General features: G+C 40.4%; 3 protein-coding genes and 1 pseudogene across 4 annotated transcripts; 3 read left to right on the plus strand and 1 right to left on the minus strand.

Annotated features, from left to right (window-relative positions):
• Window positions 1–33,551: 33,551 nt before the first annotated feature.
• Window positions 33,552–40,405, minus strand: LOC107379668 (alcohol dehydrogenase class-3-like; annotated as a pseudogene).
• A 36-nt stretch (window positions 40,406–40,441) lies between these two features.
• Window positions 40,442–46,707, plus strand: gar1 (GAR1 homolog, ribonucleoprotein). 2 transcript variants are annotated; one of them, XM_015950514.3, is made up of 7 exons: window positions 40,442–40,686; window positions 44,923–45,099; window positions 45,373–45,527; window positions 45,637–45,696; window positions 45,782–45,905; window positions 46,049–46,174; window positions 46,266–46,707. In XM_015950514.3, the coding sequence occupies exons 2-7, from the start codon at window positions 44,934–44,936 to the stop codon at window positions 46,274–46,276; spliced, it is 642 nt and encodes a 213-aa protein (XP_015806000.3). In that variant the 5' UTR covers window positions 40,442–40,686; window positions 44,923–44,933; the 3' UTR covers window positions 46,277–46,707. The 2 variants fall into 2 exon arrangements, with proteins under 2 accessions (XP_015806000.3, XP_070406486.1); XM_070550385.1 differs by lacking the exon at window positions 40,442–40,686 and having other exon boundaries at window positions 43,717–45,099.
• A 408-nt stretch (window positions 46,708–47,115) lies between these two features.
• Window positions 47,116–55,058, plus strand: adh5 (alcohol dehydrogenase 5). The gene is made up of 9 exons (XM_015950481.3): window positions 47,116–47,262; window positions 48,635–48,736; window positions 51,405–51,546; window positions 51,623–51,710; window positions 51,802–52,021; window positions 52,201–52,461; window positions 54,008–54,143; window positions 54,218–54,356; window positions 54,492–55,058. Exons 1-9 carry the CDS (start codon window positions 47,245–47,247, stop codon window positions 54,514–54,516), a joined length of 1,131 nt encoding a protein of 376 aa, XP_015805967.1. The 5' UTR covers window positions 47,116–47,244; the 3' UTR covers window positions 54,517–55,058.
• Window positions 55,059–55,413: 355 nt separating this feature from the next.
• On the plus strand, window positions 55,414–62,146 carry eif4ea (eukaryotic translation initiation factor 4ea). Its single transcript, XM_015950494.3, has 7 exons — window positions 55,414–55,526; window positions 56,498–56,601; window positions 56,939–57,034; window positions 57,309–57,372; window positions 58,813–58,926; window positions 60,769–60,908; window positions 61,136–62,146. Exons 1-7 carry the CDS (start codon window positions 55,509–55,511, stop codon window positions 61,248–61,250), a joined length of 651 nt encoding a protein of 216 aa, XP_015805980.1. The 5' UTR covers window positions 55,414–55,508; the 3' UTR covers window positions 61,251–62,146.
• The last annotated feature ends 82,033 nt before the right edge of the window (window positions 62,147–144,179 follow it).

The following is a 144,179-nucleotide window of genomic DNA, read 5'->3' on the forward strand; positions in this document are numbered from 1 at the left end:
TGAGCTTTATTCTATTCTACCCTTTCCTCCATCATTATGAATGCATGCCTGTATGTTAAACATATGAATATGCATCGGCATAGAGCATTTGCTCTCAGAGTTAGCAGTGAGTTGGCGCTGTGTCTGGAATGATAATCTAGCTGAGAAATGAACTGCATTTTCTATGGCTTGAGTTTGTGAAAAAATAAATAAGGAAGTATTTATTATTATTAAAACCATGTTATGTGCACACTGTGTTTCTGTTTTCTAGTAGTAAATGTTATGTTATATGTTTATCTCACTAGTTTTAAACATCATATTGTTGTGATCAGAGTTGCTTGCTATACATTTGCAAACAAGTGAAATAAAATCAGCTTTTTTCACCCCTTTTCCTGGTAATTGCCTTTTGTAGCTTTGAGAGCAAATACATTAGACAGAGGCACATTTCTTTCCTGTCTGTTCCTCTAAACAAAGCCAGTCCAGTGTTCCCAGCCGTGCTGTCAGACTGGGGGTGATTCTGAGGTCAGTACAGATCACTGGATAAAGGTTAACAAATTACCACAATACTTCTCACACACCTGATTGATGCTGAGGGGGGAAGGGGAGCACATGGAGGTTAGGTGTAGATAAGGTAACGCCAAAACATGGCTGGGTTTTACAAGAACAAAGAAAAAAGTAAAATTTGATTTTAAATATTGACTTTGGGATGATGTCAGACTGCTATTACATTCAACAGTGTGTCACAAAATTATTTAAATTGTTTCAGAAGAACGTTATTCATGAGTCATTTATTTTTGTTTTTATTGGTCAATATTATTAGATATGTTATGATACAGAAGGTTTAATATAACTGAATTGTCAGCATGCACAAGTGCACTGTAAAAACTGTGACTGGGGTTAATCAGTGTCTACTGGAAAATAATCTTAAAAACATTTATGTGTTGTTTTAGGTCAATCTAAATCAAAATAAACATTTTTGAGATTGTCGTTTTTTAAATTTACATTATTTCTTTTGGTGTAAAATAAGCAGTGATACATTAAGTAGATTTAAATAAAACATAGGTGCCACAAAAAATCCAAGAATCTAGCAGATGTTACTGATGAAAGCATCTCTGTAATTTAAGTAATTTAAATGAAGCCATTTTTCCTCACTTTTTTTTACAAAAAAATATGTTTATGTTGGACTTTTTTAGAGAAAATTTTTAATCTGCATTTTGAGATTTTCTTCCTAAACGTAAAACATATTGAATTTTATTCATATCTACTTTGTTTTTTGTTTAGATTTAACAAACCTTTGTCTAAACTTACATACATTTTTGGGGAATCAGAATTTACTGAATAAGGAACATGAACACCAAAGCGACATCTGGTGTGTGGAGGGTGTAGTTGCAACAGTAAAACAAGGTTTCTGGCATCTGGGATACCAGGTTTGCTGCCAGTATGTGAAAAGTTTTATTTGGGTCCATCTGTTGTAGGCTTCACCTAAACTCACTCTGGTTTTAGCTCTTATGGTCGCTCCTCTTCTGAGAAGGATAACGACATCTTCTAGGCTGAGGGCATCTTCTTGGCTTGCTAAGTCCACCATTTTCCACAGAGCCAGCTTCGCTGTGCAGAGTGGCCTGTTTGGCAACTCGTAATGGTGCCCTCTATTGGCTGGTAGATGTAAACAAAAACCCAGTGTTGTGCCCATAAAAATAAATATTTGATTTTTTTTTTAATTAAAAAATAGCTTTTAAAGGAATTACTGTACCTTCATTCTGCACACCTCTAAACGCTCCGTGGAGGAAGTATTTTTAAAAACACAGCTTTTTATTAAATTATTCCATATTCAACGTTTAGGTGTCGCTTTGATGTCATAACTGTTTGAGTTCTCTCCAATTACAGATTTCACAGTGTGGATACTACATTTTGTCATCTTTGTTAAAAAACAAAAAGAAGATAAAAGTTATTTATATGATATTTACTTCTTTATGTTCTTACTTTCAGCAGCTCTGCTTCACAGACATGTTTTTGTAAAAGTTGTCGGTAAAAATCCCTCACAAACAAACATGCATCCATCAGAAACCACATTAGAACAAGTGACATGACACAGTTAGCTGCAGGAGGAACTGAGGGTACTGATTTACTGACAGGACAATTAGAGGGGGCTAATCTGCTATCTGAGCTAAATATTCCAGATAGGGTGGGCATGCAGCAGGGTGACGGAGCATCGAGGGACCCAGTGAGGAGGGAGTGTTCTCCCTGTGGGGCGCCATGAGGGTGTTTCTGCTGATTCATTTATCTGTGAAAAGGTTATAAGGTATCCGGTTTCTTTCATTTTAATATTAAGTTGTTGTGTTAATTTTCTTCTTTCAAATTGGAAACATTGTGGAGGATTATACCACGGAGAATTTGCATTTGAGAAAGCCAAGACTTGAAAATAGTTTCTGAAACAGACAAAAACTCTTATAAAGGAGAATAAAACTCTTGCTGAGAGTCTCCTAAACAGAGAGCTCATCCTGTCTCAGCCCCCTGTTGAAAATTAATACATCTCTGCACAAAGAGGTCAGTCTGTGGTGACCTTATTTTTTTTAAACTAAACATTACAATTTTCATTGTGTCTTTGATTTTCAAACATTGTTATCTTTGCTCTTGGCTGGAGGGAGGGCAAACAGTAGCAACGGAGAGTCGTATGTCTCTTTAAATAAACGGCATTGTCTGATGATGTTTTAATGGGCAACCCTCAATCCCCTGGGCAGTGACCCTGTAGAATGTGTCTCAGCCGTGTGCAGCAGGGTGCTGAGATGTAATTACTGTGTACATATCAGGCTGTTCTCTCATAAGTCCACTGCAAAAAGTGTGGATTTGAGTTCATCTGTTGGTAATGGAGAGCACAAAGAATCTGTATTCTCTCTTTAAAAAATCTAATGTGTAAATGGTCTAACTCGTTGAAGGGAAATACACTGCAGTGTAGTGTCAAAATCGAATGCAAATGTCAAATTTATTTCCAAGCTGACGTTCAGATATGTACCGTGAGGATGTCTGCACAAATGAAATAAACCATCACAGGTCCAGTAAGTGACAGCAATGACACTTTGGGACTACCACTTTTGCCAAATGACCCCCAATTCACATCAGGCACATCTGCAGCGTGTTTCAGCAGCAGTGTAGTTTACTCATGAACTCCGCAGCTCATTAAATCACTCTAGGGTTGTGTCAGATCTGAAGTGATTGTGCCATGGTCTATGTAGCTGGACTCTCAAGTTGACAAAATCATTGGTTCTTCCCTCAAAAGATGCAGGAAGCAGGTAAAATGTTCAGTCACTGATAAAGGTGCGATGTTTACTGTTAAGGAATCGTAACTCTGCAATAGGCTTTATTTTGAAATTTACCTGAGGCTTTACACTGATACCATGTGTGATTGCTTGTCTTGCTCTGTGTTAACTGTGGAGCTTGATGCATCCCAGAAGTGCGTCATGGAAAAAATAGAACCCTATCCTATCTTTTGCTGCGCAGTGAGACGCTTCTGGGACGCGTCTGAAATGTTCCGTGCCTCAGCCGGTGTGAATCAAACAATAGACTATTATATACTATAGTATAGTTGATGCAGAGATGTGTCACAGTGATAATGCACCACAGTGTGAGTTGGGAGTTAGAGGTGTAACAGCAAGACGTTGATTTTCACCCCCCCATGTTGCTCGATTGAAAAATAATACCAAGGGAGGAGTAAGACATCTCAGTTTGAAGAGTTTTATAGTATCTGTTATTACTCACAACAAAAAGTTGCTAATTTTCAAAAAAGACTTAAAAGAGTTGAAATAGCTTGGTTTCTGACTTTCAACAAAATGTCACAATAATAGAACATTAATAAATGAGAAAAGACCACAAACATGGAAAAACAAAAATATCCAACCACAGTCAAAGAATCAGGGCACATCACCATCATGACGCCCTTGTGCTTCTCTGAAATTACAGGTAATGCAAACGCTGACAAAGTAAAAATTTGAATTGAATGCGTTAAATGATTTTTCCTAAACAGAATATTTTTTGCAGTGATGCCTTGGTTTATGTATAAAGTTCCACCCACTTTATTCCCACATGGAGCTCCATCCAGTCAAAACAAAAGGGATGTTCCCTAAAAACACAGCTCCGAAGATTTTCTTTTCTTTTTTTTTCTTTTATCCAAAGAGACCCCAACAGCAAGCCCTTCAGTGATGTTTTCTTAGGAAGAAAGGAGCAGAAACATGGTTGAATACAGAGATGAGAAAGAAAACGGGATGTGAAACGATTGAAAAAAGAAGAGAGGATGTTTAGAAATGACCAAACGAAAAAGGAGACAAAGTTCCTCAACTCAACGTAAGCACAACTCCCACGTTTTCCTTCTCTAGCTGAATCTAATGGATTTCTGCTCAAAGAGGAAATGCTTTGAAAATAGGTAGGAATTCCATCAAACACCAGATGTGTGCATTTGATTAATGATTCAGACCAAAGCTAACTTTGGTAAGACAATATTACAAAAGGGCTCAAGGAAATAGCTAATGAGCAATAAGCTAACTTTATCTTGTTCCAAAGTAAACAATCATTTGATTTTCTGGGAGTTGAACTCTAATTGGATAGAGAAGTGAAGAGGACAAAGAACATTTATTGCTCACAGTTATCAGAAATTCATATCTTGGGCAAATTTGCAGGCTCACATTGTTATTTGAATGAATTAACAATTGATGAATTGCAGGACCTGTTTTTCTCACCCTTAAGAATCAGTAGGTCTGGTCTTGGACAGGAAAGAAAACCAAGTATCTTTCCTTTATGCAATGTAAGAGTCTTATTTCCTCTCAACACCTGTCTTTCATTATCTCTCTGACCAACTTTTGACTCTGCACAGGAAGTGATGCAATGATGTGCATGACAGGCTAGAATCAGTTCAGGGTCTGAAGACGCCGTCTGTTGAAGACGTAAAGTAATATTCCAGCAGCACATGAGGTCAGTCGGACCCTTTTTACAGTCAACATAAAAAAAGTTCAGGCATCGGTCATGAGACAGGGCTGGGTCTTTGTGATTTTACACGGGTTCATCAGTTCAGAGACCAAAACATGGGAGGGGTAGCTGCTGCAGGCCATTTCTAATCTAATTAGATGTTATCATGTATGAACTGGCATGTACTGACACAAGCAATCTTTACAAGTGAGATTCATTTAAAATTATTTTAATCTTTATTATTGCATAAATGTCTTCTTTTAACCTTATTGGTGGAAATTGTGCTTGAAAAGACCATGAGTAAAGCAGGTTTTGCTGCTGTGTACCATCAGAGTTGATATTTCATTTACCCTCAAATTAGAAAATAACTGTGGGAATAAAAATTTAGTGTATTATGATGCTTTCAACAGATTGGAATGCCAGTTAAAGCTGCAATACCAAATCTGCCAAACAAGCTAGCTTGAAGCATTTTCTCTTGCATTCGTCTAAATTCCTCAGCCAGTAGCACGGCTCGGTTCAAAACCATCAATTGGACAATCTGGTTGTTGGTCTCACCAAATCGCCACACCTCTTTGGGTCCTCCACTGGCATATTTAGCAACAGAACACCACTGGTGTGAGATTCTCAATAACATCGGAGGAGGAGAAAAGGCTGGCTGCTACCACTTCAACTTCAGGACAAACTGCCAGTGTCCCAAAGAGAAAAACACCATTTGAAGTCACGGACAACAAAAGATGTTTGGATGCAGAAAACAGCAACTGGTGTTTAGCACTATCTCGTTTATGCTGGCAATGTGTGCTCCCATATCAGGAGGTGTGGCCTAGGGATGATAGCCAATGGGAGGGGTGAGAGTTGGGTTACTGTGTTTGTTTAGCAGATTTGGTAAAGCAGCTTTACCCTTAGGTGATTGGAAATTGTCCACATGAAAGGTGTAATAAGGTGATTCACAATGACAATGATGTTAGTCTAGTAATGGAAGCTGACAGTGTGGGTTTCAGAAGCAAAAGGGGTGAGCTGGGGGGTGGGTGAGGTTTGTGCTCTGACCTCTTCTCTACAGGCGTTCTGCCCAGCCTAGCGTGCGATCGGCACACTGCCCTCCTCTTGACTCCTTCGCTAGCTCTTTTACAAAAACACACTTCCCTTCACTCCGGTCCAAACTCTAAACCTCCTCAACCAAGATTCCTCCCACCCACATTCATCACTAATACTCCACCTTTCTGGAAAACACAGGAGCAAAAAGAAGAAACAACCCTGTACCTACAGATTCTAGATAAAATCTGGAGGGTATTTATTTCGCCCTCCGGTTACCCTCAGAGCTCAGCTATTGTTGTTAGCATAACTGTGATGATAGACAATCTTTGTTATCATCATTATTTTTTATCATTCTCTACTTTAATTAATTTCTCCCAGGGGCTCAGAACTGTAATGAAAAGCAGGCTTTCGTTAGACTCAAAGTTCTCAACACTGGCGTCCTGTCCAAGTTCAAGTCAGGGTTAACAGTGCCATCTACAGCAGAGAGAGATCCAGTCCATCATCGGCTTTGATGATATGAGAGGAGCGGCCATGAACATCTGAAGTCTCAAATGGTTCATGTTTAGGGAACTTGACTAGTTAGTAAGACTGGGACACTTTGGACAAAATAAATGTTTTTAGTTATTTGGACACGCTGCTGAAAAGCAGGGAATTTTCACTTAATTTAGGAATCACATGATTAAAGTAAAAAAATCAGGAAATTTCAAGATGAGTATTTTTTTTAAGAAAATATGCACCAAAAGGTCTCGTATTCATAAATCCTGTTTGATGGAATCAAAAAACATCATGAAAACCTTTGGTACACGGCTGATTTCTTTTGTTGAGAAGGTTTCATTTATTTAAATAGTTGTAAGTAAAAATGAATTTATGGTATGTAACAATCATTGTTTAACTGGTTTGTGTCCTAATATTTCTTTTATTTTTATTTTAAATTAAAAAAAATGTAATTATTGTAATGTAAAATAATTTAAGAAACAAATTGCAAATCAGTAATGTGATTTTGCCAATTTTAGTCTGAGAAGATCGCAGTCCCTACAGATTCTTCTCCAAGATCAATAAAATTAACCATTTTAGGTTTAAATTATGCATTCAAACCAAGGTAATATTGTTTATTTCTTTACTTTTACATAATTGCCAATGCATAATTCAGTTGTATGCACACTTTGCAACTTTTTTTAACATACACAGTTAATATCATTACAAAAATGTTTCTTGATTATGTATTTGAAAAGCAAAATCTTTGAAAAGTTTATTTGGAGTATTAAAACATCTTAATGATTTAATCATGTTGTAGTAATGGACATTCAGTAGCGTATAGTGCCGTTTCACAGCCGACATGCAGCACAGGAACTCCTCACAGGGACTGAAGCGTTTGTGCTGACAATAAAAGACAGAGAAAAGGCTGAAGACGGACCTTTACTGTTTATCCTCAGCCTTATCACCACTAGCAATGGGCTTGTAAATATTATCCTATTCTCCTTAATCCACTGCACAACGCCATGCTCACCCACTTACTGGTAGCTCCGACATTTACCTCGGGATTTGCCAGGGCTTGGGTTAGAGTGGCTGAGAGTGGGAAAGTGCTAATCTACACAGCAGAATCAGGATTAGTCTGGTGAGCCAGGTGACCGGAGGGCCTGATATCTTACTGGCCACAGGAGACACCGTCCTGCGGTTCTGGTGAGGGGGTGGCTGGCTAAAGAGAAACCTAGAAGGCCAGTGACGGGATGGGGAGTTCCCCCAAACTCTCCAACCTCCCCGTTTCTCCAACTCTCCTCTTATTCCTCTTGCCGTTTCTCTTTCTGTCTCCTTTCCACACTCTTTTTGTGACTGTCTCAAGGAGCCTTGATGAGAATTCCACTAATCAGCTGAGGATTAGCAGCGACTCAGACAACACTACATCTAATTCCCCCTTCACTGCCGCTGGGGTAACAAGAGGCCTCACGCAGCAGCTCACCACCACAGAACAGACGTGTGTGTGTGTGTGTGTGTGTGTGTGTGTGTGTGTGTGTGTGTGTGTGTGTGTGTGTGTGTGTGTGTGTGTGTGTGTGTGTGTGTGTGTGTGCGCGTGTGTGTGTGTAACTATTTCTGCAGAGCTCATGTACAAGATTCTCTTTTTTCGTGTTTGTGATAACTAGCTAGATAAACAGCTACCGAGTCGTAAAGCGTGTTCAGAGACATATATTGCTATGAAGGACTCCATCCCAATGTGTATTGATATTGTTTCTGCAGCATGCCAGTCTTGTTTGGTGTTGTTGTGAGTAAATACCAAGGAGGTACAGGTAGAGCATAGATTTTGTGTTGTTTCATTAGTGCACCCCTAAAACGGCTTGGCTATTTGGTAAGTCCAAACGGTTTTCTTTATTTTCCCACTTTCAGTGGACAGAGGAATGCTTGTGAAACCTTATCAAACTGAATGACCTTTGGAACAAAAATAAATACATAAGCTGCATGATTAGTTATGGTGTCAGCAAAATACTCCTGATTATTGGCAGTTTTTCATGTTTTCTTTGCTCTAATTTATCGTTCTTATAATTGATTGTTTTGGTCATTAGTAAAATCAGCGGTTTTCTGTTCCACTCTGTGTTTGTAGATCAGATACACAAGGTGAACCCCAGACATATAATATCATTTTTATAGCATAATAATTTCATAAATCTTGTAAACTTGCCAAGGATTTTCTTGAGTCTTGTTTTCACATTGGAGGGGAAATAAAAATTGTATTAGCCTCCCAGCAAAACATGCAACATTTACATCAGTACAGCACAGGATTAAATGTATACATGATTTTGTATGATATTATCTTTTGTTGGAATAACCATTTGTGTTGGAAACACACTTGTTGCCCCTGTCTTTCTCATCTTTTGGATTAACACAAGGGTCTAAGCCAGCATGGCTGCCCCAGGTGTACACCTGTAGGGTTGTACAACAACAACATTTTTTCTACTTAAAAATCATCAAGAACTAATTCATTTTAAAGACTAGCTGACTTGCTAGACCACCTTCAAAGACACATTCTTTATACATTAAACAAGCAAAAACTTTATATCAAAGTTTTTGTAAAATTATTTACAAATTAGTATTTCTAATTGTTGATAATGTCACTGACTCAGCGTGTCAGAAAAACGGTTCATGGTGACGCATTAGAGCTAAGTGGGCTGCATTTTTAGTCTGGTTGAATACGTTTTGGCAGCAGCCCTGTGCCTGAGACAGGATGGCTTCCCAGCCTCCCACAGTGTTGCTGTAATGAAGGAGTAGTCTTACCCAAACAAACAGGACCTCTAGAGATGTTCCTCCACCTCTTCAGTGATGGACGCCTCCACATGCACATGGCTCTGTGGTGAGGCAGACTGACATCCACCAGTTAAACCACAGAACCGTGAGCGGGTACAGTAGCTTTGTGTTGTAAAGGGGAAAACATACAATACATGCAGTGGTTTGTCAATATTAGATCAGTTTCATTGTTTTATTTATTGTTGAATTAAGATCAGATCAAAATATGACGACCAGGTGCCGTTAAAGCGGTGCTTTTAAGTTCAAAACACAAGGTGTAAGTTTTTGGATCAGTTGTCTATTTTTTATAAGCAGCTGAATTGATATAAGGCTCTTCATAAAGGGATTTAGGCTATGAACAAATGCAACACAGATCAATAATAATAATAATATTATTATTATTATTATTATTGATATTACTGCATATTTGTAGAAAAACACTTGTCTGATTCAGCATTTTCACTCCTTCCCAAAGTTTGTGAGTTTTTGCAAATTTCATTTATGTGGAATTAATATAATTCATGAAGTCACAAATAGATAATAGTAAATAAAATAAAAAATCACTGGTAGAAACACACTATCTCAGCTTGGCCTAGGGGTGTGTGTGTGTGTGTGTGTGTGTGTGCGTGTGTGCGTGTGTGCGTGTGTGTGTGTGTGTGTGTGTGTGTGTGTGTTTGTTTATTTATGACATTTTTGTAAAAAAAATAGTGTCAGCATTTGCTCTCACATGTTTGGTGATGTCACAAAAAAATAAACACAGGTGTCCTTTTAGAGAGGTGATTTAGAATGTGTAATAATTTTATGTAAACCATTTGCAAGTATGCCTTGCTTGCTATCTAGAAAATTAAAATATTCCCTTTCAGTACAAATTATATAATAATAATAATAATAATAATAATAATAATAATAATAATAATAATAATGTTGTTGTCATTATGGTGCATGGTGCCACAGTTGGTTGCATCAATGCCTTGGAGTGGGAAGGTTGCAGGGTCAAACCCGGCTGTGGCCTCTGTGTGGCGTTAGCGTGCATACATGGCTTTTTTCTGTGTTCTCCAGTATTCTAGAGTAAAAGCATCTGGTTGAGTAATGTGTTGCTTTGGATATAAGTATCTGCAAAATCAATTAACATTATTATTATTCTATTATCATTATTATGGTAATAGTAACATTATTATTTCAACACTTAACAAATATAAATGGAATACAGAAGTTTTTTTATTTTGGTTTAAAATCTACTGATAGTCATCTTTATATAATATGTTATATAACGATGTCTCAGGCTCAAAATAAGTTTTAATAAAAGGACGAACAACAAAGTCCTTCAGGGTACTTCTGAGTTAAAAAATACTCATGAAATACTTATGTGGAGTAGCCAGGTAGGTACTGTAGGTATTAACGTTGCAAATCTGCAACGCCTGCCTCCAGAGGGTTAATAATGATCAGTTTTTCTTCACCATTTTTATTGTTTTGTCCTTTCAGTTTTTACTATATTTTCACATCATATTTTTTATAGAATTGTGTCTGTCTTCTAGTCTGCTCTAACTCAACCATTCTCTCTCAGACTGTGTTAATATGTGTATGTGTTAAATTGCCAAGCAGTTTCCCATTACTATCAGTTACCCTGAGGCAGCTCTTGAGCCGGTTGCTAAGAGCGTTTATCCAACAGTGTTGATCGTTAATACTGATCTGTGCATTTTCCCAAGTAAAGCTCTTATAAAGAGCTAAGACCATAAGACTGTGTTTGCGAGTTTAGTGACTATGCCAACAAGGCAACAAGGAGCTGGAAAGAATTGGAGACTGAGCACGCAGCCGCTTCAGAAAGCTAAAAACAGCTGTGTTTTTACAACCACTGAAACACAACGCTAGAAAGGATTTTTTTTCCTCCATTGGCTACCCATACTGCACCTGCCATTTCCATCACAGCCATGTGGTCACAAAGGGAGCAGTATATCTGTCAACAGGATCAAGTCCTCAATAGACCCCACTAGCCACTCAATCCTTCAAGACACCCCCTTCACTGGCCCCAACAAAGCCACAAAACCCCTCAACCTGGCTATCTCAGCTTCATTCAGCAATACAACCCATTTCTTCAAGTTAGAAACGTCCTTCAACAGTCCACGCAGACCAGAGAAACTCTGCATAATCGAAGAGAAAACATAACACAGGCCAGTGTTAGTTTTCAGTAAATCTGAACGTCAAAGAAACAATAGACGGACATCTCAGTGGGGGGAAAACCTGACATTGAGGCTCTTCTCTGAGCTCGGCAGCATTAGCACTATTCTTGAGTGATTTCCTTCTGTCTAACTCAAGTGTCAACATAGGGTGACCAACCTCCAAGACAGAGACCTAAAAGAAGATGAAGGAAACTGAGAGACTGGGTCGACCCGCTGGGGATTAAGGAGGGGTCACAGTAGATCAGCCAGGTCTTCCTCTCCCACAGAGGAGGGAAAACAAATATTAATCACCTCTAGCACTTCATACAAAGGGCCCCAAGACACAAGGACAGGAGAGCTAGTCGAGAAGACGACACAGGCCTCAACAACTACTAAAAAGCACTCCTAGGGGCTTTGCTACAGTGGGCCGATGATCTCAAGACACCTCATCGTGTGAATGTTTGTTTTCATTGTTCAAAGTCAAATGTATGTGTTTTTATTCAGTATGGGTAAGTAAATCTTTGTTTGCATGTTTTCATCTTTGAACTTGTGCTTGCAGAGAGGAAGACCAAAAAGGAGATTTATTTAGACTTGACTACTTTACTGTGCACTTTTTTTATTCTTTCTTTGTTCCTGCTTGACAACATGCTCATCTGCGTTCCACAGAGCAAAACTCCCCAGTCCTTCGTCCATGAGACAACTCACGAGTGGCAACAGCGAACCCCACCTGGCATTCTGGTGACGCTCCCATCTGGTTGCGGCCAAGGCTCGCCATCCAGCCTGCAGTCAGTACCCACAGTGCCAGTGTGGTGTTGTTTAATGAGCGCATATGAGCAAACATTTGACTGCCAGGTGGCGGTGTAGCCACGCCACGCAGACCAGGCGGGGTTCTGCCATTGCCGTTCAAACCCGGGGGCATCAAAAGGGGCTTTGGATTTCTAAAGTAACTAAGCCATAATCCACCTCCTTATTGGTCCCATTCATATTGAAATACATGATCAGAGGAACTGCAGAGGCCTTAATCTTGCCAATGAGCGGTCCGGCACAGCTGCAGGGATAAAGTCAGAGTATGAGACTGCCAGTATATTAGAAAAACTCAGGCCTTACTGATTGGATTAGGGGATACGAGGGAGGGGAAGGGGAAGGGGAAGGGGGTAGAGGGGGGTAGAGGGGGTGAGGAAATGTCATCTTCCAGTGTTATGTGCTGTGCCCAGTGTTGGTGGTCTTGGTGTTGGTTGCAGGGGATCAGAAGGTGGGACCGACTCACTTTGTGGCCCGCTAAAAAGAAATTGGAGGGGGTGAGAAGAAGAATAGGGACAACAAAACAGAATGAAAGGAGAAAGGCTGAGTGTGCAGAAACAGGCCTTAATAGCACCTCCCAGCCACCAGGCAGGAGCCTGTCTTGTATTAGGACAGCAGTTATAAGGAGGGAAAGCAGGAGAGAGAAAGACACAGGAAACTAAACCAGGCATTAGTTAACGACTTAAAGGTTTGTTCTGGTTCCTCTGGTAGGAAGAACCACCCCGTTTAAGTGTGATTGAGTGTGGCTTAGATGGGGATCATTGGTTATCCTCTCGACAGTTTTGTTTTGAGGTTTCTTTTCTCTATTTGCTGTGAAGAATAAGAGAAGCCATTTTGTCTAACAAAGCAGGAGCCAAATATTCCCTTACTTGTACATCTGGCTTTGGAAGTGATTTATTCATTTAAACTGGCAAACACTAACTTCACTATGTGTTCCTGTTGCACACTTGACTCAAATTCAACATATTTTATTGTTAAGACTGATACTGAGGAATGGGTAGACTTCCTAACTCCAAACACTCATTAAGGTTGTATTTTCTAGGAACATTTAGGGGAAGACAACAATATTAGATGTAAACCCATAAATCAATAAAACATGATTTGATGAAACACGCTTTTGATTTCCTTGAAACTGCTCTTGTGTGGTATTTTATATATTTTTATATATTTGTATATCACAATAAAAATATCATGTTCTAAAATTGTGGGTTGTAATTTAAAATAATATAGGTTGTTTTTGGAAACATAAATTTTAAAATAATTATATCTATTTTTTTATTTTTTACGTTTGTTATTTGAACACTTAAAATCAATGTTTTTCACCTAGTTTGATTAAAGTAGGGTTACGGAGACTAAATATAAACAAACCTGGACAATAAAAATATTACATATAGAAGAAAAATGAAAAAAATTGCTGCTGCTCTCCTTGCTCTCAAATCATTTCTAAAACATTTGGTTTAAAAAAACGCACTGTTCTTTATTGTTTAGTGATAGCTGTAAAAGCAAATGGGTCTTTAATGAATTTGCTGCCTCATAAAGCAGGAATAAAAGTGTCAGTGTACTCCATCAGACCATTTGTCATGTAAAAGTAAACACACGACTCCAAAAACGTTCAGCAGTAAACAAATAAACAGGTGGGATTTTTCATCTGAGTCATTTGTGAGGGTATGAGCATCTCTGCAAATTCAACCAGTTACAAAAACAACTTTTACTTTTTCCCTGAGTTTCATACAAATCAGAAAAGAAACGTTTGAAATCACTTAAATCTTACAGATGTAGCGTGAATAGAAAAGGTGCACTCAATGGCTTAGTGTCTGCATCTTTTAAACTTTCAATCAAAAATTAACTTTGAAGATTTTAGATCACACAAAGAGGACATATTTATGTCCTCCATCATATAATCTCTGTGTAAGAGCCATGAGGGTCACTTTGGTCCAAAACAAATGTCAGATTTGGTCCCTGAGGGCCACGACTGATAGTTCAACCACGCTCTGCTCCACTCAGGGATCTACAGTTGATTAAGTACCTTGTTGAGAGAATGGATCTGCTGCCAAACAATTACTAAAAGGTCCAGAGCAACAATGGTTGGTCTGGTGCCAAACCTCATTACCCACTCTGTGGTTCATTACATTAGCAGGATGATCATTTAAATTATAAATCCTATTATGAATGTGGCGTTTAAATGCTTGTAGCAAGGGATCTTAATAGGATTGGTGAGAAATGTTTAGGTTAAGATGAAAATTTAAAAATAAATAAATAAACATTAGACTGAAACATCTGAGTGATAAACAAAATGGATACCCAACTTCCTATTGCTCACACAGTATTTCATTTTAAGAATTGATACTAAAAAAAGTGCCAGCAATGTAGTGAATGTTTGGCCCAAAGCTGGGAGAAGTTAATAGAAATTGGCCTAAATAAAAGTGTCAACTCCCACATCTACTGAGTTTGTAGGGAATCATGCCACAGATGGGCTGTTTCAGTTTTCTAGAAGTGCAGATTTTCACACAGCAGCTCAAAAAGCATCTCTTCAGGCTGGCTCTTGCATTAGCCAGTGGTGGATCTTGGATTTTTAAGAGAATAGGGTCACCAAGAGGCTGCAACATTTGTAGAGGAAACAATTATTAGTCCAACTTCCTCACACAAGATTTCAGCATCACTAGTGTTTGGATGTGGAATTGCATCTACCTATGATCTGATCATTAACGGACAAATGAGGGGGCGTGTTCGAGTTGAGCTGCGCCTCGCCTGGAAAACAGACGAGAGCAGACGGACGCAGCAGGGGGAGTGGCTGAAACCTGGCGTTTAAGTCAGACAGATTTCCCTACATGTGTAGCTCACGGGTGACGATGGATGAAGATATCGCGTTAGCGTTCATACTTGTTTAATTTTTTATTTTAATTCTGGTGCCTGTTAGCAACCTAAACACATCCTCACGTGCTTGTGGATATCATATATGAAGATATGACTAAAATGATAAGTAAAGGTTATCAGCTGTAGGTTTAGTGTGCTCATAGGAAACGTGAGAAAAGAACACAAATCACATTTCTCTTCATGGCCTAAAAAGTTGTCATCATCAACGTTACATGATTTACAGAATACATGTGACCAACTAACATTTCATGTTCTACCACCGGATGTTTGGATTAGAATATGAACCAATCAGAACTTAGATCAGGTGAGAGCCAGGCGTTTCCCATCATCCCCTAGGTTTTGCAGCCGGTGGAGAGCAACTGCAGGGCCTTGCTCCAAAATCTGCGGCTGCCTTCATCTCACGAGGTTATCGTTGCCTACGTAGGCATGACGTCAGAGCAAGTCGGCATCAAGTCGGACACAAATCTAACCGGCATGCACTGCGCGCCGATCACCTGTGATGGAATCTGCGCAGAACTGAAGCAGAAGCTTCATCTCGAACAAGCCCAGTGATGGGACTGAGGCACTTCAGGGGGCCAATCAGGTTTGAGCAGGGGTCAGTGCCCCAGTGACCGCGCCCTTAGAACTGCCAATAGCATGAACATCATTGGATCAGATATCTGTTCAGTGTCTTTTCTTGGGCAAGGTGCACTAATGATAAACTTTACTTACTTATAATTTGATGACATGTCATTTATTTTCTTAAGTTGAATAAGAAAATATCCTTTTTTGTGTTTTCTGCTATTCAGGTTTCAGTTTCATCTTGTACTCGTCAAGATGCACCTGTTGTTCCCTTTTACCCACTTCCACTGGTGACATGTCTCTTTAACACAGAGGAGCTTCAGAGGCCTTCAGCTCCTTCTTGGCATCAAAACCATTTCACTTCACTAACGATTCCTCAATCAGCAGCTGAGCATCTGGCTATCTGGCCGTAGCTGTCACAGATGTATTTTCTTACATGCAGAAATGGCAGCAAGTGCATAAATGAACAAGTGGATGAGTGAGTGCTGGATTTTTCCACCATGTTCAGTCAGCAGTAAGGTCACGTGTAAACACGGGTGTAAAACCAGGAATGTCTCACGTCTCCAGACAGGCATGACTGATATCATAATGAACCTGTAGACTGTCTGTGTTTGATGATGTCAAACATCAAATACTTTTGTTGTCTAACAGTAAATAAATCACTTGCAGAACAGGCAAAAAAAAAGACTATTGGAATTTGTTTTAATATTTCAATTTCTGATGCTCTGGACCCACAAAATCCTATAAAAATGCAGTGTTATGGCAAAAACGTTAGAAAAATCCTAAATATTCTTTTGTAAACTGGCATTAAGACTATCATTTAGCATTTGATGAAAGCCCGTTTGTCCTCGACAGCAATCCAAACTCATTTTAGGTATGATCTCATAATCCTGGTACACCTTTACCGCACCTCTTTTTTGTGCTCTGGTTTCTTTATTGTTCTTTGTGCTCCAGCTAGCAAATGCACATAGAGGGTGTGCTGGGAAACGGGGTGGGGGTTAAAGTATCTCTTTTTTGATGCAGTTTAAGATTAATGGGGAAATTCAATTGTCTGAATTCATTGTTGTCCTTTTACTTAGAAGCTAATTCCATTTGACAAGATCTTTGAAGAGGCTTGTTTTTAACTATAAACCCTGGGATTATTTTTAATTATACACAATAACAGGCTCAGTCCTTTGAACGCTAAGCCTCAGTTACATCTTTATATAACAACAGCAGTGTACAGCTGATAGATGATCGGAAACTCCCCCTGAGTAATGGGAACATGCTCAAAATCTGTTGCACCTACAAAAAATGTACAATAGAACTGTATTATTATTATTGTTACTCTTATTGTTATTATTGTTATTATTATTAGCTGCATATTGGCTTATTTTTACACCAACACAAAACACCAGGGGAAATTTTAAAACATGCACTAATTCATAGGAAAATTGTTTCTCAAAAAAAAGTTTTTAAAGGTGTTTCAAAAAAGTTTTGTTTGTTTGTTTTTTCCATTGCTCTCTTGGACATGCTTGATTGTTTTTTGTTTTGTGAAATGTCTTAGTTATGTGCATTGGACATTTTTGTTTTTTGATGATGATTAATATTAATACATGTAAAGCTAGTTCCCTTTGATGAATCGTCATTTCTTCTCCTTTTATGCTCTCCCTCTAATCCTGTTTGTACTATTTGGATGTGTGTGTGTGTGTGTGTGTGTGTGTGTGTGTGTGTGTGTGTGTGTGTGTGTGTGTGTGTGTGTGTGTGTGTGTGTGTGTTTAGTTTTGGTAAATAAATCACATCTTCAAATATAAATCATAAAGGTTTATCTATTTTGTAGGTTAACTTCATTTAACACCAGCATTGAGAGATGACATGCCCAGCTGCCTGTTTCATATATTACCCTATTAAACTAAAGAAAGCTCATTTGAATTATGTTTAATTCAAATAAACAGTTTTGCATTTCTGAGCATCTCATAACTGTTGCTTGCTGTTAAATTGTAGGATTAGTTCTTTTGAAAATAATTCATTAGCTGCATTTTTATCCTTCTCCTGCAATTCTGACTTCATATAATGTGAAGTATGGAATAATCAAAATGAACTGAATACAACTGGACTTTAATGAGACCTGTCTACTCTCTTTGTGGCCTGAGACAGTGTTTTTTTTTTTTTTGTTGTTGTTGTTAACTGACCCTTACCCACTAAATAAATAATAATTGAACTGAACTCAATTCGTTCAAATGTTTGTCTAGTATGCACAAAGTATTTTGACCAGTTTGAGCTCTGGATGTAGAAATGGAACCTTGGTGGTGGGTGATTTTTTTCCGTTTTCTCTGCAAATATTATTGCTCGTAAATACACTTTTATCAACATTTTAGTCTGATACTTTTATGCTGTTGGCTTATTTCTCAAAGGATGTCATTTGATTAGCATTTTAGATTTCAGCAGAGACAGTGCCCCCATGACTACAACCTTCCATCTATGGTTTCAGTCATGAACAATTACAGGCAGGAATGTTTTTATCAGGTCTATTTTAGAACCTTTTTGTCTGAAATATGAACACTAACGGCACCTTGTACAAACTCCATGCTGTCGTTCTTTTTAAAACACAGAAACAGTTTCGTTACCTGTTTTCGCGCTACATTTCATCTGCGGCTGCAGACTTCCTCAGGCTGATGCTGATGGTGGCGTCACTTCCTTCTCCGTTTATCCTCGGGCAGCAGAGGACGTTGTCGCCCTCTGCTGCCCGCTCTCCCCTCTCCGACGATGCAGTCCCATGCGTGATCCAACGTGTAAACCCCGTCGTCTCTGTTCATGGTCCCACATCCACGTCTCCTTATCTCTATAGCTTCTTTTATCCATCTTTTGTATTTTTGTTGTTCGGTGTTTATGATCCTTGTGTTGTCCCAGTCCATTATATGGTTTTCTCTTATGCAGTGATCTGTTATGGCTGACTTCTTTATTGTACTTTCTGCTTCTTCTTTTGCTGCTCTTGTGTGTTTTCGACTTGCCTCTTTCTCACACTCCTTTCTATGTTCTATTGTTCGTGTGTTGAGTTGGCATCCGGTTTCTCCTGTGCATGTTTTATTGCAAAGTTTGCATGGGATTTCGTAAACGACTCCACATTTTTGTCCAGCTGGTATCTTGTCTTTTGGGTGTACTAGTCTGTTTCTAACTGTTGTGTATGGTTTTGTTGGTGTGTTTATGTTGTGTTTTTTCATTGTTGCTCTTATTTTTTCTTTTATGCCTTTGATGTATGGTAGGGTTATCACTGGTTTTGGTTCTTGTCTTTCTGGGTTTCTGGTTCTTTGCTTAGGTTGTTCTTTTCTTTCTGTTGTTGTTTGTTGTTTTCCTTTGTTTATTGCCCATGTCGGGTATCTGCAGGTCTTTAAAGCGTGTTGTATGTGTTTGTCCTCTTGTTTACGGTCTCTCTCTTCTGTTATTATGTTTGCTCGGTGATATAATGTTCTGATTACTGACATTTTGTGTATGGTGGGGTGTTCTGATGTCCATAATAAATATTGGTCTGTGTGAGTTGGTTTCCTGTATGTGTTTATGTTTAGGGTCGTGTTGGTCTGCCTGGTGATTTTCATATTCATAAATGCTATGCTGCCTTCTGTTTCTGACTCATAAGTGAATTTTATGCTGCCTGTGTCGTCAATGTTATTTAAGTGTTGTGTTAGTGTTTCTGTTTGTCCTTTTGGTATGATTTCCAGTATGTCGTCTACGTAGCGTTTCCATAGTTTTATTTAGCAGTTTAAGGGGGCAGTGGCTATGGCTTTTTGCTCTAGGTCTTCCATGAAAAACTCACACAGGGTGGCTGATAACGGGTTACCCATGGCGAAGCCTTCCAGTTGTTTGTATATTGTGTTATCAAATGTGAAGTAAGTGGAGTTAGCTACCAGTCCTATCAGTTGTGCTATGTCATCTGCTGTGAGGTTTGTTCTTTTGTGTAATGTCTTGTCCTGTCTGATTCTGTTAACTACTATGTCTATGGTTTTTTGGGTTGGTGTTTTTGTGAACAGGGATGTGATAAATGGAGAAGGAAGTGACGCCCCCATCAGCGTCAGCCTGAGGAAGTCTGCAGCCGCAGACGAAACGTAGCGACAAAACAGGTAACGAAACTGTTTCTGTGTTTTAAAAAGAACGACAGCATGGAATTAGAACCACGGCACAGAATGAACACACCCAAGACCTTGTACAAACCTTCATGTGAAACTCATCCATTTAACTTTTACTCTTCAGAAGTTCTAGCTGTAAAAATGTCCTTCTCCAGCTGGCAGATGAAGCAAAAAGAATGTGAAAGAATGTCAGAGATTTATTATCCTTTTCTTGCTCTCTTGTCTTTATGTCATAAAGCTTTATGACGTCTTTTGCACGGTACTTTTTAAGAACATCTTTGCAGCCAACAGATATGTAACTCACTTGTGGTCAAACCAGAATTGGCATGTTTTCCATCTTTAGAGAACGATTGTGATTGTTATCAAACCATCACCAACTCCTTAAGTCACAGTTAACACAATTAACCAAAATGTTATGTCTGGAAAAAAGTGATTCAAAGGCTAGAATATATTAGAAATCCACAAATTATTTGTGAAGTACACATAGATTTGCAGCCTTTAACAAACTGGTGAAACTGGTGCAAAAGTTTGTTTATTTCAGTAATCCATCTTAGACTGAGAGACCATCTAAAGGCTCAGGAACCCTTTGCAGGTGTTTTGGATTCATTAGCTGATTAGAGTGTAATACTTTGAGTCTAGAATATTGAACCTTTTCACAATATTCTGTCTGATGTTTTGAATTTGGGGTTTTCATCAGTTGTAAGCCATAATCACAATTATAACAAATAAAGGCTTTAAACATCTGGCTTTACATGGAATGAGTCTGTCTTTGTCCAGGGTTGTCCAGTAATCTTCCGATTACTGGACAACCCGCTTCACCTCCTGAGCTTCTACAGCTCAAAGTTTATGTTTGATTCATAATTTTTCATGTCGTTTATTGATTTAGTCAGTCATGCTTTTCAGGTTGGGCTTTAAACTTAACTAAACCTGAAACAGTGTATGGCGTTAACTAATTAGCATAACTACAACACGTTTTATATAATAAAATCAAATATTAATGAAATAATATAACAAGTGCAGGTATGTGGTTCTGTTGTTGTTGGCTATCCAATGTGCTTTTGAGCAGAAGAAGCACCTTTTTGTTATTTCTACACCTGGTCCTATCTGAACCCATAGAAATCAGGTTTACCAGTAGAACCATAATGTTGATCGTCCTAAATTCCATCGAGAAATCACAGACGCTTGTAAGCTTACTAGGATCACAACTTTATACCAAAAGCAAAAATGTATAAAATGATGAATATAAAAATCTCACCATGGCGAGTTGGCAATGAGGGTGCTTTAATTTAGCTGCGGCTTTTTTTTTTGGTTCAAACTCTGTTGTTTTAATTTGGAGAGCCTTAAAGGTTCAAACTTGTCCTCTGAGTGAAACTATTGGAGGACACTAAATCCTCATTCTGTTAGTTACAGCTCAAAGAAATGTAATGGAGGAGAGAAAATGTTTGGCAAAAAACACATTATTGAGGAAAGCTCAAGGGAAATTATTGTTTTTAATTGAATAATTTCTTTTACTCTGAGCAGAGATAAAAAGGGGGGATTTTAGGGATTCAAATCTAAACAAACAGAATGTCCAAATGAACCTAGAGTAAGGGGAATAATCTTTGAAAGGAAATCAATTTTACACAGAGCAAAATAAAGTCCAGATGTAGGCAGCACATGCGTCAGCCATCAGACACACACACACACACACACACACACACACACACACACACACACACACACACACACACACACACACACACACACACACACACAATCTGCAAGTGGTTTCCTCAAAGATAACAAAAATATGAAGGAGCCTACAATATCTTCATGCTAATCAAGACAAATAGCTTCAACTGTAGCAAAGAGCCAGCCGATGTTAGCGTTAGCAAACATGAAGGTTTGGGTAAAACGTAAATAAATTGATGTGGTAGAGAGGCACATTAATGTCTCTGAGGGCAGAGGCACCTCAACTGCTGACATGGTGCATCTAACAGCGTGGCATATTTAATGTTTGTATGAATATTATTCATTTGATGATAATAATATAGGTACAGTAGAGGGAATCTTGACATTTTTATATAGAATTAATTAGAAACACATTAAATGTTCAAACATTGTATATTAATAACAAAGTTGTGTTGTGCCTCATACTTTTTAAAAATTGAGATGAAAGTGTTTTAACATTATTTGTGGTAATCGTGTTGATTCAAGGAAAGGTTTGAACAAACCATGAAGGAACAATTTTGACCAATTTTTGTGCTTTCTCAGTTTTATTCATTTATTTATTCATTAAAACATATTGAACCACAGTAATAGGCTATTGTCCTTAGACAAAAAGTCACCCTCAAAACAGATGATACATTCATAGAAACAAAGTAAAAGTTACCTTTTATTTTTCAAATATGAAAAATAAATTTTTACATACATTTAAAAAATGGTAAAAAAAAATCTAAAATAAATTTCACAATCACTGCAAGTACAACAGTCCCCTTTTCTGATCTGTAAGAGCAAACATACATTTCAGTTTTACCATTTCTCTTTTGTGCAAAATTGCCCCACCTAGAGAAAGTATCTATGCACTGCACTCACAAGTAAGTATTCACACTATCAGAGCAGAGATTGTCTTCTTATGCTGTCCCCTCCACTGGTTTTGAATAATGAAACACTTTAAACACAGATATGTCAGTGTGAAAATCTGCAGCAAAAGCAGGCCGTGACAGAGCGTGCTACAGTTCATTAAAGCTGCCCGTTTCTTAAACTGAGAGCTGATCCTTCTGCCAACACGCTCTACAGCCACGAGCAGCAGCTCTTGTCTGTGTGCTGATCGGTTTGGACATGGGCCATTTAACCAGGCATCATCTCATCAGTGTACTTTATATTGAACAGACAACAAAAAGGGTTTCATTTTGTGTAACATTCACCATTTCTTTTGACCGTATCTGTATTAATGATTCCAGATGAGACGACGTTGTGCTTTTGGTCATTTTACATTTGAGGTAATTCCTGGCTGTGAGAAGTTTTAGAATCGCTCTCAGCTGATTTAATGGTCCTTTAGCTGAATTTAACGTGGTGACTGTGGGTGTTCCAGTGGCCTTTGGAGTGCACCAACTTGTCAGGGCAGGACAGAGCTCTGAGGTGGGTAAATCTTCCTCTAGTACCCTGGGGATGAGGGATTACCCTGGGCAATTTGGCTGTTTCCAAACAGGTGAGGAGTCAGGTTAGACAAGACCGACTTTGTTGGGGTGTCCACAGCTTAGGAGATATTACTTTGAAAGCAACTTGGTGGGTGTTCCTAGTGCTCCTTCTATGTCTCCACTGGGTTGGTTGTTTGTTTGTCAGTCATTAGAAGATGGAGCATTTTGTGTGGGTAGTCACTCCTAATCCAGGTGGTTGTGTTTATGTGGGCAGTCAATAGAAGCTAATTGTGTGTGGTGCAAAGTTAATAATGCAGCCAGATTTAAGTTATTTAGACAATCTTGTGTTGTGCAGAAGCATTTTCAGATTTACACATGAATACTTGGGACTGTAGTAGTCTTTCTGTTTAATGCAAACACTTTTTGAACAGAGTTGGTGATCAAAGCCGGTAAATGGAGTTGTTGCTGGACCCACTTGTAAAGCCTCTGAAGGCTGGAGGACTTTGTGGGCCTTAATAAAGTCCTAATAACTGGGATGTATTGTTTATTTTCTGTTACACTGGCCCTGGGGCCACACAAATATAAACCCTCGAGCACTGCAGCTTTGCCTCAAAGCCTCGCATATCCACTAAATACCATCAGACATCGGAGTAGTTTCCTCTGTCATTCTGTTCATTAATGTTTGTGGCGACCCAATTTAACGGTTCTGGCACCGGTTTCATTTGCTAATGAACCATTAGCTATACTTTTGCTAACAAACCTAATATAGGTCATTCTGCAGGGGCAGGACATGTTTTGTCACTGGTTGCTGAGAGGATGCTGCTGCTTTCTTTCTATAGTATTTGTTGCCTTACATGTTGTGATTGCAATTTGCAGATTTGTAGCTTGTTTAGTTGAAACTTTAAGTAGTCTGGTTAAAAGCAACCACTTAAACCTGTAAAAATACAAGCGGAATATTTCAAAAATATCTTTGTAAAGCCCAAATTCTGTCAAAAGAGAGAATGCACAAACACTCGAATAATAGACCAAGAATATTTTTGATTAACCAACATAAATCAAGTAAACACAGCAATCTGGTCCCTTTTGTTGAACTAACTCTTTAGAAAGTTCTGTGTATTTGAAGTGGCAGACAAATATTTTAGTAAGATTTGGTTGCATTAGCTTGGAGTATTTTATAATGCATGTGTGGATCTGTTGGTCTATGTGAAAAATTACACCACCACCTAGTGGAGGTTGAAGCTGTAGCAGCTACAAGAAATGAGATAAAAGCAGTTTAAAACCGTGTGTTATAAACATGATTTAGGGTTGTAAACTGTTAGGTGTCTGGACATCTCAATAGGACAAGAAATATCCCAACACAATTACTCCTGGCTGCCACTGATATTCACATCAAGGCCAGATTTCCCCTCGTTTGCTCTGGGAACATCACATCGAGCCAAATGTGTTTGTTGATTCTCTCAAGACATGTGGGCTGAGCAACGAAATATCAAACAGGACAATAGTTTAATGGGATGCACAAGTGCTTTATGGGGCCACATGTGGCAGGCACACACACACACACGCATGTATTCAAATGTGCTGCATTTCTCAAACCCAACAAAGTGGCTCTGTGAGCACACACGTACTAACACTCCATACTGCACCAGATAATTAGTCCTCTCTCATGCCTGTTGAATGATCAATGACTGCACTGTGGGTTTAGCATTAATAATTTGCGATGAGGAGAATGTGACAAAGAGTGAGAGAGAAGCAGGAGAGGTGTCCTGTTGTGTTTTGGGACAGGGGACGGCTAGATTACCAGTGTGCCAGGGGAATCTAATGCAATTACGAGTGTTTGCTTACACCATGTGTCCTCTTTCCTCTTCCGTCTGCGCAGCGGCATCGGGACTGCACCCGCCGCCATCCTCCCATTCAGCTCGCTTGTTTGTTTTCAGTATTTACACCACCACCCCCTTCTTCTCATTTGCCCCTGCTTTCAATATCACTAATTAAAGTAAACCAATAAGACTGGGGGAGGGTAGAAAATAAGATGTGCTTGAAGACCAGATTGAACTCTAGCGACAACTCAGGAGTCAAAGAGACATTGTGAGGGTGGTGTGTGTGTGTGTGTGTGTGTGTGTGTGTGTGTGTGTGTGTGTGTGTGTGTGTGTGTGTGTGTGTGTGTGTGTGTGTGTGTGTGTGTTTGCTGGGAAAATATACATTATTTATTATGCAAGAAAGGAGGCCACATAGGGAGAGGATTTAATTCAAAAGATTAGCAATGGTCTGTTTATTAGCTTGAGCTCTTCTCAGTAAATGGTTAGATAGATAGATAGATAGATAGATAGATAGATAGATAGATAGATAGATAGATAGATAGATAGATAGATAGATAGATAGATAGATAGATAGATAGATAGATAGATAGATAGATAGATAGATAGATAGATAGATAGATAGATAGATAGATAGATAGATAGATAGATAGATAGATAGATAGATAGATAGATAGATAGATAGATAGATAGATAGATAGATAGATAGATAGATAGATAGATAACCAATGACAGCCCACATTGGCCTTCTTTTTTCTCATCCTGTGACATAAATTAGATTTAATTTTAGTGTACTTAGTTTTGAGGACAATGTTAAGCTAATCTGCTTATTCTCATGTTTGCTCTTCAGGATTTGGGAACTAAAGGCAAACATGGAGTGCACCGGGATGCCAGCGAAGTTGAAGGGTGACACAAAGAGTTTTTAGTAAAAAAGAGGTGACTGGGGTTGTGGAAGCAAACTGTTGGTTCTCTCAGTGTGAAGCTTTGAGAACAAAATCCATATCCATCCATCCCTAGTTAGGATAACATTTTTGATGTTTAATCTGTTGCTGAAGTTTAAACGTGTGTTTTGTTGGTGAAAGCATTGACCTTCCACTTAAAAACATACTTCCCAAAGGCATTCACGGTGCTTTGCGATGTGAGTTTGAACCTGTAGGATGTTTTGTGATTTATAAGTTTCTAGTTTCCAGAATAAATGCATGAAAAAAATACTCAATTCTAAATGTGCACTTTAATTTTTTTAATGCACAAAAATGTGCATTTTTCCTGATTTACATTTAAGTAAAACAGACCATCTTATTTTTAAAAGCTTATTTTGCAACATAACCCACATTGTATTTTCTATTTCAGGTGCATGATGTAAGAATGACACCCTGTGTTCAAATTTAGTTACTGCAGTTTATGTTTCTAAACAAAGAATGGCTCTCAGTCCTGTTCAGTTAGTTTCGTGGCTGCTGCCAGTTATGGATCAGCACCAGAAGGTTCTAGACGACAAGCAAAAACAAGTCCGACACCGTAAGTTGATGTGTAGATACATTTCACTGTAATGTTGAGTTTTTGGTTATTGAAGAAGTAGCTTGAGATATTTTTAGAGCTTTCTGTTTGATTAAATTCACCATTAGCATTGTTAGCTTAACATTAGCTTCTAGCTTTCTTTACCCGATGTTGGCGTAAAAGAAAAAGATGGCGTGGCTTCTTAGATGTACAAGAAATAATTTCTGGGTCACTCCTGTTCCCAGTTTAGGATCTTTACAAAACACTGCTGTGTTTTGCCGGCCAGTGTCCAACTGTAGATGCAGACGCAGCAGTGTTAGCTGGCCCAGACTCAGCAACTCCACAGACTCACAGATTGCAAACAAAAACTACATTCCTCTTTAGCTTTTATGAAGGGAGAAAACCTGACAACCCCTTGGCCGGTTGAGAAGGAAATCAATTTCAATGTAACCTTCCTTTCAACATGACTGAGACAGTAGACTGTGTTTTTATTATTTCACTTTAAAATTCTTAATTATTACTTTTAATTTTTTTTCTTTTTTGCCACATAACTTTAGATTGTCTTTTTCGTAAATATAAATGCAAGTACCATCAGTAACATTTATAGAACAGCAGTTGGCTTTTGAAACTGGTCCTTAAAAAACCCCAAGAGACACCAGAGTGCAGACTGCTTTTTATGTATAATAATTGTTCTTTTGTTTGTTTTAAATACAGTTTTTGGGTCATATCTGGACCATTTGGGTTGTAAATATAAAAGAACTGGGTAACTTGAAAATTAAAGGCTTGAGGAACCAATGTGCCTCCTAGTGGTTGGGTTTCTCCTTAAATGTCAACAAGGTGATTAAAAAAATCACACCTGAGATCATTTTTATCCAGGTATGAATTCATGTTGTGTAACATAGTTTGTAACAAATTTTCTAATTAAATATCTGCAACTATTTATTGCTTTAAAAGCCAACCATAACTTCCCTTCAGTGTCACACGTCTACGACAGACTCCGGCTCCAAAAACACAACAAGGGAACACCAGTAAACTTTCCAGTAAATAAATGAGGACTACAACTTGTGCCAGCTGTTACTGGACCAGAGATGGAACACACCTCACTAGTCCATCACAGGGACAACACACAAACAACCATCAAAGCACACATTGGCATTCACGGTCATGCACTGAGCAAAACCACCCCAGTAGTTTTCTCTTTTTATTTTTTGTACTAAAAAGAAGTTGTATCAATCAAAAACTAAATTAGGTCTAAATCAGAAGATGATTCTCTAATTTCCACATTGTAGATCAGTTATCACAACAGCATCATAAGAATTCTGAATTTCTGTTATCGGATTTGGTTTTGGTGCCACGTCTGAAAGCACCGTACCAAGAAATCTAAGTAAATGTTTGGAACTGTAGAATGATCTTTATCACCTACAAAAGTGATATTTCAGTTCACATACAGATGTTAACTCCCTAAAATAAGACAAGACTTACAGAATGACTTTTTACTTGCATGTCAGAGCTGTAGCTATTGTAGTATTGTTTAAAATAGACATTAAAATAATTTTGAGCTCCTCCTGTTCATATATTATTGAAACCGTGGGATGCTTGAGAATGAGCAATAGGCCCAGACACCCATAATAGATCATTTCAGGTTTCTTTGCTGCTCACCACAATTACTACCCAAAGAAAAGTGTTCAGTCAGCCATTTTCTGTTTGGAGTGTATTTTTTGGGACTGGTCCAATCTTTTTGAGGCTAGGCACTGTGCCAGGGAACACTGATTTGGAAGCCTCATCTTTGGAAAACAGAGAGGGATTGTGAGCAAAGGGAGAAAAACAGAATGATGTACTTTACCGTGGCTGTCTAACAAGGTAACCGTGACTCACCTCACACTCATTTTAATGTTTTTTGACATACCGCAACCTTGAAGCTCATTTGAAGCGACACTTTAAACGGTCAAGGCTGCATCAAGAGAAGCTCCAACAAAATGCAGCAAAGAAAATGTATTTCTACCATGATCTGATCATTTTTGTCTTGGCTTTTTTTTATCAAGTAAACTATCAAATAAGGATTTTTTTTATCAGTATAATCATCTGATTGTTTTGTATTCAGTTTGCTTTTTTATAGGCAAACGCCTTGCAATCATAAAAACAAAGTGCCGTGAACACTCATAGGAATTACATCAGCCTGGTAAGGATGATGACAACACCAAAGAGCTAAATTGAGCAGATCTTGTGGAAAACTTAATCTCCCAGAACTTTCTTCATGCTCGTTTCTCATGGATTAAGAGCCAGCCACACAGGGTCTGAGAGGAAAAAAAACTGTCCCCCTACCTTCATCCCATTACCACAGAGAGATGTTTTTTGACTCAAAGTTGGCATGCAAAGGGGATAGGGCTATGACGAGGGTCTGTCAAATACCACAGGTGATAATTATAGATGAATTATGAGGGTATTACAGACATCATCGGTTTCATGCTTTTTTTTCATACATAAACAGGGTTATGACACAATTTGACAGTTTTAAAAAAGCTAAAAAAGGCAATCTTCTCCATTTCAGCCGGTGTCCTTCCCATGCCTGCAGTAGCTTTGTGACTAATATGGGAAAGACCAAACAAGGGAGTGTCAGGATTGCACCTTAGAGCTAATCCCTCAATTACTACTTTGCTGCTACTGTCAGACAAAAGACAGCAAAAGCTTAGACCTGTCACGCATGAATCTCTATATGCAAGTTTGTGTGTGTCTTTGGTAATAACTATGTGTGGTCTACGTAATCCTGCTCTTTGTTGTCTATTTCTGTTGCAACTCAACTATAAAACACAGCCACAATTGACAGGTTACTAAACAGCAAACATCTGATTTCACATGGCTCAGTGAGAAGAGCATGATACAGTCATTATCAAAGTTAGAAGGGTTATGTTACAAATCAAGTCTCATGTTGGTCAAAATAATCATTTTAATAAAGACATTAACAAATGTTAGTAGCTTTAAAGGTGCAATATGAAGAATGACATCCTGTGGTCAAATTTGGTTAGTGCAGTCTACTTTTCTAAACAATAAATTACCGTAAATCCTCTAATATTAGCCTGCCGGGTATCATATTTTGGCCGGTGTTGGAGTCGGCGGAGGTGAATAATGGCCGGTTTTTTATTGTGGCCGGGTGGAATGTGGTAACAAGCAAGAACGGGGGGCGGTTGTGTCATCCGTCTCACTTTTGATTTGCCAGTGATAGACCGCGAAAGTAACTTTAACCGTGCAGAGACGAAGAGGAGGCGAAAATTTGGTATCAAGTTCAAAGAGAACGTGCTGATTATGCTGCAGAATACTCTGGGGGGCAGTAGCAGGGGTTGTTTGAACTAGTCACTAGTCGACTTCACCGCTCTATAGTGACTTTTTTATGCCTGTCATCGACTAGTCGCTGTCACGTGATAATGACCGGCAAGATGCAGTCCACGGAAAAGACAGCAGCCTGCTGTCAGCAGGTGACAGGTGATGCGCCCCGATCCACAGCAGCGAAACGCATCAGGCACAAATAAAAGAATAAAAAAACAAAAAACATAAAAGGAAATGAGCGGACATGAACGATCGCATGTTAAATTAGTTTTTGAGGTGGCGACACCTGATTTGATAATGTTACTGTGGCCGTGCTCAGGACGCAGATGTCTGGAGCGCGTCAACAATCAGAGCTTTGCATGCGCAAGCTGGTTAATATGAGGTTAGGATGGGGGTGAGGGGAAGGTTAAATTGCAAGAGGGAAACGTCACAATTTGGTTAAATGTCCGTTTTACAGCGGGTGTCAGTACCGACGCTCTGGCACAGAGCGTTGCCTCCCGTGGCCGGCGAGCAGCGCGCACTCCGCTGTTTTTGCGGTCGGTAGATCTTTTAGAACTGCAGTTCAAAGGTAACTCATAAGGTGAATATATATGAACCCAGGTAGCAGTTTTTCTTTAGGATTGAGAGAAGCAGGAAGATAATAAACAGACAGGACAGAAAAATAGTCAAATAAAAACAAGTTAGTTTTTGTACCTGGTGGTTGCAACAAACAGACACCATTGAAGGTAATCAGAAGTGAGGAACAGAAAATGAAATAATTATTTTAATGTTTAGAGCAGCAGGAACTCCGAGAGGCTGCAGGCGCATCAGTGAGTTTGTGGCTGCTGCGCAGGGGGAGGGGGGAGATGGCTGAAGCAGAAACTACCGTTGTTAAAAGAAATGTGTTTAACTTTGAAAATGTGGGCGCAATTTTGATTGTCAAAAACTCCAGCGAACCATTAGTTCATTTTGCTCAAATAGAAATTGAGGCCTGCCTCTAATACTGGCCCTCCTTCCAATAAAGGCCGGGAGCTTGATGAGCTTGAGTCAAATACAGGCCCGGGCCTGTATTAGAGGATTTACGGTAGACTTCTCACTATCATTATGTGAGTTTCATGGCTGTTGCCAGTTACGGATCAGTGCCCGAAGATTGTAGATGACAAACATGAGTCATTAGGGATGGCAAATTCTGTAATTTTAACAGCATTGACAAAATTCTGTGGCACCTACCGAGGATTTAGTTGTATTATATGAAATGGTGAATTGTTTCAGTACCTGTCCTCCATTAATGAGAACTTGCGAAACAGCGATTTGTCGTGATAGACAGCAGCGCATGCGCAAGAGTATAATGTCGTCAGTTGCTAGGAGGTGAACTGTAAATAGAGCAAACAGCATGGCAGAAAGCGCTTTAAAGTTTGGCTTCACTTCAAGGATTGGAGGAAGATGACAACATTGACAACACTCTAAGTGAGGCATCATCATCTTAATCTGCTCCAGCAGGTAAATAAACTGTTTAAGATAGTATTAGCTTGATATTTGAGTTTCTGTTAACATTAGCTAATGGTGCGTTCGCTTTCTTCTCAGAACTTGGAATTTCCGAGTTTCGAGAAGGAAAAATCAACTGTTTGAAGATGGCAAAAGGAATGAAGATGCATGGTAAATGTTGTTCTCAGCAAAGATGTTTGCTTCAGTTTAATTTGCAGACCAGAATAGTACAAGGACCCACCCATCACACAAATTGTCGAGAGGAGAGAGAAATAAGAGTACGCAGAGCTGAGTTTTAGTATATCTGGTGTTAGTATTCTTTGGTGTTTTATGTTAGGGAGCATTCACTACACGTATTATGGCAATATTTCTGCTGTCTTGCTGTTATATTTAAAGATAGATATGAATATGTAGATACCCCATTGGGCACTGGAGAGTGTAACAGTGTCACCGCCATATTGGATGGGTCTCACTCAAAAGTCAATGCAGAGTGGGCAACTATGGCCATTTTTGTGCAGCCTACGGTTGCAATAACCTGTGTACTATTGAAAACAGATCACATAGGATTACTATTGACTTTTCTAGGCTACCTTATATTTTCATTTAGTTTGTTAAATTACATGTATAATTTAATTATCATGACATACCATGTGTCTGATTTTGTGAAATAAGCTTGATTAAAGTGTGTTTTTTAGTTGTGTAAGCACCTTCCTCAGAGGAAATGAATGCACTGGGGGCAAATCTAAAATGGCTGCTGGCCACTACAGCAGCTCCATTAGGCAGAGCCAGTCCACGGGCCATCTACATAAATATGTCTCTGGTTATAGTTCTGAATGACTCATTAAAAGAAGTAAAACGCCACAATTGACTCATCATTCACTCCCCACATACATTTTACTGGAATGTCAAGTTGTTGGTTATTGAACAACTTTCTTTGGATAATTTTAGAGCTAAATGGTAGATGGCCTGTATTTGATATAGCGCCTTCTAGAGTCCTGGAACCCCTCAAGGCACTTTACAACACAATCAGTCATTCACCCATTCACACACACATTCACACACTGGTGGGGATGAGCTACAATGTAGCCACAGCTGCCCTGGGGTGCACTGACAGAGGCGAAGCTGCCGAGCACTGGCGCCACCGGTCCCTCTGACCACCACCAGCAGGCAACGTGGGTTGAGTGTCTTGCCCCAAGGACACAACGACAGCGACAGACTGGGCGGGGCTCGAACCTGCAGCCTTCCGATTACTGGGCGAGCACTTAACTCCTGTGCCACCGATTTTTTTTTTCTAGTTCACCTTTAGCATTGTTAGCTCACCGTTGGCTTTTAGCCTGCTTCTACCGATAATAGAGTAAAAAGAAAAAAAGATGCTGCAGAGTTAGCTTAGTGCAGACTCTGCAACCTCACAAACTCACTGAGTGTAAACAGTAACTTCGTCCCTTTTTGTGTTTTTTTAAGTGAGAAAACCGACCACCACCCAGTCGTCTGAGACAGCAGATCTGTTCAGTGTAACCTTCCCTCCAACAGGACTGAGACATTAAGCTGTTTTGTGATTATTTCACTATAGACTCCTTACATGTTCCTGCTCTAAGTACATGACATATTAGCATGCATCTTTTTAAAGCTCAATGCATTTTATTGCAGGTAAAATGTCCCCATTCTGTCACTTAAAATTTTATAACTTCTAATTATAATGCCTTGTCTTTTAATATATCAGTCAAACCTGCACAACTTTTATTTGACAATTTAATGTTAAAACAGGACACCCTACTTTACAAGATTTGCCACTGCTTGAGACAAAACTGTCCCTGAAAATGTTATGCCATCCTCAAATGAGGTTCAGTATATTCCACTACTGAGACAGAAGCTAAAGCTAACTGTGTCAAGGAAAGGCCGAGGATATCACAGCCAATGCCAGGCATTAGGCACATAATGGCTAGGATTTACTGATAAAACAGGGGCCTCACAGTGGCAGTTCTCAGGGACTTAAGTGGGTCGACTTGGGGTTGTAAACTACATGAATTCTGCGTTCTAGCTGTCAAACATGGTTTTGACTTTCATAAAATCTTTAGAAAATGAGGGTTTTAATGTTTGACGTGTTGCAGTGGAACTATGGACTATGAAATACTACTGAAATATTTATTTCACCAGAAAGATGCACAAACAGATGAAATGTTCCAGTCAAGAGGTCTAGTTCTAACATTTGTGAAAGTGGCTCAGGGTTTAGGAGTTTGCCCTGTAGTCAGTGGGTTGCCGATTAAAACCCAGGGCTCCTTCAGTGTCAGTTGAGTCCTTGGGCAAGACACTTCACCCTACTTGGTGGTTGGAGGGACCGGTGGCACAGATTGTGTAGCAGCCTTTCCGCTGTCTGTGTGTCACATGGCAGCTGTGGTAACGTTGTAGCTCATCACCACCATCAGTGTGTGAATGACCGAACTGTACATTTTTTTAGAGTCCCTGGCTTAGAAATGTGCATTATTATTACTATTATTATTATTAATATAAAAAATTGAACTGGAACATTTCTTAAGTGAAATGCTATGATTAGAATTAACACTACTATGCACTGGATAGAAAAAGAAAACCTGAAAAAGAATTACTCAAATGAACAAATACCTTCACATTTATTTAAAAATCCAATCTTGATATTACTTTCCAGCAAATACACGTCCCTCCACATGTTTGCTTTCCACTACACAGTTACTTTTGCTTATGAAAAAAAAACAAAATGTAAAAGCAAAGGCTAGCATCTGGGAAATCTACTCAAACATAAAATAGTTAGACTGATTCTTCGGTCTGACGCAGGAAATTCTTGCATTGGACAGAAGTTTTTCTGAGGATGCAGAACATCGGCTGAAGGCAAGTAGACCAGTTCTGATTCACTAGTCATAAGAACAGCTAAGATTGTTTTCTTTTGTTAAGGTTTGGCCTCAGGTAAACACCACCAACTATAAACCCTACAACATCTTATTAAAAAATAAGGTGGTTCATGCTAGAAACCCCTCAAATAAAGCTGAATTACAACAATTCTGCAAAGATGAGAGGGCCAAAATTCCTCCAGAGCACTGTAAAAGTTATCGCAAACGCTTGATTGCAGTTATTGCTGCTAAGGGAGGCCCAACCAGGTATTAGGTTCAGGGGGCAATTACTTTTTCACACAGGGCAATGTAGGTTTGGATTTTGTTCTCTCCCTAAATAATAAAAACCATCATTTCAAAACTGCATTTTGTGTTTACTTGTGTTATCTTTGACTAATGGTTAAACATGTTTGATGATCAGAAACATTTTGTGTGACAAACATGCAAAAGAATAAAAAAGGGGCAAATAGTTTTTCACACCACTGTACCATGTGTTGGTTGTGGTCAGAGGGGCCGACGGCGCATAGCAGCCTCGCCTCTGTTAGACTGCCCCAGGGCGGCTGTGGCTACAAAGTAGCTTACTATCACTAGCAGTGTGTCAATGTGAGTGTGTGAAAGTGTCTTTGAGTGTCCTGAAAAGCACCATATAAGTTTAATGCATCATTATTATTATTTCCTATGTGTAAAAGAGTCATCGTGAACAAACACCAGCATTGAAACATATCAAGTATCATTATTCAGTTTTCTAAACCCTTTTATCTTTCCAACAATAACTTCAGACAAACTGGACATTAACATGAAACATGAAGAGACAGACAATCGAGCCCTAAAAAGCGTGCAGTCCAGTGGTTTTAACTCAGACAGCATGTCCTCCACGTATCAGTTGCACAATGCTGTGACAACTCCGGAGGATACTGGGATCAAAAAGTAAAAAAAAGAGGGTAGTAGACTTGGAGTCATCACTTTGGATAGTTTTCCCAAAGATTAGAAAGACGTTCAGACACATGTACCCAAGAAAGCCTTATAAATCTGTGAGCTAGTCCAGCATTTACAGACGACGGTACCCAGCCTCACCAACACCTGTTAAAACTCGTCTTCCTCTCGCTTTTGATCTCTCATCTCCTCCTGCTACTTTGTTATCATCATGGCTCTCCTTCCCTCTCTCTAAAGTTTGAATTATTTTCCCCAAATGTATAAAGAGTTGTTCTAAGTTGTGCAGTTTGTGATTAATGGTGCAGGCAGAGGAGACCAACCAAAGACAAGAGGACAAATCTGTTTTCCACTTTAGAAGAAGATGGAAAATCCGGATCGCTGCCAAAGGTATTCATTTGATCCGAACAACACTTCAATAAAACAAATTCCTTGGACAGCTATTTTTGGTTCTTTACAGACGCAATCCCCAAACAACCCTTTGTCTTCTGACCTGACAGCCTGCAACTGTTTTGCTAACCGCTCTTGATGACTCTCCCTTTTTAAATCGATACGTAATATTACCAAGGACGAAACGCGGTAAGCCTGACCACATGAAGCAGATATTTCTCCACGGCTGATTTGGTGCCAGAGTTTTTTAGCCCAACTTCTCAGACAAGATAGTCTGAAGCAGAATCAGTGTCACTGGAACTGCCAAGTACGACAGATGTAGGGAGAATTAGCCCTGTGGAGATGAGGCAGTTTATAAATTTGAAGTCTAAAGAACATTTTATGTTTTTAATTCAGGTTTTCATCAAAGCTTTGAGCAAAAAATAGGAGACATCAACATTTAACCCAGATAAAATAGCAATCTCTACACAGAACAAAAAGACGTTGATTTGGTTAGATGCTCTTGTTCACACAACAGAATCTTGTGTGTGATGTAAAAGTGCCACCTAGTGGTGAATGTGGGAATTAGCTGCAAAGAAAAAGTTTTACTTTCTTAAAAACGCATGAATGGTAAAGACAAATAAGAAATGTTTCCTTTTTTATCCAGTGATGAAAGCAAGTAAATTCTTCATGTCTTTGGTTTATCTTCTTCACAGTCCTGAAGACTGATAGAGCGGATGCTGAGAAAAGGAGAAAAAACAAAACAACTAAAAAATAGTGATTAAACAATTCCTTTAACTAAATAAATTCATTTATTTGAATAATAAAGTTGTTAGATCTTTTTAAAACTAACATTGATCAGTCCCAGCATTACAAACAAAGCATCCTTTCAGTAGAAATACTCTAAACAGTCATGAACCAGCTTAGAAAAACATCTTTAGATGAATACACAACACACAGAATAACAAATACAGTGCATCGAAATAGCCATAATATTATGACTATGTGGCAGTGTGAGCGTCCTGTCACAGTGACCCGATTGATCATGCGCCCTGGCTACTTGGCCACGGGGATGTCCCTTTGGCTGACTGGTTAGCGCGTGTGATTCTCACCCGGGAGTCTGGGGATCGAATCCTGCCTGCGCCCTCGCTTCTCCACCTTGCCACAACTATATGCATGTTATGAAAGGTGTCCATATTTTGCAGCTAAAACAGCCTTAAGGTGTGATGTGGGATTTGACACGAAGACATTCTGCTAATAACTAAATAAAGCCACTGCGGTGTTGTTCTTGACCAAACGGAGATCAGGACAGCCTTGAAGTAAACTCAACACTTTGAACTCTTGTTATGTTCCTCAAACCATTTTTGAACCACATTTCCTACCTTAGTCTGATACATCTATCCCTGAAAATGGTGGCTGAGAACAAGCAGTACCTTTTACCCGTGAAGCTCCACCCCTAAACTCTTTTCCCCGAGTGCATCCTTGTGCGGTCAGCAACAATTTTTAAATGATCTTGCTACCTAAAGAAATAAAAACTTATCTTCTCAAGGTAAATAGCACAGACCCTGATGTCCACATAATGTTGAGAAAAGGACTGTGCAAGAACTAAAGTTGTGAAAATGCCATCGCCCAGCTGTTTGGACGATTATCATGCTTGCTCAAATGTTGTTTCAATAAATCCACGTTAAAGACTAGATTGCTTTCCGATTTCCTCCCAGTAGAAGGAGCCATTTTAAAGATGATCAATTATAATAGTGGGTGTTCATAATGTTTTGGACGATCATTTTATATGCCCAATAGTTTCTAAAACTAGTGTTTTCCTAAGAATTTATTCCACTACTTTCCTGTTTTTACACACTGAAGCACTTCCTTTTTATATTATGTAGAAATGAAGTAAAAATGACACCATGTGGTAAAATTTGGTTACTGCACCCATTTTAAACAACTCAAGCTTTTTGCCGGCTGTCGTCAAATTAAAAATGTCGGCGCTGCAGTATTAGCCCGCAGGAGACACGGCACCCCCACACTCTGATGGCAAACAGTAGTAACGTCCCTTTTTCCTTTGTTTTGAAAGGAGAAAAACTGACAATCCCCACAGCCAGCTGGATATGAAATATGTTTCAGTATAACCTTCCTTTCTTAAATGACAGAAAAATTTGACTCTATTGGGAGTCACTGTAAAATTCTCTCTATATTCTTACATACTGCACCTTTAAAAAGTCAGACTGTGACAAACTGTACTTAATGGCTGAGGAAGTGAGGGTACTGGACACTTTGACATTGTTGTTTTCAGATTTTTACTAATATCCTTACTTTGGACCTAATCTGACGTGTAAGAAAAGCACCATAAAATAATTTTTGCATTATGTAAATTCAAAAACAAACATATTTTGTGGCCTGCCAGGACTATAACTTGACAATTTTGGCCCTCATCCTAAACAATTAGGACACCCTTGGATTAGAGGGATCTACAAACAAGCACATAGAAATAAAAAAGTCAACTAAAACTGAGAGACATAAATGACGACACCTTTCACCATTCTCCAGGGGGTTAAAGGCCGTGTTGATCTCATTCAGCGGCTGCGTGTGGGTGATAAACTCATCCAGCTTCAACTTTTTACTCATGTAGTCATCCACAATTTTCGGCACACCCAACACACTCTTCCAGCCTTCAGAAGACAATGACAATAACAAGGTGGTGATCACGTTTAGTTCAGAGAAACCACTCTGGGTCATTCAGAACTACATTTTAGATGAATATTTAAAACCATAACTCACCAGATCCTACAGGAAACCCTCAAACACAGTTATTTTGTGTTTAAACAACTTAAGGAGAACTTTGATTCTCTTAGTCTTATACTCATCCAGCTCTGCTCCTGGATTACGACCAACAGCTGCTTTATGGTGAACCATTGAACTTGTTTCCAGCTTACCTCCAAAATACGTCCCCTTCAAGGTGCGTCCCATCAGGATCTTTATGACTGGGACACTCATCGTTTCAGTCTCCATCCGCCCGGCGATGACGCAGGTCCCACAGGCTTCAGCTGTGGACTCTAATGCTGCAATCTGAGAAAGCACAAGATGTTTGAGTTTAGTCTTCTTTATTTTCTTACATGTTGACGCAGATATTTAGAAAATAATCAATAATTTTAGAGAGCATTCAACCACTTTTATTTTTGCACAACTCATACCTGAACTACCTGTAACTTCCTGGCACACTCAGTCCGTAGCAACCTGCAGACTCTTGACTCTAGGTTTAATTAATCAGATAATTACAAATCCACCATGACGTCTGGCTTTCCGACACACTCCAGAGCAACGTCCACTCCTCCAGTTGTCTTCTCCACCAGAACCTCCTGGATGGATTTGCTTCCATTGTTCGGGCTGATGCACTCAGTGGCTCCAAACAGCCTGGCCTTCTCAAACTTCTGAGGGTTGGTGTCAACCCCGATGATCGTTTTCGCCATGGCATTCTTACAGCCTATAATGGCAGCCATTCCGACGGCTCCCAATCCAAACAAGGCACACTAGGAATCTTTTTCAACCTGAAAAAGAGAAGTAAAACAACCATTTTTTTCACTGATGAGGCATACAGTCACTGATACAAATTAATGGCTAGAGTTATTTGTCGATAGGTGTGCCGGTGTAAATCTGGGTGTAAAAGATAAAACCTGGATGTAGCTGTGGAGAGTGAAAGGTGCAGTTTTAATGCGTGTGAAAATGTTGTCCACCATATAAACCAAGTCAAATAGCCCAATTTAATTAGCGATGTGTTATTTATTGCATTTGTAACAAATATTAATTTGAAGCTCAACCACAATTTATAATTTTACTTTGCAATGATGCTCCTAGTCTCATGTTTCAGAGAATATGTTTTAAAAATGGATGCTGTACAAAGCTGAAGCCAAACTGTTAACAAAATGCCCAAAATATTTGCACATTTTTATCTGGAATTAAATTTAAGGCCAAAGTGTTACAGTGTTGACTGTGACTTTTTAAACACGCATGAAACCATTTATAATAAAAATAATCTGGTAAATTATTCATTTCTAAAATGGATGATATCTCGTGCGTATTTTATCATGTAGCAAACATCCGGTTAAAGGCAAAAACATCTAGTGCTATCTACTGGTGAGATCTACACCTTGAAAAGTGTATATATATATATATATATATATATATATATATATATATATATACACACACACACACACACACTAAGAAGATGACTTTCTGCAAAAAACAGCCACTTTAACATTAGAAAGTACATAAACTATAGAATGAACAAAGCTGTTTACTGGTTAGAGGCCCCTTACTTTGCCTGAATTGATAGCAGCACCATAACCGGTGCCTAACAAGCAGACTTTGCCCAGAGGTGCATCAGCTACTTTTGCCAGAGATGTGTCAGGAAGCACTGTGTACTGACAGAAGGAGTCAATACCGAGGAACTGATAGACCTACTGACCTTTGATGGAAATCCTGCTTGTGCCATCAGACATTACGCCCTTTTGTGCATTGTCCCTAGAAATCACATGATGTGCATTCAGACCAACACCCATGTGATGTTTGTGTTTCTAAACATGTGACAAAGATGATCTACCAGTTCTTCCTGCAAAAGTTTGTTTTTGAGCTCTGGCACCGATCACACTTTCCACAAAAAGGCAAGAAAAGAGGAATAACTATCTCCTGGCGACAAAACAGAAGGACAAAAATTGAAAGTTAGAACTCATCACAACTTTTGAGTTAACTGTACAGGCCATCATACCCGGTGAGAATGCATTCTCACCGGGTATGATGGCCTGTACAGGGTATATGGCCTGTACAGGGTATGATGGATCTCTGGACCAACACTCTCCACTACGCCCGCTGCCTCGTGGCCAAGAACTAAAGGGAATGATCTGAATTTCAGTCTTTTCCCAGTCTCATACAGGTATTCCCAGTCTGTGTGGCACAGTCCAGTAGCAAAAATATGTTGCATAAAGTAAAGAAAGGAAATAAATAAATCAGGAAATGATTCATCTTGCAGTTTGCATATGTGGATGTGAAAAATGTTCACATGCGTAATACTTTTCACTATCACACGCATAAAGTCATGATGTTTTATGAAAGTGCTGCTGAATTATGTCCTTGAGCTTAGGTGGAGCAACACTTCCTCGATAGACAAAGGCTTCTTCTGCTCCCAAGCAACAGCTGCTTTACACTTGATCACCTTTTGTAATATAAAATACACATTCATTCAGGTTTCAAATAAAATCACAAGACAAGGATCAACAAGCAGTCTAAACACGGTGAAAAATATCAAAAAATACTCACCTGTCCTGCCTTTGCCATAGCTGATTAATGGCTACTCAGTCTGCAGTCCACTAAAACATGAAGATATGTTTATATCCATTTATCTGTGAAGCGACTTTTGAGCTGTCCCACTTGCTGTTGCATCACATATCAACGATGCCTCCAAAAAGCGCTTTACTCATATAAATATTACCGTTGGGCAATTACGACACTTTCCGACTGTGGTAATCGGGTTTACGACAGTCTATGGTCACACGTGTTATTTGAGTGCGAAAAGGCTTCTTGTAGTCCAGGTAAATAAGTTCCTCTGTACTTTTGTCACATATGTTTAAAATGTTTAATTTAAAAGAAACTCAACAGATGTTGCGTTTTGTCCGTTAAAATAACTGAGCGTGTAAACGTCTTAATTGCGGTTTAAGCTAACGCGTTAGCATCTACATGCTATAATCCACGCCGTGAACTGCAATCACGTCTGTTCTCGGTTTTTAGTTTGGTATTAAGTTATGTAACCGTTTATAGAGGTTGCAGATATTTTTGAAATGGAATACAGTCTGGAAAATGATCGATTGCCGCTGTTAAAATGGTTTAAATCAAGGTTAAAACAACATTTGAAACGAGAACTTAGTTAAATAGCGGTGTCAGATTTGGTCCTCTAGGACCACCAACCTAGATGTTTTAGAGGTTTCTGCTTCAACAAACGTGGTTTTAATCGGCAAGTGATTAACGGGCCGATCCGAAGCCTCTGGGCAGGTGAACTAGGTATGTTGGAACAGAGAAACAACGAACATGCTGGACAGGGCCCTCCGTGACCAGACCAGGGTTGGAGCTAACGACACTGGAGCAAAGGGGTCTTGGATTAGTTTTGAATCAATCTCAAAACCATTTTAAATATAGAGAATATAGGATTTTAAACAGTCAATACATATCATTGGGAGACTGATCTTAAATTATATACATTTTAAGGAGGTTTATATCAAAGTGGAGTTTATTATGAAGCAATTTCAAGAAATGCTTACTACAAACACTGTCAAATTTTAAACATAAACAAAATAAAAAGAAAACAGTTTAAATATAAATAGAAAATATAGAGAAAAGCAAATGGCATCCAACACAATATAAAAAAAAGCAGCTCCTGGATAGAGTAAACTCAAGTTCTACATCTGGAACAGCTGGTGGGTTTTGGTTTGAAGACATGACACCATATAATACCGTTATCTGTCCGTGCAAGGGCACACCAGCACGCTCACAAGGATGGGACAGTCTAACCCACTTTTTAAACATCTTTTAGACAGAGAATACAGTCTTGTGATTGGTCAGAACTCCGCTTTCGTCAACAGCACTGCCATTGCGCCCTCAAAAATATAAAGAAGGCCAAAGATATCCAGCGGCACACAAGGAGCAGCTTGATGAATACCTCATGGAGGAACTCTATAAAAATATAAACGTTTTATTCACCCATGACTGGAGGAGTGAAAAGACACACAGCAAACGCTCTATTCGTGGACGAAAATTACAGAAAACGTGGGTTTAGAGGTGGCGAGCGCATGAAGAGGTGGGGGAGCATGAGGGACAAATTTGTCTGTCTTAAAAATTTTCTAAAATACAAACACTATTAACCCAATAGGAACAGGTCTATCTTGGACATTATACATGACAGTATACCCCAGAACTACGCCCTCTATTCCTGGAGGGGTAGCTTTGCAACACTCCCCAGAAGACGGACAAGTCGGAGATCAAAACATCTCTGTTAATTTGTGTGCTGATGCAAAAGCATAAACTAGGCTTTACAAGCAAGGCACTCATTCCTACTTGAGACCACTGCAAATGTATAAAAAATATGAGTAAAACTGACCTTAAACAAACTGGTTGAAAAAAAAGAAAAGAAATTGGTTTGGCCCAGGTGGGAATAAAGAGAAAAGGTGTGATAACTAGGGTTGTCACGGTATGAAAATTTAACCTCACGGTTATTGTGACCAAAATTATCACGGTTTTCGGTATTATCGCGGTATTTTTTAAACGGTGTTGCATATGTTCAGAAAGCATTGATAGTCCTGTTCTACACAAACTGAAATAGTTCTGTAAAGGTTTAACAATGTTTATTAAACCTAAAATAACACAAAGCCTTAGCAAAAGTGCAACTTTTCAGAAGTAAAGAACAAATAGCTTATTTTTCTGGAACATGTTACAGTAGTCAGTGCAGGTTTAAATTATACAAATCCAAACATTCGAAACATAAACAATATGTAAACAAATCAAAGAAACACCACTTGTTTTCTCATATACTTGTTTTCTTCATTATCAAAATGAAAATCTAAAACTCCAGTCCACACTTGACTTGAGCACTGTACAAGTCAACCTTAAAAAAATATGTATTTAAAATAAATAGCCACTTTAAACAAATTACTAAAATAACTACTACACTATGTAATCAAATCCAAATGTTCAAGTATAAATGGCATTGAATAAGTAAACAAATCAATGACAAGGAACTAACTGTATATTTCTCTTCATCATCAACAAATAAGATGCTTCATCCAGCAACAGGTGTCCGTGACACGGTTTAAATGCTGGCAGAGGACGCTGCGGCTGCAGTATATAGTGACTCGTTGCATTCTCCCTCAACCAAAAGTCCTCACGTCATGCATTTAAGCTAAAATGCTAATGTTAACTTACCTTGCACTGGCTGTAGAGACGTGGGTGATGGTCACGCAGATGTGCCATTCGATTCGAAGTGTTGCTGCCTTTTGCAGACACTTGTTTCCTGCACGTTCTGCAAACGGGATAGCAGTCTTCTATTAACTGTCCCTCAGCATTTTTCAGAAATCCAAAATATGCCCATACTTCCGATTTAGTCTTCTTTGACGGCTGATGGATGTCCTGGGCGCTGCCGTCTCCTCCTTCGGCCATTATTTCAGCTTCAAAGTTTTGGTGCCGTTGCAAACTAAAAAGTGCGTGTGCGCGCCGCGGGAACTTCAGCTGAAGCGACGGTGGCTGGTAAGGGTCACCGCGCCGAAACCGCGGCCACGGTAAACCCACCGAGATAATATAGTTTTTTAAAAACTGGACGGTTATTTTTATTGTCAACTTTTTTACCGGGGTTTACCGCTATACCGGTTACCGTGACAACCCTAGTGATAACACAAAAGTAAATTTCTAATTTTGATAAGAAAATAACGTTTGAATTAAACACTCAATGTGACTTTTAAACAACAGCGTTGGTCTTAAAGAGCAAGTTACCCCCTACCAGATTCTTACTCAACTCCCACTTCCTGTTTGAAAAATGCAACAAATGCTGTTGCCTAGCAGACCGAGAGGGCGGAGCCGCTAACAAATACACACACACACAGGCTCACAACGACATTGTGACATCGTATGGTACCAGCTAATCAATTCAATTTAAAAATACTTTATTAATCCCAGAGGGAAATTAGAGTTTCAGTACACACAATTCTGAGATCAGACATGCATACATGGACACATGACAAGAATTGGTGACTGTGGTCATTTGCAACCCGAGTCGCGCTATCGTAATAGATCAAGAGGGTTAATATGAGGATAGAGTCAGGGGGAGGGAAAAAAGGCACTTCAGTTACCCTCAACACAGAGGGCAGCTTTGCAATGCAAAAAAAAAAAACCACCTCAGACAGATATGCACAGACTTTAGACATTACACAACACAAGTGTCCACTAGGTGGGGAGGTAGGGTTGGGACTCTCCTCACTTCAGTGCGTGCAGCCACATGGAGCAGCATTCATCACCTCCGCTTGGACAGGAGAGGGAGATAATGGGTTAGAGGGCACATTTGACTCCTAGATACGGTTCCACAACCTTCACCGGTCACAGTCCCGCCCAGGCTGGGATAGGGAGAATGTTTCCATAGCGACGGGCCGGCAGCATTCCACATTTCTTCTGTGAGGGGAGTATTCACTTCAGCCTCACAGGCTCCAAGGGCACCAGATTCAGATAAAAATTGTTTTGGGGACAGACAGATGATTTCCTCTCTTCCTTAGTGTTCTGTTGGTCTTCAACCCCTCTAGATCCAGCATTGGCATAATTAATCTAATGTTCTAGGGTACCTCTTAGCCAATAGAGATTTGGCAGATTTAAGTTCAAATGCAGTGCAGAGTTTTTACCTGACAACGGCACAACACTGACAGTTTTAGGCAGAAAATTAAAATTTTAACTAAAATCCACAAAAGTGCAAAACTATTGACTACACGTGTCTGCAGACCGATTAGATATGCATTTATATAGTTTCTAAAAAAAAAAAGTTGATTTGGGGGTGACTTGCTCTTTAAGCTGAGGATTTTATGTGATCACCAAAAATCCCAGCGACTAGAATTTATTTAATAAAGAATTTGAATTTAGCTGAAGAAATGTGAAAGAAAGTTTAAAAATGACACGACACCAAGGATAGACAAAGCTGACCGTCTTCAGCGTAATCGTTCCACGGTTCTGTTTTACCTTGGTGATGAAAGGCTGTAAAATGACCCACCGTGTGTGTGTTTTCCTGACACCTTCATTTACAGACTTGAGAAGAATGTCTTTCAGAGGAGGAGGCGGGCGGGGAGGTGGGCGAGGTGGTGGGAGAGGGGGAGGTTTTAACCGAGGTGGTGGATTCAGAGGTGGTGGAGGATTCGGACGAGGAGGTGGAAGAGGTGGTTTTAACAGGCAGCAGGACTACGGTCCTCCAGAGTACGTCGTCGGTAAGTAGACTGTTGTTCCTATTTGGCAGATTGAAGCAACATTCACACTGCATGTCTTAACGCTCCATTCCATTTTTGTTTGTGTGGTTGTTGAAATTGTGCCTCAAATGTGACACCAACACTCTTCAGTGTGAACGTAGCCTGTTTTCTTATAAAGCCTGTATCCACGGCTCAACAGACCAGTCAGAAAATGACTGGATTAGACTGCAGTTTGAATTTTAAAGGTATGTTTTTTTGTTTTCTGAAACTCATCGTTGTGTTTCTACTCCACAGCTGTTGGAGAATTCATGCATCCCTGTGAGGATGATATTGTATGCAAGTGTACAACAGAAGAAAGCAAAGTTCCCTATTTCAATGCCCCGGTGTACTTGGAAAACAAAGAGCAGATTGGAAAAGTGGATGAGATATTCGGCCAGCTCAGGGACTTTGTATCCTTTCTTGTGTGTTTTTTTGAGTCATCTGTGTAAAATGATTAAAACACTATTGGTTTTTTTTAAGCTTCCTGATAATTAAATTCCCTAACTAATGTGTGCGCAGTATTTTTCTGTAAAATTGTCTGAAAATTTGAAGGCATCGTCGTTCAAGAAAATGCAGAAGGTAACTGATGAGAACAAGAACGTTTTCAGATACTGAACTCGGATACTTCTGCAGGTTGTGATATTTGTTAAAATTGGGTTTTCAGTTTTACATAGACCCGATGAAGCTACTCCCATTGCAAAGATTCCTGCCTCGGCCCCCAGGAGAGAAAGGCCCGCCAAGAGGAGGAAGGGGAGGCGGCAGAGGTGGAGGAAGAGGCGGTCGTGGAGGTGAGTCATTTCAGATGTTTAGTCCTTTTTGGTCTTTTGCTTTAAAGTTTTTTAGGATGGTTTTTGTTTCTACTAAACCAATTTCCGGTTATTTGAACAGCTTGTAAAAGTGGTGTGATTTTTTTTGTTGTTGTTAATTTCAGGTGGTTTCCGGGGTGGCAGGGGTGGAGGATTTGGAGGTGGGCGTGGTGGGGGGTTTGGAGGTGGACGTGGTGGTGGTGGTGGAGGAGGTTTCAGGGGAAGAGGAGGTGGAGGACGTGGATTCAGAGGTTGGAGCATTGTTATTGTTACCGATTTCTAGTTTTCATTTTATCATCTGGTGTTAATTGTTGTCACGTGGTTTATTTTTGTAACTTACAGGAGGAAGATGATCGGATGCTGTTGGGTCTGCTGTCAACATGTCATCCTTGTCTGTGACATATCCAGAGCAGACTTTTCAACTTCTTGATGACCATGAGTGGGTTTCTTTTGTATTAATGTTTTTAATGGTGTATTTTTTTTCTGTTTATGGTTATTTTTATTTAAAAGGTTCATACGAAATGTGTGGATGGGACCTTTTCTGTTGTTTTGGAGCATTTTAAATACGATTGTAGACAAACAAAAATATTTTACACCTGCAATGTAGTCTTGTTCATCAGGATTCCAGGAAACAAACTTCTGTAGTAATTTCCTTCTTTGAGAAGTCAGACTTATTCAGTGTTGGCAACAAGCATTTTATTACTGAAATTGTAATAACATCTGAAAAAATATTGTATTTTTTGTAAAGTAATCAATTAAATGTGCTGTTTGGCGTGGGTTTGAATTTCATTCTCTTTTGAAGCCTTTTTGCATATTTTAAAAGTGAACGTGGCTTCTTTGAAAATAATCTCATAAATAAATCTGATTTAATATTTCTGAATTGAATTAATTTCTCATCAAAGTTTGTGAAAAACACATTTATTTAAACACATGAAGTTTTACCTAAAGCTTTGAACTATGAACACGCAATTTATTGATGGATTAGGAGGTGTTATGTTTTTAAAAAGTTTTTTTAGTCTGTAATTTATCTTCACTTCTGTTAAGCGTCAGCAGGTATTCCTGTCCGTTATGTAAAGATTAGTTAAGTATTTTTTTATTGAAGTTATTTACAAATACAAACATATATTTGTTAACAAATACAATGTGAATCTTAGAACCAGAAGAATAAGAAAGTGGACGGAAGGAACTCGTTCTACACAGATTCTTCTTCCAACTACGAGTCTTACGTCACTGAGCAATCCCGTTCCTGATTGGCTCGTCCGCAAACTCCTTTACGGCTGCTCTCGTCGTAAGCCGCCCTCTCTTTGCAGAAAGAACGAACATGGAGACAGCTGGAAAAGTAAGTTCTCTGAAAGTATTCAACTCTTTTAAAATATGCATCATATTTGTGTGCATGGTTACTTGTAATATGTCATAAAACGTTTCCGTAGCACAAAAGCTGTGTTTTGGCCTGCTTGAGTATGAATTCCTGTTGAATGAAACGCAACAAAGGACTAACCGAAGTGCAGGAGACCTTTGGCAGTTCTCAACTGGTACTTTCAAGTTTCAGCAGCGTCTGTCCTTGGAGAGATAACAGACCTGCCTTTGGCTTTTTCTCTTTACGTTGTATTAAACTTGTCTTGTTTGTAAATTATTTGTGTAAGACTTGGGCTTAGTTAACCTCAGATTACAGAGGCGAAGGAATGTGAAGCTGTATCGGTTTGTGCTGACGGGGATGGTGTTGAAAGAACGTTAAAGATTAAGCAAAGCATTGGAGCAGGTTCAGAGGTTAACTGCGTGGTGGAAATACGAGATACATTCAGTACGATTTAGGTTCTTTTACAGCAGTGGGTGTAAATGAGAACAATTGATTTCTGCTAGCTTTACCCCATGATACCTATAACCTCCAACTGAAATATAATCACAGTTACAGTTCGGAAAACAAACAAACAAAAAATACCGACATTAAAAAAGGACACAACCCCCCACAGTCAGGGGAGGTAACCATGATTTCCTTAGCAGACCATGGCCACTGGCTCCACCTGTGATCGGTTGTAATGAGTGTAGCATAGATCCAGCTGTTCGTGGAGCACTCGTGTTTAGTGCAACTGATCATGCGTGACAAGCCACTTTCAGATATGTCAGGGACAGAATTGTAGACAGATATAAGGCTGGAGAAGGATGCAATCGAATCCTCTTGAGGCCCAGTCAGAGACCAGACCTAAACCCCACTTAACATCTGTAAAGAGAAGATTGCAGTCCAACACCTACCATGCAGTTGTAATGGTTCTGTAAAGAGGCGTGAGAAAATATTGTTTATAGATGTGCAAAGTGGATGGAGAAGTTCTCCAACAGTTAATAATGCAAAGGAGGTTCAACATTTATTTATGTCAGTTTTTCTAGTTTGTCCCTAAACAGCTACAGCATTTAAAGATGGCACATAACTGGAGCTTGGACACAGCTTATGTATAAAAATGTCAACATTTCAAGCTAATAGGAATAATTAGACTAGATTTCTGTGGGGAAATGATGAAAAAAGGACAGACTTGTGAAAAGATTTACAGAATTTGATAATACAACTAAAATATTACACACTGTGCCTAAAGGATGCAAGGGAAATGCTTTTATTTTTTTCAAAAGCGATTATTTTTTTCTATACAAACCTCACCTCTACTCACCTCTTATTTGAACAATTATTCTCCCTCTCCTCTCCTCCCCTCCCCTCCCTCCAGGTGATTAAGTGCAAGGCAGCTGTTGCCTGGGAAGCAGGGAAGCCTCTTTCCATTGAGGAGGTGGAGGTAGCCCCACCAAAGGCCCATGAAGTTCGCATCAAGGTGAGCTAATGAAACACCTCTCAGGAAGTCTCAGTCTAGAGCAGGGGTGTCAAACTCATTTTAGCTTAGGGGCCACACTGGGGAAAATCTAGTCCCACGTGGTCCGGACCGGTCAATTAAAAACAACTTCAGATTGTTTTCTTTGTTTTAATACAATCAATATAAAACAAGGCTGGAGCCTGAGGACAGTGTATCCAAAATAGTACAAGTACAACATCACTATTAATAAAACACCTGAGGTGAACTGGAAAATTTGAAAATAAATAAACGTTCCTTAATGATTCAAAGAGCTTACAGATCGCATGGCTAGATCAGTTTCATGCAGCACTTAAAGTATATTTGACTCATTTTACTTAACACTTTTTAGCTTTCACCATCACATCAATATCAGAAGTCACATCCTGAGTGGCGGCCAACTTCAGGTGGAGCCTGAGGACAGTGTATCTAAAATAGTTCAACCACAACATCACTATTAATCATAAAACACCTGAATATTTGAAAATTTGAAGTACAAAAAACTAAAATTCCTCAGTGATTCAAAGAACTAGATCACATCAGAGAGTTTCATGCAGCATTTTAAGTTTATTTGACTCCTGATACCCGACATCTTTTAGCTTTCACCAGAGCATCAACATCAGGAATCACATCCTGAGTGGCAGCCAACTTCAGGATGTGATTCAAGTTCTTGTGTGAGGCTTGAGCGCAGATTTGTTTTATTTATACTCATTACAGAGAAAACTTGCTCACAAAGATAAGTGGTTCCAAACTCTGCAAGTCTATTATTTCAAGTTGAATGCTGGTGGGGAGATCAGAGAGATTCACGGTGAATGGGGAGCAAAAAATTTGGAAGTCCTTCTCAAGTTCACCAAAAATCTGAAAGCATAGCTCAAACTTCCTCAACAGTCCCGTTATTTTGTCTTTGAACCGCTTCATGTCGGCTACATGTTTGGACGCACACAGTGTGGACTCTGGGGATTATTTTGAGCTAAGAGGCGCAGAGCTCTGATCGATGATGCGCTCCAGACAGATGCGTCCTGAGCACGGCTACAGTAACATTCTCAAAGTGTCGCCACCTCAAAAACAAACTTAACACGCGATCGTTTATGTCGGCTCATATCCTTTTATGCTTTCTGTATTTTATTTGTGCCTGATGCGTTTTGCTGCTGAGCAGAGCGCATCACCTGTTTCGTTCTCCAGTAACTTCACCGCACCGGTGCGGCCGGCACGCACTCCGCTGTTTTTGCGGTCGGTAGATCTTTTAGAGCTGCAATTCAAAGGTAACTCATAAGGTGAATATATATGAACCCAGGTAACAGTTTTTCTTTAGGATTGAGAGGAGATGCAGGAAGATAATAAACAGACAGGACAGAAAAATAGTCAAATAAAAACAAGTTAGTTTTTGTACCTGGTGGTTGCAACAAACAAACACCATTGAAGGTAATCAGAAGTGAGGAACAGAAAATGAAATAATTATTTTAATGTTTAGAGCAGCAGGAACTCTGAGAGGCTGCAGGCACATCAGTGAGTTTGCGGCTGCTGGGAGGGGGGAGGGGGCTGAAGCAGTGAAGATTCAACAACTACCATTGTTAAAAGAGATGTGTTTAACTTGGAAAATGTGGGTGCAATTTTTAATTTAAACGGTTTGCTTGCTTAACACAATGCCTATTGCACCGTCTAGTGGACGAATTGGGAAGCAGTTTTTTTAAATTGAAAAATCAAGAGTTTATTTTCACTCTACATTGTAAAGTATGAAAATAACATCTCGCGAGCTGGATTTAACCCGTTTGCGGGCCGAATCCGGCCCGCGGGCCGTATGTTTGACACCCCTGAGGCACTTGTCACAATAGGCTCTGGAACATTCAGCTAAAGCTGTGTTCTCTATGAAATCCAAACTAGGTGATCATCACAGTAAATCAGAATGGAGCAAACTGAGCTAGAATAATTTTGTTTTCATGCACTTTTTCTGCTCCAAAGTATGAAAGTTAATAAGATATTTTCTTATAAGAGAATTGCTATTTTTTGGGCTTTTGTTGTTGGCCTGTAAAAAAAAAGATTAAACCTACACTAAAATGGGAACTGGAAAGGCTATGGATAAAAGAATCCCTTCATTGTTCCTCAGTGGGGAAAGTTTGGCATCACAGCAGAAATGACATTAATTACAGGAGCAGAAAAGGAGAGTAAAAAATAAGAATAAAGAGTAAACAACTATAAAACAAAAACTTTAATGTTTCAAAAGGTTACAATAGCGATGGCAGATTTAAATTCAAATGCAGTGTAGAGTTTTTACCTGACAACGGCACAACGCTGACAGTTTTAAGCAGAAAATAAAAATGTAACTAAAATGCACTAAAGTGCAAAACTACTGCACATGTCTGCAGCACGATTAGACACGCATTTATAGTTTATCAGGAGAAAAAGCTGATTTGGGGGTGACTTGCTCTCTAAGTTTGACGCCCCTGCTTTAGATGGTCTCTCAGTCTAAGATGGACTACTGAAATAAATGGACTTTTGCACCATATTCAGTTTTTTGAGTTCCACCTGGATGTTCTCTAGCAGGTTGAAGCTTATAGCAGCATAACTAAGGGGATGAGTCAGGACGATCAAAGTTACCCCATCGCTGAAACTTTGTTTTAAGTACAATATGATATTCTAACACTCTTTCTGTCAGGTCTTTGCTACAGGGGTGTGCCACACAGATGCTTACACTCTTAGTGGCAGCGACCCTGAGGGACTTTTCCCAGTGATCCTGGGACATGAGGGTGCAGGAACAGTTGAAAGTGTGGGTGAGGGGGTCACTAAATTTAAGCCAGGTAAGCATCCGTCCCTATACAGAAACATCAAATAACAAGCATTTTTTAATATATAAATATTTAATCTTTAACCTAGGTGATACTGTCATCCCTTTGTATGTGCCTCAGTGTGGTGAATGCAAATTCTGCAAAAATCCCAAAACCAACCTCTGCCAGAAAATAAGGTAATGTTACTTTAAGGTTTAAAACGACTGTCCCCAGGCATTTATTGTGCAATGTCTTTCTTTCTTTCCTATTTGTGTTTCCATCCTGCAGAATAACTCAGGGTCAAGGTCTGCTCCCTGACAAGACTTCCCGCTTCACTTGCAAGGGAAAGCAAGTGTTTCACTTCATGGGGACCAGCACCTTCTCGGAGTACACTGTAGTAGCTGACATCTCCCTGGCCAAGGTTAATGAGAAAGCTCCTTTGGATAAAGTCTGCCTTCTCGGATGTGGGATTTCTACAGGTTACGGTGCTGCCATCAACACTGCCAAGGCAAGTGTAGGAGGATCTGGTACTACTGGGAGATATTATGGAGAAATGTTCCAAAAAAGGGAAGACAAATCATGCGTTTAAATTATTATCATGCAATGTATTGCAGTATTGGTATTTGTTAGTTTAGAGAAATTGTAATCCTTCCTGTAGTTCTTAGTGTTGCTTGCGGTGTCTTTAAGGTTGAACCTGGTTCCACATGTGCCGTTTTTGGGCTCGGAGCTGTAGGCTTGGCTGTTGTTATGGGTTGCAAAGCTGCAGGGGCAACCAGGATCATCGGTGTGGACATCAACCCTGACAAGTTTGAGAAAGCCAAGGAGTTTGGAGCTACGGAATTTTTGAACCCAAAAGATCACAGCAAGCCGATCCAAGAGGTTCTGGTGGAGATGACGGATGGTGGTGTGGACTACTCGTTTGAATGCATTGGAAATGTTCAGATTATGGTGAGGAATTGCATTTTTTTATTGTTCAAAAGTTGATTTGTAAAACTGGAGACCAGGGGGTTGTACCATGTAGCAAGCTCAGAACATCAGGGCTATCCTGATAAATCCCTGCTACCGAATGGCGGTACCGCTCACAATGCACAGGTGGATTCAATCCTCACAAAGTCATGCGAGGAGCAGCAAGCGAGGCTCACACGGGCAGCCCCTGTTAATTGATGCTAGATAAATAATAATGGAAGGAGCATGAATCATTAATTCATGCCTACGAGGACTACAAAGATATCAGAGCTAAAATAGAGACCACCAGCTGTTTGATTAATGCCGTGTAACTGACACTATTCAGTGTTTACATGTTTCCATGGCAACACTGGAAGTCGTTTCATATTTTATTCAAGTTTTCATCATTTTATGTGTCGTTTTCATGTTCTGTTCCAGAGTCTGGATGTTTAGAGACTCTAGGACTTTTTCTTTTTCAATTCTAAGTTACTTATTGAAATCCTTTTTGTGTGGTATCTTTTGTGTACTACTTCTATTTTACTGCACTTGTGCTGGTGCGATACCTCAATTTCCCCACTGAGGGACTAATAAAAGTATTCTTATTTTAGTGAGAAGCTGTGAATTTTGGGAATATGTTTGTTGCGGTCACGTGACTAAAGAAACGCTGTAAACCGTTTGTCACAAATAGACCTTTTGCACATATATTTACACACAAAGTAAAAAATAGGGATGTAAGAAAATATCGATATGGCAATACATCATGATATTATTTCCTGCGATATTATATCGATATTCAAAAGCCATGTATCTAATTTTTAGAATAATTTACATGCAAACATTTTGTGTTTTCTTTTCTTTTGACGCAATTCAAATGTCGACCGCTAGATGGCAGCAGTGTGCCAGTAAAGTATTTCCTTTTATCGTATGTTATCAGATGTAAGATAGTTTAAGGTTATTTTAACATAAAGAGGACAGCATGTTAATGACATAGGTCCATCCCAGACAAAAGCTGACATATAATTACAATAATGCTGATATCAGGAACAACATCAGTGGAATGAAACATTTTGGCTACAAATGAAGATTAAATGCAAAATGTCTTTAGACGCAAATCCAATGCAACTCATCTTTAAAGGTTTCAGCTCCAAATTTATTAATAAGCCCCTAAGAACAAATCTGCAGCTGCTGCAACCGCTGTGGGCCAGCAGTGGCGCTAATACACCACCTCGCAACTGCCAGCAGGGAATAATGGGGACATAACATTTCTCGTATAATCATATTCTCCGAGCTTTAGCAAGCCTAGCTGCAAACCTGCCACAGATGCAGCATGTGTTACCATGGTGAATGGGGGGGGGGGGGGGGGGTGCTTCAGGTAAGCTACTCATATGGAACAGAATTTGGGGATTTAAACCAGGATTTTCAAAGAGAACCTGGATTTTTGGATTAGCTCGCTACGTGGTATATCCCCCTGGTCAGCGATGATGAATGTTTTTGTTTTTGTACAAATAATATTTGAAAGTGGGTTAATGTATAGCTGATGTGTTTTCAGAGAGCTGCTCTGGAGGCCTGCCATAAAGGCTGGGGTGAAAGTGTCATCATCGGTGTTGCAGGTGCAGGACAGGAAATCTCCACCAGACCATTCCAGCTGGTGACGGGACGAGTGTGGAGGGGTACCGCGTTTGGAGGTGAAGAATTAGTCTGTGATTATCCTTGATGGGAAACGTTTAGCTGCTAAAATGGATTTTCTTCCCCATCCAAGGCTGGAAGAGTGTGGAAAGTGTTCCTAAACTGGTGGAAGACTACATGAATAAAAAGCTGAAGGTGGATGAATTTGTGACCCACACTCTGCCCTTTGAAAAGATCAATGAGGCATTTGACCTCATGCATGCTGGGAAGAGGTAGGAAATGTCAATGTCTGCTGTTATTAATCACTTTTCTAAGGTGTGTGTAAAACCATGTTATTATCTTTGTGCTGTTCTAGTATCCGTGTGACTTTTCTCAGTCTAACACCAGTTTTTTCTCTCTCATTGCAGTATTCGGACTGTGCTGACTTTCTGATTTACCTACAACTTCAGTCACAGTTGGCCTTAAAGCTGTTTCCCTCCAGAGTTCCAGAACCTTGTTCTCAACACTTCACTTTGTTAGAAAAACTTTGTTCAGAAGAAATAAAAAAATCATTTGAAATGTCAAGTCTAATGACAACTTCTTAAAAAATGTAAAATTTGTTTTTTGGCGGTTTTGCTTTTGATTAATTTGACATTTCGTTTAGATGTGTAACTTTTGTTATTACTTTGTTCCCAGTTTTAATTCAGTTTTCTCAGAAATAAGTCACCCTCAGCATGTTTTGCACTTAAATGACAAACATATTATTTGGATCATTTTAGGACCTTCAGTGTTGTTAATTTTCAGCAGTAAAATCCACATAAATATCAGCTTCTGCTGTTGGGGTTTAATGGATAAGGTAGAGATATTGTGCACTGCAGTCTTTGGTATTCATTTACAACCTGCCTTCATGAATGTGCACATAATGGTTCTGTAGACCGCGAAAGAAAGAATGAGGTTTCATGTTTCTAATAAAAAAATTATTTGCCCTCTTTAAAGATTTCATGTTCTAGTTCTGTCTCCAGCCTAACCTCTGGCAAATTTAACGGCTTACACAAACAAGAAAATTATTTCTGTTAAGAAGGGAGAAACAAATCTACCTCTTTCTGCCAGCCCTTTGCTTCCTGATCTAGAAAGGTATTTCAAACTGTAAAATAACTGCAAATGAAGATTTTTGTTTTGAAGGCTTACTTGCCTTTATTCGTATATATAATGCTTTTTATAAAAGGAAGCCAAGGTGCTTTATACCCCCACAGCTGCTTGTGTCATGTATATAAAGCGGGTGATGGAGATAATTGGAAACGAGTGACTTAAAACATAACTCGACCCAAGATATTTTCCTTCGATAAAAACAATGATTTGGTCCGAATGCGCATGCGCGATGGGGGGCGGGCGAACCAATCAGCTATTTTAACAGACGCCAAAACGCTGAACGTGATTTTCAGAAGATGGCGACTGCTGTGCTGGTGAGTTTCACAGATTGAAGGTGTTTAAATCACTCGACGTGAGCTGTTAATCATCCCAAAAAAACAATCATCACGTGTGTGTGATGCAAACGCTTACAAACGAGTTGGTGTCAGCTTCACTGACGACTCGCTTTTATGACGGTTCACATCAACTTAGCATGTTTAAAACGAAAGTCGGCCTTTAACGGTTAGTTTGTATACGAAGTTACCAGAGTAGTTTCTTTATAACAACTGGTTTTGTCGTTAAAGAGAAAAACAAATGGTTAGAACCGTCTGGAAAAGCTCAGTCGGTGTTTGAGCTGTTGAAATAGTGAATGAAGGGCTCTAACGGCTGCGTCAGTTGGAAAAGGCTCAGTTCGGTTCTGGTTGCTTTCTGCTAATTAACTTAACTAATTGCTCTCAGCGAGCAGGAGTGTGTGGCTTCATTAACGTGTGTGTGTGAGAGCGAGAGAAGGCAAAAAAACTTTTTTAAAGTCTCCCCCCCTTTAAGTAACTTTCAAGTTCCTCATGACTTAGAGCCCCAAATGAGATTGAAATGGTAGAAAACAAGCAATTTAATACAACCCAGTTGAATAAGCGGTATAGCCCAGCATGCATGCTGGTTCAGCGTGGTGAAGGGATGCTAGACCAGAATCCTAACTCAGTCCAGTCCACCAGCTAAACTAGTACCAAACACAACATATGCTTGTAAAACCTATGCTGTATTTTTTCTTTCAGCAGGGAATTATGGTGTTTTAAAAATATTGTCACACTAATATTTGCTAAAAACATAAAACTTCAAATACAAGTAACTATTTACTCCGAATTAACACCCACACGTTTTAAAATGATTTAAAGCCATTTTAGTTGGAAAGATGGTTAGAGGGCAAGTTAAACTGAAAATAACCATGCTGGTAACAGTTTCCAGATGCACCACCAGATAAGTAATTTGCTTTGTGCTTTATTTATTGTTGTATTGTACTTATTTTTAGGCATCGGCTACTGTTCCAGTCAACCCTGAAAAGGACACCTGTGAAACAGCCATTCAGAAGGCCATGAGTCCAGAGGCTTACATCAAACATCCTTTACAAAACAAGTAAGCTGTTGTTTTCTTTCTGTTTTTCACACAGGGAAAATATGTTTGTTTGTTGTTAAATGTAAATGGGTGATGTCGGTTTGTAGGATCTTTTTGTCATGCTTAAATTGTGAGTTAAGCATCTTACAAGTTTTGTAGATTGCTTCTGAGGCCATCAAATTCCATTTTAAGGAACAAGTGATGTTCCTGAACTTTTGTGTGCTCTGTAATAAAAACATTATTTCTATTTTTGGCAGACATGTTGGACTAGAAACAGTGTTTTATATTGCTAAATAAACCATAGTTAAAGGTATTGTGCTCAGATGGTGGTCTGCTGGTGACTCCTTTTGTTTTACAGGTGGGCTCTCTGGTTTTTCAAAAATGACAAAAGCAAAACGTGGCAAGCCAATCTTCGTCTCATCTCTAAATTTGACACTGTTGAAGATTTCTGGGCGTAAGTAAATCTTTATTTGATGTGGTATTTTACTGGTTGTAGGGATGTTTAGAAACGGGAGACAAAATGTTAAAGATCATCAGATGGATGAGCAGCATCTAATTTACCACAAATAAAAACATTAGTACATAATATGTATTACTATACTTGTTTCTTCGGTTCGCTTGTCATTTAATCTTTGAACAAACCTCAATTTTTTACTGTTATCACAAGTTTTATGGTCATTGCTGGTTTTATGATGAATGTTTTGTGTCGCATCCTTTCTATTTTGCAGATTGTATAATCACATTCAGTTATCAAGTAACTTGATGTCTGGGTGTGACTACTCACTATTTAAGGTAAGAGATTTTCTTTTTCAAGTTTAATCAATTATACTTTGTGCTCTCTGTTAGTAAATGTTCACTTTGAATGTGAGCCAAAATGCCAGTTTATGCTGTTAATGGTTACTTAACTCAATCGCTGCCAGCCGTTTCCTGATCGGTAAAGCCCTTCGCTGCCAGTGTATCTCACTGTTTTTACAGTTTTTTTTAACTCATTCACTGCCATTGACGACTAAAGTCGTCATTTGCATTTTTTTACTGTTTGAGCATCGGAACAAGCCCCCGCGCTGAGAGAACAAACATCTCAGCCCTGAAGCCGATCTTCATCCGCATACGTCACAGATCACATGATCAAGAAGCAACACATCCATGTGTTTGGAGATCATTTTGGGCCGTTCCTGTAAAAAAAAAAGTGAGGTGCGAAACGGAAAAGCGTCTGCCGATCACAATTCGACAACGGATTATGAAAGAACGGAAAACGCTCGAAACACGTGGCTTATTCCTGATGTAAGAGGTGAGTCTCTTCTTTGTTTTGGTTGTTTTGGCATCGACATGCTAGCGCGCAACGTTCTGTGACTCTTAAAAAAAACAGTAAAAACGGTGAGAAACGCTGGCAGCGAAGGCCGTTAGTGATCAGGAAACGGTTGGCAGTGAATGAGTTAAGAGTCACAAAACGTTGCACGCTAGGTTGATATGGATGCCAAAACAACCAAAACAAAGAGGAGACACGTGGAGAAAATGCTCAGTAGCAATGAGAGAATTTGCTGTTGCATTTAAGTGATGTTAACTATTATTTAACATTTAAATTTATTTTCAGATTTTTTTTTAATTAATTCAAAAACCCTGGTAAGGGATGTTTTTCTGTATTTGGAGCAACAGAAAAAGTTTTATGGTGGAGATGATGTTTTAAAGTCACTGAGAAACTGCATGCATGCAGTTTGTTGTTTTGCTGCTAATACAGTAGCAGGTGCAGCTGCATATTTTTGCAATAAAAATGTTATGTTGTAATGGAATTGATGCATTAGTTTTTGTTTGCTTTGAACCCAGAGCAGACGTCACACGCCAGACGACAATATTAAGCACTGTTATTGAATATCGCAGGTTTTCCTAATATCATGCAGCCCTACTGACTTGTAACATTTGTTAGTCTAAAACCTCACCAGTGCAAGATGCTGGCAAATTCGTGAAAACTAATGAAATGCTAAAAGTGCCATGATTTTGGCAAAGCAGTATTTATCCTGGTTTGAATCTTTTCAACAAATTGGGTGTGAGAACACCCTTTGTCTCACCAACAACTTCATGTGAAGTTTCTCATTATAAAAGTACACAATGCGTTAACTATTTTAGAGGAATTTCTCAGAGATTTAGTCTGTTTCACCTTAATCAAAGTTTGTAACAATTGGAGCTTTTTACGGATCATGTGCCTGTTCAGTGATTTAGGTCTGTGTTTGACTACAGGATGGGATTGAACCCATGTGGGAGGATGAAAGAAACAGACGAGGTGGTCGCTGGCTGATAACGCTGTCAAAACAACAACGAAAAGCCGATCTGGACCGATTCTGGTTGGAGACGGTAAACTATGTTCTTCTGTGACCTTTTGATTTTCAATATTTGGCTTATTTTTCTTAAAGATACTTTATAGCAAATCTCAGCACAAAAGGTATCTGAACCAATTTTCTCATTGACATCCAGGTGATTCAGTAAGATGGTGTTTTTGTCGCATCTCCCAGTAAGACATAGTCACATTAATACAGTGGGGCAAAAAAGTATTTAGTCAGCCACCAATTGTGCAAGTTCTCCCACTTATAATGATGACAGAGGTCAGTAATTTTCATCATAGGTACACTTCAACTGTGAGAGACAGAATGTGGAAAAAAAAATCCATGAATTCACATGGCAGGATTTTTAAAGAATTTATTTGTAAATCAGGGTGGAAAATAAGTATTTGGTCACTACAAACAAGGAAAATCTCTGGCTCCCACAGACCTGTAACGTCTTCTTTAAGAAGCTTTTCTGTCCTCCACTCGTTACCTGTATTAATGTCACCTGTTTGAACTCATTATCTGTATAAAAGACACCTGTCCACAGCCTCAAACAGTCAGACTCCAAACTCCACTATGGCCAAGACCAAAGAGCTGTCGAAGGACACCAGGAAAAGAATTGTAGACCTGCACCAGACTGGGAAGAGTGAGTCTACAATAGGCAAGCAGCTTGGTGTGAACAAATCAACTGTGGGAGCAATTATCAGAAAATGGAAGACATACAAGACCACTGATCATCTCCCTCGATCTGGGGCTCCACGCAAGATCTCATCCCGTGGGGTCAAAATGATCATGAGAACGGTGAGCAAGAATCCCAGAACCACATGGGGGGACCTGGTGAATGACCTGCAGAGAGCTGGGACCACAGTAACAAAGGTCACCATCAGTAACACACTAGAACGGCAGGGAATCAAATCCTGCAGTGCCAGACGTGTTCCGCTGCTGAAGCCAGTGCATGTCCAGGCCCGTCTGAAGTTTGCCAGAGAGCACATGGATGATACAGCAGAGGATTGGGAGAATGTCATGTGGTCAGATGAAACCAAAGTAGAACTTTTTGGTATAAACTCAACATGTCGTGTTTGGAGGAAGAAGAATACTGAGTTGCATCCCAAGAACACCATGCCTACTGTGAAGCATGGGGGTGGGAACATCATGCTTTGGGGCTGTTTTTCTGCTAAGGGGACAGGACGACTGATCCGTGTTAAGGACAGAATGAATGGGGCCATGTATCGTGAGATTCTGAGCCAAAACCTCCCATCAGTGAGAGCTTTGAAGATGAAACGTGGCTGGGTCTTCCAACACGACAATGATCCCAAACACACCGCCCGCGCAACAAAGGAGTGGCTCCGTAAGAAGCATTTGAAAGTCCTGGAGTGGCCTAGCCAGTCTCCAGACCTCAACCCCATAGAAAATCTGTGGAGGGAGTTGAAAGTCCGTGTTGCTCGGCGACAGCCCCAAAACATCACTGCTCTCGAGAAGATCTGCATGGAGGAATGGACCAAAATACCAGCTACTGTGTGTGCAAACCTGGTAAAGACCTATAGTAATCGTTTGACCTCTGTTTTTGCCAACAAAGGTTATGTTACAAAGTATTGAGTTGAGTTTTTGTTATTGACCAAATACTTATTTTCCACCCTGATTTACAAATAAATTCTTTAAAAATCCTGCCATGTGAATTCATGGATTTTTTTTTTCACATTCTGTCTCTCACAGTTGAAGTGTACCTATGTTGTAAATTACGGACCTCTGTCATCATTTTAAGTGGGAGAACCTGCATAATCGGTGGCTGACTAAATACTTTTTTGCCCCACTGTATATTTAAAGGTCTTGAAGAGTATAATTTTATTTTTGCAAATCTCTTTTCTCTCTGTAGCTCCTGTGTCTGGTGGGTGAAGCCTTTGATGACCACAGTGATGATGTCTGTGGTGCAGTCATTAATGTGAGAGGCAAAGGAGATAAAATAGCTGTATGGACCACAGACTTTGAGAACAAAGAGGCCATCACATACATAGGGTGAGCTGCAAAAAACACAATTATCAACTAAAAGGTTATGTTTAGTTTCAGGCTTTAGACAGATGAAATATAGTCTAAAGTCAATTTCAGACATGTTTGAATTTGTTCCTTGATGCTATTCTGAAAATGCTGGACATAGTAACATTTTTTTAAATTGGATGTATTCCTTTTTTTTAAAAGTAAAACCATGTTCCTACGTGCTCATACTGACATGTGTGTTCCTCCAGGCGAGTGTATAAAGAAAGATTAGGCGTTCCACCAAAAGTGATCATTGGTTACCAGTCACATGCAGACACGGCCACAAAGAGCGGCTCTTCCACCAAGAACAAGTTTGTTGCCTAAGGACCTGTGGAGTCATCTGCCATTTTTCTTTTGACAGCAATGTCCACATGTTTGCTTTTTCTGTCAATGAATGTAATACATCAGGGGATAAAGACATCTGTGAAATTGAGTTAAGGTTCTTGTTTGTGTTTGACATGTGACCAAAGTATTTAAGATAATATGTACAGTTAAAATGTTGCACTTCAAAAATGTTTGTTTGTGGCAGTGGGCTGAATGCTATTTTTATTTTGGTTTATGTTTAGTCTTTAATGCTAAAGGTAGCAAACAAAACAATGCCTGAAGTAATGACTGATTAGAGCAGGTTTGTAGCATCTTAAGAACTTTTGTCTTCAAAAATAAACAAAGCCTATGTGATACATTACTTTCACATTGTTGTATACAATTAAAAATTAGTGTGTTTTACTTACATGAAATACTTTTACCATTTTTCTTTCCAATGTACAGGCAGTGGTTACATGGTAATTGCCTTGGAATTTTATGTTTCATATGAATAATATATAAAAGGTGAAGTTCACACCTATTCCTATTTAACTTGTTAAGCTGTAAACAAGACATTTTATTTTTGGAAGTGAAAAATCTCAACAGTAGTTTATTTTTGAATGACAATTATCCACATTTGCTTTCATTTATTTTTGCGTGTGCAAATATATCTTGAACACTTTTCATGTAAAATGGCAGTGTTGGTCTTTTTTCAGTCGGGTAAACAAATGTGTTTGCAGGAACCAGAATGTGCCTTCAATGTAAACCCTGCCTTTATTTTCTACCATTCCAAAATGTACAACACACCTGAAACTAGTTGTATAGTAATGTGTGCTCTGTCCCAATGTGCTGCTGGAATGGTATAATTTGAAATGTATTAAATGGAATAAAGTGATGTGGACGCATTGTTCCTAAGATATAGTACAATGACTAAACTGATTAAAACTAAATGCTTTCCTGGTTATTCAGTTTGAATGTTCAAGAAAGTGAGGGGGTTCTTGCACACCTTATTCCTTAGTAGAGTCATGGGAGCTGCTGCCTCCAGCCCCAGCAGTCTTGGGACAAGAAATGGGAGCATTAACCTCACTCAAACCTGGGACAATGTATTCTCCAAACACATTTGGTCATTGGCAGGTAGGAAGCTATAGTACCCGGATAAAATCCATACATGAGATTTGAATCATTGAGGTAACTGCTACCAACTGTGCCTACTATGCAGCCCAGAAAAGGTACATTAAATAATTGATTTGTTTTAACCAGGCATGTCCAGTGTGTGACATGGGGACCAAGTGCGGCCCTTGGAGGGATTTTGTGTGGCCCCAGCAGCTGTTTATGTAGATGGGCAATTTTATTGATCTGAGTTTTCCTAATATGCTTATTCAAGGCCAATTTCTGAGCAGTGTACACAAAAAGGATAAGGATGATCTTGGCCCTTGTGGAAAGGTTGGACACCTGGTCCAAACTTTAATCTTCAGCTATTTTATAACAATCAGAGCAAAAAGAGGTGCTGGAAATCTGAAATTCTGTTAAAACTACTCTAACAAACATTAAATATGTCTGTAAATTTTTGCCTGTCATTTACATTGAATTTCTGTTTGTAATAAGTACACTCCATGGCCAGTTTTGAATAACACATTCCTAATAGAATACCATAGATGTAATGATCCTGTATTAACTCCAGGAAGCAGCTTTGATGATTACTGTAACACCAGCCTTGCATCTGTTGGGTTCACATTCAGAATTGTAACACTCTCAAAGTAGATTAACAGATTAGTGTTAAAGCTGCAGGCACTTATGGTTTTTGTATAAATTCAGCTACACAAATTGCATTTTGACTTACAGAAAAGCAGATTTAAATAATCTGGGGCATCTAATTGCTATTGCAACCAGCACAGTCCACCTTTGTTCTTAAAATACAAACACATTTTTCACACGGAAGGCTCTACAGGGATGTTCCCAGAGGTTTAAAGGAAAGTTTACCATACCAAGCAGCCTCTGTTAAAGAGTTGGAGCTTCTTTGTCTGTTGCTGTTACATAATCAGATCATAGTGTGCCAGTGTTGAACAGAATACAAAAATCTGCTTCAATGCAGTCCTGCCAGTGAATTAGTCTAAATGAGGGATGTTCCAATTCTGGCTTTTTGATTATTTTGTACCAGTATAGTCTAATTCTTAATTTCGGACATATGAAACAGAAAAAAATGAGAATATAGAGCAAAAGTTCATTTATTTCAGTAATTCAACTTAGACTGAGAGACCATCTAAAGGCTAAGGAGCCCTTTGCAGATGTTCTGGATTCATTAGCTGATTAGAGTGTGACACTTTGAGTCTAGAATATTGAACCTTTTCACAATATTCTAACTGAGATTTTGAATGTAGGGTTTTTATGAGCTGTAAATCATAATCATCAAAATTCTAGCAAATAACGGCTTGAAATATCTGGCTTTGCATGTAATGAGTCTATCCCATATATCCCCATTAAAGTAGAATTAATGACATAATTGAACCTTTGCATCATTATTCTATTTTTTTGTTTTTTGTTTTTGTTTGTTTGTTTCACCTAAAGCCCCATCATAAAAAAAAAGATTAAATAATTTTGGGTAAATAACAAAACACATAATTTTTCCCATCACCCTTCAACTTTAAACATTATTTGTGCAAATATAACTATTTACATTTAGGTTAGACCAGCTGTACCAAACAAACTAAAATACCTCTAAAACAACTCAGATCTGTTTGACATTTTGAGTGAGGGGAGAAGAAGCGGTAGTGTCTGACGTGCAACACATGCATGGTACATAAACGTGCGATTGAAAGAATAAAATGGTAAATGACCCATATTTAATATAGGACCTGCTAGGGTTCTACAACCCCCCAAGATGCTTTACGACACGCCACCAGTCATTCACACACCCATTCACACTCTGATGGTGATGAGCTACAATGTAACCACAGCTGCCTTGGGACACACTGACAGAAGCAAGGCTGCTGTACACAGGCACCACCAGTGCCTCCGACCATCACCAACAGGCAAGGAGGGTGAAGTGTCTTGCCCAAGGACACAATGATTACAATCGACAAGGGACAAGGCATGAACCTGCAACCCTGCCACTGTTGCCTGGAACAAAAACCAATATCAAACATTTCCAATATTACATTCAGATGCCTCTACCTACCTACCCACCTACCTACCCACCTACCTACCTACCCACCTACCTACCTACCCACCTACCTACCTACCTACCTACCCACCTACCCACCTACCTACCTACCTACCTACCTGCCTACCTACCTACCTACCCACCCACCCACCCACCTACCTACCTACCTGCCTGCCTGCCTGCCTGCCTGCCCGCCCGCCCGCCCACCTACCTACCTACCTAAGTAGACCAATAATATCTGACATCCCTAGTTTATTTACTTAATCAAAACCAATATTACCCGATTAAGAGATAATTTATAGAATGTCGTGTCTAAATTCATTATAACCCATTATTTGTGTATTCGTTTGTAGTCAGTATCACTCGTTTATGTTGTCTGTTTTTATCAGAAATGTTTTATCAACATTTGAACTGTCCTGTTTATTCTTGCTGACTTATTTTATAACACACTTCAGTTCCATATTGAAAATGTTTCAGAGGTGTTTTTAGACCCATGTTTTGGGTTGGTTGTTAGAATGTTCTCCTCTTTAAAATGCAACAGTGTTTGCTTTTATAAGTAAAATAGATTTTATGATTTATGCTTCTCTAATGATTGAAAACATGCATGAATGAGTTCGATGAGAATCCCATTAGGAGACCTACGAGTCTACCTGGTCTAGACTGACTTTGCAATAATGGGATGGTGATCATCTACTGGCTGCAGAGTTCAGAATGAGTTTTTCCAAAACCCATTTCCCTTCCTATGCTCCTTTTAGCTGATTAGCACATCTTGTGCTCCTCCGGTGTTAACAGCTGACACCAGAGGTGTGTGGATTTGATGTTCCTGATGTCCTGATAGATGGAATTGTTAATCTGAGCTGACACCTGTAATTGACAGAGGCGGCATACATGTGCTTGATATGAAAAGATTGGACAAGATAATCAGCAGTAAGAATCCTAGCTCTCCTCTAGGGATTTACAGGGTTTTACAAGTCTGCGGCACATTTTGTAGCAAACTGTAATAATATTGCTGATAAATTACTGACTGATTCAAGCAGAAGTGACTCTCTTGTCAGTGCAAAAACATCTCACTAAAGGTAAAATCCTATAAATATCCTTTTTTATCACATATATGTGTGTATGTTAAAGCTTTCAAGTCAAACCAGTTTCATGCAACCCAAAATTTGGCTGTGCTGTGTTATAAATTTGCCGCTTCTGTTAATTCTGTTTTCGAGTGGTGCCATTTTTTTGAGTGTGTTCACCACTCATCTAATCAAAGCATATTTTTATGACATGTCTGTGTATACGCTTGTTGGAGGGATCAAAGCTTGTATTCACAAGCAATCAGAAATGATGTTGTATATAAGAGGCTAACCCCCTCACACCTCCAGCCTCTGTACATGCAATGTGAATGTGAATTATATAGCTGCCACGAATACACTGAACAGAGCTCCAATGCAGCCCTCATATGTCCTTACCAAGCCATCAGTCTTTGCAGCCTCCACTCCTCTGTGAAGGCGTTTTGTACTATTTGAATGGCTGCAGCGATTTGCTTCTATCAGAATGGAAGGAAAATTCTCCAAAGGGCCTGGCTAGTAGTCTGCATTCTGAATTCAGAACCGAGATCTGCACAGGGCAATTAAAGCTGCAGTCAAAATATAACACTGTCTCATCTTTGTTGCTATGGGAAATGTTTAATGATGAAACACTGTGCACTATTGAGTCAGACTGATTTTATTTTACCCTTGCATAAAATGTCCACCAGGAGGCAATATGGCTACACACTTGACTTTCAGCATCACCCATACATGTTTTGATAGCAGAAACTGGGTTTCCAGAGAGTGTCTCCATTGCACACACAAGGGAAAGATTATTTCTGTAAATGGAAGCCGAACACCTTATTTTTCTGTTTATATACTTCACCATCATCACCATATCTCCTCTCCCACAAAAAACAAGGAAACATTTGCATTGCTCAACCTCTACCCCATTGCCCGCGGCAACTGTCAACCTACCGCTCACCAGCTCACCTCACATGCACGGGTGCCAAGAGCTGGAGGTCTAAACTCGGTGACATGACACCGCTCTGAATGAGACTCCAGCGTGAAAGGTTTTAGATAGTACCTCACATCTGCAGGAGAGGTTGATTCCCTCTGTATGTCGTGGCAGATGTGTCACTGAACTGTTCGCTCACTGTAACTCTGCAGCAGCTGCTTCTGAAGACTCTAAACTGGGCTCAATGGGAAGGTTATTATTCATGCTGCTGCTGATTGAGTTCTAGAGCCAATAACAATGTTATCATCTTCTTGTACAAAAAAAAAATTATTGACTTTCTAGAATTTGGGAGGCTTTAAATCACACAACCATGTTCTGAAACTTTAAATGCAGGTGTCATGCATTGCTTATTTGCAGGTCAATAATGATATTTTATGTTAAAATATTTATTTAAATGAATGCAGAAATATTGTTTGCAAAATATAAACATTTTTGATGATAATTGTATTAACCTGTAAACTAGCATTTCTTTTTCACTCTAGTTAAATGCCTTATTTCAGCTAATTGATTCTAATGGATGTTTACTTATTATCCACATGGATGCAAAATCAATGAAATCACATTATGGAGATTTTTTTGCTACTTGAAAATAGGGAAGACAAGTTGACATGTTGTCATTGCTGACACCTTAAATTAGAACCTCATTTGTATTGAAACAGTTTTTTTTACACGTGTATTTGTACCAAACTGCTTGTGAAAGTGTTAAGCAGATTGCTATAGTTGTACAGATTAATGGATTTTCGGGTGTCTAAGCATTGTATATTTTAAAGATTTAAAATTTTTTATTTTTAGCAGACAAGTTTTATCACACATGTTTGCTTTAAGTAAATTAATGTTACAGTTACAAAAGAAATCTAGGCATACATATTAAGGTTAAATTCTCCCTCTACTCCCTCCTGAGACCCAAATTTGTATTTGGTGTGTTTTTAAAGGGAAAAAAACATATCTACCTATTGTAGATTAGTTGACTCTTATAAATGGGAACAAAAAAATAATAAAAAAGTAATACATTTTAACAAAAATGTTGCCAAATTTTCTAAAAAACAAAAAAAAAAACCAAAGAAAATTATTTTTTTTAACTTAATATAAAATGTCTCAAAATAATACTCAAAAAGTCCTATTATTTGGTACCACATTTTTTGGTACTACATTTATTTGGTACTGCATTTATTTGGTACCACATTTATTTGTTACATTTATTTGGTTAAAAATAAATTCCCCATCACCAAGGATATGGCTCAAGTGCATCTGCACTTGCACACTGACTTTGCCCAGTGAAATGAAAAACATAGTAAGCTGATTTATTTAGCTGTTCACTGATTTGCAGTGTGAGTACAGTGCTTGTCCTCAATGACTGCCCTCGGCCGTGGTGATGTAATCTGCATGCTGACAGCAGCCTCTCCTCCCACACGGCTGTCATGAACAAAAGACAGCGTGATGAAGGTTTTGTTTGAATCTAAATGTTTTGTTTGAATCTAAACTAGGTAATGAGAAGCATAGTTGTATTAGTCATTCTGTATCCATACCGTTTTAATCTTTTCAGTGTCATGGGCTGGGGTTATACTGGCTGTCATAGGACCGTAAGTGGGAAGCAACCTGGACAGGTCACCAGTCCATCACAGAGACGCACACCCATGAACACGCAAAAGACAAAGGTAGTCGAGACTGGTAAAAAAAGAAAATTCTTGTTGGAGCTATGTGTGAAAAGATTTCTCTCAGTGGATTATAAATATTCTGATGTAAAGTTGGTAAATGACTACAATTCCAAAATGATCATTTATTTCCCTTCTCCAAATAAGCAGCTTTACAGAAAAAGTCAATTATCAAAAATACAGATGTATTAAATAATGATACTATAATATTAAAAATTAATACGCAAGCATACTGTGTATGCCTTAAAGAGCACCTGAAGTCCACCATTTCCATATTTCTCCTTATTTAAATTTTATTTTAACATCCGTTTGTTTTCCAGCTTGAGTTTTCAGTGTGTGTCTTTATTGATCATCTGCTCCTGCACCCACTGGTTTGCGTTTCTGAAAAGCCCACAAGAAGTTGATTGGTGTGAAGTGATTGCATCATCCATCTATGGTTGTGCCGGCTTGTTCACATACACGAGAGACACGAGCGTTCCTTTTACTGATGTTTAATACGGTCTTGCATCTTCTTTATCTTTACACCACATGAACACCGTAGAACTAATGAAAAATCATAAATCATGTACAAATTAACAAGTTAGTTGTCTTGAGTTTGCTAACATACAGAGTTTATAAATAAAGAATAAACATACCACTTTGGCCTGCTAATAGACAAACCGGTAGACTTGAATTACAATGGTCTATATGTAAACATGCGCTGGCCCGGAAGTAGGTCACATTTTTAACGCAAAGGATCATGGGGGCTAGAAATAGGGTGGACAGGAAGCCTTTCTCTTCCTTCCGGTTAGGGTTAGGGTCATGAATGTCAGTGAGCGGGGCTACAAAAGCACTGTTCTGGACCACTTTGCCTTACGCCCTCAATCACACTTACATTATTGTACTTTAACTTAAAATAATTATGTGTTTTGACTATGTCACATAATTTGAGATTTAATAGCTTGTAAAAATTCATATTTAAAAAAGACTACAAATTGACAGTGACATAAATGACATCACAGCAAAACCCCTTTTCCCCATTGTAGCTGCTTCTTACCACATGGCCGGATTTATAGTGGATTTATCCACATTTTATGTTTCTTCTGCTGTCCTGGAAGAAGGATGTGAAGCTCACTAAATGTTCAGCCATTTTCTTTTCCTTGTATGGTTTGATGACGTAAATATGGTGAGACAAAGTCCACTATGTGTTTACGCACAAAGCATAACGAAACTTTTGCCGCCTGTAGAAAAAAGCGTTTTCTTGTTATTAAAATGTGTCTTTAAAATTCACGAACATCACATGTTAAATCCATGGTACATATCAAACAGGATCAGATAAATAACCTTTATTGGCCCATAGACTCTCATTCATAGTTTTGGGCTGTAGGGGCCCCAACGACCAGACTCTTTATCGGCCTGCACCCCGGAGACAATTAATTTGGTGATGCTGTTTGGCTAAAAAATTCTTCAATTCTTTATAGAAACCAAATGCAACTGGCTGTTTAGCTGCAGTTTAAGGGCACTTTTCCCAGCACCACAGGGGTGATAAGTGAGTTTGTTGGAGGGAATCCACGGTATAGCGAGAGACAGCCGGTGTAAATTATGTGTAAATGATTCAAACTGCGTGCAGCCACAGTCAATAAAGCAAACCTGTCGCATGTATAGTAAATTTATGTATAAATATCATGCAGAATATTTCTTTCTCTTAACTTCAAGAAGGGTGGCGTTCCAGTGCCCTCTATGGACAAGACATCTCTAGAATTGTGTAATTAGGGTTTGGGACAATAAGAGCTTTGACAGCTGATCACAAATAAGGATCAGGTGCATACTTTGTTTACCTTCAGGTTGGTAGCACACCTATGACAGAAAAGAAACAGAGTTAGAGAAAGCTAAATGGCTGCTGCAGAAGAATAAGCAGAAGTCAATTTTTATTCAGCAGTGTGAAAATGTTTCCAAACGATGATTGGCTTCTTGTTTACTAACATCTCAGTAAAAGCCTGCAAACACCCAAAATACATTGCGCTGAACAATTCGCAATTTATAGTCCACTACTGTATAATCTAGAATAAATTGAAAATTGAACAAGCTAAAATATTTGGAAAGAATATTTTTAGGCCTACACACCAATGCAGCATTACATTGTGTTAAAAATAAAAGGAGGATGAGTGATAGAATGGAAGAATTTGCCTTTTTTATTCCTTTTAACTGAAAATCTACATGAAATATTCCTGGGCTGTAAAGCCGAGCAAATATTAAATCATCTGTGAGTGAATTTCAAATAAAAATTGAATCTGACTTTGTTTCTCTTCATTAAACCAGAGTTATAAGATTTCATTTCCACTATCATAAAGAAGATAGAGGAGGGATTGGAACTCTAGGATGGGAACACCATGGCATCCCACCCGAGGAGTTGGTGGAAGTTGTCTTTGCCAAAGCAACTGCCTCCACTACTGTTTCAGATGTGCAGAAGATGGTGATAAAAGACAACAGTATTTAAAGTCATTTATTCTTGGCATTCAAAACAATATAAAACAGTTTTAAAGAATTATAGCAGTTTATTTTTCTTTTAAAGCACAATATTACTGCTTGACTAGGCAGTAGTATTGATTTCTGTAAAAATAAATCGTTTGTGTCCCAAGAACACAGCATCACAATCAGCAGACTGCAGACAAACATCATGCTACAGCCTTCATGACAAAAGAAATAAAAATCACTTAAAAAAAGTGTTTGCAAAAAAAAAATTAAATAGAAGCATGAGTTAACCTTTGAAATGTCAACAGTCTATAAATGGCAATAAACTAAACAATAATCGATCATTTATTTAAAAAAGATAAAAACGCAGGCAGCTCCTGAACCTGGATCCCTATCCTTCATGTTTTTACAAATATTTGATGATTTAATGACAAAAAAACATTATTACTATTTAGTTTAATACTTCTAGTACTCCTTGTATTTGTGTCACACAGAGCTAATTGTTGACTGTTTTGTAAAAAACATAGTGAGTTCCTAACCTTCTTGTAAACAAAGAGTAATTCTCAAGCTTCATGCCATGTTTAGTAGCACTAGTTTCCCACTTCTCCCTCCCACTGGTTGAAAATAGAATTACAACTGTTGTAAACAACCCTGCAGCAGCCTACTGTAGCTAGCGCTAACAATGAGCTAACACTAACATGAGACAACTCATACTAAAATGAACTACAAAGCAAAAAATGTCCACATTGTTGGACCAAACTGTTGTTGCATACAAGTCCAGTAGCAACTAAGTCAGGTCACCACCAGTCTGTGATATTGTAGCTTCCTCAGATTAGTGTAGGCCACGCTGATGATCACTCTGGTTTTAGCTCTTTGCTTCACCTCCAAAGACATTACTCTCTTACTTTACTTCCGCCATGATGCCAACAAAAAAGCAAAGTTATTATTCTTGTGCTTTTTGTTGACGGTGCGAACTGGAATGACTAACCGCTAGCCTTTATGTTAGCTATTGGCAGAGAAAACAGCTATTGCCATAAAACCGGTAGAGACCTCCCCCTAGGGCACCGGCCCTTCCCGCTGCATGTTTTAGATCATGAACACAGCTGATTTGTATAATTTAGTGATGAACTGCTCCTTTAGACACTAATGAAGGCAGGGAAGACAGGTCAGCTGTTAGATATTAAGGTGTTAAAAAGACGAGCGCACAGCGAGGAGATAGGTTTTGCTTTTGTTTCTACAAACGGACACTAGGGAGTGCTAAAAGCAAGCCCAAACTGCCCAGTTTCCCTTTAAGTAAAGTTTCTGGTCAGCAGTGAGCTGAGTGTTGTCCAAGGCCAAGTTGGTAAAGTTTCTATCGACACAGTCACTGAAACCCACTTTTAAATGAATAGCTTAAAGTAATAAATCTGTGTAGCAATATTTAAAAGAATAATAATCAAAACCTCCTCCTTCAATCCTTTCAGCCCTTCTACTCCTACCTGCACCTACAAATTTCTGTATTGGTTGGTTTGATAAAACAGCAAACATGTATGTGTTTAAAATAGCAAGTAGATGCACTCATTCTCAGTGGGATCAGGAAAAAACAAATCCTCAGACAGTCACTTAGTTATATGAGTTTTCCCCTCCTGTCTGTTCAGCAGTTATCACGAATGTCACAGATACAAAATTCTGTCTGTGTCAAATTTATTCCCCAAAGCTCCGGATCATCCATCTCCTAGCCAGCTTCCTTGGACAATGTCGGATTTCTGCCCCCACTCTAACCCCCACCCCACCCCAACACATTTACATTAGTTAATACAGTGGCAAGATGAGCTGCAGCTTCTTATGCAGAGTTTGATCTTGACTCTGAGGTCAGTTCATCATGCGTAAATGGTGTTTCCCTGGCAACATATTCTGTATAAGAAATGCTGATGAAGGCAACAGAGCGAGAGGAGATCCCTATCTGAGAAATCATTCACTGGATGCAGGAATTTAGGATGATGATGGGAGAGAGATACATTTTAGGCTTTCGGACATGAATACAGTACCATCAGTAAATGTGGGGCTTTGACACATACACTGTGTAGCGATAAATATAGATTCATATCTATATTTCAAATGTGGTGTAGATTTAGCTTGTTTAGTTGTTTAAAATATTGTAATAATTAATCTGGTCACCACCAGTTTTGTGGAATTGGACCATTGGATTTAATATCTATATCTTCTCAAAGTTAACACCACAAATTAATCTGAAAGCGTAATTCTTGTCAGAATGCGTCGACTATTCTCAAGATCGCTAGACAATGATCAGGCATGATTTAAGTTTTGTGAATTTATTACAAACATCAGTTGAGACATGACAAAAAGTACCAAACACAGCTTATCCTTTCATGCATGGAATTAAGACAATTGTTAACCCAAAGCTTTATTGCAGTGATATGAAACTACTGATCTGTAATAAAGGTGGAAACTTGGTGAAACACAAGATTATAGTAAAATGGGGAGTAATTTCTAAAATGGGTGCAAAGTGAGTATATTTTTGTGTTCATGTGTGTGTGTGTGTGTGTGTGTGTGTGTGTGTGTGTGTGTGTGTGTGTGTGTGTGTGTGTGCGCGCGTGGACACAGAGGACTTGTTACGGCAGTCACAGAGGAGTGGATCTTGGGAGTTAAACGTGAATTTGGGTCAAAATAAAACACGCCATAAAAGAAATGGGATAATCTGAAATTCACGAATCGTGGTTTAGCAGAAAAATCAGCCCGAAGGAAATGTTCACAGACCTGTTTCCGTTGCCAGAGGGTCGCCAGCGGTTAGTAGCCATTGGTCCTGGCTGAGCCAAGGTTCCTGGTACTGAATGGTTCTGGCTCCCTGGGTCGGTCAACGTCGGTTGTGGTAGGGAGGATGTGGTGTTCCTCTATCGTTGCTCGACTTTAGGTTCCGCCAGCTGCACCAAAGTGGAATTCAGATCCCTGGCCCGAATTATCCAAACAAAGTCGAATCAGAAAACTGTTCCAAATTGGTTTTAACTCTTAAGGCGAGAACTCGACCGGACCACGTAGACTTCCGGTTTCACGTAGAATGTCAAAAACAAAACAAACGGAGTTGCCTCTGAGATTTACCGTAACTTTTGAGAGCTAATGGCTTAAGAACTTTTATAAGCATCAGGTTTTTGCTAGGCCAAGATGGAAAAGCCATGCAGAGGTTTGCTTAAGGCGTTTTTTTTCTTTGTTCTGCCAACACGAGGTCTGAACTCTGATTTTATAAACTTTCTTTTGTCACACCCGCATGTATGTCACTCCTTAACCACTGGATGGCACTGTGGCTCTTTCAAATATTTCAATCTTTCCAACAGTGAACGGTTCATATTAGGGATGAGCCGGATACTCGTTTCAGACGTACTCGTTTCAGACGAGTATCCGGTACGGATAAAGCATTTTTGACGAATACGAGCATGAAACGAGTAAAACGAGTCAATATCTGTAATCGTGCTGAAGGACAATCCTCATTGGGTAACTGATTGACTTCACGCTCTGTGATTGGCCAGTCACATAGAGCGCCCGCCCCTCCCTACACACAAAACTCTCTAGCCCTCCGGAGCGCAGTCCGTCCTGTTCATTCACACACACGCACACACAGACAGTAACGGATCTCGCTGTGATTGCTTCACTGTTTCTCACGTTTCTTCAGTTTTCCCTAGGTTTTCTTCAGCTCGCCTCTTTTTCGGTTGAATATTTAAAGTTACTTTTTTCGTAACTTACATGGTGCCTTTGACAAGACAGAGCTGACGTGCTGTTGTCACTACCTCCGCTCCGGTCGGGTTTTTTTATTTTTTTGAACTCCCTCTCTCTCCCTCTCTATCTCTCTCTCACACACACACACACACACACACACACACACACACACACACACACACACACACACACACACACACACACACACACACACATTAATCAACATTGTTTTGTTTAACTTTGTGTGGGGCAAAATGCCAAGAACGTTAAGAAAAAAAATCAGTTTAATCAAATTAAAATTAAAATATATATATAAAGTTGTGTCTGGTTCTAGCATTTCATATTTCCTAGTTCCTACTGCATGAGTTCAGATGTATTAATCCATGCACTCAAATATTAATGTTCTGATTTTATTGAAAAACTTGTTCTGTAATAGTTTCTTTACTATTGTGATCAAAACTATTTAATCTCAGTTCTGAGGCTGCTCTGTAAATAGTTTCAAATAAACAATACACATAGCAACTTCTGATCAATCCATATCAATTTCAGACTTAAAATAATACATTGATGTAAACCACACCCACTTCAGGTTAAACCACGCCCACATCCTGGTTATGCCACGCCCATTCCGAGTACAGATACAGATAATGTAGTTGGTTGAACAGATACAGATAGTGGTGTACTCGCTCATCCCTAGTTCATATCACAATTTACCAAACTTACTCCAGATAAGGCATCAAAAGTATTACTTTAAACAGGAAAGAACTAACTTCAGTTCTTAAAACTGGACAGTTTTACTGTTAGCATGAATTTTAACTGGAGAAACAACAATTGCAGATGTTTAACATGAAAGAAGAACATAAACAAGCATTTAGGTTTGTAACTGATAAGAATTTAACATTTACTTTGATTGTAGATAAACAGAAAATACCAGGGTGTTGATAAAACTAAATTCTGGAAACTTCTAGAACACACCCTTTTACGAGCACCCAAACTTTGGGAAAAAGTCAAGTTTTGGCAGGCTGAGATAGAACAGACCCCGTCCTGATATCGTCCTGCATCTCCACTGGTGCAAAAGAGAAAAACACGTCACTTGGTAAAATTTATGTCCCTGCGTTGCATGCTCTCCCCATGCATGCGTGGGTTTCCTCCTGGTACTCCGGTTTCCCTCACAGATCACAACATGCCCTATAGGTTATAAATTGTAAGTCGCTTTGGATAAAAAAGTGTCTGCCAAATGAATAAACACAAACACACACACACACACACACACACACACACACACACACACACACACACACACACACACCCCTCATGTAATGTCCAGAAATGGTCAGTTTTCATGTACAGTTTGACCCCTTCAGTATCTGGTCTACATGGAGACAGGAGTCTACTGTACATGTGTTGCCTTTAATCTGCCGGATCCTGCTATTTCATCAGCTGGAGTCCGTGCCTCTCTGCAGCTCGGAACACATGATAACAAAGTGTCAACAAACTGTTCCCTTCTCAAGGTCCTTCTGTGCCAAGCCTGCCTGGTTATCTAGGCTGGACTGGACTGTTATAAGAGTGGCTGTTTTCAGCTTATATGAGTTAATCATTCGTGAAATAATAATAATGTCTTCACTAATCTGTGCTTAAATCAATAAGGTTAATTGATCTGTGCTTGAATTACTGAAAGTTTGAAATGAATTATTACATTGAATGATTTATATATATGGTAATCGGTAATGTTTGATATGACAAGGCAATCATCACCTGCACTCAGACACAAGGACAAATTAAAGTTAAGTTAAGCTCATGACACATAGATGTTTCCTTACCCCAAATCAGAACATCCGTATCTGAAAGTAGGCGTGATGTTCTGAGATTCTTGGTAATATCTTTTAACATGGCACCTTCTGATTGGACAAGAATTCATAACATGAGAATATTAAAACAGAGCTCACGAGACGGTGACTCAGTTCTAGAGAAAGCTACGGAACGGCCATCCGGAGCGAAACCTCTTTAACCCAGAGTATTTTTGACAAGCTGTCAAAAACCTGCTAAAAGCCGCCTACAGCTGACACAGCAAACGGTTCCTGCAGAACAAAGCTGATATTGTTCTGACTCCCTAAGAGTCCTTCTAGACGCAAATGGTTTCATCCATCTGTTGTGACCTGGAAACATCTCTGGACTGGAGAGTCGGTGCTGCTGCGGTTATTCTACAAACCTTGGTGCCAGAGGTCATCTGACCTTCGGATCCACGAAGAGGGTCTTCCAAAGGGTGATGTAGACACAGCATGATCGCGTCTTATGTGGCTTTGATAAGAATCAACTTCATATGTTAACGCAAACCAAATTCTTCCCTTTTTACACCCAGAACTCAGTTCTTCTAGATACGAAAGTTCTGATAACCTCACACCATACGTCACATTTCATCCACCTAGATCCATCCATTCACAGTAATATTAGTTAACTTGTCATGTTTTAATTGTTTGAAAAATAAATTCTTACTTTTTATAAACCCGACTCTCTTCTTGAATCAATGCGAAGTGTTCTACAATCCCTGAATAAGCAAAGAATTCTAAATCTTACGGTTAAACAGTAAAGACCAATCAGACTGGATTTCCATATTTATATGGACATTCACATCACATTGGTCAAAGTGTAGAGTAGTATCTTAAGCTTTAAAAGCACCCACATACACATAAATGACCCTCTCTACACTCAGCAGAATGTAACCAATAGCATTAGCAACACCACCACTCAGCAGAAGCTCCTTCAGGCTTGTTTTATTTGTAGAGATAAAGATCTTTTATTTACATGGTGAGTGTCCCACAGGACAGGTCAGTGCAGTCACACAGCCGAGCTAGAGGGGGACAGGTGTTGCCCTTTATATGGCAAGCTTGTGTGTTATGTGCATTACAGCCAGCCATCCAAACAGCAGCAGCACCCCTCGTCCGCCCTCTTGCTTCTGGGTCTTTTTTGTGAATGGCCCTCGGACCATTATAATTGAGGACCCCTGATCTACACAGTCAGCAGAGAAAGACATGTGACCTGGCTGGAGCTTGCTGAAAGGGTCATCGGTTGGGAGGCGGATTTGTGATGCATTGGCATGGTGTGGCAGTTTTAACATGTTTTTAACTAATTAGCCTCACGCAGCTTAGTATTGCTATGACAGTTTATACTTGAAGGTTGCAATAGAGCTATTTTAACCACCGTATACAGTGGTTAAAATAGCTCGTATTCATCGAAAAACACGTGATACATGGATTATATTCAATATACCTGCCATCTCTACTACTAGTTCCTGGAAATGGTGCACCAGTATGTTTTCCCCATGAGAATGACTTACAAGGCATTCATTCCTACTAGAGACCTGCAAAATGTATTGATTAAACACTTTTACATATTTTTGGAATGATATTTATATTTAATTACATCTGCAACAAATCATTTAGGTAAATTTAATAGTCATGATTGGGAAAAAGAGTGACTTTATCACTTTATCATATAAATTGGAGATTAATGCATGAAAAACAAGACAATGCGAAAGTTGTGACTAAATGGTCTCTAATCCATGTCCCCAGTGTTTTGGGCAGCTTGTGTGTATTTCGTGTTTGTGTATGTGCGTGTGTGTACATCGATCTGTTTGCTGTTTAATCCTTGATTGTGACAATGGTCAGTGAGATTAGAAACCACAGCCACAGCACCGCCTCTTTTAGGCAAGTAATGGGCAAAAAAGCGTGTTAATTGCCCTTGACTGTTGAAAGTAAATTAATTATTGATCCTTCTCTTGACTCCTCTTCTGTACTTATGTACCCTTACAAATCCTTTTATCTCTGGCTTTGAGTAAGAACATTTCCTCTTTTTCCATCATTATGCAGGTTGGTGAGAAAGGGTACCACTAGCCAACCCTTTCAACCAAAGTCATCTTTTTAAAATTTTGTTTCTGCTTGTAGTCGCATAGCATACCAAACAGACCTGTCAGAAATTCTCACCACCTTCCTCTGTAATCTGTTGCGACCTCTCGCTCACATCTTTGCTCTCTTCTCTCCTTTCATCTTTAATTTTCTAATAGTGTCCCCTTCATGTTCATGCCTCTGCCTGCCTTCTGTTTCTCCTACACACACTTTCAGCCCACATGCTATACACACATGTTCTCCCGCCTCCACGCCAGCAGTTGTAACGAATGAATAAGGGAAGAAGATGAATAAAAACTGATGTTGAGGTCTAAAGGCTGTGTTGTAAATTGATGACAGAAAATGTAAAGGCACAGGAACAGGGCGGACTATGGCATCATTATTCTAACTATTGATTTTTCACCTCTTGCTGAAAGGAAAAAGCCACTTTCTATTTGAAATGAGATATAAATAAAATCCAGCATGATAAAGCTGCATATGTTTTTATACAGCTGCACATGTCAACAAAATCTAGATTAAAGCTGTAGTTTGAAACTATAAATGGATATCCAGTGTGTGTGTGTGTGTGTGTGTGTGTGTGTGTGTGTGTGTGTGTGTGTGTGTGTGTGTGTTTTAGAGTTGACAGGTGCTACCATGCACACCAGTTTTTGCTGTTCATCAAAATTCGGCTCAGGTTAAAGCCCCGGTGCTTTGATCTACAGTGACAACACAACACTCCCTGTATGGTCCCATTAGTGTATTTTAGTCTGTCAGTACAGAAAACAAAAACAAAAAGACAGAATTTCTGGAAAATGTGCGACTTATATGGAGTTATGTGACAAGCTTGATATTATGTTTGTTGTTTTGCTTTCAGAATCAGATCCTTCATTGGTTTAAAATCAGAAATGTCATTTTAAGAGGAATTTTTTTTAAGTGAAATTTTCATAATTATTTATATGTATGTGTTAACATACTCTTTCTTTAGCAGGAGTTTTAAAATGTATTGTAGAAAATTAAGAGTAAATGTGTAAGTGTATTCTGATGTCAACCTCATCCCACCTAATGCACCTGAGTTCTAACCTTCCAAAAAAGTCAAGTAAGCAAAAAGATATTTTTTAACCTCGGCTTTCCACTGGTTGAGCAAGCAGCATATAAGGTAGTAGACAAATGCTCAGCGGTGCCTCCCTTCTGACCGTCCGGGAGCATTTCAGTCACAACAGCAGTGAAAGTGTTCCTAGCATAGACAGGAATATGAAGACGCAACATTGGGTGCCATATTGGGTGGGTTCCTCACTCTGTAAACTCGACTAGAGTCAATGCAAGGTGGGCAACACTGCCCGTATTTTTTATTTTTTATTCATGTATTTTTTTTTTTTTTTGCAGTCTACAGTTACAACAACTACTGAAAACAGATCATGTGGGATTACTATTGACTTTTCTAGCTGACCTGTTGGGATTTTATATTTGAATTTAGTTAATCTTATTTTATTAATATTTTTATTATCATGCCATGGGTAAGCATCATCCTCAGTAAAAAATAAATACATGGGGACAAAGGAAGACCCATCCAAGATGGCAGCCTGCTGCTATGCCAGCTCCAATAGGCAGTCCCAGTCCACATCGCTTGGTTCTATGAGTTCACGAATCTTCAGAGAATTGAAAGATCACACGTGAGTTTGTTAGTTTATGTGATAACATGCAATGAGAAAGAGGACAGCATGTATCTATGAGGTCTGTAGTTTATTTCCTGTTCTGTTCACCTTGACTACGGAGGTTTAACAATTAATGTGCTTGTGTTTTACTAGTTAAAAAGCAAATTAACCCCAAATCAACTTTTTTTGCTGATAAACTATAGAAAAGAGTGTCTAATCGTGCTGTAGACACATGCAGTCAATAATTTGGCACTTTAGTGCATCTTAGTTTAAGGGACTTTATGGAGTTTAGAATTTTTATGCTCGCGATTGCCCCCTCAGGCCAAAAGCATAACGGCAGCTTCAATAGGCTCGTGCACAAGGCACGCATGCTGTACGTGCACACTCCTTAACGAAAATAACAGCTGAGACAGTCCCTTGTGTGTGTGTGTGTGTGTGTGTGTGTGTGTGTGTGTGCCCGTAGGACAGAGGACAGGAGAACGTGCAGCTAATTAATGAAATAATTTGGTTCTGTACCTTTCTCTTCAGCACAGCCGACAAAGGTTTAAGATGGTCAGTCCTCCTGCATGCTCAGATCATTCCATTCCCTTGCTTGAAAAATTGTTCCAAAATGAAAGTTGAACCCACATCTTTTTTATCTGTGAATTCAATGCCGTTCGGCAAGTCTAAAATAAAAATTTGGGCATCTTACTGTAAAAAATATACCATTAATGTATAAAAGAAACTCTAAAACAACTATGTTCACATCCAGAATCAAACCCAGGTCTTCTGCACAAAGGTCCGACTTCTTACTAGGCGAGCTAAAGCGCCAGTGACATCCTTTGTATCTGTAACATTTATATCCTTGATGACAGCTGAAACAACGTTCAAAGAACGGTTCGGAGGGCTATGCCTGAGCGTGAACGCGCATGAAGCAGCCTGCTCGACCTGAGCAGCTCTCTTTTTCTGTGATTTTACAAAAGAATAGGCGATCACAGTAAAAATGCCAGGGCTCATTCTACAGGACCAGGGCATTGCAGGAGAATGTATGAAGAAGACATTTATTATTTCTATACATGTTTTGGCTGTCAAACTTCCATAATGCCCCTTTAAAATGTAAATATTCTGCCTTAAACTGTCAGTATTGCACCCTCTTCAGGTAAAAACTGTGCACTACAGATGAATTTAAATCTGCAATCGCTGTTGGCTAAGAGGTACCATATGATATTAGCTGGTTTGGTCTCACAATGCCGCTGTGTTCCTGTGTGTGTGTGTTTTTGTTAGTGGCTCCGCCCTCTTGGCCCACTAGGCAACACCTCCTTGCGGCGCATTTTTCAAACAGGAAATGGGAGAGGATTTAGACTCTGGTAGAGGGTGACTTGCTCTTTAAGCAACTGGAAATCTGCAAGTGTTTTTCATTTAGAAAGTTTTACATTGTTTTTGTGTTTGACTTCCTGTCTGACCCAGTCTGAACTGCTGAGCTTGAACCATGCTGAAAGTGTACTGTAAAAAAAAGACTTGAAACATAAATTTAGCAGATTCACGGCCTAATTCCTTTCAAGTGTTATTAGGCCTTACCCTCATACTGCTTGAGTTTGACAATGTAGAGCATTTTTTCAACAAATCCCTTCTCAGAATAATCACAGTTGTTGCAGGTGTCTGACACCTGTCTGAAGCTCTTTCCGAAGTGCAAAACAATGTTATTATTAGAGATGGGTTGGTGACACAATTGCATATTTACTCCTTTCACTTAACTGTCATCTCTTGGCTGATTAACTGTCATGGTGGAATGGAACATACCTTCAACTGAAAATCTTATCTTGGAGATAAAAAGAAATTAATTTGTAAGAAACCTCCTTTCATTTACAATAAAGCATAAAGGAGTCATGCTATCAGCTGCAATCAAAACATTTAATTGTTTGACTAAACAACCAGAACAATATTTCTTTTTTCTTTCTTTTCTAAGCTACTATGCTAATTGGCATGCTAAGCTAAACTGTTTTTATCACTTGCACTAACTTAACATTGCATGTTAATTAAAATGGTAATTTTGCATTAAATCACTTCCCTCTACAGATTACATTGCTGACGTGTCTGTCAGCTGACGCCAACTCTATGATTCCCAGGCTAAATGTACGACGAGTATTTCCTTGGGGGCTAAATTTAACATACCTCTTAACAATCATGCACATCCGCATTAGTTAATGAGCCCTTTGGTCACTTGTGTTATTTTTGCCCCGATTTAGGATGTAAGTAAATGTCAGAAAGCATGAAAGTTGGCCTTTGCTACAGGAGAATATAGCAGGCGACAGTTAAGCCCAGTAGCCTTCACCGCCACACTGTAAGAGGTCTAATCAGGCACGAGAAGTGTGAACACTTGTGTGGGATGCGCCATATCTTCAAAATGCCAAACATAATGACCAGATCTACAATGCTTTTTAACAGCTTCTAAATTACAAAAAAAAGGACATTTTTAACCAACCAGTTTGGATACTAATAACATGATAATTGGTTGTATTTTGATATGAACAAGCTGGCATTTGATATCATTTTGAAGCATGTTACATGATTTTCCAATCATTTTCAGACCATTTGAAACTGGTGTCTCTGTTGTCTTGTAGATTAATTTTTAAGTGATCTTCAGAAATTAAACTGCTGTGTGCAGCTTTTTGAATTTGCTCATTCATTAAATCACCAAAGCAGTGTTTCATTTCTGTTTTTTCCAATTCACACCAGTGTGTAAAAAAAGAAGCTCTGGCTATATTTGTTGATTCTTGGAAATCATGCTGCAGTTCTTGTTACTCATGGTGTGATGTAATATGACACATCGATGACTACAGAGAGAGAAAACACACCACAAAAGAAACATCCAGAAATGCATTAGTAATGGACCGATTCACAGCACCGCATCTGTCATGCTTAAAAACTGCATGTCTTCATGTATGTTACGTTTGATGATTATTTGTTGGTTTGTGTGAGAAAAACTCTAATTTCTTTCATCTATGAGCATTCTTTTTATGCTGCAACTTCGTTTTACTAAAGGTTTTAGAGTTTTAGTTTTGATCTTATCTGTTTTTATTTTTATGACTGTTAAACATGTGCTATGTGTATGAAGGTGCATTTTAATCTTGGCTTCATGTCAGATGTTTTTACTCTGTGCAGCACTTTGGTCAGCTGACATGCTGTATTTAAATGTGCTGTACAAATAAATATGGTATGGTACATTTTACTTTTGGTGACTGGAGCTCTTCCTACTCAGCTTCATCACTGAGGGACCTTGAATTCTACTGTAGCAATTTCTCTACCATAATTTTGATGGAGATTTAGACAGATTTCAGGCTTTACTGTGTCCTCAGTGTGGGGAAGGAGCTGTTCATCTCTCTCAGCCTTGAATCCCGATGGTGGTCTAATCATTTAGGGTTGGGTGAGTTTTATAGACCGTTTGACTGGGATTTAAGCGCTGAACCCTTTCAATCAAATCTTTAAAAAGATAAAGGCACACCATTTTGACCAAATTAGTTTCACATTTAGCTTTTCATTTCAAAGTAAATGTCTTTAAGTTGATCATAATAACTCAGAAGACTGTAGAGTCCAAAACAAAAATACTCTGAAAGTCTATGAAAAGTTTTTCAATCATCAAAGACACTAAAAGGAGGCTACAATAGATACTGCACAGTGACTTCAGTCCCACATTTTTAACAAGTCAGTATATAGTGATGCTGCAAAATGCTAAAAGATATGAATGCTTCGTAATAATGACAACACGGCATGGCCGTTGGTGCTAGATGGGCTGATCTAGTGCTGATCTACATGGACACACACATCTCTAGAGTTAACCCAAAAGAAAGATATCCAGTAAACAGCAGCTGATGTGTGGATGAAAATGTCTTGATGCCAAGGATCAGAGGAGAATGGGCGGACTGGATTGAGACGATAAAGGCAACAGTGGCTCAAATAACCACTCATTACAAGCAGAGTACTATCTCTGAACCACAGCAGGTTTAACTGTGAAGCAGATGGACAACAGCAGCAGGAGACCTCACAGTGTCTCCTGTCAGCTAACAACAGGAAACTGAGGCTGCAGTTCAGACTCACCACAATAAGATTAAGGGAAAAAAGGATACTTGATTTTTTTCTGCAACTCTAAGAGAGTTGAGTCAGTCATTGGTGCCATCAATATAAGGGCATGGATCCGTCCTCCTGTCTTGTAACAATGAGTTAACTGGGCTGGCCTCAAGCTTCCTCCACAGTCACCAGATCTCAGTCCTTTTGGGATGTGGGAAAATGAGAGAGTCACATCATGAAGGTGGATCCGACAAATCAGTCACAACTGTGTGATGATATCAAACCTCTGAGGAATCTTTCCACCACCATGTTGAATCTAATCCATGAAAAATTAAAGCAGTTCTGAAGACTAAGAAGTAGTTGTGGTCAAGATGGTACCAGTGTTCTCGGCCTGACATCTGCCAGTTCCTTTACTTTTTATGTTTTTACTTACTTTAGCCTGTGTTTTGCATCATGGTCACTCGAGACGTATATACGATCGCCAGACCTTACTTAGGATAGGTTTTTCTGCTGGATCTTTACTGACTACGGCTGGGAAGCATAGGAACAACACTTTTCCTCCTTACCGGGATGGCTCGGCGGAGTGTTGTCGAGTCGCGTCGTCACCGCAGGAAGAGGGACTGTTGTGGAGGACGACTTGTCAAGTTGAAGGCCTGGAATTCTACCTTGCTTGGTGGTTTCCGTACGGTCAGGTGGTCATCCGCTCAGTGTATGGTGCCATGGAGGATACTGGATCCAGTGGGCTCATGGCTCGTTCCTGTTGCTGGCTGCTCCGGGAAATTCGGTGAATGTCCCCCTCCTTTTCATCGTATCTTCGACCAGTGCCCAGACCTCAATCTTCTACTGGAGTCTCTGGGTTGTCAACTCTAAGGTGGGGCCTGGTCAGTGCTAGGTCGGTGACTAATAAGTCGTTCATTTTGAATTATTTTTTTTACCACTCATGGCCTGGAGGTCCTGCGTGTAACTGAATCATGGATTTTACTGGGTGAGTCCTCTGTTTTTAATGAATTGGTACCAATTGGCTGTGTTTTTATTAATGTGCCGAGAGCTGCTAGGCGTGGTGGTGGATTAGCAGTTATCTGCAAAGCTAACCTCAAGATCAAACACCTCCCGGCTTGGTCGCCTAATAACAGCTTTGAATTGTGTTTGTTTGAACTTGGACACTCACAACCACTCCTCTGTGCAGTGGTTTATCGACCTCCAAAGTACAACAAGGATTTCTTGGCTGAGTTTTCTCCATTTCTAGCTGACTGTGCATCTTCTTATGACCGGATTATGTTGCTTGGAGACTTTAATATTCATGTTTGCTGCCCTAGAAAACCACTGGTCACAGATTTTGTTAATCTTGTGAACTCTTTTAGTTTTACCCAGTGGGCCACTCAGGTATGCGGTCACACTCTTGACCTTGTGTTGTCATTTGGATGCAAAGTGTCCAACGTGTGCATTCAGGATGCTGTCTTTTCAGACCACAAGCCTGTACTATTTGACATTACTGTGTGTGGTAGTGTTGTTAACTCTACAGTTCCTATTAGACTTTCTCGTCCTGTGAACAGTGCTACATCAGTACAGTTTTCCTTGTTATTTAGTAGGGCTGAGCCTTATGTGGGTGACTGGTCACTTTTGGATGATTTGCTCTGTTATTTTAATCAGACCTGTAAGGACATTATGGATACCATTGTGCCTCTTCGCCCAAATAAAGGCAACTCATGGTGCTAATGTGTGGTCTACTGAATGCACCAGGGCTGCAAGAAGGGAATGCAGGAGGTGTGAAAGAAAGTGGAAAAAGGATAGGCTGCATGTATATTTAATGGCCCTTAGAGAAAGTTGGAAATCTTATCAGGAAATTGTTAAATCTGCAAAGACTGCCTATTATTCCAACCTTGTGCATGCTAATGCCAACAAACCTCTGGTTTTGTATGCAGCTATAAACTCTGTGCTGAATGTGGAAGATTATTCACCTGTACAGGCCTCTGACTCTGTGTGTAACAGTTTTCTTCAATTTTTTATTGACAAGGTGGCGATGCTGCGAGACACCCTGCCTAAATCTAGTGTGTTAAGCTCCTCTACGTATTTTGAGGAACGACTGGTCTCTTTTCATCCAGTATCACTTGCGGAGTTCACCAGTTTGTTAAAAGAGGATAAACCTAGTGGGTCACCAGATGATATTTTACTCCCACGTTTGTTTATGGACGCTTTTCAAACAGTTGCACCACTGATTTAGCACATAATCAACAACAGTTTGGTTTCTGGTTTTGTACTGACAGATTTTTAAATAGGGATGCACCGATCAGGTTTTTTGCTGCCGATCACCGATACCGATATCAAAGAATGCTGATCACCGATACCGATCACCGATACCGATCACGTTCATTGGCCAGAAATTTTCTACAACATTATAATGAGTGCTACAAACTACATAATCTGGGAATAAAGGAAATGTAACCTAATCTAAAATGGTCTGTATGACCCCCAAATTCCACTACCTCCGCTCCGCTCCGGTCCGCCCCCGCCTTCCGCAGCCACTCGCTTCCGAACTCAATTTTTACTGGTACCCGCTCTACAACGACTCCGCTCCGGTGCGGAGACCTGAGGGGGGCAAACAAGCATGCGCGGGATTTCCGAGATCTTGCGATACAGTCAGAGCAGTAAACGCGGATTTAGATCCAAACACCCGTTGTGTGGGAGAAACATCGGCATGAGCTGTTTAATCTGCCCATCATTTGTGTTGACAGATCAGCAGTGTTTGGATCAACAAAGTGTGACTACTTTGATAGTAGAAACTGTATTTATGGCTTACTTTTGTGCATTTAAACTTCAGCCGCCATTGATAGTTGTTAAAAGTTGTTAAACCTGTGCATATGAAACAAAAAACGCCTTTTGTTTATCGATTAATTGTGAAAAATGGAAATTGTGCTCGCTCCTTTTCCTGTTGGGCCGTTGTGATTTCTGTCCATTTACTGCGGAGGTGCTCCGGCGTCCGGCGAAAATAGGATCGATTCTATTTTTGCCGGACGCCGGAACAGAGGGCGGCGCACGGCGCCGCACTGCCGGAGCACGGCCGCAGTAGTGGAATTGCTCTGATTGACTACAACGGGACCGATTTTGCTCCGGCGTTCGTGTCGGAGCGAAGCGCAGCGGAGCGGAGGTAGTGGAATTTGGGGGTTAGGGTTGTCATGGTGTGAAAATTTAACCTCACGGTTATTGTGACCAAAATTACAACGGTTTTCGGTATTATCGCGGTATTTTTTTTAAACATGCTACATTTTCACACAATTAAATAAACCCTGTATATCAGGAAAATATTGTCCTCAGTTTGTGTCTAAATTTTGCCTAAAATGTGTTATTTTGTAATTAAGTTGTTTATTTGTTTACATTTTCCCCTTCAGTCTTTAAAATACCAATATTTGCCCATAACTTCTTATTTTATGTCTGTTTGATGTCATCATTTTAAAAATATTAGATCAGATGATACTCAGTACTCAAGTAGCCTTCTAATCAGGTACTTTTTTACCCTTACTTGAGTAATAATCCCTATATCAGGAAAATATTGTCCTCGGTTTGTGTCCTTCCAGTGAGCTTTGCAGATGTGGGAAAATGTCATCAGGCAGTAATCATTGTTAAATTCATAATTATTCTCGGAGAGAGACCAACTCTCATCTGCCCCTGGGAGCCCCGTAATGCATAGCGTCATTTCAACATGGCGGTGTCCGCGACACGGTTTATATGCAGGTAGCGGCGCTGCACCTGCTTTATATAGCGACTCGTTGCATTCTCCCTCAACCCAAATCCTCGGATCACGCATTTTAGCTAAAACGCTAACGTTAACTTGCCTTGCGTTGACTGTAGAGTTGTGGGTGATGGTCACGCAGATGTGTCATGAGATTTGAAGCGTTGCTGCCTTTCACAGACACTTTTTCTGCTCGTGCTGCAAACAGGATAGCCGTCCGTCTTCCATAAACTCCCTCGGCATTCTTCAAATATCTAAAAGATGCCTGTACTTCCGACTTTGTCTTCTTTGAGGGATAATAAATGTCCTCCTGAGCGCTGCCGTCTCCTCCTTTGACCATTATTTCAGCTTTAGCTTCAAGAAAGTTTTGTTGTAAACAAAGCGTGCATGTGCCGCCAGCAACTTCAGCAGATGATACGGTGGCTGGTAAGGGTCACCGCGCCTACACCGCAGCCACGGTAAACCCACCAAGATAATATAGTTTTTTTAAAAACAAGACGGTTATTATTGTCAACTTTTTTTCTTTTTTTTTTTACCGGGGTTTAGCGCTACACTGGTTACCGTGACAACCCTACCTGATCGGTTTGCTCTGATCTATTTTGAAAATTCCGATCAAAACCGATAGGGGCGCTATCGGCCGATTACGATCAAATGCCGATCCATCGGTGCATCCCTATTTTTAAAAAACAGTTCACCCACTTTTAAAAAACCTGGGATGGATGCTTCATTACCAGTGAATTATAAGCCAATCTCCAAACTCCCTTTTTTTGGGTAAGATGCTTGAAAAATGTGTCTATACTCAACAAATGGACTTCTTTAAGGACTTTGATATTTTAGAGACCCTCCAATCAGGTTTTAAAATGTTGCATAGTACCGAAACGGCCCTAATCAAGGTCTTTAATGATATTCTTCTAGCAACAGACGGTGGCAGTCCAATGCTGCTGGTCCTATTGGATCTCACAGCAGCTTTCGATACCGTAGACCACGAAGTGTTGCTCCATCGCCTTGAACATTATGTAGGAATTTCTGGGCAAGCCCTAAATTGGTTTAGATCTTATTTACGCGACAGGATGGTTTGTGTGAGGATGGGTGGTTTCTCATTGGGCTTCTCACATCCGCCTTGGGGATTCCGCTGGGCTCAATACTGGGACCCTTGCTGTTTTCTATTTATATTCTCCCACTGGGTGATATTCTATGAAAGTTTGGAATTCAAATCCATCTCTTTGCCGACGACTGCCTCTAGATGGCGCTGGTGACCACACAATAAAAAAATTTTTTGGATTGTTTGGCAGAAATTAAGATATTGTTGGCAGAAAACTTACTGTGTCTCAATGAAGAAAAAAAACAGAGGCACTGTTGTTTGGACCGAGTGGGCATTTTGAATTTTCCAACGCAGACTGCGGTGAACTGAACTCCTTTCTGGGTGTTTCAGCAGTCAACCTTGGCGTGAAGATGGACAGTGCATTCTGCATGGATGCTTATGTGGGTACTGTAGTATCCTCTTCATTTTATCATTCAAGATGTTTGACTAAAGTAAAGCCATTTTTATCTGGACGTGACCTTGAGACTGTTGTTCATGCTTTTATTACCTCATGACTCGACTACTGCAATTCAGTTTTATTTGGTGTAAGTAAGGGTACTGTAACCCGATTGCAGCTAGTCCAGAATGCTGCAGCTAGATTCTTGGACTGCAAAAGAAAGCATGAACACGTGACACCAATTTTGGCTGCTCTCCACTGGTTACCTGTTGATTTTAGAATTTGTTTTAAACTTCTTTTAAAGGTGTTTAAGGCACTGAATGGTGTGGCTCCAGCCTATTTGGCGGAGTTGCTGCAGCCATATGCTCTGGCCCAGTCACTCCGCTCTGAGAACCAGCTGCTGCTTGTGGCTCCTAAGGCTATATGTCGGTGAAGGTTCTCAGTCATCCAGGTCATTGTAGTCTAATGAGCTTTGAAAGAAAAGCGTCTGGACTTTTTTGAGTTGCTTGAAGCTGTTTCACCTCTCATCCGAGAGGCTTCTTCGGTTCTAAGGTCAAATGGTGGAGTACCAGATTTAAACCCAGTGGGAGTTTCCCCCCGAAGAGGGAACAAAAGACCCCCTGATGGTCTTCTACATAAACACATGAGCCAAGGTGTGAGGGTGGGTGTGGGTCCTATTCAGCCAGAGTTTCGGGTGAGCTCATTGTGAAACCTGGCCCCACCCTATCATGTGAATTCCTGAGGTCAGATGGCCCAGGATATTCGTGGGCGTTGAGGCATCTGGGAAGGGATCTCAAAACTGGATTATAGATGGCAGACAGTTGGTGTCGTAAACCACCGCCTCTGTTCAGAGATGGTTGCTCACAGTGGACATAAATGACTTCCTTTACTCCTCTTTCAAACCATCTGTCCTCTCTGTCCAAAATGTGAACGTTGGCATCCTCGAAAGAGTGACCTTTGTCCTTTAGAAGCAAATGAACTGCTGAGTCCTGTCCCGTGGAGGTGGCTCTTCTATGTTGTGCCATGCGCTTGTGAAGTGGCTGTTTAGTTTCTCCGGCAGTCGCATCACTGAGCAAAGACCACACCATCACTATATTGCCAGCTGATAAGGGAAGGTGCACCGTGGTCCTAAACGCAACGGATTACCACGCAAAGATCATTACTCTCCTCAGTGACAACAACACCGATGAAGCCTTAAAGCGAGACCCCACAAGCAGCTACAAAAAGAAAGTTATAGCTTGCTTTCAAGGCCTTGAAAGGGACAAAACCATCAACCGCCTGACATATCACCGCCTTTATCCAGGAGATGCCATACCCTGCATCTACGGACTTCCCAATATCCATAAGGAAGGTATCCCTCTCAGACCCATTGTCAGTAGCATAAATTCAGTCACCTACAACATCGCGAAACACCTTGCTACTATCCTTGCACCTCTGGTGGGGAACACCCCACACCACATCAAGAACTCCACCGACTTCACTGACAAGGTCCAGAAACTTACCCTGGATCCAGATGAAACCATGGTGTCCTTTGACGTAGTCTCCCTCTTCACTTGCATACCCACTACGGAGGCAGTGGAGACTGTCAGAAAACGACTACAAGAAGACAGCACCTTGGAGGACAGGACCAACTTCACACCCGATCAGATTTGCACACTGTTAGACCTCTGCCTCACCACTACATATTTCAAATGCAACAAAGGTTTCTACAGACAAAAACATGGCTGCGCCATGGGCTCCCCCGTGTCACCTATTGTAGCCAACCTTTACATGGAGGAAGTGGAAAGAAAGGCTCTTGGCTCTTTTAAAGGGAGAGCACCCAGCCACTGGTACAGATATGTGGATGACACCTGGGTCAAAATCAAAACACAAGAAGTGGAATCCTTCACTACGCACATCAATGCCGTGGACAAAAACATCAAGTTCACCAGGGAAAACATAAAGGACAACTGCTTGCCTTTCCTGGACTGCGCTGTGCACCTTGAAGAAAATGGCAACCTCAACATTGAAGTGTACTGGAAGCCCACACACACACGGACCAGTACCTCCTCTTCGACTCACATCACCCTCTGGAACACAAGCTTGGAGTAATCAAGACCTTACACCACCGGGCAGAACATGTTCCCTCTAAGCCGGAAGGGAAAAAGAAGGAACACACACATATAAATGAATCACTTAAAACATGTGGCTATCCTAATTGGGCGTTTATAAAGTCAGCAAAGATGCACAGAAAAGAAGACCAGACACCAGCGAGGGAGGATAAGAAAGACAGACGCAACAACCTTGTCATCCCCTATGTAGCCAGTGTATCAGAGAAACTCAGGAGGGTTTTCTCCAAACACAACATACCAGTGTACTTCAGGCCCAGCAACACACTCAGACAGAAACTGGTTCACCCGAAAGACAAAACTCCTAAACACAAACTGAACAATGTGGTGTATGCTGTACAGTGCAGCGAGGAATGCCCAGATCTCTACATCAGAGAAACCAAACAGCCACTTCACCAACACATGGCACAACATAGAAGAGCCACCTCCACGGGACAGGACTCAGCAGTTCATTTGCATCTAAAGGACAAAGGTCACTCTTTCGAGGATGCCAACGTTCACATTTTGGAAGAGGAGTAAAGGAAGCCATTTATGTCTACTGTGAGCAACCATCTCTGAACAGAGGTGGTGGTTTACGACACCAACTGTCTGCCATCTATAATCCAGTTTTGAGATCCCTTCCCAGATGCCTCAACGCCCACGAATATCCTGGGCCATCTGACCTCAGGAATTCACATGACAGGGTGGGGCCAGGTTTCACAATGAGCTCACCCGAAACTCTGGCTGAATAGGACCCACAACCACCCTCACACCTTGTCTCATGTGTTTATGTAGAAGATCATCAGGGGGTCTTTTGTTCCCTCTTCGGGGGGAAACTCCCACTGGGTTTAAATCTGGGACCCTCCACCATTTGACCTTAGAACTGAAGAAGCCTCTCAGATGAGAGGTGAAACGTCTTCAAGCAACTCAAAGAAGTCTAGACGCTTTTCTTTCAAAGCTCATTAGGCTCCTAAGGCTAGATTAAAGTTAAGAGGGGACAGGGCATTCTCTGTTGCAGTTCCGAAATTGTGGAACGCACTGCCCCTAACTATTAAGGACTCTCCTTCAGAAGCAGTTTTTAAAATGATGCTGAAAACCTACTTTTATGATCTGGCTTTTAATTCTGTGGGTTAGCAATTGTTAATGTTTTATATTTTGTAATTCTCCTTTGTGGTTTTAATTATGTCTGTCACCCTATATGTTTTATTGTTTTACTCGTTTGTTGTACAGCACCTTGGTGACATGCTCATGACTGTAAGGTGCTTTTTAAATAAAGGCTGAGTTGAGTTGAGTTCTGAAAGATCCTCTAGAACTAACAATGTGGACCTAATGAAGTGGACAGTGGGTGTGCATTTCTGTCTTATTTGCCTTCTTTTTTACTAACTCGACACACATAATCACACCTTTGAGATGCCACTTTGAAACTGAACTTTGCTCATTCTTCTCTGTAGGCTCATACTTTCCATAGGGTGTTTTTTCACACACTTTTTGATGATGTTTGATGTCACAAATTTTTTCTGAAAGTAAATACAAAATCCTAGTGGCAGACCCTGCAAAACACCGCGGACATTCCCCCTCACACATTAAAACCACAGCTGCTTTTTATTCTTCAGTATTTTTTAAATATTTGTCTTTCTCCATACTTTTAGACCAAGCTCTCTCTCTCTCTCTCTCTCTCTCTCTCTCTCTCTCTCTCACACACACACACACACACACACACACACACACACACACACACACACACACACACACACACACACACACACACACACATAAATATATATCACTGTTGTGCGTACCATAACAACACAGATGGATGCCATACATAACACAGCTCATGACTTACATGGAGTGAAAGGTTTCCAGGTAAGTTTAATCTGGAAAAGCATAAATTAAAAATAGCTGGAGAGGCAACAAAGGATTTTCGTCTATTTAATACTAATGGTAGCTGAATAGGAGTTGCACAGTTACGCAGTGGTCAACACTGTTGCCTTGCAGCAAGGAGCTCCACATCCCAGGGGTCTCACTGCAAGGAGTTTGTGGGTTCTCTCCGGGTACCCCAGCCTCCTCCCACAGTCCAAAAATAGGACTGTCTGGTTGATTGATCTCTCTAAATTGTCCATACGTGTGAATGTGTGTGTGCATGGTTGTTTGTCCTGTGTGTCTCTATGTTGCCCTGCAATGGACTGGCAACCTGTCCAGGGTGTACCCCGCCTGTTTGCCCAAAGACAGCTGGCGATAGGCGCCAGCCCCCCACGACCCTGCATGGATGAGAGGATAGAGAAAATAGATGGATGGATGGATGGATGTGCACATAATGTTACAAATGATTTCTTTAAAGAGGGTTGAAACAACTACTTTTCCTTTTATTTACCATATTAATCTTGTGTTCAGTATTTTGCACAGGTTGGTGTGCTGCATTCATTTTGTAAAAGTGAAGGCTTGAAACTCATAAAGACTACAACTGCATTTGTGTATACAATCACATCAGATCTAAGTTAATAATGCACTGCATTGTGGGAAATCGATGTAAGCACTTGTAGCAAATACTGCAGTATTTCCCTGATTATGTTTTATTTACTTTGCATGCAACAAGGTTAGATTTTAAATGTTACTATATCACAATGGAAAACTCAAAAATTGCACTTTTTGTGCCTATTTAGTCATGAATGGGAAATAAGCTAATAAATCCCACAAGTAATTTAAAAGGCACTAAAATAATATTAAAATAACATTTAAACATACCTTTTATAAATTTCTTCTTCCTGTAACATACTCTGACACATTCTCTCTCTTTAGTTTTTAGCCTGGAGTCCTAATGAAGACATTTTGCAGTGGATGAAAGGATATATTATAGATGCTGTAACTATTTTCGTTAAATATATGTTGTGGCTGCTCCCACCAGCAGCATACTGTTGTGTGTGTGAACCAGGGGCTTTATAGGATTCAGTGACATGTATTCCCTAAATCCTGTTGTTCCACAGACATTTGTCCAGTAAAGGCTTCCATATGTCATTTATTCCTTCATGCTTTTCTATTACATGAACCATGAATGATTCAGGAAGCCCCGTGTTTGTTGCAAATGGTCATTTATATTTTATAGCAGCTTTATTTATATAAAAAGAAGAAGAAAAGGACATTTTTGGTCCTCACTCACCCTACTGGACTGATGCTGAATTTTCATCCCCGATGAATGAAGTACCACCCTTGCATTTATATACACATACATATATGTTTTATTTTTTTCAATTCTGCAAATGTGTTACAGTTCATAAATTGCGGATGTGGTCCTGATGGACTCCCTTGTTTTCTCTGATGACATTTCCATACATGACTCACTGTGAAAAATGCCACTGTAGCTCATGAGAACCGGGTTGTCACCTCTTATGGATATGGTACTCTAACAGCTTCAGAGCAGAGCATAAAATATAGAGATAAATTCCCTCTGTTTTGCATATTTTTAGCACCAAACCTACACGGTTTATTTGCCTGAGCCACACAGCGAATGCTTTTCAGCGAGAACACAAATGTGTGCAGATTGCTAATTGACTGCATATTATACGCTCTGTGGTGTCTGTTGAGTCAACCTCATTTGGAGCCACTTCCTGTATAGCTGCCTTAGATAAGAAGCTATTTTCTGAGTGTCCAAGATATCAAATGGTATAAATATATTATATAAGAGGTGCTCTGTTAGAGAAACAAACAAACAAACAAACAAAAAAATGCATCCAAATAGATTTTCAGATCCTATTAGTTTTTACAACCCCACATTCTCTCTTCATGGTTCTGGCTTATTCAAAAAGCAAAACTGAAATAAAGCTTTCTTACATCACTGTAATAGAATTTTGACTCAAAGATACAAAACTTGGCAAGAAAAGATAAATTAGGTTATTTGAAGTGACAATGTATATTTTCCCTGGCGATAAGGGGCAGTGCAAACACTGCAAACAAACACTATTATGTGTTCAAAGAAGACCTTACCAATGGATGGCCATTAGGGTCAAAAATCCCAGGGAGAGCAACATCCAGCAAAATGACAAACACATCAGACTCCCTTTCATCACTGGCAATGAGTGAAGAGGTAAATGTATGAAACAATGTTTATATGTTTGTTACTATTCAGTAATGTGTTTTGTCCTCACAGACTTCCGTAGAAGGAAACATGACGTCTAATATGACATCACCCAGAGACTAGACCCGCTCCCATGTACTTTAGACCCAATTTTTATGGTTATATGTTACGAAGCCGCCAATGTTTTTCAAAAACTGGGCATCATTTCATTAATTTTCAAGAATATTTCTATGGATGGTTCCAGATATTAGCAGAAAAATACTACACAATGTCTCTTTTAAACTAATAATAGAAACCAGTTAGCCATGTTTCCTTTATGTGTGTGTGTGTGTGTGTGTGTATGTGTGTATGCACATGTGTGTATTTGTGTATGAATGCATGTGTGTGTGTGTGTGTGTGTGTGCATGTGTGTGCAAATGTGTGTGTGTGTGTGTGCATGCATGCGTGTGTGTGCATGTGTGTGTGTGCATGCATATGTGTGTGCATGCATGTGTGTGTTTGCATATGTGAATGCATGTGTGCATGTGTGTGTGTTACTGCTGTGACTTCCTGCCAGTCTTGAGGGGACCGTTATCTCCTTGACTTGTCTTTACCTCGGGCGAGTGGCAGGCTCTTAACCGACCTAATTCTGCAGCTGTGCCAGGTGAGAGTGGCAGCCTCATTTAGCTAAATGTTTTACCTTTTTTGTTTATTTCTAATCCAGGAACTTAAGCTTGTAAAGGCAGTTCAAAGGGACGTTATCTTGTCTTTTCTTCACACCACATCCCCATCTCAAAATTCGATTCCGACTAATATTTTCTTCCTCCCTTTCTCTCCCTTCGCATCTCAAGATTAATAATGTATAACTGATACCCACCTCCTTATTTTATCTTCTGATACTGCTCAGACAGCACAAGCTAATTTTAGAGGATGACTGCTGAATGCCTGCGATAAGGAGCTCACAATGAGTGGGACATTATTTTCTCTCACTCAGGTTCCAGTCTTTTCTCAGGTGGAAATCACTGTAAACACCGTGTGTCCCAGATTTGGAAGATTGTGAAAATTGCAGAGCACATCTTGCATCATTACACCATACATTAGAGCATGTATCTAGTGTACCCAGAAATGTAGACCTTAAGCTATTGTGTGTGCATCTATTAATTACCGTTCTGTCAACACGTACCACTGTGTTTGTGACAGAAAAAATTGTGATCGTCTACCTTTGTTTCAAAGCAGGAATAAAATAAGTGACGCTGTCTCAGAGCAAATTATTCATACTGCATCCAAACTGCATTGTGCTTCTCTTTTCTACAGATAACAAACGCCTTAAGAGACATCCTTTCATAATTAACAAAGAAGTTAAGAAACGGCAGGGGGCTCCAGATCCTTGGTTGGCACGGAAACCTGTTTAGCATTCCGTGCTTCCAGCCTACAGCACAAGTGTTTATCATATGAAATGTATTATTAATTTCCAAGCCTTCAGAAAAATCGACCTCAGTATTTGTCTGACCTAATCATGTTTATTTTATCTTGCCCATAGCGTGTAAATTATTCTAAATCAGCTTTAATTACACTGGAGTGGAGTTTGTCTAGAGTAGAGGCAGTAGAGATTAGATTCAAGGACAGGATTATTTTATTACTAACACAGAATTTTTGTTGCCTTTTGTTCTGTGTGTGTATTTTACGCTGACACATGGACGCGTTTGTGTGTGTGATCTTATCCAACGAGGGAGATAATTGGAATTTATAGGGGTAATAGATAAAATGGCTGTATGTACAGCCACGCTGACAGCAGCAAGTGAAGTAATATATATCACATCATGACTGCTCACTTTCTCGGAGTGGTTTAAAATGGAAAGCCGGTGACTTGGTGAGTTGGTCGGGTCTGACACAAACTGGCAATGGTGCTGCTTGTGAGACTGACTCTAATGCTGGTAAACCAGATACAGATGTGCTCTTAAACCAATGATCTTTGCAGCAGCATCACATAAAGGTTTCAATGGTCTCAACAGATGTTTTAGCCTCAGTTGTTGATTTTTAAATCTCTCATTTTGCCTTTTAAACATTCTTCCATGCCTTTGTCAGCCTCAGATTACTGAAGATGAAATATTTGTATTTTTGCCCAATCCACACTAATTTGGTGATTTAAAAAATATATGTTTTCTTCTGCATTAGCATAAACATAAAATGTGCTAACAACCTTTTCCAAAGAAGAAACTTTTACATATAAAGTTTAATCACCTGTGGTTTGGATAGAGTACAGAACTTTTAATCTTACAGGTGAAACTTGAAAAATTAGAATACTGTTCATACATTCATTTATTTCAAAATTCAATTTAAAAGGCTAAACTAATCTATGAGATATACTCATTACATGCAAAGGCAGATATCTCAAGCATTTATTTGTCATAATTGTGATGATTATGGCTTACAGCTGATGAAAATCTCATTAAAAATATCAGACGATTAGAATATTGTGAAAAGGTTCAATATTCTAGACTCAAAGTGTCATCAGCTACAAAACTCCTGCAAAGGGTTCCTGAGCCTTTAGATGGTCTAAAGTTACAAATTGGAACATAGATTGTATGTTTGTATTCCAGAGGTGTGATCAAGTCACTGCTTTGCAAGCTACAAGTAAGTCACAAGTCTTTCCTGTCAAGTCTTGAGTCAAGTCCGAGTCAAAGACAACTAATCAATCAATCAATCAATCAATCAATCAATCAATCAATCAATCAATCAATCAATCAATCAATCAAAGCTTTATTTATAAAGGGCCTTCCGCGGCCCTGTCGGGAAGCCCAGGGCGCTGAACCAAGTCCAAGTCGAGTCCAAAGTCAATAATGTGGAAGTCCAAGTCAAGTCCAAGTACTTAACTTTGAATTTTCAAGTCATAATCAAGTCATCTGTCAAACTTCAATTTAATAACATTGATAATAAATTCCAGAAATAAACCTTCTTAAAGTTTAATTTATTTGCCCAAACAAGCAGAAAGTGCAACTGAACTTAATTATAAACAAAGACCTGCTGCATTTAGCAGTACAAGATCCAACCCAGAACGAAGAATGATTTATGATTTTTGTCCATGTCGTGCCACTTTTGTGCTAAAATATCAAATATGCTCAAGTCATCATCAAGTCAACAGATGCAAGTTGATTTAAGTCGCAAGTCGTTGGCATTCAAGTCCAAGTCAAGTCGTAAGTTTTTAAAGATTTTATGAAGTCAAGTCAGAAGTCATTAAAAATAATGACTCAAGTCTGACTCAAGTCCAAGTCATGTGACTGGAGTCCACACCTCTGTTGTATTCTCTTGGGGTTTGTGTGTTCCAAGCTCAGTTGAATCACAGTAAGATGAAAATATGCATTCGAGTTCATGAAGCAGTGAGGTTCAGACAGAAAAACTGAGATTTTCTCAGTTTAAACTTGCAGCTATATAAAAAAACATCAGCAGCCATTCCTTATGTTGTACTAAAACAGAAATTTGCAACCTTTCAAGTATTAATTTTGCTTTTTATAAACATACACTTTATGTTTGTAAGGAATAATTTTAGAAAGGGTTTGAAATAAATGGGTATCTCTATTCCTCCTACAGTGAGATGTATTATCACCATTATGTATGTTGGATGTAACATATTCGGTCAATGTGAAGATTTAGGAGGAGGTGTGCAGAGATTATTGTCTTATTCAAATTAATGTGAGACAAATGAGTTTCTCTTCAAGCCATATGATACATTATTAGCATTTTATTATAACTAATGATGTGGGTGATCAGGATTATGTAGAGAGGATTAATCATTTCTATTTCTTTCATTTAGAGAATGGCAATGCTTTATGGTGTAACGTCAAGTAATGGCCTGATTTTAAGACTCACAGGTCAGATACACAGCCTGGGTCACCTTGCCCTGGCTACTACTCCAATCTGCAATAGAGTCCTTCACAGGAGACAAAGTCTGCTACCACGCAGTAATGTTCAACTATAACAAGAATCATGTGCACTTAGTCAGCTCTCACAGGTCACAGTAACTAAGTTAAAGGTAACTGCACTCACATGATTTTTTTCCCATAACACCAGAACATTCTTATCTTCAGGGAGGTATGTTTCTGAGGGTTTGGTAAATCTTCCCTCTACATGTCAAAACCTGATTCGTTAGAAATGATAATAGCCATCTTTTAAAACAGAACTCTTGTCAGTTGCGAGTGAGTTCTAGAGAAGTTGGGACGGCTGCCCACACTCTCTTTAACCAACAAAGCGATTTCTGTCACGCTGGCAAAATTGCTCTGACACAACAAAACAACACCTGCAGAACAAGCTGATGGTAAGAGGTTACTTAAGAATCTGCAGGTGCAAACCAATTCCGCCTGTGTGCCTACGGCATCTCTATGACCGGAAAGAGTCTTTACCATCGATCTTCCCTACCAGACCCAGTAACCTGAGGCTGTTCAACATCCTCCCCTGACCTCCGGATCCACAACGAGGGTCGCCTGACGGTGAGGTAGAACACAGATTGCGCCTGAATGCTCTTTAATAAGAACAACTTAGCTTATTGACAAAACCAAATTCTTTTTCACCCAGAACGCGTCCTCTCTCCAAGATACACGTTCTGAGACATTGCTTCATCCGCAAACAAAACACACTTCACCTTAGATTCATCCAAACACAGGGCTGTTTTTAATACCAAAGCTTTTATAAATTGTCTTTTATAAATTGCCTTTAAAATTGTCATGTTTTAAATTGTTTAGTAATATATTTCTTAACCTTTTTAAACTTGACTCTTTCTTGAAATAAACACAGAGTGGGTGTATATTGATCACTGAACAAGCAAAGATCTTTAGATCTCCTGAATTAACAAATAACATTTGCTATTAAATTAAATCTTTAAAAATAAATATTATAATCTTTTGATTAACATAGACCAAGCAAGTTGGTGTATGAATTTATATCTATTATATATATACATATATATTTTACATATATCTATATATAATATATGTATGTATATATATATATGTATATATATATATATATATATATATATATATATATATATATATATATTAGGGGTTGTACGAACTAGTCGACTTGTCGGCTTAACTGCTCTGTAGTGACTTTTTAGTGTATGCCTGTCATCGACTAGTCGTTGTCACGTGTCAAGATGCAGTCCTCGGAAAAGACAGCAGGTGATGAGCCCCTGCGCGTTGGGAGGGGACGCGCTGTGCCAGAGCGTCGGTACTGACACCCGCCGTAAAACGAACATTTAACCAAATTGTGACCTTTATCCTCTTGCAATTTAACCTTCCCCTCACCCCCATCCTAACCTTAACCAGCTTGCGCATGCAAAGCTCTGATCGTTGACGCTCTCCAGACATCTGCGTCCTGAGCACGGCCACAGTAACATTATCAAATCAGGTGTCGCCACCTCAAAAACAAATTTAACACGTGACCGTTCATGCCGGCTCATTTCTTTTTATGTTTTCTGTCTTTTGTTTGTGCCTGATGCTTTTCGCTGCTGTGGAGCGGGGCTCATCACCTGTTTTGTCCTCCGGTGAAGCACCTCAGTGATGCGGCCGGTGCGCAGTGCGCACTCCGCTGTTTTTGCGGTCGGTAGATCTTTTAGAACTGCAGTTCAAAGGTAACTCATAAGGTGAATATGAGTGAGAGGAGATGCAGGAAGATAGACAGGACAGAAAAATAGTCAAATAAAAACAAGTTAGTTTTTGTACCTGGTGGTTGCAACGAACAGACACCACTGAAGGTAATCAGAAGTGAGGAACAGAAAATGAAATAATTATTTTAATGTTTAGAACAGCAGGAACTCTGAGAGGCTGCAGGCGCATCAGTGAGTTTGCGGCCGCTGCGCAGGAAGAGGGGAGAGAGGGCTGAAGCGGAGCAGTATAGATGCAGAAACTACCGTTGTTGAAAGAGATGTGATTAACTTTGAAAATGTGGGCGCAATTTTAATTGCCAAAACTCCAGCAAACCATCCGACACCCCCACTCCCCCGCGCCGCTTCAGGTGTATGACGTCATCAACGACTAGTCAAAGTCGACTCAATTTTCATTACTTGACTGTCGACTTAAAAAAAAAATTAAGTCATGCAGCCCCTAATATATAGGTAATGTAAATTTCATTCGCCAATATGTTTGATCTTCTTAGGAATTCAAACATAAGCTGATAGCAACAGCCTTTAATTCCTATATGTAGTTCATTAACCCTACAATGGCTTTGAGCTGGGTATAAGACATGGGTCAAACATTCCTTCAGTTGATTTTAATGAATATTTTCAGCTGGGGACTTATTTTCATAATTTTTAAATTCATGACAATCACATCCCTCTCAGAGGAACTAAAGTGCTGCCGCCACACATGAACTATTGCTGTTTCCAGTAGCTGTCCACAAAAGATGATTAAAGCGCAACACCAGCTAGCATGCCTACTCTACCACTAGAAGCAATAGTGAACAGTCCACTCTGTCTGGCATTAATAATATAGACACAGACAGAAGTCCCAGATCTGTCACTTTGCATTATGACAAGTTTCTCTTTCAGAATTACTCTGCATTAAGACAGTAATAACAGCAAAGGTAACGTAACTATTGAATCATTACACTAACAACGCATCCATCTTGCAGTGGTGCTGCAGGTTTTAAACAGGTGATGTAGTGGAGTTTGAGACTTGCAGTATATTGCGACACTGACCCCATATTTCACACAACTGGGTGCTCAGCTATTCCTTTTGTCGCCTGACAAGTGAAAAGAGAACACTTTTTCATGATTGTTCTGTTTAAAGAAAGCTGGTTTTTTGGTGTGGAGTGAAAATTGTACCACTCTATCATTTTGTGGTCTTGGTAGTGTTTGCAAGTCCAGGTTGTCCAAAGGCTTCCTCCTTTGATTTTTTGATGCAGGACGAGTGTCATCCCAACCTCGCTGAAAGACAAAGAGTGTTGCAGGAGAACAGGGACACCACTGTCTGCAGTTTCTGATTTGCATTCAAGACCCTGCTTCTTTTCCTTAGCCGTTTCCTTCCATCCACTGGCCACTGAAACAGACACAACAAAAGAAGGGTGCTTTTTTGTTTAGTTAGCATATAACTTTGGAGTATAACTTTCTAAATTATTATTTCTAAAAAAAAAAAAAATACCAATCAGGAACACACTGAAACTGTTGCATCAGTTCTCTGTTCACTACTGACATTGTAACTAAAGAATTTAGAAAACGTCCTTGATGATGGTTGTTAAAATGGGAAATTACTGAGCATGCACAACATGTACTTGTGAACTGACTAATTTAGACTATGCTATTCCAGCAACTCCAAGCATTATGGACAAAATAAGTTTACTGTTTAGTTGCATTAGTCATATCAGTTCCAAGCAACATTGTTGAAAATGTCAAAATTGTTAAAATCCATTTGTTTAGTTTAAAATACCCATAACCAACAGCAGGTAAATACCTCTTTTATTGAGTTTTATGTTCAAGCTTAAACTCTAAACTGCTTTTCATTCTAATGTTCATTTGTATCAATGTTACTTTGTTTTTTAGATTTACTTCCTGGAGGATTTGTTGCCTGCAAACCTCCTGTTATTCTGCCACTCATGCATCTGAAACCCTGCTATAATGTTTTAATGCAATGCTGAAAGCTGTTTGTGTTTTGCAGGTCATGTGTTAACATTTTACATGTTTTATGTTAGATTGAGTTGTTTGGAGGAAACCCTTTTCCCCTGAACAACATGTACTCAAATGTGTGTCATCCATCAACAAAATGCTTGCAATTCCTTTTTGTCTGTGTGTATTTTCTCTTTAATGTGCCTGCTTTTTCTGACTGTTTAGACTTTTTGAATGAAGGCTTCTAAACATCCCCAGCACTATCTTACTAGTCCCAGAGCATCAAGAGTGCTGCTGTTGTTTTCAGGTTTTTGGTTTCACATAAAAGTGAAAGAGCACTGAAGTACAAAGGCGAGTATTGCTAAGATTTAGAGGCTTAATACAACTCACAAAACATTTAATAGTGAACAAAGAACTTATGAATCAATATAGGGTATTTTCTATTCTTCCAAGACCTGAAAGGTAATTTATTGTTCTAATCAGCTCACATCACATTGTCATGTTCTGTGTCGCTCTGGTCCCCAGCCCCCTCCTGTTCTCACTCCAGGTTCGTTCCTATTTGATTTTGTACTAGTCCTCCTCTAGTTACTAGTTGTTTATTTTTGCCCTTAGTCTTTAGGTTTAGTTATTCAGTGTTTTATAGGTTAATGTTTATCTTCCCTCCTGCTTAGTTCTTTCCCCCATTTAGGTTATTGATGGCACCTGTCTTCCCTCCAGATCTCACTCCTCACACCTGTCACCTGTTCCCCTGATTACCTCCCTCTGTGTTTAAAAACCCTGTCTTGTCCCTCAGTGTTTCTCAGCGTTGTTTTTGTCCCCCTCTAGTTACTATAAATTCTGTCTCATGTGAGAGCTTCTGTTTTTGTCTACAGAACTTTAGATTTTTGACATTGTGTCCTATAGGCTGTTTTTTCAGTTCTCATCCTAAAAATAGGATTTTTTATTTAAACGACCTCTCCTGCCTCGAGTTGCGGTGTTCTGCATTTTGGGTCCAAACCTCCTGCGCTCGCAACGTGACACACATAATGTTATAAATCCAGATGCGGGAATTCTGGCAACATCGGTAACTTGTTTACATTGACAAACAAACCTGGCTTGCCAGACTCATCCTCCCTTTAATTCCGTCTGGTAATTCTCCCATGCAAATAACTCCACCCCCTGAGAAATCTAACCAAGCCAATCAGCACAGAGTAGCGTGCGTCTGGTTACTCAAAGGCAGAGAGGCACATGAGAGATGGGACTAACCAGCTCAAAAATGACCAATCAGAAAAAATGTGGAAATGCTGACTGTAATGTAATGTCACTTTGCACATGACATATGTGGGAGGAAGACATCTCAGTCCTGACTTTAAAATGTTGTACAAAAGAGAATACCTGCTCTAAAACATTGTTTTGTTTGGTTAAGTTCTCCAACAAGTGATTGAATACGAAGAAAACCAGATATTTTCTGAAAGCTATGATAACTGACTGGCCGTGTGTTTTTCAGCAAATCTATATGTACTGTTAATTAGTAAAAATGTGCAAAATATATTTTTGGCTAGTTTTTATTCATTCATTCAGTTTCTTTCACTGGCTTTTCTCTATGTGGGGTTGCAGAGGAACTATCTCTGTCCATCTCAATTTTACAACCATTCGCACCTGTGACAATTTAACCTAACATGCACGGTTTTGGTCTGTGAAACTGAAGGAACCTGGAGAAACCCACACATGGGAGTGTGTGTGTGTGTGTGTGTGTGTGTGTGTGTGTGTGTGCGCTCTGTCTTCTCGGTCTGCTCTGTCTTCTTGATCCCCAGTGAGTCGTGGAGGATGGCTGCTTATACTGAGCCAGGATCCTCTGGAGGTTTCTTCCTGTTAAAAGAGAGTTTTCCTCTCCACTGTCGCTATATGCTTGCTTAGTATGAGGATTGCTGTAAAGTCACTGATACTAGTCAGTGACTTGATGCAATTTGCTGGGTTCCTTATATAGGAAACATATTTTCTGATTGGCTTAATGAACTGACCTGAATTGGAATGTTTATTATGTGAAGTGCCTTGAGACGACTCTTGTCGTGATTTGGCGCTATATAAATGAAATTGAATTGAATAGAGAAAACACAAGAACTCCACACAGACAGGCTGCTGCCAGGTATTTAACTCTCAACCATCTTGTTGTGAAGCAACAGTTCTCTGTGCCCCCATGCAGTCTAACCACAAAAGCAAATATGCTCAACCTTAAATGTACAAAATATAATGCTGAATGGACTATTTAATGTTCTAGTAGGACCTTTTTCCCTGCATTTTTGCTCTTTTTTGATTTTTTTGTAAGTTTTAGGTTGCCTTCTTTCTTGGATAACTGTAGATTAAACCATTTGAGAAGCCCTTTTTTTCTTTTTGTTTCCCCCAGGCTGTCAATCACAACCTTTGATGTGTTACTGTACAAATCCCCACCTTTCAGCAACCGGCTCTGTTTGAGAGGGGATTTTCAAATGTACTTTTATCTGTTCAACATGACACATCACTCCAGCACATAAAGATGTTGGGAGACTTGTGAAAATCCTCATTTGGACCTGTGGTTTCAGAACATATGTTACACATGTTTGATCCATAGTTTCTTATGAATTGCATAGAATAAAGTATGAACTGAGTTTGTCTGAATAGATGGTAAAATGTTATGTGTACAGATAAAACAACAATTTATACCCTCTCCAAAGCTTACTTTTGGTAATGACAGTCTGCAAAAATTCAGTTTTCTGAATTTGCAGTTTCCATATGAAGCCATGTCAAAACTGACCAAATATTTGGTAAAAAAAACACTTTGTCGTGAGGTCTGTGATGGCAATAATCAGATCAAACAATGTTGCTTTGTTTCCGTGAGTTTTATTGTACTCATCGTGCCCACCCTGATGGTTTTGGTGACTTCCCAAAAGCAAAAATGCAAAATGGTGAAAGGAACCCATAAATAGAAGCTTTTACTATTTACACGTACACAAAAGTTCTTAACTGGGCATGTAGTCAGAGCAAACATTTCCCCCAAGCAGCTAATTATCCACAGCTGTGTCCAATCAGGAAACTTGCAAGAGCTGGGCTGAAGCTCCCTCCTGTAGCGTGTTTAACTACATACTAGAATCAACACTGTTTGCTATCAGTTGTTAGATTCTGAGAAAAATCCAAACGAGTTAACAATGATGCTTCTATTATATATAAATATCTAGGATATTATATATTTGATAGAAGTTCATATGCCAACGAGCTTGGTCTAATTTTAATCCAAAGATTAATGTTTAATTTAAGATAATTAAATTTAGTAGCAAAAGTTTATTTATTTAATCAGAAGTTAACGGAATCTTTGCTTTTTCAATAACCAGAAACACACACCATTCTGTGTTTAATTTCAAGAAGAGAGTCAAGTTTTTAAAGTTAAGAATTTCTTACTAACACTTAAAAAAAAGGACAATTTGAAATGACAATGTAGAAATGACAATTTTTGAACAGACAATTTGATATTAAACTTGTTTTGAAGGTAAACCTGTGACTGAAAGAAAGCTAAAATGGAAATGAGAGTTTTGGATGCGTGAATGAATATCAGAAGGTTTCTTTCACAGAGAGAAGCGCGTTCTGGGTTGGAAATGATGTTTTGCAGCTAACTGGTTCGTTTATTAGGAAGAACAGCATCAAACACAATCTGTCATAATGTCTACCTCACCCAGTAGAGGAGACCCTCTTCTGGATCAGAGATGTCAGGTGGAGATGGTTTCCTCCAGGCATGAGGTCGGTAGAAAGACCTTAGTGTGACCAAATCGGTCCTGAGATGTCTCCTTGGGTCACTCTACTGGTGGAACTATTTGCGTCTCAAATTCAATAACTCTGAAGGAGTTTTGCGTCAGCTGGTTATTGTTGCGTTTATTCAGGGCAATTCTATCGGCGTGACAGAATGCTTAGTAGAGATTCGGGCGGCCGTTCCCTTATCTCCTCGTATGGTTCAAGAACTGAACTTTTGCTGCTGGAATTCAGTTTTAACAAAACCCTCAGAACACGCCCACTCTCAGCATCAGAAAGCTTTGTCATGGTGTAAAGATGTGATGATTTTACCCTTTACCCTGGATATCCCTTCTGAATGAGGCTGGTTACGTGCAAGATGACCTTCTGGCTTGCTGAACACACATAACCGATTATCAACCATAATCATTATTATTCCCAAAGCATAATAATTCATTTCAGTAATTAAAATACATTTACTGAACCAAGAGATTATTTATGATGATTGTAATAACAATAATAAAGTCAAGAGTTTATTAAAATTATTATTGTGAAACTTGATGGGTCCTTCATTCTGGGACAGAACAGCAGCAGAAAAAGATGATATTCAGCAGACATCATTGCTCCTGGCATGTTTAATCTGTGGGGCAAAGTTACAGTCGACCCAGCTTGACCCAGCTGGAAAAATGTGACCTTTGTCACAAATTAGAGGCCATTCATGACGCTACATTCTCCTTCAGCAGGCACCAAGTAACTGACATCTGACTAACTCAGACAACCTCCGTATATACCCCAAGCTCCTCCCACAGAGAAGGAAAATGATTAATTTCAAGAACGTGCAGCTTACAATGCCACTGACCATAAGAAAATAATTTGAAATAGTAGATTTGTCTAATTTTAAATAGCAAACTCTGTATGAGGTCCAACTAAAGATATAGAGTAGCTTATGTTCCTGTTTGTATGGATGGGCGTTTGTACGTGTATCGTGCCTGATCTGACCAACCCCACGTCCTCTCATCATCACATCATACCCCCTCTCCTGGGTTGACGATGTGCGGCAACCGAGTCAAATAATCCGCCACAAGGTTGGTGCTGCCGGCACGATGACAAATCTAGAAATTGAAAGGTTGTAGACAAATGTACCATCTTGTTATTCTTGCATTATGATCCTTCATGGAGTTTATCCAGTTCAAAGCGCGATTATCAGTCTCAAGGTCAAATTCTTGCTGGACTAGGTAGTATTTTAGGCTTTCAAGAGCTCATTTTATTGCGAGTCCTTCCTTCTCAATGACGAAATACCTTGTCTGCCGAGGAAGTAATTTCCGGCTTAGGTAGAGGATTGGATGACGTTCCCCATCTTTCTCCTGCAACAAAAGAGCACCAAGGCCCTCTGCTGAAGCATCAACTTGGACCAAAAACCTTTTCATGAAATTGGGGCTCTGTAGCACGGGTGATGTGCACAAGTGGGATTTCAGCACTTGAAAAGCAGTTTGACATTCATCAGTCTATCTTACTGGATTTTTCCTTTCCTTAGTGGTGAGGGCCGTAAGTGGTGCAGCAATGGAAGCAAAGTGCGGCACAAAATGACGGTACCACCCAGCCAATCCCAGGAAAGACCATACTTCCTTTTTCGTCCGTGGTCGTGGACAGTTATGGATTGCTTGCACCTTATCCACCTGTGGCCTCACCTTTCCATTTCCAAGCAGATAGCCCAGGTACTTTGTTTCTTCCCTTGCCCACTCGCACTTGGCACAGTTCAGCGTCAAGCCTGCATGCTGAATCCTTCCCAGAATCTGTTGTAGGTGTGCCAGATGATCTTCCCAAGAACTACTGAAGACCACTACATCATCCATGTATGCAGCACTGAAGTCCTCACAACCTTGCAGAACAATGTCCATCAGTCTTTGAAAGGTTGCAGGAGCTCCATGCAACCCAAATGGCATGACTGTAAATTGGAAAAGACCAGAGGGTGCACGGAACGTAGTGTATGGCCAGCTGTCATGCTCCAGGGGTACTTGCCAATACCCTTGACACAAGTCAAAAATATAGATGTATTTGGGAGAGACTATCCTTTCCAACAACTTGTCGACTCGGGTCATGGGGTAAGCATCAAAGACGGATATTGAGTTTAGTTTTCTAAAATCAATGCATGGTCGTAGAGTACCATCTTTCTTGGTAACTAGTACCATTGGGCTACACCACTTTGACTTAGAGGGTTCAATCACACCCATCTCCAGCATTACCCGCAGTTCTTCATTCAGTTTCCCCACCAATTGTTGGGGAACTCAATAAGGTCGTTGTCTGACTGGCTGGCTCTTCTTCAGGTGAATTGTGTGTGTGGTCAGAGAGGTTCAGCCGGGTCGGGTCCCAAAAACGGCTGCATCTTTTGGAACACATGTTGTACTTGACAAGCTTGGCTGGTTGTCAGGTGTGAGAGATTGGAACTATTGTTGTGGGGCACATATCCCCACATAGAACAGTCAGCCTCATCTTGTCCTTCCTGCTTCACCACCAGTCCAGCTGTTGACGACTACAACGGCTGTTCTTTCCATTCTTTTAGCAGGTTTACATGATAAGTTTGTTTCTTCTTCTTCTTTTCTGGTTGTAGAACTTAGTCGGTCACCGGACCCATCTTTCTTGTGATGATATAAGGACCTTGCCACCTAGACAGCAGTTTACTGGTGGATGATGGTAGCAGTAGCAGTACCTTCTGGCCCGGATGGAATTCTTGCTGTCGGGATTGTCGGTCATACCAGGTTTTCTGTTTTTTTGTGTGCCTTTTTCAGGTTAATCTCTGCGTCTTCGCTGTACTTGGACAAACAATCCCTCATCTCCAAGATGAACTGCAGGACACCCTTCTTGCCTGAATGACCAGGGGGTCCGTCCCAGCTTTTACGAAGGAGATCCAGAGGTCCCTGCATGTCCCAGCCATACAGCAACTAAAACGGGGGAAATCCGGTAGATGCCCGAGGCACTTCTCGATATGCAAAGAGCATAAATGGTAACCATTTATCCCAGTCCTTGTCTGTGTCTGACACAAACTTCCTTAACATCCTCTTCAGCATTTGATTGAATCTCTCCAAGTCCATCGGTCTGAGGATCGTAGACGGCTGTTGCAGTGACTGCTCCACCTCCGGTTGTGAGTGCGGTTGGGGGAGGTGCAGCTGCAGCAGAAGGAAGAAGACATTTCACACCACCTCCTCCTCTGGCTGATGCTATAGGTGCTGTTCCACCGGCCGGTGGAAGTGCACCTGCTGACACAGGAAGGGGACACTTTCCTCAACCTTTTCAGCCAAGCCAGTATGGGCCACCTCTAACCCCTCATTCAGGCTACCCGGCTCCTCAGCAGGCTCATCCATTCCCACCTTCAGCCCCTCTGCCGGGTCACCCGGCTCCTCAGCCGGCTCATCCGCTCCTACCACCAGCCCTTTATTCTAGCTAACCTCAGCCAGCCCACCTATACCCGGCTCCTCAGCCAGTCCATCCCTACCTGCCTCAGCTAGCTCAACCGACCACACCTGTGCCCATAGCTGACATCTACAGGATGTCTCGGAGCATCAAGAAGTTCAGCCCTCAACCAGGTAAGTCGTACCCGGTTGATGCATACCTGAGCGACCTCCGACATCACTTTCAGCGATGTCCAGGAATGACACTGGATGACAAGGTCTTTCTGATAAGGTTGACCTCCGATGGCATGGGTTTGCTTATTGATCGCAAGCGTAATTTAATCGCGAACGATTACAAAAAGCTGGAAGCTGCGGTTCGGAAAGAGTACACCGACAATTCACAGGAAGCTGGCATACAGCTAGCTTTGTCAGTCCAACAGGTCGTACTGAAGACTCACAAGTCTTCTATTAACATCTCTTCAACGCGTACTTTGGTACAGAATGCAAGGACGGGATGGAAGAGGAAAAAGGTTTTAAGGGACTATTCCTTGATAACCTACATGCCCAGTATAGCTCATACATGGGTGCAGTGGATGCTAAAACCACACCCATGGATGAGCTCAGAAGAATGGCGAGCTGTGCCTTTACACGATTTGGTAAAACCAGGAAGAGTTTGAGCAGTCCATCAGTTCTGGCGGTGGAGGAAAAGACCTCGCTGCGACTCGAGGGTGATGCATACGGAACTCATAAAAATAAAAACCAAAGAGCTGGACCCAAACCACAGGTCCAAAAACCTGATAACAACCCCAAGCAAAAAGGCTTTCCAAACAACAGGCCTCAAAACCCAAACAGACCCTGGACCCCTCCACCAGCTCGTGGAGGGGACCCTAAGACACCACGACCAGGACGCGATAAACATCGTGTTTCTTTCAGAGAAAAAGGGGGTTCGCCATGCTCCTACACGAGAGTCGCCTCGCCCAAGCGAGGGATGCACTCCTTCGGGCCAAAAATCACAGCGTAACCCTCGCAAGGACTTCAGTCCTGCCCCAAGGCCGAGAGCTGATTCTAGGAGTCGATCTCCAGACAAAATTCGTGCACTGGGAGAAATACTTATTGACCTGTTGAAAGATTTGAAGGTACGTGAGTCGGTTCTGTGCATTACTGCGGTAGAACCTCCTTAACCTGCCTGTCGCTCGACTGTAGAGGCAGGTCCTGCAAAGGCGACACCTGCCACAACGCTGCATTCATTGACACCTGAGGTCTCGGTGAGACCTGCTGTGGTTGCTTCTATCGGCACTAGTACTCTAGTACCCACTGAACCTGAAACCAAACCTAGCAAACTGAGCTCACCGATCAAACTTCCACGAAGAGTTCTCTGCAGTATCACCCAATGTGGTCCTACAAAAAAACCTCACATTCCGGTGATCCTGGAGGGGGTACTGGACTGTGAGGCTCTCATGGACACGGGTTCAGATTATACCACCATGTCCAGCTCTCTCTGGGAGCAGGTCTGCATGGCTGCATCTGCACAGGGTTGCGTCATAGGACTCACAACCTGCGTTAGGCAGATCCAACCATTGTCTGCAGATAGAGGATTCTTTTCGGATGTGATATCCATCAACTTCACAGTGGGAGACATGTCCATGAGCCATCCAGTGTTTGTGACTAATGTCGAAGCGCTTCCTTTCGTCGTGGGAGGAGACCTGTTACGACGTCTTGACACATTTCATTTAAAGATTGGACACTCCAAACTGAAATGACCCAACCAACGCCCTTGGCGTCCCTTGGGCACCTCATTACAGGTTCAGGTGGTGACAAAGTCAACGGAACCGTCAACCTGGTTGGTCAATCTATTACCAGTAAGGTCAGTGACATCCAGAGAGTCTGCGTAGTCTCTGTAACACCACTCCACACGGAGGTGGGGAAAACACCCACCCTAGTGGGAGTTGGCGGTTGCGGTGAGACACCACCTGAGACTCCGCACCCTGCTGTGGGAACACCACCTGCCAAAGGGGGGACTGAGGGTGGCGCTGATACTCTGGCTGAAGCTCAGAACCTTGCGGTGGGGACTCCCCCTGCCGAAGGACAGGCTGATGTCGTCTCTGACGTTACTGCGCTACAGCAGGCACTGGTGACCTTTAGCCCAGAGGTTGGTGACTCACCTACCGAAGGTGAGGGGGTCCGGTGCCCTGTACCACCACTGGTTGACCCCGATCTCTCTGACAGCTCCTGCGCATCGAACGAGGGCCCTTCGGAGCCTCCATCTGCGCTGAACCCTCGCAAGGCCGCGCCACTCTACAACCTACAACATCCCTGGTTTCCATTTCCAGGTCTCGTAAAATACGTTTTGTTAGTCGCGTGTTTCGGGCTGCTATCAACCGCAGTTGGTACCCATCACCGGCCACCTCTAACGCATCTGTATGAACCGGAGCCCTCTTCGGGTATCGCACTCCGAGACCGCCCAGGTCTACTAATGACTAACTATTGTTTATTTACACAAAAGATCTTCATCAAATTCGACCTCGCTATGCCGTGTACTGATAAGATGAAGAATGCCTTCGGCAACCTCTCGGAAATGGGGGAACATTGGACTCGTACCATGAAACAGCATGCAGTAGCTGATGTCAGTCACATTCTTAAGCAGGCACTTAAGTACACAGTTTCTAACAGTGAACTTTCCGGTACCAGCAGAAGACCAAAGCGTTTCCTGGATGGACTTTGCTAGAGACTTTTGGTGTGTCTACACGAGTAGAGCTTCCCTCTAAAACCTTATGGGTGACAGTTCCACATGGTGCTACGGTCCATGTGGGTGAAGTCTCTCTATATTGTTTTCTCCTTTCTATGATAACATCTCCTTTGCTCTTTCTCCATCGACGATGGATCGTGTTTCATTCAATGGTCCAACCGTGGTTCGAGTGGGTGTGGTGAAGAGAGTGCTGCGTGAGTTGTCGGCAGATCCCGGTCTCAAATTTCGACCAGTGTCTTACTCCTAGTCCTCCGCTGATTCTGTCGTGATATTTATTATATGCCTAAACCTCGGCTTGCTCTGGGGTGTGCTCTCTATCCTGTTCCGTTATTTCTCTGCTCAGTTGACCCTTCTGGGGACCTTGGTCGGTGATGTCAAAGGACGCCTAACTCGAGCCTTTGCACCGGTTCGTGGAGCACCAGCTGCCCAGGTGCCTGCGCCTGAGCTGGTCGGTCCTCCTCCTCCTCCATCTGCCAGGACATAGAAGGTGGAATGATTTCGGTTGCCAGACTCGTCGGTTCCATAGTTTCTATCTCGAGTTACACGAGTTTGTCTATGTTTGTGTGTGTGCATGGTTGTCTTTCCTGTTTATACATGACGTGCAGATTTGGGGTGAGTTGAGATGAACATGCTGTGGGTTCCTGAAGTCAGGTAATCAGTCAGGTAACAGTAGATTGGGTTAGGCCACATAGTACTGTTATACAAATTAATTTTTTATTTTCACTAATCTTAATTCCTTATGGGAACATTCACATGATGGTGATTACTAACGACTGATTACATTTTGAGCTCCTAGACAATTACACGTCTATCTTTTTATAGAGCTTTGTTGCAGTGATTGAGTTGAAATCTTTATGATTAGCTTGGTTAATTACCATCAGGGGCTACAGCCATTTTAGCCCTTCAGTTGATTATATTTTTGTGTAGTGCAGTGAGTTCTCCCATACGCAGTATAGGGTTCTTTAAATTTTGTGCTTTTTTGCACCACCTTATTGCATCTCACATAGAGAGGGTTGCATCCATTTCTTCGCTTAGAGGTTAATTCACATAAAATCTGCACATAGTACTTGCAGGGACTCACAGTGATAGGTTTATATTTGTTTGTTAATTTGCATGAGACGCGTATCTTGTTGTGTCTACAATGAAGTGCCCTGTGCTGTGCTCTCTCTTCCCTGCTGAGCTCGTGATGATCCTGCTTCCTGAGGGTGGACCCGTGACTCGTCATCGGAATCTGCTCCTCCTGATTGGTGCTCAGGCTTGTTGGACCTGGACGTCCGTTGGTTCCGGCATGGCTGCTGGGATACTTCGCTCGCAGGGACGACCTGCCTGCTGCTCTTCCCTTTTGCTGGATTACGATAAGTGCTCTTACAAAGATCAATTTGCTGTTGGGAATTATTCCCTACCCATGGATACGTAAAAGCTTTGCTCCTGCTTCAAATTATTACCCGTGGAGATATAAAGTTGTTGCTGCTTCAATTATTGCTTCCATGGGAATATCTGATAATATACTGACTTGTGTGCTTTCCGAGGAGTATGCAAGACTGTTCTTCGGCGTGGGGTTCGTACCTCACCACTGTTGGCCTCTTCCTAAAGGATTGCACCCTGCTCTGTTGTCGGGATCCTTCATAACTCTGGTTTGTTCAATGACCAGGTGGTCTCTGGACGGACCACCGTGCCCTTGAAAAGGGGGGTATGTAACGTGATGAAGGAACCATTTCTCCCCTCTAACAGCTGTTCTGTTTGACACAGTGTCAGTGTGCATGAAACAGGCCCAAGGTCATGCATTCACTTCTAATGTTTACATTTGTTGAGGGTCTGACCTCATGAGGAAATTACTATGCAGTGATTTTCTCCAAAATGACTGTGCTTAAATTGCTCTGAAAAGCAAATAATCACATCAGTGCCAAGAAACTTCATTTCCCATGATGCTTTGCACACGGAAGCATTGGGATGATGTCACCGCCTAATACCAGAAACACGTTCTGCGGGAGGCGGGAGCTCATGGACGCTTTCCCGCGAACTCAAGCTATAAATCATCAACAAAGACAAAGAAACTTCGTTCTTTTGCCCAGGATACCTGGCGGTAAGGACACGCTTGTCGAACGCTCCGACTCCCTTGAGCACGCGGAAGCTCTAAGTGTCCAAGTTGAGCCCACGGAACTGCTGGAAACTAAACTGCAAGCCCAGCTCGTTTCTGCTCCCCTCCAGCTGATGTTTGAGGACACAGAACTGCGGAGCCCGTGGAGAAACACTCGTGGAGGTGAACAACGGAGAAAGCATCAAACCGACGGACGACGCCAAACTGCGGAGAAACACGGAGAACCGTCAAATCAATAAGTGAGGGACGCTTCACTGTTCTGGTGATCAGAAACTCATCTCCTTCTCTCTCCTTCTTCTCCCGTTTCCTCTATAGTCCAGAATAAGCAATAAAACCGTGCTATTGCTCAAAAGTAGCTTCGTGTTTTCCTCTTTCGCTCCCAATACGTCCGTCGGGTCATTTTGAAAGAATAAACTGCTTATTTATCATTGTTTGAATATCTTTAAATGTTTCCTACTATGGCCAAGTGGTGAAACTAAAAGATATTAACTTGTGATTAATCTTTTGTGTTGTTTCATGATCCTTTGAAATGTTTTGAGTGATTTAAGGTTAAGTTACTACTGATTCTAAGTGCTTTGGAAGTTAAAGTGCAAGTTGCCACCCCCACTTTAGCCAGACAAAGGGGTCAGCCATCTTGTATTCAAGACTCCATTTTGAATCCATACACACGCACATACACACACACACTACTCCTTTGTGAGAACAAAGGACCCCATTCATACATCCTCCATCACACGCAAACACATCCATCTTCAATCATATCACATGGTTATTATTCATTTATGCCACTGTTTATTCATTTGACAAATTGTTCAATTAAATGTTATAAAATTCAGATTTTCGTCTCCAGTAGCTTTGTTGTGTCGAAGAGAAGTCTCTGCTCCGAGGATTCTACGAACTTCAAGAAAGACTGATAAGAGTTTTGGATTCAATTTTTCCCCGGTTAAAGGAGATGGTGCCCCGTATATCTAAGAATATCTTAATTAATTAATAAATCAGTAAATATTCCCATATTTACAGAATTTATTGAAGAATCCAAAAGTAAGTTAAAGCTTACGAATTGTTCGCTCCTAATAACCCCAACACATTCCAGCAGTGAAGACAGAAGAATGAAGAATGAACTCTTTTATTTTAATTAATCAAAGAACTCTATTTTTAATAAAGCTAATCAAAACAACTGTTAGTCAATAATAACCATGTGACGATCTGTGAAATCACAATGTTATGATTAATGTTTAATAAGGAAATGACGTATTGTAGCCACTAGTCAGCTGATACACAAGATAAATAATTCAATCAGAACCTTCACTCTGAAGCGTGGCAGAGTCTCTGTGGTGTTTATTTCATCTGTCAGCTGTGATTCGTCCAAAATAATAAACATCAAGATTAATAAGTCAGAACAACGCCATTTTGAGTTCAGTATTCAGCCAGCTCTCAAGATCCTCTGATGTTCATCATTGCTAAGTGGAGTACGAACCGGCCATCTGTACTTTTTACTTTTAAGATGAGAACTGCCAACCTGGGAATTCCTGTCGTTGTTATCAACAAAACAACGGTTCCTTCAGAATAAAAGCTAAACTTGCTGACCCAAAGGGGGGGTCCCTTTGACACTGTGAAACACCTGCCGTTTTTACCTGGAGACTATCCAAAGACTGGTTTGTCGTGCTGAGGACGCTGTTTCATCGGCTCCAGTACAGAGGAGGGTCCGTGGACCTGGCAGCCTGATCTAAGACGGGAGTCCCTGATGTTAATGTAGAACAGCACAGATAGCGTCTCATGTGTTTTCTGACCAAGATTCAAACGTTGATCATTTAGGAGCAAAACATCATCTCCCACTCAGACTCGCCTCTCCAGAACGGAGGTTCTGAAATGACATTGCACCAGCACACACTCCACCTCGCATTCATTCCATCAGCATCCATCACTAGTTAGAGTTAGTCCTGTTAAACTGTTTAAAATAATTTAGATAATAAATTTTGCTTAAACGTTTGGAGGTCCCTCTCTTCTCTTGTCTCTCAGTTCATGCAAAGTGTATTACATTTCCCTGTAATAAAAAGGACCACTCTTCTGATTTAAGAAAAAGCCCAGTGTCCAGAGATGGGGTCCATGCCAGATATGGACCAGTAATATCTCTGGTCATTAATTAAATTGTAATACTCTTCTTTCCATTACATATGGATGGGTGTTTGTATGTGTATCGTGCCTGATCTGACCAACCCCATGTCCTCTCATCATCACACACTTGCAATTACTCAAAATTGGCTCATGACTTTTGACTCAATTTCTCAACAGTGATCCAACAGTGGAACAATCAGTTCCAAGTGTGTCAAAGATGGTTTTCTTCATTTTAAAGTAGATTTTAGATTTATTTCATGTAAAGAAATTCACCATCTCAAAGATCCAAATTTGTGGGCATGTCTTCAGCCAAATGAACCCAAATAGTCTTGTTGTTTCTTCCTGAAGTATATCTCTGAATCTGTTTACCAGTTTCTTTTATTCTAAAAGCTTATCTTCAACAAAGCACACAATTAAATTGAACACCCCATGCTACATTTTCAGGTCTTGTCTACAAAGAGTGACAGATAAAGCCTGGAATTACATTGTAAAGTAATTGTCTAATAGGCAATGCCATCGACATATAAATATTGGACAATGGGGTTCCATAGACTCCAATAACAAGTTTTTGAAGAAAAATGGGAGGTGGCCACCACCGCCATTTTGACCATGTCACAGGTTCCGTCAAGCCCAGACAATTCCACAGAAGAGAGGTGGAGCTGAGGGTGGGGCTGTAAGGCTGGGATCAACTGACGACACCCGGTCGAACTAGCTACAAGCTAACCTGAAGCTAACCCAAAGCTAACGCGGAGGTGGGAGCTAAGCTAACAGAGGTAGCAACCTAGCTGCAACCGGAGTTAACTGTGCACAACACCAGAGCTTCTGAGTCAGAGATCCGCCGGGCTGACCGCTGTTTACAACCAGGTGGAACACAGAGGTCTCCCGAGAGCTCAATCAATCAATCAATCAATCAATCAAAGCTTTATTTATAAAGCGCCTTCCGCAACCCTGTCAGGAAGCCCAAAGCACTCCACAAGCCGGCAGCTGCACAGCAGACAAGGGCCGCTGCGATCTGAGATGCGCAGAGATGCCGCTGGGGAGAACCGGGTGGAAAGGTTTCCATCCCAGAGCTCCACAAGCCGGCAGCCTGCGCAGCAGACAGAAGCCGTGATCAGACAGAGATGCGCCGAGCTGCGGGGAGGGGAGAACCGGGTGGAAAACATCGGTCTCCCAAGAGCTCCACAAGCTGATAGCTCCACCAACATATTATATTTCAACCCATTTTCTAAAGTGCAGCATTATGTTAAATGCACTGGGTTTTACCCTATTACATTTAAATTGCATGGTTAAACAGTACATGTTAAAATCTAAGCTCAGCTCGGCAGTGACCTAAAATACATAAATATAATTTTACTTACCGAAAAAAAAAATGAAGTGGAGACTCCTTGGACGCTCTATTAGTGCAATTAATGCCACAGCAAGTCATTTTGTCCAACAATTGCACAAATAATATCCAAAAAAGAACGCACAAACGCTACAACTAATGGTCTAAGTTGAGAGACTGAAAATGACCGAACAGTTTTCAGGTGAGGCCGAGGCTCAGACTGAGGCCTTTCCCCGGAGCTAGCTCTGTAGTCACGTGGGTCTGATGCTCATTAATTATACAGAATTTTAGGCTTTTAATACACTCAAACAGAAGAGTGAGAAAAAAATCACCCCCCCCCCTCAGAGTTGTCATGAGTGTAAACTAGATAATTTTAACCAAAAACATGTTTTGGAACCAGGCTGCAAACATGTTTATTTCTGCTGTGAAATTGGTATCTTTAACATGGGAGCAGAGGCGGAGCTGGCCTAAATGGCGCCCTGTGCGAGATCCCCCGTGACGCCCCCCCCACCCCCCCCACCCCCCCACACACACACACACACACACAAGAAAAAAAAATTACACCTACAACTTTGTTTCAAATTGCGTGGAGTGTATTATATATAACAACGTTTGCTAACTGAATACAACATCCAGCTCCTGGCCACCTTCTCACCACTTGTCAAAGTTCTACTGAAATAGTGATGATGACAACACCTGCCATCGCCTTCATTCCTGAGAAATATGAAAGTAGTTGGCACCTTGGTAGGTCCTCCTCGAACTAGCTCTGTGCGTATGCTGTCGGTAATTGGTGATGGCCACTTGGCTGGGTCTGTAGAAAGAGGCTCATCATCACCTTCAATGGTGATCGTTTAGGCTTCTCTATTGACAGAAAACAGAAGAGTAACTCAACACATTGCTATGTGGACCATTTCACATATTCTATTAAAATACAATATGTGACATTCAAATTTCTCTAATGTTTGCAGGACACACACACACACACACACACACACACACACACACACACTTGTGCAAAACTTACCTGACATATCTTGTTGGGGAGACGTGGCAGCTGGCTGTCCCTCATCAAGTTCACATATACTGGTAGGTCTCTCTATTGACAGAAAATGGAAGCATAACTCACCACATTGCTATATGGAACAATTCCCATATTCTGTGAAAATACTATTTAAATGTCTATAGCTAAATGTTTGCTGGACACACACACGTGTGCAAAACCCACCTAAAGTATCTTCCTGGGGAGATGTGGTGCCAGCAGACTGTCCCTCCTCGAGTTCAAATACTGGCCTACTGGTATGAGCAGTGGAGGTAGATGGCTGTTCCTCAGTGGCAGCTGATGTCATCCCAAAATATCTGCGTAGGGCTCCTGATGTTGCATAAAACAAACAATACAATCTTCATGTCACGTCTGTTGCTTTAGCATTTTAATTAACATGTTACAATGAGCATTTACAGTTTTCAGCAGTGTTGGAAAGAATTCTGAAAATCTGTACTCAAGTACAAGTACTGTTACATTGCTAAAATATTACTCATTTACAAGTAAAAGTATTGGTGTTAGAGAAATACTCAAGTAAAAGTACAAATTATTCATAAAAACCTCAGAGTATTATTTATTTTTAATGGCTGATGTCACCATCACTTCTCCAGACTGGGGCTGCCTGGAAATTGTGTGTTTTCCTTTACCAAAAGTTAAAACACCAACAATCTATTAATCATTAATAATTGATAAAATACAAAACAAGTGTTTTTCCCTAATTTTTTTGTCATTTTAAGTTTTTATTTCCTTATTCAGCAAATGTCTCCGGCACACAAAGAACTAAATGACCAGAGGAGCCACAACTATTGATTAAATATCCATGAATCCATTTTAACTGGTTAAATTCTTCAACTCTCCCACGCTGCTTCAACGTCACTGTGAGTTAACATAGCCGCGGTGCGCTGTGCAGCACACGACGCAACACGATGACATCATCGACTTGTACAGTGCTGTAAGGCGAGACAGTCTCAACTTTCAGCAAAAAAAAAAGACCACTCTAGCTATTATAGTTTTTATGTTATGGCAGTTTACAGTTTAAACAGGATCTTACTAGCAGGGCACCTCCAGCGGCCCGCTGCCGCTCTATTTTTCGTGGGGTAAATAATACGTAGCTCATTTCACGAGTCCAAAAAGAAAGGCGAATGGCGCCGGCGCGAGACCTGCCGCCCGCCGTCAATGTATTTCAGCAAAATTCTCAAAGACTCATTTTAATTTGATAGCGTTTGGTTATCAGCCTTTCGGTTTTCCCACTCTTAGCTTTTCATAAAAGCTCATTTGACAAAGAAAAAGCTAGCGGTTGGAAGTAGTTCTAAATACATGCAACGTAAGAAGCTAGCAAAAGACATTTGAAGGGATCATCATAGCACCATGCAAAACGTTCAGATTAGAGAGGTTAGTTAATCAATAAGTTGGGGGACAGGCGGGAAAAATACCAACTAAATAATAAAGAGATGCATACCTGCATCTTTTCCTCGTTTCTCCTCCTCTTCTTTTCTTTTTTTCCGAAATTGGGCACCAGATGGCTTCGACCGCTTCTTCTCCATTATGTTTGTGAGCGGTGATGTGTGAAACAGTACCTGTATCCCTCCATCATCACTCTCCGAGATCCCTCCGCCCCCCACCTGATGAAGGGCGCTATAGAGCGCACTACAGAGGCGCGGCGGACACAAGGGGGCGCAATAAAATCCCAATATAAACGCAAACAATGACTTTGTTGTGCTTTTATTACAGAAATATTATTATCATCACTCATCACCATTATTATTATGAAGAACATGTGATTTCTATGTTTTGTTGATGTATCGGTTGATGGAAGAAAAAAAAATAAAAATAAATTAAATGCCGCCCCCTCCAGACTGCCGCCCTGTTCGGCCGCACATGTTGCACATATCAAGCTCCGCCACTGCATGGGAGTCGATGAGGATTTGCTCGCTTCTGACACCAGCCCCCAGCGGATGAGGGCGGAACTGCAATGTATTTCACTTCCGGGATTGCTTCAATTTTTCACCCGCATTGTGGGGGCTTGGGCAATACATTAAGTAAAGTTAAAACTGATGCATTTTAAGGAAAACAACCTTAATAAATGTACAGAAAATGTTATTTGGTTTGAACAAAAAAATTTGTCAGTTAAGCTTAAATAATCTTAATTTGACTGTTTAAGTAATTCTCCGCCTATGAAAAACTACAATACCTAATTATAGCTAATGATAGCCTTGAAGTCTAGACGGACCATAGCAGAAACAAAATGATTTTGCTCAACATGTGGGTCTAGCCACACTCCATATGAGCCTCAGCAGGCCCAAACACAGGCCAATCACAGCGCTCTATTTGTTTGGTGGGCCAATCAGCAATCTATTGGTTTGGTGGGCCAATCACAGCAATCTATTCTATTCCTCAAATAAGAGGGTATCCTGAAAATGTTACACCAACCGCCATAGAAACTTATATGATTTTTATATTTATAGTTATTTGTCATTTCAAACACTATATGTGACTATGTTCTCAAATAAAATATGTTGCAACAAATCCAAAATTTCTTCCAATTTCTTACAACCCTTCAAGGAAAAAGGCATTGCCAAATCTTTTTCCTTAGGCATATGCCTCAAAGGTAATTGCAAAATTTTTATTTTAATTATTATTATAATACATTTGTTAAAACAGCACATTTTCATTAACATCAACTGGTAAAGTGAGTTTTAAACTGCTTGGGTGCATACAGTGTAGAGAAGATGTTCTTACATTTAATTAGAAACCATAGAATGTGAAATATCATGAAATATGAGATATCACCTTAATGGATCTTTGAGAAAATTTAACCATAAGATCGGATCTTTCTATTGCAGGGATTGAGCAACACTTCGTATAAACTCCAAGAAAGAGAGAGAGTCAGGTTTAAAAAGTTAAAAGATTTATTTCTAAACAAATTAAACAAGACTAACTTTAAACGCTATGTGATGATGAACTAAGGTGGAGTAAGACTGAGGATGGTGTGTGTGTGTGAAATATGTTCAGAACCAGCAAATCCGAAGAAACGATTAGTTCTGATGGGAGTGAAATGGTGTTTTGCTCTAAGCTTTTGGTTGGAGATTATAACACACATTGAGACGCCATCTGTCGGTCTACTTACCCCAACGGAAGTCCCCGTTTAGATCCGGAATGTTGGGGTCCAGCTTTAGACCCTCTTGGAACCGGCGTCTGTAGATATGCAGTGGTTTCCGACCCTTCCCGTCTTGAGTTACTCCCAGGTCACGACCGTTTATTGGCATCAGCAAGACCCTAAAGGGGGCCGTGATGGTTCAGGTTTTATTCTGAAGGAACCATTGCAGCAGGTGGAACATGCAACAGATTTAATCCAGCTTGTCGTTCGGTTCCTTTGGCTTTAAGAGGAAAGTTACGGATTGGCCACTCCAATAACTTCTCTAGAACGCTTTGAACTGAAGTTAAGATGATGTGGGGCATAGTTTTATAATTTGGATGTTTTGATTTACTGTCAAATCAGAATTTGCCACAAAAGGGGGATGGTATAAACATCAAAACCATGCCTCGTGTCAGATCTGGAAAGTTCTGATTGGATCAGAAAAGGAAATGTGTCATGTTATTTTAACACTACGTGTGATCAGTCTAGTGTAAATATTTTAAGTTATATATCTTATTATATACTATTATAGGATTATGATACCAAGTAATTAATATTCTCATTTCACAGATTGATTAAACATTAGCTTCACATGATTATTTGGACTAATAAAGTTATTTGATTATCATTTAATAGAGTTCTTGGTCTTCTTTCTTGTGCTGTCCGAGGAAGCAACAGTTTAGATAAGAGCACAGAGCATGAGTGGCCTTGGCCCATATCTTGCTTCTGTCAGAAACTTGTGTTTCTGCTTGGGCAGAGCAAATAGAGCAGATCCTTTTAGGTCAAAGATGGACAATTCATCACGCTACAGCAGTCTTGCTTATGTGCCCAGCAATGATCTTATTGCTGGTGCACAACAGCAGCACACGTGGTGTGTCACAGTGTAAAACACACATCAGGAGACTTTAACTCAAAATACAGAGTGAAGTGAAGCTGTTTTAGTATGCATGTGCACACAAAATGTCCATTGTATCAGTCCACAGCTGTAAGTATCATGAGAGCAGCAGAAAGGGATGTTCAGATGCAGTTTGTCATGAAGCTTCATTTTAAGATGTAACAACTAAAGTTCAAGGTAAACTACAAGCAAAGCTAAAAGCTGATGGTAATGGATGGGTGATGTTGACTCTGAACTCTCTTTCATGCCTGCTTGAGATGTTTATGCATTGAATCACTAATGCACTTTATTATTTTAGGAAATGTTTTTGCATGTCTCCTTCTGAAAACTGGGTTGCTAGCCACTGTATATTTAATCTAGCCCAAAAAACAAAAAACAAACAAACAAAAAAAACAAGAGTTGAACCATTGGATCAAACCCACTTTTTGTATTTTTTTCCTTTCTAATCATTTCATTTCAGCCAATAAACACAAAAAAGAGATCAAGAAAAACAAGGAAGTGAACGGAAAGGTGGTTAAAATGTTAAGACAGCTTCTGTTCACTGAAATTCACGGCAGTGGATTGACCAATGATTTCAGATTACAGAGCAGTGAATTAAAGGATTTTGCAAAATGTATTTTTAGTTTGGGTTTTTGTGACAAACAGTCGATGAAATGTTGCGAGTGTAGACACACTTTTTCATCAGAAAGTCTCTTTTATGCAGCTGTTTAATTTGTGCTCCTCTCACATTTGCTAAGCCTGAAAGTACCATAAAGCACTGAGTTTTAAACTCACACAGTAATTTTCAGTGCCTGCTTTGTCCAGATCAGGGTCACAAGGCTAGCCTATCCCATCAGTCCAAGGGTGAGTGGTGGAATACTAGACAAGCGACCAGTCCATCAAACAGAAATACACAGCCATACATGTACAATCGCTTGTTTGCCCTTGAAAATCGAAAGAAATTTTTAATAGCCTCGGCTTATGATCTGAGCCTTCCCAGTGTCCATCCGAGCAGATGGGAGTGCTCTCAACACACCAGACATGGCAGGAATATCTTTTAATATAATTCTTAGAGCCTTTAAGGTAATCAGACACGTCCTTAAGAATTTTGAAAGGTAAATTTAGTCCAAAATTGTCATAACTATTTTAACGTGTGAGCTTCAGGTAATAAACTAATGAGCCTTACTCCACACAAGAAAAAATAACTATGTGAGGTAAAAATGTGTGACTATTTAAACGAAATGTTATTTTGTTTTTTGGTTATTTTTAATAATTACGTGACCGCTCCTTGAACTGTCACCTTATCATGGTGGAGGAGTTTGAGTGCCCTAATGATCCTAGGAGCTATGTTGTCTGGGGCACTTTGTGCCCCTGGTAGGGTCTCCCATGACAAATGGGTCTTAGGTGAAGGGTGAGACAAAGAACGGTTCAGAAGATCTTTCATGGACGTAAAAACAAAGAGTCGGAGTACCTGGCCCGGAGGGTTACCAGGGTCCCACCCTGGAGCCAGGCCTGGGGTTGGGGCCCGTGAGCTCCTGCCTGGTGGCTGGGCTTTCGCCCATGGGAACCGGCCGGGCCCAGCCCGAACTAGATACATGGGCTCATCCAACTGTGGTCCCACTACCCGCAGGAGGAACATGAAGGGTCCGGTGCAGTGTGGATTGGGTGGCAGGCCGAGGCGGGAGTCTTGGTGGTCCGATCCCTGGAAGAGGAAACTAGTTATTGGGACATGGAACGTCACCTCGCTAGCGGGGACGGAGCAGGAGCTTGTGGCAGAGGTTGAGCGGTATTGGCTAGATATAGTCGGAATCACCTCGATACATAGCATTCGCTCTGGAACCCAAGTCCTTGAGAGGGGTTGGACACTCTTCTTTGCTGGAGTTGCTCCGGGTGAGAGGCGGAGGGCTGGCGTTGGCTTTTTTTTAGCCCCAAGACTCTCTGCCTGTGTGTTGGGGTTTACCCCGAGGGACGAGAGCGTAGCGTCCCTGCGCCTTCGGGTCAGGGAACGGGTCCTGACTGTTGTATGTGCTTATGCGCCAAATATCAGTTCAGATTACCCACCCTTTTTGGAGTCCGTGGGATGACTGCTAGATAGTCCTCCATCAGGGGACTCCATTGTCCTGCTAAGGGACTTCATTGCTCACGTGGTCAATGACAGCATGGCCTGGAGGGTTGTGATTGGGAGGAACGGCCCGCCTGATCTGAACTCGAGTGGTGTTTTGTTTTTGGATTTCTGTGCAAGCCGCAGTTTGGCCATAATGAACACCATGTTCGAACATAAGGATGTCCATTGGTACACTTGGTACCAGGGCAGCCTAGGTCGCACGTTGATGATAGACTTTGTAGTCGTATCATCTGACCTGTGGCCGTATGTTGTGGACACCCGAGTGAAGAGAGGAGGGGAGCTGTCAACTGATCACCACCTGGTGGTGAGTTGGATCAGATGGCAGGGGAAGATGCCGCGTAGACCTGGCAGACCCAAACGCATAGTGAGGGTCTGCTGGGAACGCTTGGCAGAAGAACCTGTCAAGATGGTCTTCAACTCCCACCTCCGGCAGAGCTTTGACCGCATCCCGAGAGCAGTGGGGGACATCGACTCTGAGTGGGCCTTGTTCCACTCTGCGATTGTTGAGGTGGCTGTTGCTAGCTGTGGTCGCAAGGTGGCCGGTGCCAGTCGTGGTTGCAACCCCCGTACCCGCTGGTGGATACCAGAGGTTCGGGGAGCCGTCAGGCTGAAGAAGGTGGCTTACAGGGCGGGGCTGGTCTGTGGATCTCTGGAGGCAGCAGACGGGTACCGGATAGCCATGGGGGGTGCAGCAGTGGCAGTTGCCGAGGCAAAATCTCGGGCGTGGGAGGAGTTTGGTGAGGCCATGGAGAAAGACTATCGATCGGCACCAGAGAGGTTCTGGCAAACTGTCCAGGGCCTCAGGAGAGGGAGGCAGCAACTCGCTCACACTGTTTACAGTGGGGATGGGGAGCTGCTGACGTCAACTGGGGCTATAGTCGGGCGGTGGAAGGAATACTTTGAGGAGCTCCTCAATCCCACCTACACACATTCCAAGGAGGAGCCAGAGCCGGGAGACATGGGGATGGACTGTCCAATCTCTGGGGCAGAAGTTGCTGAGGTAGTCAAACAGCTACACAGCGGCAGAGCCCCGGGGGTGGATGAGATTCTTCTTAGGTATCTCAAGGCTTTGGATGTTGTAGGGCTGTCATGGTTGACACGTCTCTGCAACATTGCGTGGTCATAGGGGGCAGTTCCTGTGGAGTGTCAGACCGGGGTGGTGGTCCCCATCTTTAAGAAGGGTGACCGGAGGATTTGTTCCAACTATAGGGGGATCACACTCATCGGCCTCCCTGGAAAGGTCTACTCCAAAGTACTGGAGAGGAGGGTCCGATCAATAGCTGAATCTCAGATTGAGGAGGAGCAATGTGGTTTTTGTCTTGGCCGTGGAACTGTGGACCAGCTCTATACCCTTGCCAGGGTGATGGAGGGGGCATGGGAGTTTGCCCAACCAATCCACATGTGTTTTGTAGATTTGGAGAAGGCTTATGACCATGTCCCCAGGGGCACCCTGTGGGGGATGCTCCAGGAGTATTGGGTGGGTGGCCCTTTGTTAAGGGCCATTCAGTCCCTTTACCAGAGGAGTGTGAGATTGGTCCGCATAGCCAGTAGTAAGTCGGACCTGTTCCCGGTGAGGGTTGGACTCCACCAGGGCTTCCCTTTGTCACCGGTTCTGTTCATAACCTTCATGAACAAAATTTCTAGGCACAGCCGTGTTGTGGAGTGTGTCGAGTTTGGTGGCAGGAGAATCTCGTCTCTGCTTTTTGCGGATGATGTGGTCCTCCTAGCTTCATCCAGCTCTGACCTTCAGCTCTTGCTGGGTAGGTTCGCGGCAGAGTGTGAAGCGGCTGGGATGAGGATCAGCACCTCCAAATCTGAGAACATGGTTCTCGACCCGGAAAGGGTAGCTTGCCAACTCCGGGTCGGGAGAGAGGTCCTACCTCAAGTGGAGGAGTTTAAGTATCTCGGGGTCTTGTTCACGAGTGAGGGTAAGAGGGATCGGGAGATCGACAGGCGGATTGGTTCGGCGTCTGAAGTGATGCGGACGCTGAGCTGATCTGTCGTGGTGAAGAGGGAGCTGAGCCAGAAAGCCAGGCTCTCAATTTACCAGTCGATCTACACCCCAATCCTCACCCATGGTCATGAGCTTTGAGTAATGACCGAAAGAACGAGATCGCGAATACAAGCAGCCGAAATGAGTTTCCTCCGTAGGGTGGCCGGGCTCAGCCTTAGACATAGGGTGAGGAGCTCGGACATTTGGGAGGGACTCGGAGTAGAACCGCTGCTCCTCCGGATTGAAAGGAGTCAGTTGAGGTGGTTTGGGCATCTAGTCAGGATGCCTCCTGGACGCCTCACTGGGGAGGTGTTTCAGGCATGTCCTGCCAGCAGGAGCCCCCCGGGTCGACCCAGGACACGCTGGAGAGGTGACATCCCCAATCTGGTCCGAGAATGGCTTGGGGTCCTGCCAGAGGAACTGGTGGAGGGGGCTGGGGAGATGAGGGTCTGGAGCTCCCTAGTTGGGATGCTGCCCCCGCGACACAGACCCGGATAAACGGAGGAAGATGACAACGACGTTCAATGCATTTTTCAGTATCACTTAAGTACCATGCAGTTGACTGCCAGTAAAAAGATTATAAAAACCAACATGTAACCTGCTATTGAGGTTTTTGGACCTCAGAAAAAAGCTGGGATACCAGATGTAGCCCATGCATAAACAGGTCATGCAAAACGACCACCAAAATGAAATCCCTCTGCATGAATATCCTCAGATCTCTGGTGTTAGACATCAGACCATAACCTCAGGTTTGGTTCAAAAACTCATTAGACTTCTGACTAAATAGTGTCAGATAAAAAGGTGTCAGGCAAAACTCCATCAGACAACAAGGTCTCAGGAAAAAGTCTGTCTGAAAAAAATTATTTTGGGCAAACGCCATCAGACAAGAATGTCTTAGGAAAACCACCGTCAGACAAAAATATTTAAAAAAAAGGTCTAATTGGAAAAAGTCAATCAGACTAGAAGGTCTCAGGAAAAACTCCATCAGACAAAAATATCTCCAGAAAAATTCAGAAAAACAAAAAGGTTAATTCTTTCTGACACTTTTTCCTGAGACCTTTTTGTCTGACGCTATAGTCAGAAGTCTAATGGGCTTTAGAATGAAACCTGATGTTGTTAACTCTATGAGCTGATGTCTGACACTTGAGACCTGAGGATGTTCTTATATGTACTCTATACATTTGAGCTCTAAAGATAATCTTATCAAATAATCCTATCTTGAGTGGTGTGTTATGATTGCTCTGGTCTGCTTGGAAACATTTAATTAATCCAGGCTTTCAAACAAAATGGATTGAATTGGTCTGATTTTCAGGAACAAACAAATGTGCTGCCTGTTAAATCTGATATTTGGCCAGAGAGTGAGGTGACGGAAGTGCACAGCTCACTCCTCCTCCGCCATGCTTTAATAATCGTCCAACAGTTTAAAATATCCTGCTGTGTGACCTGGGCTTTGATTTAGACATCAAGGCGTGGTTCCTTGGCTCTGAGAAACACCCTTAGACCCGCTCCCAGGTATTTTAGACCTGATTCTTATGGTTATTTGTTACGAAGTCGCCAACATTTTTCAACAGCTGGGCATCATTTCATTCATTTTCAACAACATTTTGATGGCTATTTCCAGAAATTAATGGTAAAAACTACACATAGTCTCTTTACGTTACACCATCACTGGTTCCACTTTATAACATTTTCTGATATTCCACATGAACCTCACTCAAGTGTCACAATTTCTAAATTGTTTCAAGACTCCTGAGGACCAGTGGTGACTGAAATTACTTGTTAGGATAGATATTGTTCCAACATGAGGCTTCCAGGGCCACCATGTGTACCATAATATGGAGCAGTGCTGTGATGGACTGCCTCAGCAGCAGCTACTGATGTTCACCTTGAAATGAGGATCACGCTCCTGCCTCATAATCCATAAAGGAGCTGTAAAAGCATCTCCTCCAGACAGGCACGACCCCTTTTTATGCCAAAGTAGAACAACACTGTCACCCCAGTACTTTTATACTTTAACATAAATGAACATGTTCTGGCATGTAAACAAGTGCATTGCATCCAGTGAAGGGAGGCATGTTTGCTTTCCTTAGATAACCTGTGGCTTTTTTTCTATTTCATGATGCAGAGTTGTTAATCTGTATTTGGATTACAAAAGAAACATAAAAGATGACATCTTATATAAGCCTTAACCTTTGTTTGGAGATGTTAGACAAAGTTCAGTGATATATTTAGCATTTTCTCTCAGTCATTTGCCTAATTCTGTTGGAGCCAACTACACCAGGTCTCCAGGTTAGATTGATGGATGGTCAGATTTTAAGTTCACATGTATTTTAAGTTTAACAAGATAGGAATTCAACTCACCTGTGTTTTTATCTCATCATGGTAAGAGCTGCACATCACATATTTTTAATTGCATAGTGAAACTTCAGGACAGCGTGCATAACTCCACAAAACCATTGCAAAACTCAAGCAGATAAGCAAGCTGCATGCTTTAGATTTGACAAAAGGGTTTGATGATCTGTGTTTTGCGGTAAAAATACTTTCCAGTCTATGTTTTCTATTTTAACAAATGTTTTTCTAGTTCTAGTAAAACCTGAATAACAGCATTTTCAGAGAAAATATTTTGGTCTTTAGTTTAAATTTAATGCATTATTTACAGCTTTAGCTTTTCCTGGGTTCAATGTATCAAATATAGATTTCTACTTTTAAAACCAAAGAAAAAAAATCCTTTTACACCACAAAAAAAAAAAAAATAATAATTAGCGATGGTAATCCATCTCTGTACCAACATTGTTTGCTTTAATTTTTAGCCTGGAACAATTTTTTTTCCTGTGTGGGGAAAGAAAAATAAGTCCATTTTAATTCTTAAAGGTTTTCCCCCACCATGTCACATTTTAGTTGCCACCCTCTACGTTTATGTTTCTGTGTCAGTAGTTTCTATGGTTTCTCACGTCTTCAGTTCTGGCACACTGCCCCTGTCAATGCATCACCCTCAGTGCATCATTAACGTAATGTCACACCAGATTTAAAACCTCAGGATACTACAAAATAGAGTTTTCCAAGCACCTCTAAGCTTATAAGTAAAATGTCCACAAACAGATAAGTAGCACACTTACGACCTCAGGACATGGTTGATTAATGTCTCCCAAATCAAACGTTAGGATGGTTTTCTTTCACCCCACAAATAAACCTATGTGTGATTAATTCACATTGTCTTTAAGCTCTATGTGGGCTAACTGGATGTCAAACTGGCTTTGCATCTTTTCAAGCCAGCTTAATGTATTATATATGTGACAGTGTGAGCATCCTGTCACAATGTCCCAATTGATCATGCGCCCTGGCTACTTGGCCAAGGGGATGTCCCTTTGGCTGACTGGTTAGGGCGTATGACTCTCACCCGGGAGTCTGGGGATTGAATCCCACCCGGGCCCTCGGTTCTCAGCCTTGCCACATTTGGCGTTGTTGGCAGGATCCATGTAGTACTGTCAAGTAGGTCCATGGATGTGGTTTGTGGCACCCTGCGCGGGAGCACGAGGACGTGCTTGTGGAAAGAGGGGGGAAGATGTGACAGTGTGAGCGTCCTGTCACAATGTCCCGATTGATCATGCGCCCTGGCTACTTGGCCAAGGGATGTCCCTTTGGCTGACTGGTTAGGGTGTATGACTCTCACCCGGGAGTCTGGGGATTGAATCCCACCCGGGCCCTCGTTTCTCAGCCTTGCCACATATATAAAAGATTAGCTGTAATGGCAGCTGTTGTTTCTCAGGAGGATCAAGCATCTTATAAAATGTTTTGCATTAACATGAATCTTATCTTTTCAACAATGACCTTGACTGCCCTTTCAATGTTATGATGGTGGTGGTGAGCTACATTGTAGCTACTGCTGCCCTGGAGCACACTGACAGAAGCCATGTTGCCAAACACTGGTTTCCCCGGTCCCTTCAGTCACCACCAGCAGGCACACAACTAGTGGAGCACAAGCCTGCAGCCATCCAGTTATGAAGTGGGCTCTTATTTCCTCTGCTAACCCGTAGCTGTGATCAAATCAAATTATAGGGAGAAGAAGTTTTTATGTATCTGTCTGTTATAGGAAATAAATTTGGGGTAAATTTAGTATTTTAGATAAAAGGACCTACTTATCTTTGCTTTCAGAAACATGACTCTTGAATGACAAATACTTCAACAACCACCCTCCTGTTTAGATACTTGTCACTGCCTACAGCTTGACATGCAGCAGCTTGATATTGCCAGATAAACCTTGTTCTTCGTGCTTTTCAATCAAGAAACTGCTGCTTCATATAATAACACCAGACATTAAGTGTAGTGGCCAGATCCACACGCAAGATAAGTGGATCAATGCTTCACTACCTGTACTCTAGGATTTCTGCCTGGAATAAACTACTTATTTCACCCAACACAGACATTTTATTTATTGGTCTAAGCAAACACTTACAACCACATCCTAAGTGAACCAACAGGGGTGGAGACTGATAAGTAGATGAGTAATGTTTAGCTCCACACTAGTTCTACTCCAAAGGGACACTCAGGGACAACTCTTGATTCTGCTTTTCATCAGCTTTTAATTTTCAACTCTGAGATTTGTTGGTTTCAAGTTGATCAATGCATGATTTCATCAGGTTGATAACCTTTAAAGCACAGAAACAAAGGTTAGCAACAATATTTTGTAAATAAATATTTTTAAAATAAAAAATAAATGAATGAACAATGAACAACATTTCAGATAAATTAACCATTTCAATTTAAATGAAAGAATTAACTGTAAAGTTCTTCAACTTACTCTGACACTTAAACAGAATACTTTCCAAGTACAACTTAAACACTTACTAACATAAACCGGAAATATTTACAAACCATTGGCATCTTCAGAGTAAAGTTCATGAGTAGAGCTTGCTGTGCTGTTCCTGTTTGACTGAGGATTGAACCCCCACCGTCTTTGCCCAGGTGTTTTTCATCACCAGTCGGTGGTCATTTTGCTGGTGCTTTCTGGGGGATGTAGTTCTCAGTGGCGGTTAAGCACTAACACCTCCAATTGTTCAGTTTAAACTCAACAAGTAAAAAAAAGGAAAATCCTGAGTAGCCTAATCTATTTGGCTTCCTGGACTCTAGATTCAGACCCGCTATACTTACATAACCTACACAGCCAATGTGGAAAAAGGCAGGAATCGCAATAAATAAAATCTCCATCAGCACCACTAACTACAAATGCCCTATCTGCCTTGGACCTCTTGGATGACGCTCTTAGCCTGTCAGGATTCAGCAGCTGAGGAAATTGTACCTTAAATATAAAACCAGTACAACTAGTCCAGTTTCAATTTTTCATCAACCAAGCATGTTGGCTCCATTTCATGGATATGCTGCACTAACCCTAACCCTAACCCTATGCTTCATATGCATTCTGCATGCATCACACTTTATGCAACACGGAGCCCACTGTGTTTGTAATATAGCCTGGAGACCTCACCAAAACACTTCAAAGACCATCCGCATTCAGGCTATTTTTACACTATTGCAGGGTCAGCCTCTTGTGTGAAGCAAGCCCTAACAAGGAACAGAATCCAGTCTTCAAAGATACTTCCAATGTTAAATTAGAAATAGGAGTTTTATTTTTGTAAAAACTACTGCACTCCTTTAAATACTGCTTAAAAAATTACAATACAAGAGATTATTTGAACCCAAAGAGGAGAAAAAGAGCGATGGAGATCAAAACTGAATGAGATAGACAGATTTGTTGAAAAATAATATTTTTTTGCTCTTTTCTGAGAGGGTTCAGGTCCTTGAAAGAAGCAATTATGGCTGCTTCCCAGCAGCAGGTAAAAACTACAGTCATTCTGTTGAAGTGTGAACTGAAAATAGATTCATTTTGTTTCAGGACACAGTCTTGTTTCAGGTTATGTAGCACTGTATCCAAAACCAAAGATAATTGAGATTATCTGCAACTTTAATACAAAGTATTTTTTTCATTCACCTCTAAGTATGTCTGAGTTTTTTTTTTTTTTTTTTGGTTATAATACAACTTGTAGCGTCATGAAGGAATTGTTTTCCACCTAAAGGTCATTTCCCCTCCCTCCTCATGAAGAACTAATCTCCTTGAGATATTGATCAAGGCCTTTGATGCCTCTGCATCTAAACTGTTCTAACTAGCTATTTACCTCCCCCTACAGCTCAAGAGAAGACCAAGAAGAACTCTTTTAGAAATCAGAAGAACTCTATTAAATAATAATTAAATAATGTCTGTTAGTCAAATAATCATGTGAAGCCTAATGTTAAATCAATCTATGAAATGAGAATATCAATTACTTGATATTATAATACTGTAATCAGTAGTTTTGTATAAGAATTAACTTGGTACAGAAGCACTAGACACTCCTATCACAAGTAATGTTAAAATCACATGACACATTCCTTTTGTCTCTCCAATCAGAGCTTTCCTTTCTGATGCGTGGCGTGGTCTGTGCGGTGTTCATTTTGTTGTCAAATTCTGATTCGACCATAAATCAAAACATCTGAATTATAAAACTAATTCCCACGTCACCCTTAACTCAGTTCAAACGTTCTAGAGTTTCGAGCCGACCACTCGTAACTTTTAACCACAAAGAACCATGACAAGCTGGATAATAAAAGCTGTTGCAAGCTACACCTGACACATTGCTTCTTCAGAGTAAAAGCTGAACTCACTGACCCTTCAGGGTCCCGCTGACGCTGTCAAACACCTGTCGCTTACCTGGAGGTAATCCCAAGACTAGTCTGTCGTACCGTACGCTGTTTCATCAGCTCCGGTACCAAAGGGGGGTCCGAAGACCTGGCATTCTGGATCTACAATGGAGGTCTCCACCAAGGGTATGTAGAGCGGCAAGATAGTGGTTTTTGAAACTCCGACTGTAGTTTAGAGCAAAAACATTCGCTCCCACACAGAACTAATGCTTCTCCGAAAACGAGAGTTCTGATAACAACATTCACATTACACATCCATCTTGCCTCGTTCACACCTAGATCCATTCATCACACAGAGTGTTTAGAGTTAGAGTTAGCCTTATTTCAAATTGTTTAGAAATATATCTTCTTAAACTTTAAAACTTGTCTCTCTCTCCCTCTTTTGACTCTCGGTTAATACGAAGGGTGTGTCCGAATCCACGGGAAGGATGCTTGTAAGAGTGCATTTTGAGGTCAATGTCGTCACAGCACAGCGACAAGTACTGTCCGAATTCCAAGAATACTCATTCTCGCGTCCTCAAATGTGTCATCGCTCCGCCCACATTTCGAAGACGGGTCTGTTGTATCCTCACAGAACAAGGCTATCCCTGCATGCTTTGCGTGCCGGCTGTGGATTTTAAACAGGAAGAGAAAATGGGGAGAGCTACGAAGTTTTAAACGTAAGTTTGTTAAAAACTAGCCGTAGAAACCTAAAAAGCTTAAAGCGGTTCAGCTTATAGACATTTTTCGTTTGTATATTTGTTTTTTAAATTACATTTTAGGCAGAAATCAGCCAGAATGTGTTTGTTTCTCCGGGTCCCAGTTATTCTCGTGTGTGTGTGTGCGGCGAATTAAACTTGTCATTTGTTTTAAAGACAACGGAGCAAAGAAGCGTTATTATTAAGCTTAGAGGTGAAGAGTGAAGCTGTTTACACACACAACCACAGTAGTTCTGCTGTGAAAAGTAGTTTTACATTCAGGGATTTACACAGCTGACACGTTTTAATGAAGTAAAAATTGTTTGTGTGAAGAATATAATTTTTATCTTCTCATGTGGATAAATGTAAAAATGTGTTTATTGCCTTTTTGTCACCTGTGGTCTCTGATTTTCTCTGTGTAGGACTGCAGGTGTCCAGGGTCAGGAGAGGGTCATCCTGGGAGAGAGGCCTTCTACTGTCATCATGTTAATGTTATTTAGCCGTTTGATATTTTAACACATTTATTAAAACAAATACTAACTGATAACTCTTTCTGGTCAGTGATTTTATCACCAGTTTTATTATTACAGATGTTTTTGAACATGTTACATGAACAGAAAATGAAAAGATGGTAAGGAGACAAGATTATTTATAATAGGTTAAACTTATTTACAGATCAAAACCCGTATGGACCAGTTTTGTACGGTTAAAGCAGGATTAACCTGAGTGACTCTTCCTGGATCATTTATTTAAACTGAGTGAGAAGGAAGTCTTTAACAGTGCAGCTGGATCTGCTGCAGGAGGATCCAGACGTGGATGGAGGGCTGGAGCAGACCCGTGGCTGGACGTTTCTGGCCAGAGGAACATCATACAGGACGGTCTGCAGAGAGAGCTTTGGGACGCTTCCTCTCACTGTCCACTCCATCGTCCATCTACAGGGATTGTTGGGCTGGCTCAGATGACGGCTGTTACAAGATGTATTCAGAAATATGAAATCAGGAGATGGTTTATGGATCCACTGGTATAACAATTGTGACTTCAGCAAATAAAACCACAGCAATAGAGGTTCCTACATAAATGACTTGCCTCTTAACAGTAGTGGTGGTTTGCTGGTACCTCCTGCAGGACAGAGCACCACTGACCTCCTCCACATACATCTTCCTCAGGCTCATCCTCCAGACCCACAACTTCACCAGCACAAAGGCAGATGTGCAGCACAGTGCATGCTGACCTGTAATAGATTTAAAAGTTTTTTTTAAATTGAAAAATGTAAAACAAACCTATAACCTGGAGAACATTGGTTCTGTTCAGTGTAAAGAAAAACAGCAGGGAATAGTTAAATAAAAACTACAGAGAATTTACATTTTTAAGACAGATCTAATCATTATTAGGCTTAAGTTGAATAAACAAATGCACATTGAAAACACTTATTAAAAAGCCTGTTTTTTTTAAACGTTTTACCCCCGTTTGATGCAAAATAAGAAGTTCTAAGGTCCAATTTACTTTAGAAAACATCCTACTGCATTCATCATTTATAATGCTTTTGGTTTACATTAATTACCTACATGTTAATATTCTGTAGTAATGTGTTGTGTACGTTTAACAAGTTCATTCTGTAGCTTAAAACCAGTGTTGGGAACGTTACTTTAAAAAAGTAATTAGTTATAGTTACTGATTACTTTGTCAAAAAAGTAACTCAGTTACTAACTGAGTTACAAGATTATAAAATTCAATTCAATTCAATTCAAGTTTATTTATATAGCGCCAAATCACGACAAGAGTCGTCTCAAGGCACTTCACACAATAAAAATTCCAATTCAGGTCTGTTCATTAAGCCAATCAGAAATAATGTTTCCTATATAAGGAACCCAGCAAATTGCATCAAGTCTCTGTGTGATATTTAACAAGTAAATATTCTATTTGGTGAAAGATAAACTTTATTGTATTTATTCTGGATCTATAATTAAATGGGATAAACTAGTATTAGCACATCAAAAGTCAAGGAAACCAAAAAGTTATTATCAGGAGAGAGAGAATGTTTAAGTGGTTAGCAGCAGTGTGCTAGTCGATGGCCCCCTCCATGAGGCCATCACAGCTCAGCAGAACGTCATTGTAGCTTCTTCTGGGGAGAAAAACACTTACAGAGAAAATAAAGTTAACAGCTGAATTTGCACAAAATAGTACAGTTAAAGAGCAGACTGTAGAAGAAAGCAGTAGAGTGTGAAAAGTGGTCAGTGTATCCTCCAGCAGTCTAAGCCTATAGCAGCATAACTACAGCGATAACTCTGGATAATCTATCCTATTTAGATGTAGGCATGTTGGAGGCAGGGCAAGGGAGAGCCGTCTTTACCAACTGTACACTCCACCTCCCTGTACTCCCCCACTTGTCGAGATTTAGGCTAACATCAGATTTTAACCATAGGCCCTATCAAATAAAAATGTTTTAAGCCTATTCTTAAAAGTAGACAAAGTGTCTGCCTCACGGACTAAGGCTGGGAGCTGGTTCCACAGGAGAGGAGCCTGATAGCTAAAAGATCTGCCTCCCATCCTAATTTTAGAAATTCTTGGAACCACCAGTAGACCTGCAGTCTGAGAGTGAAGTGCTCGGTTAGGAACATATGGAACAATCAGATTCCTGATGTATGACGGAGCTTGATTATTAAGAGCTTTATATGTGAGAAGAAGGATCTTAAAATCTATTCTGAATTTAACAGGTAGCCAGTGTAGGGAAGCTAAGACAGGAGAGATATGATCTCTCTTTTTAATTCTCATCAGAACTCTAGCTGCAGCATTTTGGACAAGCTGAAGACTTAACTACATTCTGTGGACTTCCTGAGAGTAATGAATTACAGTAATCCAGTCTTGATGTAATAAATGCATGAATTAGTTTTTTAGCATCACTCCTGGAAAGTATGCTTCTAATCTTAGCAATATTCCGAAGGTGGAAAAAGGAAATCCTACAAACTTGTGAAACCTGGGATTTGAATGGCATGTCCTGGTCAAAGATAACACCAAGGTTCCTTGCTTTGTTCGCGGAGATTAATGTAATGCCATTAAGGTCAGGCGATTGGCTAAGCAATTTCCTTAGTAAGTAACTAATTACCAAGAAAAATAACTACTTAGTTACTTTTTTCATTATAGCATGCAAGAATTACTACAATAGTGAAATATAAATGACTAATGACTGGAACATAATAAAATGTTTGTCCAAATGTTTTTATAAACCTGAATAATTTAAATAACTAAGCACTTAACAGGAGGAACTGCTAACAGGAACATTACACTTATCTAGACTATTAAAAAGGTCTCTATTCAATTCAATTCAATTCAAGTTTATTTATATAGCGCCAAATCACGACAAGAGTCGTCTCAAGGCACTTCACATAATAAACATTCCAATTCACAGTTCATTAAGCCAATCAGAAATAATGTTTCCTATATAAGGAACCCAGCAAATTGCATCAAGTCTCTGTGTGATATTTAACAAGACCCCAATCAGCTAAAATTAAAAATTGCAAATAGAAACATCTGTGTTGAGGTACCACCCTCATGAGGAAATTGCTGCAGTAATTTCTCCAAAAGACTGTGCTAAATTGCTCTGAAAAAAGCAAATAATAAGTTCCAGCGCCGAGAGAAACTTCATTTCCCATGATTCCTTGAGCCGGAAGCAATGTGATGACGGCCCCGCCGAATACCAGAAACACGTTCTGCGCATGTGCAGGAGCTCATGGACAGTTTTCCCGCGAGGAAGAAGGCTATAAATTATAGCGAAACGACATCGTTCTTTGTTCTTTTGTCCAGTTAACTGGCGGTGAAGGACACGCTCGTTGCACGCTCCGATCAACGTGAGCACGCAGGAGGCCTGGCTGCGCTGAACTGTGAGGACACAAAACCGCTGGAAATCAACGGAGAATCACATCTGACCTGCAGCGCGAACAAAAAGGGACGCCTTGGTTCGCTCACGCAAGCTTGTTTTGTTTCTCCTATCTCTCTTCTTCTCTCGTCTCTTCTAGACCAAAATAAGCGATCAAACCGCGGATCGTTTTAAAGTAGCTTCGGGCTCTCTTTCGTACCAAAATACGTCATACAGACTATCTTGAAGTAAGCTGTTTTGTTTTGTTATTAATATCTAAGTTTGTCACGCTGTGGCCAGGCTGGCAGACTGTGTCAGATGTTAATTAACAAGTGATCTTTTGTTGTTTATCAGTTTTTCTGAAGCGTTTTGAGTGGATCAAGTTGTTTTACTGTGATTTTAAGTCACTAAGTGCAAGCTAATTCCTTTGTCTGCATCTGAGAGAGGAAAAGTCACAGCTTACAGCTCACATTCCTCCAGCATCACATCACACACACACACACACACACACACACACACACACACACACACACACACACACACTTGTTTTTAGCATTTGGGGGGGACTCAAGCTAAAGGCACACTTATTGGGTCAGATTGTTTCACATTATTATTCATTATTTCATTGTTTATTCATTTGATAAATAGGATAGTTAATAAATGTGTTAAATTCAATTAAGTTCCGTCTAAGGTGACTTATTTGTGTCGGCTGAAAATTTCTGCTCCTAACGATTCCACGAACTTCAGACAGATTGATAAGATTTTGGATTCAATTAATTTTCCCTTTCTAATCAGAATGGGTGGTGCCCCGAAGATATCTAAGAATATCTTAATTAATTAATAAATCGATAAATATTTCCATATTTACGAATTTATTGAAGAATCCAAAAAGTAAGTAAAAGCTTACAAATTATTCATTCACCTCATAACCCCAACACCTGTAAAGGTTCCCGAGCCTTTAAATGGTCTCCCAGTCTAATTAAATTACAGAAATGAATGTAATTTTGCACAGCATTTTAATTTTTCCAGCTTCACATAATTGTGTGTTTTTAGTAGCATTTCTGTTGCTGGTAATCTAGTAATGGTTAAATAAATAAATAAAATCCTTTAAAATCACACTAAAAGAGGCACAAGCTTGATGGAGGACTTACATTTAGTAACTTGGGTCAGACCCAAACACAGAAGAGCTGAAGCTGGGTGGTAAACACACACAGGTAGTTCTAATAACACCTGAGCTCCATGACGTTTGAGACTGATGCATCAGTGTTACAGCGGGACTAAAGACATGATCAGAAACAGGTTACAGCTGGATGATCTAGGATGGTAGAAGATCAAGACGTCTGAGCGATGAGCAGGTGAGCGGACCTTCGGGACGTGCCGCTGTGACGCTTAAGCCTGGTTTATGCTTCTCCGTCAGCTCCGCAAGGGACAGACACGCACGGATTGACGGAAGCGTTTTGCTTTCATACTTCTCCGTCTCCTGGAGAGCGTTGCAAAGCAATTGCCCGGCAGGACAACAGAGGGCGTAGCGCTGTTCTGTGGTATCCTGTCAGGTATTGGTCCAAGATAGTGTGTTTATATTGTGTTTTTTTGTGTATATAAGAGACTTTTAACACAGACATATTTGTCTCTCATTCTCCCACCGCTTCATGCGCTCCCCACCTCTAAACCCACGTTTCCTGTCATTTTTGTCCACAAATAAAACGCTTGCTGTGCATCCTTTCAGTCCTCCAGTCACGGGAGGATGAAACATTCATATTTTTAGAGTTTTTTCGAGAGGTGTTCTTCAAGCTTCTCCGTGTCTACCGCTAGTTATCCTCGGCTCTCTTTGCAATGGCGGCGCTGTAAACAACAGCGGCCTCCTGACCAATCACAAGCTTGCGTAATCCGTCTCGTTCGACGGATGTTTAAAAAAGTGGGCTCGACTCCGTACGTACTTGCGTGCCTGCCAGAGCCCTACGCAAGGACGGATAATGGCATTGCGTGTCTCCGCACTGACGCAGACGGAGAAGCATAAATCAGGCTTAAGAAGGGCACGGCTGCAGAACTGCAGATTTGCTGCTGCTGCAACGAATCTGCGGGGGGTCTGCAGCCATAGATATTCATCATGTCTTCCTCGTTCTTCACAGGTCGTGATGCGCTTGGATGAAAACATCTGCCTCTTTAGCTCCTGATCAGCTGATGACAGCTTCAACACACCGCACTGCTTTACGCACGCATTTCCTTATCAGTAACAGAAACAATCGTTTTGTTAAAAGAAGACGGTAATTAATTAGTTTGCTCATTATAGAAATTTTTAGTAACGCGGTTATTTTAAAAGGCGTTATTCCCATCACTGCTCTGTTGTGTCTACAGCAGGCAGTGACTGAGACGGTGAGAACACTGAGGGTCTCCGGCCACCCGGCCAATCATCATCGTGTTTGTAAGTGCGTTACCGACACCTCTCTCTCCCAGGCTGCAGCTGAAGTGAGGCGGTCAGAAAGCCTCACACTGTTGCTCAACGTTCGACAAGCACATAGTAACGCACAACCTTCCATCCCCAGTAACGGTAACAGCGTTGCAACAGTGGGAAAAGTAATTAATTAGATTATTGCGTTACCTAAAAAAGAACGCCATAGTAACGCCGTTATATTTAAATGGCGTTACTCCCAACACTGCTTAAAACATACATGAAACCATCTAAAATTAACATGCAAGTCCTGAAAGCTTCTAAAATTAACAAAATTACCTGATAACAGTTGTGAATAAATGCAGCTGATGGACGTGAAGCTGCTGTATAGCTCCTTAATATCCCTGCTTGATTTTCGCTAACTTTAGCATTTTTCCTTTGAGTGTAGCCGCTGCCACGGCTGTGACGGGACCTACGAGCCACTGTAGAGGTGAAGGCTAGACTGTCCGAATTCAGAGCCGCTGGGTTCCAGTCTTAGCGGTCTAGACCGGTGAGGGCCCGTACGCATAAGCATCCTACCCGTGAATTCGGACACACCCGAAGTGTTACCTAATCCCTGCAATAAAAAGTTCAGATCTTCTGTTTAAAGTAATATTCAAAGATACATCAAATTGGTTTCATATTTTCTATGGAATCTCATCTTTGATGGTTTCATACGTAAGATGTCACTATTGGATCATTACAAACGGAATTTGGGGTTGTGTGTGACAATGTAACTTTGTCACCAAAATGACAAAGTGCCCTTGAAATTTCCTGTTAGTGGTGCTTGGGTAAATCGATCCAATTTATGTTTCTTATTTGGCTGTCAGTCATTTTTGAGGGGAGGTGTCAGACATTAGAAATGACAAATGTGCAAATGAAATTATGAATATGTGAGTGTAGATGAAAACTTTCTGAGCTTCAGCCTTTAGAGAGTCTCACTTGAATGTTTTTTTCTAAATCGGTGTGCCGGAACTATTTAATGAAAAGTTTTAATTTTAAGAAATAATACCTCCGCTGGGCGTTTAGAGGTGGGCAGAATGAAGGTATGGTATTTCCTTCAAAAGCTATTATTTAATTAAAAAAATCAAATATTTATTTTGACGGGCACAAGACTGGGTTTATGTTTACATCTACCAGCCAATAGAGGGCACCATTGCAGGTTGCCAAGCAGTCCACTTGCAGCTGCTTCTGAGCCCAGAAGATGTCGTTATCCTTCTCAGAAGAGGAGCAACCATAAAAGAGTGAGTTTAGGGGAAGCCTACAACAGATAGACCAAAATAAAACATTTCACATAGCGGTAGAAAACCTGGTATCCTGCAGCTGGAAAATTTGTTCTATTGTTGCAATTACAACCTCCACACACTAGATGTAACTTTAGTGTTTATGTTCCTTATTCAACCTTTGAATTTGTTGTTTTACTTTACTTCTGATTCTGCTCAGATGCTGACATGTGTGGTGAGCAGCAACACTGGTGGACTCTACCATTAGAGGCAGGTATGGAGGGGCTCTGGTATAAAAAGAGCAAAGTTGGATTAAAGGAGAAGCCTAATGCATCTACCAGCAGCTGTCAAACCATCTCCCAGTCCTGGTGCTAAATGAACTCTGTGGCCCTACTGTTCACACTCCACCCACCTCTTCCACCTACCTCTCTCTTTATCTCCCTCCCTCCCCCGGTCCTCCCTCTCCTCTCACAGAAAATGGGCACTGAGAATCCATTCTGGTCCACAAATCAAATCATATTATATTGTCATTTTCCATCTCCACTCTGTCTCTTCCTCAACATCCGTGCCCTTCGCTCTATCACTTTCACATCTCTCCTCTTCTCTTTTCCCTTCCTGTGTTCAGAACTTCCTCTATCTCTCTCCCAGTCTGAAAGAAAAAGGGGGTTTGATGTGCAGAAAGATGTAAAGTCATGAAGGGGAATTTTCTCATTCATAATGTGTAATCCCATCAGGTGAAGCTGGAGCCATTAGAGTCAAATGTCACACTGCAAGGATGCACCTTAGTCCGATTTGAACATTGCTCATCTCCGTGGTGCCTTTTGTCATCTGAGCCATTTGCATGAGGTAAGCCTATTTTATAGTGGTGTAATATTCTCAAACAGTCCCTCTAACCTAAGTGGAAAGACATTTTAATGTAATCAAAGTCAAGTCTCACTTGTCTGTTTGGCTCTCACTGCTGTCCTTGCTTTTCGGCGTTTGTCCTCATATTAGTTTTTCTTGCCTTCTTTTTTTTTTTTTTAAAGAAAATTCAGAAAAAAGTAAAGTGGTCCACAAACACACAGACAAAAGCATCAATAGACACATAAATGAAGGACCATGCCTCTGTTCCTCCATGAGTGATTATCCTCTGAGTAACTCAGAGAGGTCATTTCAGACGCCTTAGGCTGCATGCTGCGGTCTTTCATTTAATAGAGCAGCGCCAATGAAAATACAGTTTTAAACAGTGGAATCGACCTCTGCATTGAGATTACCCGTCGCTGACCTTGAGGACATCAGAGTTTCAGCATCCTTGACCAATCCAGTGAAATACCAGTTCATCTAACCAATCCACCTTTCTGCTCCCTCACCACCAGGCTCTTTACGAGTGGAATACCAAGAAAGCCTAGGAGATCAATCCCCCTGGGGGCAATGCCGTGCACACACATAAGAGAGTCCGGACAAAAACAAGTGAATAAAGCAGGTCCCCAGGAGAATCATGACCACAGCCGATTCCCCACCATCGGCTAGTGTCCTCACTTATTTGTTTAAGACCTGCGAACTGCATGTCTTCACTAAATTTAGAGGCAGCTTGGCGTTTATGACAATCCAAGGAACTGATACTATACCGCTAGTACAGTGTGCAGCCTTCAAAGTGAACTACATGAAGACCAATTTGCTTTTGAATATTTTCTCATTGCTTGCACGTTGAATTAGTCATTCACCTAGTGTTTTCATAATAAGAGCAAAATATACAGCCAAGAGCAAAACAGCTTGTTCAGCTAAATGAGCTCCTTCAGCAGATCACGTCCTTTGAAATGATACCCTTAAACTCCAGCTTGCAGGCTGTCCTTTACATGTATGTTTTCTTTGGCTGGAAATACTCCATAAATGTCTTTGGTCAAAGAAAAGACTCAAAACACATTTTATAACATGTTATTTAGTTAGCTATTTTTATACCCTTGAAGA

This window comes from Nothobranchius furzeri, chromosome 1 (genome assembly GCF_043380555.1).
Source record: "Nothobranchius furzeri strain GRZ-AD chromosome 1, NfurGRZ-RIMD1, whole genome shotgun sequence".
Taxonomy (NCBI): domain Eukaryota; kingdom Metazoa; phylum Chordata; class Actinopteri; order Cyprinodontiformes; family Nothobranchiidae; genus Nothobranchius; species Nothobranchius furzeri.

Excerpts from the sequence above, each read along its gene's own strand:
- gar1 (XM_070550385.1), top strand. The coding sequence starts at position 44,865 with ATGAAAGGCTGTAAAATGACCCACCGTGTGTGTGTTTTCCTGACACCT. Across the intron at positions 45,528-45,636 it reads TCGGCCAGCTCAGGGACTTT|TATTTTTCTGTAAAATTGTC; the intron begins GTATCCTTTCTT and ends ATGTGTGCGCAG. Across the intron at positions 45,906-46,048 it reads AGGAAGAGGCGGTCGTGGAG|GTGGTTTCCGGGGTGGCAGG; the intron begins GTGAGTCATTTC and ends TGTTAATTTCAG.
- adh5 (XM_015950481.3), top strand. Across the intron at positions 51,547-51,622 it reads GGTCACTAAATTTAAGCCAG|GTGATACTGTCATCCCTTTG; the intron begins GTAAGCATCCGT and ends TCTTTAACCTAG. Across the intron at positions 54,144-54,217 it reads GAGGGGTACCGCGTTTGGAG|GCTGGAAGAGTGTGGAAAGT; the intron begins GTGAAGAATTAG and ends TCCCCATCCAAG.
- eif4ea (XM_015950494.3), top strand. Across the intron at positions 57,035-57,308 it reads ACTGTTGAAGATTTCTGGGC|ATTGTATAATCACATTCAGT; the intron begins GTAAGTAAATCT and ends TCTATTTTGCAG. Across the intron at positions 58,927-60,768 it reads ACCGATTCTGGTTGGAGACG|CTCCTGTGTCTGGTGGGTGA; the intron begins GTAAACTATGTT and ends TTCTCTCTGTAG.